Below are 144179 nucleotides of genomic sequence, written 5' to 3'. Positions count from 1 at the left end.
CTCCACAATCTCGTTTTGCAAGCATGAATGCTAAATTGTTGTTGGTGACTTGGTGATGAGAGTTCCATTCAATTCATTAGAAATGTTATAATTTAAAAAAATGTGAGAGTAAAATATAAATATGAGTCTTATGAACATGGGATCCAAATCCAAATTGTTCTTATAAATTTGCTCTTCTTGATGTTCAGTGAGGAGGCATTAAGAAAATTGTAACACTACGTCACTATCCAAAATATTACCTAAATCTTCAATGGGTATTCATTGTTTAAGTTCAATTTAGTTTGGGTATCAATGAGATGATGTGGGGTTTTCAACTGGGGATTTAACTATTGAGCGGAAGAATGTTTTACAAAACATGGAATTGGTTCAATTTCTGGAACTTTTCGATAGGGTTTTATCGAATATACAGTAACTTTGTTTGAGATTTGTAGACGATTGTGGGGGAGTAATATTTACATCCAATGAATATCAAACACATGTCCAGCATAAACACAATCCCAACCGACCTATGATACTCGTCCTCATAGCTCGGTTTATAGCGACTCAACTATGGCAATCAGACTGGCTACATAATTGCCGATCGACTTGCAGTCTTCGTCACACGAGCTCGCTACATAGTGACTCGCTACACACGAACGACCTCTCTTAGCAACGATCTCTCAGACTCTCGCTCGCCTCAACGGTTAATAACGTATGTCTTTATTACTACCATCAAGACTGTAGCTTTAGGCACGCGTCACAATAAATGTCCTTAACTCGCCATCACGGCTCACGAGTGACCTGAAGACCTGGATCTGACCCGACGCGCGAGAGTAGGAGGCGCGAACCCCTTGCCTATATAAAGAGGATGAGGAACTACGTCTGACCTGATTCAAGTCTCCCCTCAGAGAGAGAACTTGATACGTAGGTAGTTCGTCTATAAGACATAAAAGTACCAGATAAGATTAAAAGCTTACTAAACAACAAGCCATATCCATGGTCCTCAAATTCTTGTCCAAATCTTGGCCGTCCAGTTCTTCCCTGTCACCTTCCAAAACAATCCCTTCCAAAAGACAATTAGCAATGGGTGCCGACCTGAAGCTACAATCAGACCTTTTCACAGCACGCTTCTTCCCCGTCTTCCTACTAGTATAGACGAAGTTGCTTCCTAGGTCGCCACGTGGTGTTCCCAGAGAACCTAACTAGCCGCCTTCTCTAGCAATCGCTTTTCCCTTGCCCACCACACCAATACCCAGAGTCAACTTTTTCTCAATACTATCACGGTCGGGAACGCTCAAGTTGATCCCACCACTAGAACTCGGGCACCTGAGCACCCCACCTCCAGTTCGCTTATGCACCTTAGACAACTTAGTGGCCCTAGAGTCAGACACGTCTGCCTTCCGCTTACCCAGATCGCGCGAACGGCGAGCCATGAATCCAATCTCTTCCAAGATGAGCGGAGCGGCCTCCCTCACCCTTCCCATTGGAGGGAGCAAAAATCCTTCGTCATCACCGTCTTCCTAACCATTCTACACTCTATTGACAACTCAACATTCAGCAAAGAACAAAACAACAAGCATACAAAACCTACATATCAGAGAAAACGAGAAAAGAAAAGAAGTTTGAAACTAACCTGAAGCGCTCAAGAGCTTTGGCAAAAGTCCAAACAAAAAACGAGCTAGTACCCCACCACTTCTCTAATAACGTTTTTATGGTAAAAACCGTTCACTTCCCAATACATACCATTATTACATCAAAACCCTAACCAACGTGTCTCATGACCCGCTGTCTTTTCAAATTCCACAAAACAAGGCAGTTACTATTTCCGCTCACAAACGGTTCGCATCCTCATATGTGCTAAACACGTGCTATCGTCATTTCTCAGCAGATCGCTTTTACATTGAAACCTACAACGCTAGAAGCGACTCAATGAAGAACGCTCTCTAAGAGCAAGACGCTCAGTTGAGCTCACAGGCTACATAGCCTTAACAGTTCTCACTAGTTGAAACATACAACGCTACGAGCGACTCAGTGAAGAATGCTCTCTAAAAGCAAGACGCTCACTCGAGCTCAAAGGCTACATAGCCTTAACACTTCTTACCAGTTGAAACCTACAACGCTAGGCAATTGCAATAACATCAGGCAAATTGCATTTAAGACATCAAGAAAAAGAGCAAGGAAAATAAACATGCATTTCATAAATGTAAAATAACGAATGCGAATAGGCTCGGGGAAACCGGTTAGATCTACTAACCGAGGCTTTGGGACATCGGAAAAACCAACTTCTCGTTAGCCAAGATTCGTCACATCACGAACTGCCCAGAACAATCCGGGAAACCAGTTAGTTCAATTTGTAAAAAACTACTCTTAGTAGAAGTGAACTACCCAGGTTTCCCCAGGTTATCAGCTATTAATGTATCTGGCCCACGCCACAACCATTTTAAAAAGTGAACTGCCCAGGCAAGCCCAGGAAACCAGCTCTATTATATCTTCACCACTTCCAAACAACTTACAAAGAGATCAGGAACATAACTGACTTACAAAGAAGGAATCAAACAACATTCGTCAACGATTCAACCTACAACGGTTCCAGTTCTTCGGGCGTAGCAACATCAACTTCAACATCAAAGGTAGGAGCAGCAACATCGAGAGCAGTGACAACATCCTCAGATCGCTCAGCAGGGATGACATGACTGGTAGATGGAGCATTACTAGCATCTCCAGGTACGTCGATCATAGGTGTACCTGGAGCCCCATGTTCGATCATGGTCTTCCTTCAGTTGAAGATACATCTGCTCTAGTTCGTCAAAGTCTTGACCCAAACCTTCATAGGTCTGCCGAGCTCTCTGAGCAACCATCTTACACGTCTTGGTGTATTAAGTCACAGCAGACAACTTTTCCTCGAGCTCCGCATTCGAGCTACCCAGAGTCAGCTTCTCTGGCAAGACGTTGTTGTGCACCCTCTTGACTCCTCAACTCTCTACGCTCCGCCATCCGAACACGCTAACATTTGCGGTTCTTCCTTGAGCTTTTCCAACTCACCCTTTTCGGACTTCGCCTATCTCGAGGCCATCTGTTTCAACCGATAACCCACTAGAAGCTACACAATAGCAACAAAGGTTACACAACTACTTAAAAAAAAAAAAAAAAAAACAACTACAAAAGAGCTTAAACACTTACCAAACATGCGGCCAAATCCATAAGCCCTCAAGTTTTCATCAAGTTCCTTACGGTCACCGTCAAAGAACAATCCCGTCCCAAGAAGCATGTAGCAATAGGCGCATATTTGTAACTACAATCTGACCTCTTCACCATATGCTTCTTGCCCGACCTGGGATTGACGTACACCCAGTTCCTCTCCAGTTCGTCCCCACCACCTTTCTGGGAGGTCGTCTTGTCTGCTTCCGTGGCACCGACCTTCCCCTTCCCTTTTCCACCAGCACCAATTCCAGCTAAAGAAGATCCCTTCTCAAAACTTTCCAGATTAGGGATGCCAAGATCGAGAATGGTCCTCAAGCGCGAGCTCCTCACCCCTTTCCCCTAGTTTGCTCGGGTTGGGTACCAGAACCTCCCCCAGTGGACAGGTCCACGATCTTCGCCAGCTTGGTGACCCAAAGGGAGTTCATCGGCCTTCAGCCGGCCGGGCGGGCGGCGAGCCACAAACCCGATCTCCTCTAGATCCAGGGGAGAGCTCTCCCTCATCCTCTCCTGTGGAGCGACTTGGTTGCCACTACCACCACCTTGGGCGAAGTAAGCCTCCACGGACCCTCCCTCGGGGAACCGGGCGTCCCACCTCCCCCCATAAGACGCTCGTGAGTCCCAGAATGGTTCTTGTGTTTGTCCTCCCTCGTAACAAGACCACCGTTCCCCTTCTCCATCAAAGATTCAGGTTGGCGATTCACTATCAATTACCCCCGAGCTCGCTTCTTCTAGTTCTTTCCACTACACCATAACCGGGATATTTGTAACACACACTTTTTTGTTTTGTAACAGTTTTAGTAGTTGATAATTTGCCAATGCTTTGTAAACGTTGGGAATGCAGTAAAGTGTTACTTCAATTCGGATGAATTTTAAGAATTAATTTCTAACACTTGAAAACCGTGTGATAAGTGTTAGAAATTCAAAACCAAACCACTTCGCAATTTCGAAAAGAGGGAAACAAAAGGAAATCGCGCTCGTATGTCAAAATAGAAAACCTCCAAAGAAAAAACATAAATCGGGAAAAAAACCTCTCTTTCTCACGAACTCACGATGGCAACCGCCGTTGTGCTCCCAGCTATCTCGCCTCTCCACTCTCCCTTCATCTATATAGCCATATTCAGGTTCGATTTTATTTTTTACTTTACTTGTATTAGGACTTTTAAGAAAGGCGATAGTTTTCTTCTTAAGTTTGGTGAATTTATGTGTCCAAACAACCATCGGTTTATTAGAAATTGATGGTTGTCATATGGTTTTCACCGGATAAAAACGTTTGGTGAATAAAAACGTTCTGACACCTATCCGATGCCCATGATGTTTGTTTGTTGAAATGCTTCGTAAATTCCAATTTGGTAAAATAAAATTTCCCATCAACAAATTTCAAAAATTAAACCAAAGTTATTTAATTTGTGTTTAAATTAACTGTAAATTGAATGGCTTGAATCAAGATTGAACTTTTGGTTTTCACTTTGTACTTTTCATTACTATTAATAAATTTGTTTGACTTTTTTATTTTCGCCAGGGAGCTGCTTATAATGAGTCTGGAAGACTCTGGACTGCAAAAGATATAGGCCTGACAGACAGAAAATGTGCATGGATGCCACAAGGTTTCATGAGCGTGAATACTAAGTTGGGAGCAGGAAGAGCTTTCTTGAGGTCACTGCATCAACAGTATGCCGAGTGTGGTGTGGATTTCGGTAATAAAATTTCTTGCGGTTGAAACATATTTTTTCATGATGAAATATTCACGCAACAGAGATTTACAGATGAAATCCTGTTCTGCGATGTTTTTTGTAATATATTTTGTGCTCCTATTTTCTCATGATGAACACCACTACTGGTGTTCACAACCAATTACGAAAAAATGTACTCTTGGAATTTTGGAATACCATATGATCCTTGTAGTTCAACCGGAATTACTTAAGATTTTCTTCTAACATATTCTTCTTTAATTTCTTTTTAACCCATGTTTGCATTGACACAGTGAAGCACGACTGTATCTTTGGTGATGACTTGGACCTCAATGAAATAACCGTAGTTTCAGAGAAGTCACACACTATTCTTCTACCAAACTGGTTTTCAGCTGGCTAGGATGTCTTGCAGGGTTTCAAGGAAGGATTCATGTAAAGGGAAGAGATGACATAAAGATCTTTATGCAGGTACTGAAGGAGATTGACTGCCCTATCGTGTATTCTCTCTCTCCTGGAGTCGGTGCGACACCAGCTATGGCCAAGGATGTGAGCCCTCTTGTGAACATGTATAGGGTTACAGGAGATGATTGGGATTCATGGAGTGATGTAGCTTCTCATTTTAATGTATCAAGGTATGTGAAGATATGGATATATGCTAAAGATATTTAGCACCTCTTGTCATTCTTTACAAGGTATATAAATCAATGTTCTACTAGCTCATTAATTTCAGTTTTGGAACTACCAAATCCCAAACATTAATTTTGATGCGGATTGCATGTTCCTTACTTTTGCTTATAATTGCCAAGAATTTCAAAGGAACTTATACAAACTTGTCGTCCAGCAAACTTTGCAGCTAATATGATAGGATCAACGGGCTTTATGGGGAAACTCATGGCCTGACTTAGACATGCTTCCTTTGGGGTGGCTTACTGATCCAGGTAAAAAACTTGGCACAATCTGACACATTATGATCCCATCACTACCTATTCAAGCAGTATACTGTATACATATATTCCACTCTGACATTCATAACGTTTCAAAGTGAGATCGCCCCCCTCCCCAATCCAACTGCTACAAGATGAATTTTAACTTTCTGAAGTAGCTTAACTGTTGGATATTGGATTTGGGGGACATGGGCGGTCCAATTTCACTAATAAGTTCTGTGGGGGTTGGGGAGGGGTATGTCTAAAGACCCTAATTTAAAGAACCTGTGCCATGCATCCATTTTTTCTTTGTTTTTGCACAAGGGCACAGACACAAAAAGTCTCAGACTTTCTCAGTCACCAAAGTGACAAGAAACTAGGAGAAGTTATTGATATATAAAACCACGGTCATTAGAGCTGATTTTATTAACTAGAAGGGTAGAACATTAATTAATTACTTTAGTAGTTCAAATAATTAACGATTAATTATTTCATTCGAGTTCAGCTGAAAGGAAATGTTAGTTAGTTTTCTTCGAGTTCTAATAGATTGACAATTATGCTTATATGGTTTTATAGTTTTCTTCGGGTTCTAATAGTTTTATTCATCTTGTTAAGGTATTGTGGGTTGACATAGATTTTTCTATGAGCTTTCATTGTTGAGATGTTGCTAATTATTGCAAGTTGAAGAAGATGAGCATAAAGACTCAATTGGTTGAGGGTTTTCCAAGGTGTTTGGTTGGAAGAATTCTTCATATATGTGGCTTGTTGGTAGAGATCTGTTTGAAGGCAAGGTAATTTCTATGCTACGTACTATTGCGTGTGTGTTACTGATATGAAGAAGTTTGTTTGTTTCCATTGTTGTAGGCAATAGTCTCATCTTGTATACTACTTTTTATCCATGAAAATGCATGCCATGTCAATGTCATACGATTATGTGGATATATAGTGTTAATTATAAGGCATGAGATACACATATTGATTGTAGAAGTGGTGCTTTTGTTTCTAAAGTATTTTAAAGCCTTCGAGAATAGCTCAATTAATTAATCTTTTCACGTTGGGCAAATTCTTTCTAAACGTGATAGATCATTTTGTTGTTGTTGATTGTGTGTAGGTATCGATTTTATGGATGGAAAAACAAGAATACCAAAAGAACTGCTCTCCAATCTGATGAATCATGCTCACCTCAAGCTCCTCGTCAAGATAAAAACTTAGACCCCACTTTCCATTTTATTATTTTTTAACTTGTTACTATTAAGTTTTCTTTTTATGCACTGATATTATTTTATGTAATCATTGTTTTTGTTCTAGAGATATGGGATGCTCTATCTTTAGGGGGGGTTCAAAGATTTAATTAATTACATGAATTTAATTAGTATGATTGTATTTTTGAGTTCATTATTTGTTTTGTGACCATTTTTTGAAATTAGATGGACTTTGTGGAGCTGCACTAGGATTATTGAAGCCATTACTAATGCTTGGTATTGCATTTTGAAGATTCAAGATTGTTTGGAAAATCGTATGAAAATTTGTAACCCTTAGTAAATCAGAATTTGTAACTCTCGAAACTCTTTTGAAGTTATATTTATAGTTCAATGAATATCGTACTTTTTCAGTTTTTTGCTTGTGTTTATTTGCCATTATATACCTGTCAAATGGTATGAAAAGGAAAAATGGATAAGTTAATATATTTGTTTCTATATGCAACCTGTCATTTGTGTAGGTTCAGGGTGTCTGGGGCATGAAAAAATATATATATATTTACCATATCAACACATTAGTAATAGTTGTGTAATTCTCTCATCTTATAACCGTTAGTAATTCTCTTTTCTTAAGCTTCTCTTTTCATCTTCCTCCTCCCACTCTCTTTCTTCTCCGCCTTTCTCTTCATCTCCCTCCTTCATCTTTCTCCTCCTCTCATCTCTTGCTATGCTCACTTCTCTATTGCTATACAGTAATTCTAGTATAGTTTGCATGTGTTGTATCTGGTACACCTGGGAGTACAGGAACCTACGATGAGTTTTACACTTTAACGGCGTTGCTAAATTTGTGTGATAACCCTGATCTTCAATGTGTTGAATCATGGGGTTCTCTTCTAAGTCCTTAGACTTGGACGTAAAAGTGTGGTGTTTTGGACTTTTTGAGCACTTGCAGTTTGCAGTTTGTAAGCAAAATGTCTTCTATGGAAATCTCTGCGAACTGCTATACCGACGTGTAAAAATGCTCAGCTTTCGACAGGTCGTTGGGTATTACGCATATGCAAAGCTTGTGAACTGGAGGACGTTTTCCTGTAAATTTGGCATGCTACAAGAACGAAGCACTAAGCAAGAATTAATTAATATATACACTAATTACAACAAAGACTGACTGGTTCTACTTTGGTTACAGAAGCTAAAGTCTTCTAATTACTCTGTTGGTAACAGTATGGTATAAGCTACTAGGCTAGGGGTTGTCCTGGTCTGGAGAGATGATGATTAACTTACCAAATCAAGCAATAATTATACTTCAACAGAGCGCCCGGATAATCACATATTTGATGGACATAACCACGTGAAGAGGCTGCTATATAGTTCTTTAAATGATATAAAATAGAAAGTTTATGCACCAAATAATTGAGACCAATCGGAGAAAAATGCAAGCACTTGCTGATTCTCATTATAAAAAATTGGGGAGAAAAAAAAGTGTCTTTACGTCACAACAGATTATTCAAGAATAATTGCGCATGTCTGAGCATATAGGAAATCCTCCTAAGTGGGCATTTCTCACATCTGCCTATCTTCCCTATATTTTCAACAAGTCAGTTTTCACAGGGTTAGAGCCTCCTAGAGGACTTCTTTCAGGAATAGAGACCAGGGATTCACTTTTGAGACCTATATGTATTTGTAGAAGCAAAAACCCCAGAAAAGCATTTGAGGGCTATTTGCTCCCAGCGGCAATCAACCATTTTTTTTATTTTTTTATTACATAGAAGACATCTGAGCAATCCAGGATAATAATCACGGAAAGTGACTAAACCTTATTCCCTCATTTAAGGAGAAGCCCATTCGAAATAATGACATGCAGCACCCCTCGCTGCAGACCAGTTACCACAGCCAAAGAAGAAGCTTCCATGATTCGGGCCTGGCTTCCGGACCATGCTCTTGCTGCTTTTCACCCCACAGTGGCAATACATGCGCCGCTCCTTGCTAGGGTCCATATGAGCAGGATAAAACTGGATTAAGGGAAATGTGAGTGACTTCGGCTTGTGAGGAGAGGGGGAGGGTACAATTTGGCGATCAGGGGACTGGTGCCATGCAAACTGACTCTCAGCAGTATGCCACATCAGTGAATTTGTTATAGAAAACCTGAGCCCTGGTGCACGATGTGGTACGCAGACGAGCAGTGTTCCTGGCATCATCAAGGCCACAGTGTGCACGTCCCTCCCATGATAACCCATCCAGCTGAACTGCCTCTTTGAGATTGCAGCGGACTCCACCAAAATACCTCATTGAATGGAACTCTCAAGTTGATCCATCTGAGCCAGAGTTCAAACGAGAACCAAGTCAGAAGCTTTTATGATTGTGCTTCTTTATCGTCGTGAAAAAGCATTCTCCAAAATTAGATAATTCATAGATGGGATTAAAGAATTCACTAGAATTACCTGTTGAAGTAGGGAGGTCTCCGGATCCTCTTAAAACGACACTCTGATTCTAACATCACACAACAATCCCAGTTAGACCATGTAACAACAGCAAAATTTGTGTGCTTAATTCCCTTGTCTTCCAACCACTTATCATGCATCAGTAAAGCTTCACTAAGAGGAACGCCGCTTTCTACCTGGCACCACACCCAATCATTACAGGATTATTATTAGCATTACAGACTGATGCATCAATAGTATGGTTCAATTATCAGAATGAGCACGATAAGAACTACTGTATGGAATGGGTATAGATCACTCAGATTCATTGTAATCAGAGAAGACAGAATAGCTGATTAGGGGGACAAAATATCTGATATATTGATGACTTGGTAATCAGTCATCATTTGTGGCCCAACTAAACAAAATAAGTCAGAATATGTGGTGAATTTCAGTTACATGTATTCAATGATTCTGCAACAATGTGAAATTGAAGTAAGATGGCAATTTGTAGAAACTCTATCCTACTCTTAAAAATCATATCATGTTTACTGTTCCACACTTTTGCTTGAGACTGACAATAAACAAGAGCTTCGGAACACAGAGTATCCTTCTATGAAGCAGTGAATACTCCATTGGCAAACTGAAGTATGGCAATCACGTAAAATCCAAGGGGAACAAAATCAACAGACCCTAATAAATAGATACTGGTTTCAGAAAATCAGAAATGAAGGTTCAAGGAACAGAACACTAAAAACTGCAAGCAAAAACTCAACTATCGACAACATTAACAATATGTCCTTAGCAGTTCCATAGATAACAGAATGACTATGAAGATGGGAAAATGGGAAAATGGCGAACATGAAGAACATTATCTTAGATTTCCAAGCAATAAACATCCTAATAAAACATTACCACTGCTTTTCCATAAACTATCAATTATTGCAAACACACCTGCTCACCCAGGAAGAATGTTATCATATGTTAGAGGACATGTGGGAAGCACTAAATTCTTTATCAAACTTTCACCAGACATGAAAACACAAAGAAACCTGTGAAAGAGATCTTGGTAGCCAACCTTTTCTCAGGACTTTAAACATGCAATCATTTTAAGATGCCATGAGACCCACCAACTGACAGATGTTTGTAAATGTGATAGATCTGCATCGCGTGACACGATAAGTGGGGTATTATTCCTACGGTTGTAGGGAATCAGGTGCAGGACGTGGAACCCAAAATGTACTAGCTATAACAATTCCATTGAATTTCACTAGGCTCTTAATCGAGAACCTACATATCTTAATCATATTCTGATTTCAGGTGAAGAGGCTCTTAATCGAAAACCTACATATCTTGACCATATTCTATCACTTTCTTCTATAAAACATACATGCGCCACAAGCATCATTGACCTAATTAAAGCCATTTTGCAGCCTATTGAAGTAGTAGATTCTAATGAAAGGGCCCACCCAGATTCCAAAGCAAGTAACTTGATTGATGCACTTTTATTTTACTTTTGTCACAACCACCAATAAAATGAAACTAAAGAACAATTCTGCAAGATTTATTAAAAAATCGATAGAAGTTGTTTAATTTGTTAAAAGCTTAAGCAACCTCGGACTTTTCAGAGTCTTCTCGAGTGTTAGAATATCCTGAATCAACCTTCTCTTATCCATGGCCTTCCTTATTGGTTCATCTAACCCTCTTTAACATACTAATTGACGAGGTGTCACTGTGTCAACTACTTAATATTTCATTCAAAAAATATTTTCTCCTCATATAATGAAACATATTAATAATTCACTGTAAAGTACCCTCACATGGATCATCTTCTTGGCCAATGCCAATGCCAATGACCCAGTCATATAGTAAAATGTGCACTATAAATTAATGGACGTGCTCACATCACACCGAAGGCTACTTAAATTTCTTTTTGTTAGGAGCGGGCTAGAACTATAACTTCCCTTCCATGCAATATAATAGAATGAAGTTTGCAAAATAAACTCCGAACTAACCTGAAGTTGCTGGATACCAGTAAGCTCCTTGCAGAAATCACTCAAGTGTTGATGATATACAGGCCGCACATATGTTTGAAAAGAAGCTTCTAGTTGTCCAGTCATACTATTCACTAAAATAGATGGAAACTCAATGATCTCCTGGGGATGGGGATTCCTATCCTTGTCACATGTTGCCTCAAAGTCCATAACCACAAAATAATGGAACTCTTGAAATTGGAACTCTTGCGGGTACCATTGAGAGAACATCCGGAAGGGCAGATACTGAACTCTGCCTCCAACAGGAAAATTATACTCCCGATTCAGCGAACTAAAGCTCTCAAAGCCATTCCACTGGTTCTGCTACACTTTGTGAAAATCAGGATGGAAGTTCGACCACATGCAAATAACTTGCTGGTAGATAGGTCTATAATAACCTTCATTTGGAGGTGCAAACGACTCATTGTTCAATAGACTAGCAGGCTCCACAGCACCATTTCCTGGATTGGCAATTGCTCCATTCTTAAGCTCAGGAACGTCTTAAACAGAGTTTCCATTATCTTGCAGTTTGTAAGGATATGCCTTAGTCTGTAAGCATAGATTCTTTTCCATGTTTCTGCGAGAAATTACAGAAAACACAAGAACATGAGATCAAGAATATAAAAAAGGTATGATAGTATTTGATCATAAACATTACATAATTGAAAATTTTAACATTAAACAAGGACCCTAAGTCTTTTTTAAAGATACAACTGTTTTGCAACTGTTGTTATGAGGCCAATATTAATTATCAGCCCCTCAAATCCATTTATACCACCAGTTATTGCCGTTAAAACTCAAAACACATATTCCCCAACTCCCAAGTGAAATAGAAGACATAAAGCTATGGTATTAGTCTTTGGAATATGTCCATCCATTTCTTCCACAACTATTTTGCAATGTCCTTTTTGTCCTCCGTCTTGGTATGTCTTGCCCCTACATGATAGTCTTTGTGTTTCATTCAGGCCACTCATGCAATTGCTCCTACGCAACTGAGGCAGGAAACTAGGGACTGAAGGGTGTAAAAGTTAGACACTCCACAACTGTGAATCCCAATCTTGTTGCTGGTTTATCTATTATAAGTTACTTGTGTCTGCGTGTGTGTGTGAATTGGGGGAAAACAAAAAAAAAAAGACAGAGAAACAAGTGCACACCAAACAGTCAAAAAATATTTGCAATCTGGAAACTAAATATATCCTCTTTTGGGCACCTCTTAGTGTTCAGAACAATAGTTTCGGAAAGAGCTCAACCAATAAGTCTGCAATCCAATTCAAGGGAGTCTAATGCTGCCCAGTGATTCAAGAAAAAAGTAGAATGTTTAGGTTTTTACTTAGGGGCAACGCTCATGTTTACTATGTGGCTATTGGTGTTAAATGCCAGGTCAGTGAGAGTGGCGTTTAGTGTAGTCAAAGTTTCAAATGATAAACTTTTCGAACTAAAGTGCCAGTGGCCGGATAAGGATTGTGCTCCATTGGGAGTGGCGTCCGGCTTGCCTATGGGGCTAGACCTAAGTCCCCTGCATCTTTAGTTGCATATACACGGTGCAAAATTCCGTTGCAGATAGAGGAATACGGTATGGTGGGCCTTTGGAGGAAGATTTTCATAGTTTTTCAGGGATAAGGGACCATTTGAGTTGGTGCGAACAAAGATTGCATAATAACCAAGTTATGAATGTTTCAGAAGAACATAAATGAAGGAAAAATTACATAGAAAAACACCGATTTAATTTCTTCTGCTCTCTATCTCTTTCATATTCATTTATTTTGTAATAGATGTGACTTTACCTTTCAATTAAACCGTCGTTAGAGTCAGTTACGTTCTACGCAAATCCGCAAATCGTAGTCCAAGAAATGTGTCTCTGATAGCGTGCAATTCCCTGCAGACATCTCTAATATCCATTCTCTCTGATGGTGATTCCACAGAACATGCAACCCCAATTCTGACTATTGCGGTCATGCACTCTAACAGTTTTGTTCTTCTATATTTGCCGATTCGATCTTTGTTAGTCTCTCCTAAAGTGTCATCTCCTTCAAATAAAAGTATTGGATCTACAATCTTTATAAGTTGATCTTGTAAACCGTTGCTAGCATAGTTATGGAGGCATAAACCGTCTTTAAACATCTCATCGGTTGGTCTCCTTCCTGTGGACATTTCTAACACTAGAATTCCATAACTGTACACGTCACCTTGTATGGATGCATCAGCTCCCATACCATATTCTGCAATATATACATCAATCACTAGTTTTTAGTAAACCATTTAAATGAAAAAAATATATATATATGGATATTAAGAGCCATTGGCCAGCAAAAAGAAAACAAAAAAAAGAAAAAGAAATATAATAGTAATACCATAATGTTTTACATCCATTCTACAATAGAGAGATTAAAAAAGTCCTCACAATCGTCAGTTAAGATATTAATAAAAGTAACCAAACTAGCTTAATTACCACCACATCCACAGTTTGTTAATCATCGATCTTTTGAATTTTAATTCAACTAACATGGACTGAAAAGTAATTAGATCAAGTTAATAGATTCTTTGACAACTTTTCATTTGCACTAACGTCCAATTCCTTTTTCCTCTTTTAAGATATCTACATAACTATTTTTTTTTATTGACTATCTAAATAACTATGCTATAAGCTTTGGAGCTTAAAACATCCAACTATCCAAGGCCCTCCTGTAACTGGGGTGTTAATGGCGTCGAACTTAACTAGAGAAAAAAGAGTAAAAAAGAATTGAGTTTCACTAAAATGAGGCTGCACAGAAAATTATAACTAATGATGTGGTATACTAGATATTAAATTCATGCATTTATGAATTGGAAAAAAGATTGAAATCAACATATGTCGATATTTAAATTCCAACCTGGAGCGGCATAGCCAATAGATCCCTTTACCCCTGTTGTGGTACTCTGATTATCATGCAAGTTCTCTATTGATTCCGAAATAAGTTTTGCTAAACCAAAATCACCAACATGAGCTACCATATCATTATCAAGAAGCACATTGCTTGGCTTTAGATCACGATGAATAACCAAAACGTGGCACTCATGATGAAGATAGCTAAGCGCAGAAGCAACATCAATGGCGACATTTAGTCTTTGAAGTAGGTTCAAATTCGATTCTTCATCTTGTTCGCTAATCTCTTGATGCAACCACTTATCTAAACCTTTATTTGGCATGAACTCAAAGACTAGTGCTTTAAATTCATTTCCTTCATAATCCACGCTAGAGCAAGAGGTTAGAATCTTAACAAGATTTCGATGGCGGATATTACGCAATGATTCACACTCTGCCATGAAACTCTTTAGTGCTCCTCTCAATTGAAGTTTGAACACCTTGATAGCAACAACGGATTCATATTGGTTGAGCATTCCCTTATACACACTGCCAAAACCACCTGATCCAACAAAATTATTTGGAGAAAATCCACTAGTCGCTTGAGAAAGATCTCCATAAGTGACCTGAACATGTTGATCACTGAATGATTGCGAAGAAGCCATTTTAAGTTTACTTTTTCTTCTCAGGTAAAATATAAGAGAACACGATGCCAACAGAATGAACACGGCCACACTAATCATAATTGCCATTTTGGAAGGATCGGACCTTCCATGCTTTTTTTCACCTTGCTTTTCAGATTTGTTAAATCGGCATGGCGGAAATTGCAGTTCACGTATACCTCCACAGAGATTAGAATTTCCAGCTACTGAAAAATTGCTTGCAATTCTAAATATTCCGTTCACTGGTACCTCACCTTCAAGTTTATTGAATGATAGATTCAATAGGTGGAGATACGGAAAGTCTTCCAAATATTTTGGAATTCCACCAGACAAGCTGTTCCTTGATAGATCTAACTCTTGGACACTCTTTAAAGAACTCAAAGATTGAGGAATGGTCCCTTCAAACAAATTTTCGCTCAAGTATAAATTATCCAAAACCAAACACTCACCAAGAGTACTAGGCAATAAACTAGATAACTTATTTCCAGACGCATCCAATGTAACAAGATTTGTTAGTTTTCCTATTTCTAAAGGTAGGGAACCAGTTAAGGAGTTCAGAGAGAAGGAAAGTTCAGACAAAGAGGTAATAGTAAAGATCTCTTTTGGTAGGGTACCATTTAGGCTGTTTTGTTCCAGACCCAGAAATTGCAATTGGCTAAGAGCACCAAGACCTGAAGGAATGTTTCCTTCCAGTCTGTTCCTTCCTAACAACAACAGACTCAATTTAGTATTGTTTGCTAGAGAAGATGGAATCGGTCCAGACAATTTGTTTCCTAACAGACTTAACCCCTGTAACCTCTGGAGTTTTCCAATAGAAGATGGAATACTACCGTAAAAGTTATTAGAGTGGAGACCTAATTTAAACAAATTGACCAGGTTCCCAATCCCTTCTGGGATAATTCCAGATATATGATTGTCTACTAGAGACAACTCCTCCATTCGGTGGGAGAGATTGGTAATAGAGTTCGGGAAAACACCTCCGAAATTGTTTCCGCCCAAGCCCAATGCCCTTAGATTACTGGAGTTGGTCAAATAAGTGATAAAACTCAAATCATGAGCTTCTCCTGTTCCTAGATGATTGCGTTCAAGATTTAGCTGTTCAATAGTTTGAGGGAATTGAAAATCCTTAGGAACTGGTCCTTTAAAATTGTTTTCTCCAATATCAAATTTTTGAAGTTTATAAGCATTAGCTAATGAAAATGGTAGTAGTCCAGAAAGTTGATTTCCACCACCATAGAAATAGACGAGATTAGGAAGAGTGATGCCCATGTCTAATGGAAGACTACCACTAAATTGGTTAACGGAAATTGCTAATTTATTCAGGGATGAGCTGTTGAAAATTGGTAACGGGACCTCACCAGATAGTAAATTACTTCCAACACTGAATTGTTGTAAGCTTGACAGTCTACCAAAGCTGGATGGAATACTTCCAACCATTTTGTTTTCAAATATAGAGAAGGTTTGAAGCGAGGAAAGATTACCTAAAGAAGGGGGTAGCACTCCTGTCAGATTGCTTCTTTGAATAAGCAAGATTTCAAGTTTTGACAATAAGCCAAGCTCTGCCGGAATATTCCCTGACAATTTGTTCTTAGTTAAATCTATGACCCTGAGTTCAGTACATTGGGTTAGATTGACTGGAATTTCTCCTTCGAAATTGTTATCCCACATATTGAGTCTTTGAAGACGAAACAACCGACCAATTTCTTGTGGGATCTCACCGTAGAATATATTGTGTGTTAGGTTGATGAGCCTTAGGAAAGTGAGGTTTCCAATATGAGGCGATAACGATCCAACCAAACTCTGGCTGGAAATATTCAAACTTATGACTCTTTGATGACGCTTGCCGCATGTAATGCCTTGCCACTGACAGAAATGGAAAGATTGGTTCCACGAGCTTAAGCCGCCTTGAATTCCATCTCTAATAGCGATTAGAGAGTGAAGATCAGTCTCATTTCCAGAGGTGGCCATAGAAGGTTTTGTTAGTGACATCAATTGGTTAAAGAGTAGGAAGATGATGTAAAAGTTAAATACTGTAAATGCCTGCAGGTTTGAAATCATCTTTGCGGATTGTATAAACTAGAAGGTATGTGGTGTAGTAATATATAGGAGCATTGCTTGTCAAGATCTCCATTAGTAATATATGTGGTGTAGTAATAAACTAGAAGAAGAAGTTGAAGGGTTGAGAACGACAGGGTTTAATAATGTAAATGCCTGCAGGTTTGAAATCATCTTTGCGAAATGTATAAAACTAAGGTACGTGGTGTAGTAATATATAGGACCATTGCGGCGTGTACTTGATTGACTTACAAATGTGAATCCTCCGTTTCAGTCTTCAAAATTTTAAAAAGCTCGCCGGATCCACTTTGATCTCCTTTAAAAATGGTAGCGCCTCTTCTTTTACCCCACATTCGCTGTTTTTTTTTTTTTGTTTGTTTTGTTTCTTTTTTTCTTATTTTTTGGTAACCTCATTTTCTTCCCTAATCGTAAGATGTTTTACAAACTCAAAACTCAAAAATGTTTGGACATTGGAGTTCTCCTACGTTTATACCACTGCAATATTAAACATCAAAATTTACAACTGTAATCCATTCATTGTATGTGTGCATAACATACTTTTTTTTTTCTAGTCGTTATTAATGTTTTGTTTGTGTGACTTGAGTTGTAGTTAATTTATTTGATCAAATGCGTCAATTGGTGTTTTTTTTTTTTTTTTTTTTTTTGGCATAGAAGTAGTAAACTCTAGCGTTGGGTATCTTTTTTTTGAGAACATAGTTCATAGCGACTCAACTCAATCAGACTGGCTACACAATCGTCGATCGACCTGCAGTCTTCGTCACACGAGCTTGCTACATAGTGACTCGCTACACACGAATGACCTCTCTTAGCAACGATCTCTCAGACTCTCGCTCGCCTCAACGGTTAGTAATGTATGTCTTTATTACTACCATCAAGACCGTAGCTTCAGGCACGCGTCACAATAAATGTCATTAACTCGCCATCACGACTCGCGAGTGACCTGAAGACCTGGATCTTACTCGACGCGCGAGAGTAGGAGGTGCGAGCCCCTTGCATATATAAAGAGGATGAGGAACTACGTCTGACCTGATTCAAGTCTTCCTCCAAAGAGAGAACTTGATACGTAGGAAGTTCGTCCATACGAACTCGGTCAATTCCCTTCAAACAATCTAATCCCTTGATCAAGCCTACATTTGTAAGGATCACCAAAAACATCATTTACAACGATATTGAGTGATTAAGGTAATCAAAGTGGTTAATGGTGCAAGAAGAGTTGAAGATGCTGACAAGGATGAATAGAATTTAAACTTGTTTGAGTTGTTTCCCAATTAAGCATATACAACTGTTTGGAAGCGGTATTTATATCACACAACTTATAAATCCGGGTAAGTGTAAAACCTAGGCGTGGAAAAATGCACGGTCCATTATTACTATAGAGCTTCTAGAGTGCGCTGCAAGACCGATGCGCATGAATCTGGGCCCTTGCAAAGTACTTCGTGATGCAATACACACGCACCTCTTGCCGTGATGAGTGGCCTCGATTCTCACACCTACAGCCTGCGTACTGTAGATTTTTCTATTATTATTATTCTTGATGATGCGAATATTGTTAGAAAAATGGATTTGCTCAAATCCATTGAGATATGAATGAGTAATTTGTCTCCCGAGTTATCCCACATTGAGATGAAATGGGTTTCTCTTGAAATAGTACGTAAAGTGAGAAAAACCTTTTTGAAAGGGTGCACTGGTTCGAAACTGTGCATTATGCCAAAAAGGTGCGACGTTTTGAAATGTGCACTGGTTCGAAACAGTGCATCATGTCGAAAAGGTGTGACCTTTCGAAATAGGCACTGGTTCGAAACAGTGCTTTATGCCGAAATGGTGTGTCCTTTCGAAACATGTGACTTTTCAAAGAGTTGCTTACTTTTTCCCAAGAGTCACTGTGTTGTTTCGAAGAGGCATCACTCACCTATAAATAGTGGATGAATTTGGAGAGAAAGACACACCGGATCACACAGAGTTCTGATCTCTCTTCTCCCTCTGTTCTTAGTCAAATATTATGTTGTGTTTGCTGATTCTATAGAATTGAAGTGCTAGCTTTCTATAGAAGGAAATCCGTTCTATCTTGGGAGACAGTTTCCCATCAACCTTCAAGCACCATGAGGGGGAAAATATGTCTTAAGGATATAGTGTATCTACACTAGGCTCGGATTTAACTAAGAAGTACAAGACAAAAAGTTTGTATAGTTTGGTAATTGGTAAAGAGTAAGTACAATTAAGTTGTATATTCCTAACAACTTAAGATAGATTTTTTTTCTTCTTCTTCTTTACCGAACATAATTTGTTTCTGTTTTCTTTTCTTTTTTGGTTTAAAGGAATAACAAAGTGTAGTTGTATTTCAGAATATGGCAACACCACCAGTTACTCCTGCTGTTACTGTTCCCCATTCTGTTCCTCATGGGGAGAAACCTGAAAAGTTCAATGGAACTGATTTCAAGTGCTGGCAACAGAAGATGCTCTTCTATCTGACCACCCTTAATTTGGCAAGGTTTCTATGGGATAAGGCTCCTGATGTAAGCCCTGATGAAACCGACAAGAAGAAGGTTTTGGCCAAAGATGTTTGGTTTCATGCTGATTTCTTGTGTAGAAATTATGTCCTTAGCGGGTTGGCTGACTCATTATACAATGTGTATAGTGTGTTCAAGACTGCTAAGGAACTTTGGGATTCGTTGAACAAGAAATACAAGAGTGAAGATCTTTGGCATGAAGAAATTCATAGTTGGTAGATTTCTTGATTTCAAAATGACGGTGGATAGTAAGACCGCCATAAGCCAAGTCCAAGAACTTCAAGTAATCCTCCATGATATCATTGCTGAAAGAATGACCCTAGGAGAATCTTTCCAAGTGGCTGCTATGATTGAGAAATTACCACCATCTTGGAAGGATTTTAAGAACTATCTTAAGCATAAACGCAAATATATGAATCTTGAAGAACTAATTGTCCGTCTAAGGATAGAGGAAGATAACCGCCTATCTGAGAAGAAGGGCAAGGATCCCATGGTAGCAAAGGCCAATATTGTGGAAGGATCAAGTGCTACGGGAAAGAGGAAGCGCCAAGACAAAGCTCAAGGTGAAGAGAGTAGTACGCTTACTAAGTTCAAAGGCAAGTGCTACAACTGTGGGAAGGCTGGACATAAGGCAAGTGAATGTCGCAAGCCAAAGAAGTACCAGAAGCAAAAGACTGAAGCAAATGTGACAATGGACATGCTTTCTGATAATGTTAATGACATGAACCTATTTGCTGTGGTTTTTGAATGTCTCATGATTGGAAATGAAAGGGAATGGTGGGTGGATACTGGTGCTACTCGCCACATATTCTCCAACAAGTCGATGTTCACCACTTATCATGCTGTGGAAAAGAAAGAACAACTTTTTATGGGAAACTCTTCTACGTCCAAGGTTGAAGGCAAAAGAAAGGTGGGGATGAGGTTGACTTCTGGGAAGGAACTAACTCTGAATGAGGTGCTCTATGTGCCTGACATTTGCAAGAACTTGGTTTCTGGGTCGCTGCTGAGTAAGAATGGCTTTAAGTTAGTCTTTGTTTCTGATGAATTTGTACTAACTAAGAATGATGTATTCGTGGGAAAGGGATATCTTCAGGATGGGCTCTTTAGGATGTCTTGTTTTACTATTGCGCCAAAGAGCGCCAATAAAGTTGAATCTTCTGTTTACTTGATTGAGTCTTCACATGTATGGCATGGTAGATTAGGACATGTTAATTATGATACTTTGTATAGATTAATTAATTTGGACTATATACCAAAGATAAAAATAGACCCACACCATAAATGTGAAACTTGTGTAGAATCCAAGTTGACCGGATCATCCTTCCATTCCATTGAAAGAAGTATTGAACCTCTAAACTTAATACAATACGGATATATGTGATCTTAAGCACGCGTGCAAACTAAAGGTGGTAAAAGTATTTCATTACTTTTATTGACGATAGCACTAGATATAGTTATGTTTACTTGTTGAGAAGTAAAGATGAGGCAATTAAAGTGTTCAAACACTATAAAAATGAAGTTGAAAATCAACTAAGCAAAAAGATTAAGGTTATAAGGAGTGATAGAGGAGGTGAATATGAATCACCTTTTGAAGGTTTCTGTTCTGAACATGGAATCATTCATCAAACTACGGCTCCTTATTCACCTCAATCAAATGGTATTACGGAACGTAAAAACCGAACTCTAAAAGAGATGATGAATGCTATGTTGTTAAGTTCTGGTTTACCTCAGAATTTGTGGGGGAGAAGCTTTGCTTTCTACCAATTACATTCTCAATAAGATTCCTAACAAGAAGGCGGCTTTAAAACACCATACCTAATTGTGAAACGCGTCATCAAACTTCCTACGAATTCTTAAAAGTGTGGGGGTGTCTTGCTAAAGAAGAAGTCCCTAAACCTAAGAAGGTTAAGATAGGACCCAAGACTATTGATTGTGTATTCATTGGATATGCAAACAATAGTAGTGCATATCCTTTTTTTGGTTCATAAATCAGAGATTCAAGATATACATGTTAATATATACGATTATTGAGTCAAGGAATGTTTTATTCTTTGAAAATACGTTTCCGTATAACATGTGTATAGAGCCAAGTTCAACAAAAAGAACTTTAGACGCTACAACTAGTAACCATCCTACACAAAGTGAAATTGAGGAGGAACCTAGACGTAGCAAAAGGTCAAGGACGTCAACGTCTTTTGGACCTGATTTTCTAACATACTTGTTGGAAAATAATCCTCAAACGTTCAAGGAGGCAATGTCATCTCCAGAAGCTACTTATTGGAAAAAAGCAATAAATAGCGAGATTGAATCCATAATGCACAATCATACATGGGAATTGGTGGATTTACCACCAGGTTCCAAGACTTTGGGATATAAGTGGATATTCACAAAGAAATTTAAGACTGATGGATCAATCGACAAGTATAAAGCTAAACTTGTGGTCAAAGGCTTTAGACAAAAGGAAGGATTGGATTATTTTGACACTTACTCTCCAGTTACAAGAATAACTTCCATAAGGATGCTAATAGCAATATCATCAATACATGGATTTGAGATACATCAAATGGATGTAAAGACGACATTCTTGAATGATGAGTTAGATGAAGAAATATACATGGAACAACCCGAAGGGTTTATTGCTCCTGGACAAAAAAGGAAAGTTTGCAAGCTTGTTAAATCCTTATATGGATTAAAGCAAGCACCTAAGCAATGACATGAGAAATTTGACAATGCAATGTTGTCAAACGGTTTCAAAATAAGCGAATGTGACAAAAGCGTCTATGTCAAAAAGCACTCAAAAGGGATGTGTCATTGTTTGTCTCTATGTAGGCGATATGCTAATTTTGGGTAGTAATATGGATGTCATAAAATCTACCAAACAAATGTTGTCTAGTAAGTTTGACATGAAAGATTTAGGTGTCGCTGATGTTATCCTAGGAATTAAGATCTTTAGGACGGATGATGGATTTGTTCTATCACAATCTCATTACATTGAGACGATTCTTGAAAAGTTCAAGAAATATAACATCACACCAAAAAGGTCACCAGTTGACGTAAATCTTCATTTAGCCAAACTGGAGATAGCATATCTCAACTAGAATACTCTCGTATACTTGGCAGTTTAATGTATGTCATGAATTGTACAAGGCCTGACATAGTATACTCTGTGAGCAAGCTAAGTCGATATACGAGTAATCATAACAGAGATTATTGGACTGGCATACTGAGAGTTTTGGGATACTTAAAGTATACTCAGAATTTTGGTCTGCACTATACAAGATATCCAGCCGTTCCAGAAGGGTGCTGCGATGCTAATTGGATATCTGATACTAAAGACTCAAAGTCCACAAGTGGATGTGTCTTTACACTTGGAGGTGCATCTATTTCTTGGAAATCCTCAAAACAAACGTGCATAGCGAGGTCCACTATGGAATCAGAATTCATAGCATTGGACAAGGCTGGAGAAGAAATAGAGTGGCTTCGAAATTTCTTAGAGGATATTATTCTAAATCGGGCTAAACCGTACAAAGCGGTGTGTATACACTGGATGTGCCAATCTGCTATTGGTAGAGTACGCAGAGTAGCATGTATAACGGGAAGTCTCGACACATACGCCAGTAGACATAACACCGTTAGACAATTGCTCTTAAATGGAGTTATCTCAATCGACTATGTAAGGTCAAAAGATAACATTGCGGATCCACTTACAAAAAGATTTTTAACAAGAGAGCAAGTGGAAAGATTATCAAGGGAATGGGCTTAAAGCCTTTGAGATAATCAACAAAGAGTCCTCATAATGGAAAAACCAACCTAGTTAACTGGAGATCCCAAGATCTAGGTTCAATGGGCCAACTGAATTATGTCTGTGACTCATTTAGCACTCGAGAGTAATATTATACTCTAACCTATTCTTATATAAGACAGTGCATATCTGCCGCGAGAACCAGGATAAGTCACGCTTTTAATGATTTACTATATCTTGGAAAGTTATGTTATCCAAATAGAGTATTGCAAGATACTCTTTATAGAAATAACCTATGTTAGTGCGAAGTGGGGCCGCTTCTATGAGAATTTTAAAGACAAATGTCTCAAAAGCACTATCTGAAACCAAGAAGTGTTCAAGGCCAAAATGAACACAAACGTGAGAACCAACAAGATTCGAGAAGGTGCTGGCGTGAAGATGATTGTCTAGGTTTATACAAACGGCTGACAGTTCAAGGACATTAATTGAAGTCTACTGATCGACCAATTAAATCCGATCGTCTTTCACTAAGGCAAGTTCAAGGCCTCCCATGCTACTTGACCTGATGCGGTATCTTTTCATTTGTAAAAGAACAGAAATCCGATGTTTATGATAGAAGAAGCCAAATTTTTATTCATGTGGGGGATTGTTAGAAAAATGGATTTGCTCAAATCCATTGAGATATGAATGAGTAATTTGTTTCCCAAGTTATCCCACATTGAGATGAAATGGGTTTCTCTTGACACAGTACGTAAAGTGAGAAAAACCTTTTCGAAAGGGTTCACTGGTTCGAAACAGTGCATTATGCCGAAAAGGTGCAACCTTTCGAAATGTGCACTGGTTCGAAACAGTGCATTATGCCGAAAAGGTGTGACCTTTCGAAATAGGCACTGGTTCGAAACAGTGCTTTATGCCGAAATGGTGTGTCCTCAATAGAAATGAAAACAGGCATGCTTACGACCTAGCATATGTAGCAGCAATGTTGGAAAACACTGAGGGGTGCACTTTGAATATTGGTGTTCAACAAAGGCCAAGCATCGATATCGATGAATTGGAGGTTATGGAGATCGATACACTAGGGGCATAATGGATGGAAGCGTATATCTCATACTTATCCAATGATGAATTACCAAAGGATAAAAATGAAGACAGAAGGATTAAGTCTGGAGCGCAGAGATATGTATTGCTCGAAAATGAGTTATATCAGAAAAATACTGGAGGTCCACTTTTGAAATGTGTATCATCAGAGGATGCGCATCTAATCTTTACTTGAGGAGCTGGACTACTTATTCTATTTCATCAAGTCCCAGTTTCACTCATAGTTCCAGACTTTGCTCGTGTTCAAAGATATCCTACAGATTCTCCTCCCTAACCAAACCTCTTTGCTTTATTTCAAGAAATGAGAAACATATTGCTTTCATTACGTTCTGTGCATATCATTCATTCTAATAACATTAAGGCAACTAACCTTTGAAAGCAACAGCCAACAAGTATATATGGGGCAATCCATGAAGAAATTAGCAACTGGTATCAACTTTCACCCCTTCATATTAAATTTTATGTGACAGCAATTGAGTTTGATATTTTTGCGTGCGTACGTGTAGGAGGTACTGACGAGACGAAGGCAAAAGAAATTGGCCCCATAATTGAAGAGTGTTACAATACGTACTTCGCTGATCCTAGCAAGGTTCAGACCATGGCTGACTTTTATCGTGCAGTTTGCCAAACCGTCGAGTATATCATCTATTTGTTGCTCTATTTTTATTTAAAGCATGTCTGTCATTTATCAATGAGTTGAAGATGTTGAATTCCACATGCTCTTGTAACAATATGGTCTTATATATGTACTATAGAGTATAGACTAATAGTCACCGAAAAATGATCAACGTAAACTTGTTCACTCTACATTGATGATGTGTTGAATTTTACTTCTGGCCAGAGAACTTAACAAAAGGATTGGTGGCACACAATTCCGAGTACCAAGCAAAGAAGTTCTGGTAAAAGCATTCAAAGTAAGAATCAATTCTTCCTCAAGCCATTCATTTACCGCCATCTATATGTTTTTGCGTTTGCATGTTTATATCTCTGCACTGATGTCTTCGTAATCATTGATTGTCACTACTACGGCATTTGTTCTAAATCGATGGTTTAGCAAATAAGAATGATCTCTGTATTCGGCAATAGTCTACCAAATTATGTATTCACTGCTTCTGTCCATTCTGACTTCATTCTGGTGGATATATGCTAGTTGGTGAGGGAGACTGAAAATGATACCTTAGATTAGTTAGATTGTTCGAACTTGTTTTCTTAAAATATGTTTCATTAGGGTCTACCCAGTACCCAACTACCCATCACTATTTTTAAATTTCTCTAAGTAGCCAATGGAGAAGAAAGATGGTCGAGGATTATATTTCTGGTCAAATCGCAGCTTTAGTATGGTTCCACACGAATATAAACAGGTATTAAATTGAATTTGGGGGGAATAATATTTCTAGTTGTAACCTTGTGCTGAAGCTAAAAGGGAATTGTTATATTCCTTAGTTTTTAATTTTCCTAAACTACTTTCACGAAGAAGAAACATCCGATCCCTAGACAATATTTTCTCTTTAATTGGTTTTCAGGAGCATCATGAAGGCAGAGGAAACTCGTTGACAAAGGAAGAGTTTGGAAAGATTCTCAAAGATGTGATATTTGATACAGGATTGTTGGGCACAGGAGCAAAGGACGTACTATTCTACATCTTTGGTGTTCCTATGGCAGCACTTCTTATTAAGCAAAGGTTGGCTCCAAAAGCAATACCAAATGATGTTTTCATTCCTGGTGTTACTTCTGCCACTGTGTTTGTTCTTGCGAAATTGAATAAGATATGAAAACGTGGTTAAACAATTTCTATAATATTTGGCGCTTACGGGAATCATCTCTTGTTATTTGGAGTTTATATGTTTGAGAACTGATCAACTTGATACGAGTTTGTTTTTTCACATCACTACATACAGAGAGAAAAGAGTGTTTCCTCTAAATTATTATTTTTTATTTGTAAGGGTTAACGAGTATTACCCCCCACTAGATGAGCCAATTAAGATTTCCCATCTGTCCAATACAAAACTATACTATGGCTACAGTGGAGTACTTCCTTCTTGATGTGTTGTCAGTCATGTGATTTGATGATCGAGCAAGGTGGTCGATACTGGAGGTGTCCATGCATATACAAGTAGTCCTGCAACGAGGACAACTACTCCCGAAACAAAGCCAGCAGGCAAGGAGGATGCCACACCAATGTAGGGTAGAGGGAGTGTAAATGCATAAACAGACAATGGTACTGCACAAGAACACAAGCATGAGGACAAAACCCAAAGAGCAATGATAAATATGACCTACTGGAAGAAGAATAACCCAAATATCACCACCCAATAGATCGGTTTCATATGTACGAATATGCAAAATGATCCTTATAAATTAAATACTGTAAAGAAAACAAAACCTGAAAATGTGGATGCAAGGCAAGAGACCACCGCAGATGAGATCTTGAGAAGGTGCAGCAGTGATATATTGTAGGCCATGTTCACTATAATAAACAGCAAAGGCAGCATAGGGGCACCTTGGCATCCTACAGACATGAAGACCAAAATCATCATATGTACTTCATTGCGGTTCAAAGTATTTGATTGGCGTGATAATGCAGTCATGTGTTAATGGTTGGATTTCAGGTCAAGTGGCTCTTTCTTTTGCATTTGTTGAACGGTGGAGTATCTTAACATCTGTTCCAAGCTCATATACTTTCGCATGAAGCTCCAACAATGTTTTTCAGATAGAATCTGTTCGATACGGGCACTTGCTTATAAATATATCAGCAAGGTAACCGAGTAATATTCTAAGCCATTATGCGAACTTCTTTCTCTCCCCCCTACTGCCGTTATGTTTCTTGTTGTTTGGTGTTCCCATCTATTTGTAATTACATACGGCTAATATAGTTAACAAAACTGTTTGATCGAGGTTTAAGTGTGATGCAGGCCCAGTCAAAAGCAAAATATAATTAAAACATGGGTACTCACCTTTTGATAAAGAACCAATATTCAAAAAGCATGCAGCACCATCTTTAAGGTAACTCGGCAACTGACTGAATGGAACACCCCACAGCTTCGATAGAAAGGGTAGTAGGAGACATATGAAAAATGCCTAACACCAGGTAATTTCAAGTGCATCAAATTTCACGTATATAGTTATTTAAAGAATCTAGCTGAATTTAAGTGCAAGTAATCCCATGAAATGTTTACATTCAGTAGAACTATCGCATGCTTACTTGAAAAGCAGAGCCGTAGGAGTTAAGAACAAAAAGGTCAACTGAACCTCCCTGCATTGAATTTAGACCATTAGGTTTAAGTTCTATGATACCTTAAATAGAGTTGCCACCTCTGTCACCAGAAATTTTAGAGGCAAAACTGGTTTTTATTTAATTAAACTCTTATGAATATTAATATGTAAACTTGAATATCATACCTTTAGATGCCGAGCAGCATCCAAGAATATTATTTCCTGCAAGATACTGACTTCATAAGAGAAAGATATCTCGTGATAAATATTTGAAGTTCATTACGTTCAGAGTATTACCAACCAACCTTCAACACTGTGTCGCCCGCTTGGAGGAAAAATGAAGTAATCATCAATAGTGTCCAAAAGACACCTGCATCTTTCAGTGAAAGACCACCACTAGATCCACTGCATAAAATTATCAGAATGAATAATAAGAACCTTAATAAGAATATAACATATAATGTAAGATCCTTGGTATTTACTTTCACATTATATTCAAAGAAAAGTAAAAGGTTTTGGTGAAGTATAAAAGAGACTGCATGCCTCATAGAGTGCAGTAGTGCACTATGCTTGTCATTTTAAAGACACCATAAATGCAAACTGAAGAAGCACAATGTAATTTATAATGAGCATCCAACGGACCCAATGAATTTTTCGTGGATAACTACTTGAATAAATCGATTCTGAGTTACTCAGCTTATGTCTTAATCTTTCAAATATCTAGTACAGTTGGTCACTATACAACAAAAGCAATGAAATGCCCCCATATCAACAAATGGAAGAAATGCTTTGAGAAAATTATAGAAAGAATCTAGCACATTACAGATTACTTATATACAATGACAAAGTTCTACTTTTTGCTACTTTCAGCACAAAGATGCTGTGATCTGGCACATAGCTAAGAGTATAGTACTACATGCTTACAGCGAACACCAACTTTCAATGAAAGGCTTAAAAAAGATTGTAAAATAATTGTTGGTAATACCAAGTCATACAGGGATTAAAGATAACTATATAAAAAAGATTTGTTTTTAGATATATCTGAGGCCTCAAATGAAATGCACCTACAAACAGTAAGTTGTCATAATATGAACATAGAGGAACGCTAAGTAAGCAGCAATAGGTGTAGGAAGATAACTTCATTCAGAGCTTAGGTACCTTGCAACAGTTATTACCACGCCAACGGCTACAAGAAGGCATCCAAATATTTGATTAGGTCGATATCGTCTTCCAAGAAATATAGCTGACAGGAGAAGCTGCCAAACAAGAAAGGTCTGCAAAGAATAAAGAAACAACGGTAACTTCAAAGCTCCGGTATCCCTATTCATGAAACTTCTTTGCAGAATATACAAGGATATGAGCGAGACTAGATGTAAACATCATCAATTAATTACTGACCAAGAAAGAATTTATATAGAAAGAAGGATGACTGAGAGATCATTACCTGAGATAGTATTGGAATAGATGTCCCAGAAAGAATAGCTGCTCCAAAGGTATACAGAAACCAGTAAGGCAAGTCAGAAAGTGGGAATAGTAGTACTCAAGATATAGAGAGCTGTTTAGATAAGTGCCTTAAGGGCTTTGGTTGAGTCTTGGTATTTAGTCTCCACTGCGGAAGTCACAATCACAGATTAAGCAAAACCCAAAACCAATGCAAACTTTACCGCCACTACCAAACAACAAAGGTTTGGTCAAATTTTGGCATGCAGTGACTTCAGTGAGAGATTTATACCAAGACATATGAGTACCGCCAGGGTACAGACTTAATTACTTAAAATAAAAAAAGATATACATATATGATTTTGGTCAAGACAGATTGGCACCAAACATCCATTATTCTTTACAGTTTATAGCATCTGAATATTTATATGTCCAAGTCACAAATGAATTTAACAAAGGGTGGGTATATGTATTACCTCCAGCTGCCATTCCAGAAGCTGCAGCCAGAGCCTCTAAAAGACCAACAGCAAGAAATGGAGCTTTTGGCATGGAAAGCATCTCATCAGTAACAATGCCAGCATGGTAGCGAAAATACAAAATAGAGAAGTATACCAACACATATCTGGAATATGAAGCTAAGTAAGCAAAAACATATATGAATATATGGTTAAAAATCTGCAAATAATGGATACTAAAGTCAAATGCATGTAGAGTGCCAATATTGAGGACAAGATCCATATAAAATTACGTGGTATATGTCTCTTAATGAATTTATACACAATGCAGAAAAGACGACCTCCTTCTCCTTCTCCCCTTCCCCCTCTCCTCTCTCTCCACACATACACACATATCCGAAGCTGTGGAGTCTCAAATCTAACTCTGTAGTAGTTAACAAAATGAATAACCTAGAACCATCTATTACCACTAAATAAGGACAAATTGTCGCAAGGAGATCATCACCACAAAAGGTCAGCTCAAACCATGATTGTATCAATGTGTGTATACAGTAATCTTGGTACAGGTCAAAGATTTGAAAGTTATTGTCGTTTTAGTACTTCAATACCTGTGCTCAATGTGCATTATGTGTAGCTGTATAAATGTATTCAGCTGGACTTTAATTAAAATCACTTCTTAGATAAATGATAGTTTTATTCAACACCTTTAGGGAGTTCCACCATGCAACTCGCTGAGCATAAGGCACTTTAACATAGGTATTCAAGGGAACAATTACGTGGACCATTGTATAAGATTTCACGCACATAAAATCGAAAGTTTCATGGCATATTGTGGTAGTTGCTAGCATAATTTAACAATGTGGTTCCTTCAACAATATTATGTACAAATTTGTGGGCCCGCCTTTCATGACTGACACACAGACATGATTATAGAACATGTAAACAATAACTTCAAAGGGTGGCCTGCTTTTGATATTGAAGATGAGTAATGAGTTGCATATACCAACTTACAGAAGGGCTGCAAAGTGGAACTCTTTATGGGGCTGCTACTTATTTGTTTTCAAAACTATTATTACATTGAGCATTATACAGAACATATACATTTTAATGGTCCCGTTGCAGTAAAAAGGATCATCCTAGATACCAACGTCCACATCCAACATATAAAGGCCCCTGAGAACATGCTACCATCACCATCAAATACACTCATTGATGCAAGCGGGGTCTAGATTCTAATGCATCATTTTGGCCCACCACTTAAGATGGATAGAATTACAGGCCACTTAACCCCACTATAGACAAACCAAGGCCCAAAATATCGACATCGATGAATATATCGGTGTATCCAAAAACCGATATATATCAGATATATTGGATATATCTATTTTTTTGGTGACCAGTCCAAACTATTTAAAATATCAGATTTATCAGAAATATAATATCATAAATATCGGATTTATATTAAAAAATAGTCAAAAAGTCAACTGATATATATCGTAAATATCGATTATATCGGCGATATAAAGTTTTATATTGGAAATATATATCGGGAAAAAAAGAGTTTTATATTCAGTGGATATATATCAGAAATATCGATATCGGTGTACCAAAATACCGATATATATCAGTGATATATCGGCGATATTGTGGTCCACGAGACAAACTACATAATTACAGTACCCAAGCCCAATATATATATTTCGACACTAGAATTTCCGACATTTTCTGTTGTGCCACAAACTACGACAACATGCATCATTTCTCATACGCTATACTCGTAATAATAACTGAAAACAATTTGTTCACGTAATCACCACGTGCGAGCTCGTGAGAAAAACACCTGAACATTGAATAATAAAAATAAATAAATGAAAGAAAGAAAGAAAAAAATACCCGAAAGTAGCAAGCTGAGCAAGGAAGAAAGGGTAGTGCTTAAGAGGAACAAGTGCAAGTTTATAGAGTACACGATTCCCTACTCCAAGTATTACTGTAGCTGCTGCTGCAACCAATACCTCCACCTTACGTTCACGTTCACGTTCATTATTTGTATTCACATTGTGATTACTATTTTCTTCTCCATCTGATTGGATGATTGTATTTCCTTTTTCTTGACTGAGTGATTCTATGATCCATGTCTTAGATGATCGATTAAGAAGTAGGATTTTCTGCCGTTGATTAATAATTGCTGGAGATATAGAGATGGGAAAAGAATGATTAATTATCAAACGGTGGTGGTTGAATAAAGGATTGGAAATGGAGGAAGTGGGAGTGATCTGGTGGTAATATGAAAACATGGTAGCTAGTGCAAGGCTAGAAATGATGAGTTGGTTGAAAATTGTGGGGAGATTTATTGTTGAGAGGGCATGATGGGAAATATGAAGATGGTTTTCTATAATAGGAGAGAAGTGGAGACAGGTGGCAGTCGTATTGGTTGGCTAGTTTTTGTTTCTTTTTCCAAAGTCGAAAAAGTGTTGGATTTGGACTTGTGAGGGTGAGAGAAAGGAGGATTGTTTAAGGTGAGATAGGAGTATAGGACCATTCTACCTCTGAAATGACAAGAAAAAGTTAACTTGTTGACAAATTCCGGGGGTTCGATTTTCGAAATGAAAAACAAGAACAAACGAGTGAGTTGACTCACTTTCTCATTCTTTCTTTTCTTCAAATTTTAACACAAACTAGCATTCTGGCAGGCTCGATTAGCGTGAAACCTAATCTGGCACGCACCCACCGGTTGTTTTTCACACTTATTTTATGCTATTTATCCGAAACCGAAATCAATCAGGTTAATAAGAAAAACCCGAATCCAAAATTCCAATTTGAATCGATCATTAAAAAATTTAATTCCCAACCCAATTTGTTGATCTAGATGTAAAGAGGTCCCACTAACTATAGTTAACAATTCAGCGAATTATTCGTTTAATTCGGAAAACGTTTAAAAATATCATATTTATCAATGATACGGAATAATTCGTTAATTCGGCAAGAAATCATTAATTCGCGAATTATTTGTATTTTCACCATAAGCTTGTTGAGTATGTTATCAAATTTTATCGTATTTTTTTTATTTTTAGCTTCGTATTATACTCGAATTACTTACGAACCCGAACTTTTGCCGTTTCTATTTTTTTTAATCCGAATTGAAAAAACAAATTCTTATCGAAGCTCGAATTTTATTCGAATTTTTGCCGTACTACGAATTGCTAACTATGCTACTAACCCACTAATTTAGACTAAATATGTTAAATTTGTTGGGAAAATAATTTATGAAAATTTGACTGGAATTTCTAATGAAATTGTCAAAATTTCGGGTGGTATTGTCGAAAGTTCAGATGGGATAGGTTATGGCATTGGTTGTAATAATAGTGTGAAAATTTATCCGAAATTTCTGATGAAATTGTCAAAATTTCGGATGGCATGGGCTGTGACATGGATTGTAATAATAGTGTTTGGCGATAGCAAAATCGGAAAAACAAAAAAACAACGTATGAAAAATAAATGTAGGTGGGGGCGCGTTCTTTAAAGAAGAGATATACAATTGACTAACACAATTACATTTGAGCCAATGATTTTATTTTGTGGTTACTATGAGAACCAACATAATAACATTGAAATTAGATGCTCCAGAATTTTATCTCAGTTTCGAATTTCTATACATACAAAATGTAAATGCACATCATGAACATGAACCCATTGATTTAGGAATGGGACAATATAAAAGAGCAAAAACTCTACACTTTTCGGATATATCAAGGAGATTTTCTTATCCCAAAATTTCTATATAGTGGAAAAATATAGCAATTCAAAGGGAAACTAGTTTCTCAACACTATGGTGTCTTTTGCAATAACTGAAAAGATTGTATAAGAAGGATATACGAGAGAGAAATAAAGAGTAAGAAGGGGTGGATGGTGGAGTGGTGGTGTAAGTGCTTGAGTTAAAGGTGGCGGTGGGGTGGAGAAGATGGAAGGATTTTTTATCTTGTATGTTTACTTTAATAAATGCACATATGTGAGTTAACTTGTTCAACCATTGTCCTGTCATTTTATTTTGTCTAATTAGAGGTAGAATGGTCCAACCATTTAAAGGGGCAGGACAATAGCAATTCTTGAGAGAAATCGAAGAAGTGCATAACATTTTGGCTTTTGCCCCTCTTTATCATGGAAAGAGACACTGATACCAATATAAGTCCAATGGATATAGCCATCCAACCAAAATGTCATTTCAATAGGGCTGCTAGAAGGGTTATAAATTTGGCTGGTATGATAAATCCAGCAAAAATTGTAACCTTGTCTAGTAGCTGCCATAATAAGTTCCGGGAGACGGACGAAACAGTTTCTACCGTTTGTGTGTTAAATTTCGACAGACAACAAAAATTGTGTCGTCTGTCAAAAATATATTCAACTTAAGTTACAAAATAATAGACGGACGGCATAAACTGTGTCGTCCATATCATTTTGCACTTCAAAACCAAAAAGGGCGTTTGGAATGAAATTCAAAGTTTTGACCTACCATATTTGGCCGGCAAGGTAAAAACCCTTAAAATCCTATGTGGCAAGGGTTTAGCAGCCCTCCATTAGACTTGCTCTAAATGCATCGACGACTTCGGGCTAAATATGTCATTCCATTACATATTAATCACCTGTTAAGGTATATGATCACTCCTTATCAAAATAATAAAAAGGTATATGACCACTCCTACGCAAATTTTATTAACTTATTACTTACGCTCATTAAAATCAGTCACAAATTCGGAATTCGGTGTTAATTCGGCAAGAATGAAAACTTAAAATTCAATAAGAAATCAGGAAAACCATAAATAATACATATATAAAATATTATGTTGTGTGTGATTGTGCATCATGTCATGTCAGGGCTACTTTGAACATATAACAAATTCAAAATTTGCGAATATATATATAATCTTGTTATTCCTTGTAATAATCTACAAATATTTGCAATTCAGAATGTGAAATATCAAAATAAATGTATAGAAAGCTATCCATCATTATAAAAATTGGAAAAAATCGCTAAAAAACAATAAACATTGATAATTTGGAAACTTTTACCGTTTATTCGTTTAGAAAATTGGTAACCAATCAATTCGGAGACTTTTTACATTTTATTGAAAAAATTGGAGATTTTTATGACTGATTAAAACCAAGGCCCAATATTTCCATGTCGACAGATATATCGAACACCCTAAAAACCAATATATATCGGAGATATTTCAATTTTTTGTTGAACTAGTCAAAAATCAAAATATCACCAATATCTAACAATATATATTGGAAATATCGGTCAAACAGTAAAAAGGAAATGGTTAAATAATAAAAAATTCAAATGATATATATCGATGATATATTAGTTATATATCGAAAAATTACGATATATATCGCCTTCAAAAACCTCGAGGATCCAATATTCAGCCGCGATATTTCAAATATTTCCATGTCGTGTACCAGATTTTTCGATATATGTCACTGATATATCAAAAATATCAATGATATTTTCTTCCGTGATTAAAACACCTACTAAAAATGTTTGATCCTTGTAGTCTCGACATTCCAGTTCCAATTTTGGGCATTCGTTATTTAGTTCATTCTCCATTTAGAATTTGCCGTACTACTAATTTCTTCGAAATATGTCAAATTTTCTTCCAAACAAGACAATTAGTACTTTTTGTTAAGCTAAAACACTTTGTTTTAACAAGAATATCAAATTAGTGTCCAAGGTTTAAGGTTTAGGACCATATATTTGAGAATGATAAGACTATAAGAGCCACTTAACAAAATGTTGATATCGTTCGTCCATTTCTAGGAGCACAATGGTTACAAATAATGAAAATATAAATAAAATGCAAAATGAAAAAAAACATAACACATCATCATTTAACTAACGGAAGCTAACAGGTTGATACAATTGTAAACTCGAAAATAGTACATTGATACAATTGTTACAAATAATACTATGTTGATGCAAATTGTTGTGACCTACCTCTTCTCTTCCTCTCCTATTCTATTTATAATCTCTCATCTCTCTCTTAGGCCATTTACTTGTTCCTTCATCTCTCGGTCTATTGATTGCCGCGTGGAAGGTTCCCGTACGGCCTTAGGGTTTTTCTCGTGCTCCTGCTGGGCACATGTCCTGATGGTACAATTCCAGGTCAGTTATCCCTTCACGTCGCGGCTCTACACTGTCGGTCCTCGGTTCTCAGCCTTCATACTTGACTCCTATGTCCGCGGCCCTGATAGAATGCCCTTCGCCCCACGACATGTCCTCTTTCTGGATCCATCACCCACCGGACCATCGGTCATCATAAATTGGGTCGCTACAATGCCCCCTCTCGAGTCCGCGAACCTCCTGAATGTTCGTGGGCTCGAGAACTCAGTTTGCCTGTTTTTTCCCTTGGCTTCTGTTTCACGCTTTCTTATCATTGGCACACGAGTCCCATGCGTGCTTGGTTCGGGTCGCCTCGTTTCTTGCTCCTCCACGTGTCACACATCCTCTGGTTCAACTGACGGCTCCTTGGTTTCCGATCCCCTTCTTTTACCCTTTACCCCCTTCACACTTCAACTTCCACTCGCTTCCACTCGCTTCCTCTCTCCTTCTCATTTATTCCTCACTCTTCTTCTTCTTTCTCACCAGACGCCATTTTTGAACTCCCTACTTTCTTCCTACACTACTCTCTCTCCACTTTACCTTCAACTCTTTCCCCTTTCTAGTTTTCTTCTCACTTTTCCTCTCTATATACTTTGCTTGCTCAAGTGTTTGCTCTTGCTGTTGGGTTGACGCATCAGGTTGGTAATCTTTCCTCTTATCTTTTGCATTTCTTTTCGTGAATTGTTCATCTTCCTTAGCTCTCTCCCATGTCGGATTCCCAATCAGAGGGTCCAACTTCCTCGCGGTCATATGCAGAGGAGTCTTCTCCTCCGTCTGATCCCACCGCGGCCCCCTCCACCACTGGACGGCCTTTCAAACTTCCACCGCCTCCCCCACGCTCCCGTCGACCTAACCTGAAAGCGATTAGGGTTGGCTATGGTATACCAGACGACATCCTCCTTGAGCACGTGCTCGACGTGACTCACTTCCCCCATTTGGTTCCCCCCAAACCTGGATGTCTCGTGGCCATGGTTGGTCAAATTGTCTCTAGCTTGCGATTACCGCTGTCTCGACTAGATGTCGAAGTATGTAACCACTTCAACATTCCCCCCTGCCAGGGTATAGACAATTTTTGGCGTATCATGTATGCCGCAAACCATTACAACCTCCACCATGAGCCCCAAATAGTCCTCCGCGACATAATTTCTCACTACTACATACGCAAAAGCACCAAAGATGTGAGCGTTGGATATCACTCATTCTGTGTCCGTCTCGGTAAACAGTCCTTCGTTCTCAAACTCACCACCTCGGACAAAACTTGGCACCATTACCCCCTGTACGTCTCGGTAATTTCTTGTCCGCGGATGTTCCATCTGAAGTGACTCTCAACCATCTCACCTTCCTGCCTCGCGGTGAGTTCGATTTACTACATCTCTTTCTTATATCGACTATGCGGCGGACTCACTCCTTATCTTTATTTCTCTATTGCGCAGGTTGGAAGTCCGACTCGAAATCCCGCTTTAACACCGGTGTGAAGTCCGCGGTCTTTGAACGAATCCGTAACCTGGGCTCTTCTCAAGCTGAAGTTCTCGACATAGATCCCTCCCACGGAACCCCCTTGTTGACTGACCCCTCTCTGCATACTTTGGGTAAATACTCAGCTCCATTCTATCGTCCACCGCCCCCCAAAGAACGTAAGCCTCGGCCTTCACCTCCTCCACCATCCGCATCCCATCCTCCTAAAAGTAAGCCAAGTAGTCAGGCTTCACTCGAAAACCACCAAGTCTCGGGCCAAGGTTTCGGGCTCTAGCGGAGATAGTCGGAAAATCCATCGCCCACCTTCCTTTCTCCGTCCTGGCGATATACACCCCTTCCTTCCGGCTCCCCGGCCGGGAAGATCAATATATTCTTCCAACTTCCCCTCCTGTCGACTCCCCGCCTTCCCCCATGGACATCTCCAAGATTAAGTTATTCGACAAATGACTCGACGATGAAATGGCAAGTCCACAACTCCCAAGTTGTCCCGGCCAAATTTTGCCCCGTCCAGCGGATCTCTCGTCTGAAGAGCCCCCACACAAGTGATAAGCACCCAAAAGTGTATTATGAAACCCCATTGAGACATATAAATTTGGTTCATTATGTGTTTAATAATCATGAAATAAATATGTTTTCATACTTTTGCGGTATTTGCGGTAAACATGGAAATATTGGTTAAACTGCAATAAAAAGCGAGGAACGCATTATATATATGAATTCTTGGGTCGGGTCAAAATTTTGGCCCAAGTACAAATGAATTACAGAAATTCCTCTTATGTCGAAAAGTTCGAAATTTCAAGCGTGGAAATTCGATTCGTTTCAACTCGAATTTAACGGATGAGATATCGAACGATCGATTATTAAAAATGCCATCCACTAGAATATGAAAAATCACATTCAAACATTTTTTTTTTTTTTTTTCCACAACCTTTGGTTTTCATTTATGTATCCTTTATATACAAATGTACAAGTCGAGAAGAACGGTCAACAACACCGAAATCCAAATAAAACAACACATCACAAACAAATTTTAACTTCAGGCAACTTTCATGTCGGCTCGGGTGAACCCAATCCAACCCGTGATCGTGGGCTTATCCTTTATGTTTTGGGGGCCTAGGGTTTAGATTCGGTACCATCCTTGACCAATGTGCAATGGTCTAATAATAATATTACCCTTAGTACATATGGTATGCCTCAAACCGCCTCAAACAAATCACATAGAAAACTGAACGGGGTTGGTTCGGGGAATCCATTGCCTCGCACGAACTATGAAATGTCCGATGGTGCATATCACGACTCTCTTTGGGCACCATCTTTGGGTGCTAATAAAACAAAACGTGTATATACATGTTTGAGTCTTTTAACGTCGGATCCTCAAAGCGAAAGTGAGTCTTTTAACGCCGATCCTCAAGGCGAATGTGAGTCTTTTAACGCCGATTCTCAAGGCGAATGTGAGTCTTTTAACGCCGATCCTCAAGGCGAATCCCAACCAGTGGGGAGCAACGGACGACGACGAAGTTTATCTGTTGGTGGTGTCGACAATAATATACCTTATACGGCTCATCTCGGATAAAAGATCAAGACACAGACGTAAAGGAGTTTGGCGGTTCATACACCACCCCATCCTTTTCGCTCGTCGCTTTCGAGCAAAAGTACTACGACCATTACCAATTCGAGATGGGTGAGATTTGGACCAAATGATGAGTTGGAGTTCGCGAGGAAGAGAATAGAAAAGGGAGGAGAAAGAAGGAGTTGAAATTTTTGGTACCCATTGTTTTCCTGGAGGCACGTTTGCTCGATTATCAGAAGACATTTATACTTTCGGTCTGGTAGAGAGTTTTTCGTGGACTAAGGTTCCGGCGCTTGCAACCACACACTCTAAGGAATTTTAGAAAAGAAAATAGAAGAGGGCCCGGCTACCCTAATGGCATACTTTTCCTGTTTAAATACATGGAAAGAAGTACACCAACGAATCTATTAGTCTGTGTAGACTGGATCATTGAGAAGAGTCTCTTCGACATCTCGAGAGCGCAACTCATGATAATGTTTAAGGCACTGGCCATTTACTTGGAATTCGCTACCATCATTTTCGTTTTTCACAGAGATAGCCCCATAAGGGGTGACAGCAGAGACAGTGAAAGGACCAGACCATCGAGTTTTTAATTTTCCTGGAAAAATGTGTAATCTTGAGTTGTACATCAAAACTTTTTGACCGACTTTGAACTCTTTTCGCAATATGTGCTTGTCATGCACTCTTTTCATGTTGGCTTTATAGGATTTCGAGAGATCATAGGCATCACTCGAATTTCCTCAAGCTCATTTAATCGCAATTTTCTTTTTTTTCGCTGCCATGTTAGTGTTATAATTGAGGCTTTTGATGGCCCATAGAGCACGGTGCTCAAGTTCAACCGCGAGATGACAAGGTTTTCCAAAAACGAGGCGATACGGAGACATCCCTATAGGTGTCTTAAAAGCCGCTTCAGATGCCCACAAGGCATCGATAATCGTAGAGACCAGTCTTTCCTAGATGGATTGACAGTTTTTTCCAAAATGGATTTTATTTCTCGATTAGAGACTTCTACTTGACCACTGGTTTGAGGATGATACGGAGTTGCCACTTTGTGCGTGACTCCATATTTCTTTACTAATGATTCAAAAATTTTATTGCAGAAATGTTTTCCCCCGTCACTAATTATAGCTTTTGGAACACCAAATCGAGAGAAAATATTTTCTTTTACAAACAAAACGACTGTTTTATGATCGTTAGCACGACATGCCAATGCCTCAATCCATTTTGACACATAGTCAACTGCTACAAGTATGTATAGGAAGCCATGAGAATTTGGAAATGGACCCATGAAGTCGATGCCCCATACATCAAAGATTTCCACAATTAGAATGGGATTTAAGGGCATCATATTACGTTGAGTAATGCGACCTAACTGCTGGCAGCGATTGCATGCTTTGCAATGCTCATGTGCATCTCTAAACAGTGTTGGCCAATAAAAACCACATTGTAGAACCTTGGCCGCAGTTTTCTTACCACTAAAATGACCACCACAAGATTGTTCATGGCAGAAGGATAACACATCGTTGTGTTCCCAGTCGGGGATGCAACGGCGGATTAGTTGGTCTGAACAATACTTGAAGAGGTAGGGATCATCCCAGAAATAGAATTTCACGGTGGATAAAACTTTTTCCGGTCATTACGAGACCAAGATAAAGGAACTTCCTCGGTAACTAAGTAATTTACTATGTCAACGTACCAAGGGGACGAAAAAATAGAGTACAAGTGTTCATCTGGAAAGGAATCACAGATAGGTTCAGTATCAGTATCAACGTCACTGACAAGTCTTGATAAATGGTCGCAACCACATTTTCGCTACCTTTTTATCTCTAATTTCGAGAGTAAACTCTTGCAAAAGGAGAATCCATCGGATCAACCTTTGTTTTGCATCTTTTTTCGCTAATAGATAACGAAGTGCCGCATGGTCAGTGTAGACAATAGTTGGAGAACCCACTAGGTAAGGACGAAACTTATCTAACGCATATACAACGGCGAAACTCTTTTCGTGGTGGTATAGTTTTCGTTGAGCTTCATTAAGGGGTTTTACTCGATAGTAAATGACAAACGGCTTATCTTCTCGGCGTTGCCCTAGTACAGCTCCAATAGCATAGTCACTCGCGTCACACATTAATTCAAAAGGTTTAGACCAATCAGGTGGTTGAATTATGGGAGCGGTAGTTAATGCGGTTTTTAATACCTCAAAGGCTTGTTTGCAACTGGCTGAAATCAAAAGCGGCATCTTTAAGCGGGGAGATTGGTTAAAGGTCTAGCAACCTTTGAGAAATCTTGAATAAATCTCTATAGAAAACCTGCATGTCCTAAGAATGTGAATGTCTCGAACAGTTTTGGTATAGGAAGTGAAGCAATTTTTTCTATCTTAGCTTTGTCTACTTCGATTCCGTCCTTTGAAACGATATGTCCTAAAACTATTCCTTTAGTAACCATGAAATGACATTTTTCCCAATTAAGAACAAGGTTTTCTCTTCCTGGCGATGTAAAGACCTTTTCAAGATTTGATAGGCTGACTATCGAAAGAATCTCCATAAATTGAGAAGTCATCCATGAATACTTCCATAAACCGTTCAACCATATCGGCGAAAATATGAAGCATGCGGCGTTGGAAAGTACCGGGTGCATTGCAAAGGCCAAAAGGCATTAGATCTATATGCAAATGTACCAAATGGGCCAATTGAGCGTTGTCTTTTCTTGATCGCCAGGTCGATGACTATTTGAAAATAACTGAATAACCATCAAGAAAGCGAGTAATAGGCATGACCGGCTAAACGTTCGAGCATCGATCGATGAATGGAAGTGGAAAGTGATCCTACAGTGGCGGCATTAAGTTTGCGATAGTCAATGCATATTCGCCATTTTTTTTTGGGATCTGAGCGGAAATGCATTCATCTTTATCATTTCGCATTAACTGTAATGCCGATTTCTTTGGAACTACGTGTACAGGACTCACCCAAACACTATCAGAGATAGGGTAAATAATACCCGCATCTAGTAATTTTAACACTTCCTCTCGGACTACATCTTTCATGGTAGGGTTTAGGCGACGCTGTGGTTCACGCGACGTCTTAGCATTTTCTTCCAGGTGTATGCGCGATGGGTGCACACATTAGGTTCAATGCCTTTAATGTCATCGAGGGACCATCCAATAGCAGAACGATGTTGTTGAATGACATTAATTAAACGAGCTTCCCCGATCGCCGGTTAATTGTGAAGAAATAATAACTGGGTGACGACCATCGGCATCAAGTTGTACGTATTTTAATTCCGAAGGAAGAGGTTTTAATTCAGGGGTGGGCGGAGTGGGTATTAAAGATTCTTGAGGAAGGTCATCATCCATGTAGTAAACAGATTGAGGATCATCAAGTTCTGAGACATCTGCATTTGTAGAGGGTCAAATAATGGTCGACTCTAATAACTCATTTACTTCTTGTGTATAATCATCGTCCTCAAACTCAGAGTCGCTAAAGGAAAGAAATTGGTACACTTCATCTTCAGGAAAAGAGTTTATAAAATACTCTTGCAGAATACTGTCAATCCTGTTGACCTCACCATCAATGTCAGGCTCTAGAAGTTGTTTCATTAACTTGAACACATTCACCTCGACCGAAAGATTTCCGAAGGACATGGTCATAGAACCATCTCTACAGTTAATAAGTGCATTAGCAGTGGCAAGGAACGGACGTCCTAAGATGATAGGAATGGAATCACATGCAACTTCTGTATCCAATATAACAAAGTCTACAGGGTAGAAGAAATCTTGGACTTTTACAAGGACGTTTTCCACAATTCCTTTTGGATACTTTATGGAACGATCTGCTAACTGTAGAGTCATGGTGGTAGGTTTGAGCTCATGAAGACCTAGTTGTTTAAATAAATAATATGGAAGTAAGTTCACACTAGCTCCTAGGTCTAGTAAAGCTAAAGATGGCCGTGTATTTGTCACCTAAGGTGCATGGAACCGTTAATTCTACCCGGGGTCCTTGTATTTTACTATACCATTGTGTTCCGGTGATGGAGGGTGGAAACCGTTTGATGAGGAACGCTTGTTGAGGAACATTAGTTCTCCTTTTTGTGGTGCACATATCTTTGAAATTTTGCATGTTTTGGTAATAATTTTAAAGGCATCGAGAAAAGGTAAGTTGATTGTTAAATTTTGAAAAGTCTCGAATTTGAGCAAAAATTCTCATCGGAACTTATTCTTTGCTAAAGCGTGCGCAGAAAGCGGTGCCTTAGAGCATGAATTTGGCAAATGGGTCTACTTGCTTGTTTCCTACATTCGGAGATGTTGACTTTGTTGGATCTGGGGAATCTTCCGTAGGTTCATTATTAGAGATAGATTCCTTAGAACCATCTTTTTCCTTTGGCTGATCATCTGGCATACGTATCTGATTGTCCACAGTTTTGCCAGATCGTAGAGTAGTGATTGCATGCACCTCACCTTGGTTGGTTGTGCTTGTACCAGGGGCATTGGTGAGTTCAAAGGGCGTGTTTGCTGGTTTAGGGTTTGGAACCTGCTTGTGCGAGGAAACACGCCTTTCGACTCTTTTCTTGCCATTCTTTGAAGAGATTGTTGTATAGGCGTTAAAATTTGAATTTGTTGGTTCATGTAAGCCAAGAAAGTATCATTTGTCCTATCCGTAATGGTTGGCAGGTTGTGCAGCGAGGTAGTAGTTCTCGATTATTGCTTAGAAGTTGTTGATTATAGTTGGGATTTGGATTAGCTGGAACAAGGCTGCGGTTGGTTTGATAATTAGCATTGGAATTATTTTGAAATTGACCTTGTTGGTATTGTTGATTATTTCCTTGGCGGTATGGAATAAAATTATTGGTAGGTCGAAGCGGGTTGATTAAGCGAAAACACGGAGGAGCCCCATTTGTTAGTTATTTTGGCAAAGCTTAAATTCGGATGTTGTCTCCACGGTGCATTAGGAATGTTGAATGCACATGCCTCCTCCACTTGTTGAGTAGGGGAAGCATATAACAAGGGACAATATGCATCAGGATGATCAGGACTAAGACAAAGGACACAAGGAGCGGTGTCAACGTTCATGACTGGTTTTGGTAGTTGATCGTTTACTTGAACTGCAAGTGCATCTACTTTTTTAGTTAGAGATTCTATCAAATTTTTTATTTCAGGATCAGGTTTTACCTCAAAAATAGATGTGGCTTTTGTAGCAGTATCCTTTGATGATCTAGACGGCTCAGTGTTACCCCAGTGTGTACCTTTTTTCGCTTGTTTTCAAGAAAAGTATAAGCTTCATGTAGCTCCTTTGTCCATGAAGCATCCTCCGTTCATTATATCAAGATTTTCTTTTTGATGATCGAGACGGACCATTAAAGAATGAGCGAACAAGGACGACTTTTCTAGTTGGTGGTGAGGACATTCTAACGGAAGATCGAGAAAAGCGACTCCATATACGTAAAAGGATTCATGAGGATTTTGACGAAAAGAATTGAATTTTACAAGCATTTCCGGTTGTTTTCTTCGAGTATAAAATTGAAGCATAAAAGCTTGAACTAGTTTATTCCATGTCTATGGATTGTGATTGTTGTCCGCTAGCCGATTGACGCTTTTACGCTAAAGTGAATGGAAACGATTCGAAGCAAAGAGTTGTTCCTTAGAGGCTATTTGGATGATGAAATGTTGTGGCTACTTGTTGAAGCTTCACGAAGATGATTTACGGTTTTTCGTGCTCCAAACCATGATATATTGGTAACAAACTGAAAACGTTTGGTGGGATCTGAAAATCACCCGACAATGTCTCGAAGTTTGATGGGGAAGAAGGTCCTTCCATGTAATGCGATATAAGTCGAGAGGGGCTTTCTGCTGGGTGGAGGATCGTCGGCCATAATGACGAAGTTGATGGCGACGAAGGATTGTGATGAAGGTAATTAGCGAGAAGAAGAAGAACAATTTTTATGTGAGAACTTTACGCGAATTGCTTATCGTATTTTTTCGACGATAGGTATGTTCAATTTCTTTAGTGGAACCGGACTTTAATCTCATGCAAGCATAAAATTAGATCTAACTTACGTAGGAAGGAATTATGAGGATTGAATTTTTATTAAACTCACGAAGGATTAGGGTTGAACAACATATGCCTAAGCTGCTGCTAACGTAGCAGGAAGCTAGGAATCGTGTGCATAAACCAACAACCCCAGTCACAAGAGAGATGAGGGAGGATTTCGGTGCAAAGCAGTTCTAATTAAAGTAACCTCAATCTTTCAAGTTTCCTAGACACCATTGGAATATGATTAAGATTTATGGAATTAAAATTTATGCAAGGTGGTATTAAATTAATTTTAATTTAATTTAATTTAATTTAATTTAATTTAATTTAATTTTTTTTTTTTTTTTTTTTTTTTTTTTTTTTTTTTAAGATTTATGCAAGGGTGAAAGTACAAACATGCAAATACTATCTACTTATACAATACTAGGTGCAGTAGCATGTGAAGGTACTCTACTCATACGTATAGCTATACGAATAGGCAAGCTTGTGTCATCAATAATTATTTCCATACGTCTGGGGCAAATATACATCGATGTCATTATATGTATGCTAATTTGTAAATCGATATTACGTAAATTTATATCAACAAGAATGGTGAATTTGAATCACTCATACGCGATATCTAAATACCTTAGCATACGAATCACGATTATCATCTGCCAGAATAGATGACAAAATTAAACATGCAAAGTATTATACCCAAACTAAAATCTGACTTCGTGTATTGCATAATAAATCGATTTCGACAATACTCATTGAGATTGCGAATGTCCTATAGAGAAAGACTTTACCCCGTAGGGTTTAGAAACAACTTACCCAACTAAGATTTTAACCCTCGTTGGAATGTTCTCCTCTTTCTTGACAAAATCGACATATTAGACAATACGGGTATGCGATATCGTGAGAAATATCAAACATTTAACAAGCAACATTTATATGTAGAAAGACATATACCCATGCAATACAATACCATTAATATGTAAATATACATTCATATGCAATTCATGTCCGTGTAATCGTGATATAAATATTTACCTGGATATCTAATTTGATTCATGCATAATTCGAGGCTAAAGCTTAAATAATAATCCATAAATTTTTCCTAATACTATATACATGGCATACATGCAGAAAAACATAATAATAATAATATAAATAAATTACAATAATCTTGAAAATTGGAACTGTAGCTTCCCCGTTTTTAGCCAAAGATATGAAAAGGGCGTTTCGATCCGGTCGACGCTTGATTAATCCCAAAGGATTATCGAATTTTTTCGATCTTGGACCAAATATTTAGGCCTGGAAAGGATCAAGGTGGATCGAGGAGATCTTTGGTGGCTGAAAATGAGCAATAAAGGAAGAAATTCACCCGGGGACGCGGGTCCACTCAGCAAGACGCTGACTCCACCTGTATGCCGCAAGGTTTTTTTCGAGAATTTTTGCAAATTTTCCACGAAGTCTTATAATTTCTTGCAATGATGTTTCCCAGTCCTAACTTTTGGAACTGGCGATTGGGCGAAATTTTTTAGCGAACAGGTTGTTTACGAGGCAAAAAATACGAAAAAAAACAAAAAACGTAAACGCAAATGAAACGTAAAGGAAGAAAGAGAATGGGGGTTCCCCCTTGATGCAACTTTCGATCTTTAGCACAAGTTCTATGGCTTTAGAACAGCAGCGGCGCCATTTGATATATGCTTGGAGAACACTACTTAGAGATTTGAACTCTCTAAGTTTGATGTAAAAGCACTCAAAGTACCTTACTCACGATCTTCGTTGAGTAGAGTTAGAATAAGGATTCAACTACCTAAAGTATAGAACAACTACAAATTGGATGTTACAAAAGGGAACTAAGGAGTAAGGTTATAATACTAGGGTTTCTTCCTAACAAACATTAAAGCAAAACATTTAAGTTTGAAATCATGCACTTAAACAAAATACAAATTACTAAAAGAAAGGTGGAGAGTTAATCCTCCTCATGTGAAACTATCATTAGTTGTTTATTTGAAAGGGTTTTGATTCTTCCTAGACTCATAGACAAGTCCCTAATGGAAAAATAGAATTGATCCCTAGCATGCATGGCTCACTTAAGAGCTCATACATGCTAGCAAGTGAAACCAAACAATGACTTATCTCTAAGCTCATTGTTTGATTCCTAACTAGACACTACACCAACTATCATTTTGGGATAGGATGTAGTGTTAGTTGTTCATCCTAAAAACCTACCAAACTCACAACCAATGTTTTTCCCTCACATGAGTTGGATTAACTCCCCAAAAGGGAAGTTAGCTCATGATCCTTGGGACAAGGATTTATGAACTAGTAAAAACTTAAAAGAGAAAGAGAGAGAGAGAGAAAGAGAGAGAAGAATTAGCAACCACCACACTCACTTCTATTATCCTCTAGACGAACAAGTGTTCCTCCATTAAAACTATTACAAGCTTTTTGCAAAATACAAAACAAAAACTAAAAACTCATTTTCACTAAGGAACTAAAATAATGTCATGTGAGGAAAATAAGTCAAGGGAGTAATTGGAGTGTCCCCACCTTTGTCTAATTTCTTCTCCATTTGAGAGAAATCTCATTTCCTCCCACGTGAATTATCAAACCACATTGATTCATTTTTATCTACCACATTAAAACAAAGTGACACCTTGCCTTTTTTTCACTATTAACACCTAATCTAATTTATTACATGCAAGGTGTCAACTTTGCACCAATAATTTGTTATCTTTGTCTTGACATGCTCCATGATTGATGACTCATCCAATCTTGTGGCCCCGCGATAGTGGGTCCATGTGCGATCGATGGCGATCCGGTATTTTGGGCGGTTTACAACTTCACGCCTATGCGTAGAGTTCATCGCCATACGATTATGCGGCGACTCTCTGTCGATTCGAGTCCCGGGTTCGAGTGGTAGGTGCTTTGGAAGTTTGATGCTTCTACGTGGATTTGGAAGAATTGGTGTTGAAATTTTATAATAATGGAGGTTTCGGGGTGGCGAATTTTGGATTACGGCGGATGGGATGGAGCGTGAACTCACTTTATTTGGAGTTGATTTGAATACCGCAAGCAGATTCCGATTAACTCGATAGCCGACCCTGTTATTGTCGAGTATCCGACCACGAGGGATTTGATGTTTGACACGCTTCGGTGGGGAGTACAACACTGGCTCGAAGCTGCGTGCGGTACCAAAGATTCGGGCTCGGGGCGTAACCAATTAGCCATCACTTATGGTTGGCGACAACGTCATTGGAACTTCAAAGGCGTCGGCGTGAACAAAACTTTCTTGCACTGGCGTGGATCCTACAGAGAGGAAGCACACTTTCGTATGGTCCACTTCACGGGCCATATTCTTACGACCCGCGTCAAATAGGTCGACTCCTCTTTTTTGTACTTGTTACTTAGCTTATGCTTAACTTAGGGTTCGATCGCTACTCCTTTCATTGAAACAAGGTCTTTTCGAGAATTTTGGAATTTTTTGAGACTTGTGTTTTAGACCATTGGGACCCAGTAGCTAGAGATGACATTGAGCATGATAACGTACCTCCTCCTCCGCCTTCACCACTGATTTGTTTTAATGAAGATACCATCGCGCCGAATCAATACTCCTATGGATGCCTTGAGGAACATGAATTCTAGTATCGCAGGATGTTTCTTCGCCAGGGAAGAGATGATTACTTCCGAATGAATTCCAAAGAAGAAATGAGAAATCGCCAAGGCCAATTCGAGGAGAATGATGATGGCTAATCGGCAGCAATTCGGGGATCGGTTCTTTACGATCTATAGGCCACATTCACCTTGATCAACTCGGCTGAAGTTCGTCGTGGCGAAGAGCGTAGACACCGGGTTCATCTTACGCTAACCGGAGGATTCCACGATGATGATTATTTTCTTTGGTTTAGAAATGACTATGTTATTTATTTCCCTAATGCATTGCATTTTTATTTTTAGTGCTAAATTATTATATATCGGTTGATTTCTCATAATTTTGTATCTCCAGACGATTTAAATGAGAAATTATTTATGTTATGCGAATATAGTACTTTCAAAAATATGAGTTTGCTCCTTGATTCATTGGGCCTACTCTCAAAGCCCAACGGTTTAAACCAATGGATTGATCCAAACGGTCAGATGCCAAACGGTCAGAAATCAAGTTATAAATACAACTCTCCTTTCCTCTTTCACTCATTCCCTTCTCTCAATCTTCACAAATTTTCAATTTCTTGACAATAATGAATAAACTAGAGCGATTGGAAAAGGAGCAACGCGAATGGGCTATCACATTAATCGTGATAACAGTGTTTATCATTATTCTCTTGTCACTCATGCATAACATGATCCAGAACATCTAGATCTATGTAACGTTTTTTTTTTTTTTTTTTTTTTTTTTTTTGATTTTCATTTTGTATATTAGTATGGTGTGTTAAATAATTCTCAGACATTTGTACGGGTTACGTATTAAATGGAGAAGTTCAGTATTAATTAGTTGTGTATATTGGTTGTCTTTTCCTCTCTAATAAAAATATATATATATATATAAATAAAATAAAACAAAAAAAAAAAAAAAAAAAAAAAATAATAATAATAATAATAAAAAAAATAAAATAAAAAATAATAATAAGTAAATAAATAAACAAACCATAACAAAGAAAGGCCATCCAAAAACTAACCGAAATAATTAATGGATACACATAGTGTTCAGAGAAAATCACGCACGCTGCAAGGTACACATAAGACTTGTCACATATGCAGCTCGATTATTCTATCCATATTCTATTCTTGAGTAATGATCATCATTTACGAAATTCGTGTAAGTTTAACTACCTTTCGCGGAAACTTTCCTCAGTATTTTCTAAACATTTAACCATCTCATTAATTGTATTTGGATATCGACATGACAAAGACTTTCATGGATCCCCTATGATGCCGTTTCATAATCACATGGGTCATTAAATAAGACTCAGTTGGTATAGCCTCATAGATTGCCTATAAATCTCTTCTTTTTAAGCCATTCTTATTCATACAATTTTCACTATCCTTCCCGAGAAATGGCTCAACCAAGAAAAAAATAACGGCAGAGAAAGACTACCTAAAACTTTCGAAGAAGGCCGGTTTTCTCCTTATTTTGACAAATGAAATCATCGTCGAGGATGGGCGCCTCTTCTATATCATTCAACAGGCTTTTATTTATTCCGAGAATTGGTTTTGATGTTCTACCAATTTAAGCGGCTATGAAGATGGAAAATTCTACTTCAATGCCTATGGACAAACGATTGGAATTGAATAAGGAAATGATCTCCCACATACTTCAAATTCAATAAATACCAGAGTCCCTTGTTCAAGAATCATCATTTGATTCGAAAAACTTTACTACGGCGACCGTATCTCATGGCAACCTCGAAGATACACATCACATTGTTCTTCAACGCTTGAAAAGCAGAATCAGCGTGTTTGTGCTCCCTTTCGGTTGGGACATAATGTGGTAGGTACATCACACCAAACGAAGTCACAAAGCCTCAAATTCACATACTTTGGATTTTGCAAACTCAAAAGATGATTTTTGTCTAATCCAACACCTCAGGAACGTAATCACCAAGAAAACAAGAGCGTCAAGACCCCTACCCACTTTAGTAACGCTAGATTATGATCGTTGGGGTTATCAAAAATTTCTCAGAGACACCACTTCAAAAAAGCATATATAAAGGTACTCCAAACAGACTACTCCGTTGGTTTTGGACACCGATACTCGATAAATGAGCGAGAACAACCCAAGCTCAAATCGACCATTTATTTGATGAAAATGCCATCTGTGAACATTATTAATCCCATGGAAGGCATTAAGCTTCTTCATCGGGTTTGAGGAACTATCGCTTCGTCGAGAATATCATCATCACAACTCGTCAAGATTTCCAAGATCGTCAAGCAACGCATGATGTTGAACAGGAGGAGATCTTGGAAAATCATTCTCAATCCTTGCAAAATCAAGCTATCTTAATGGAAAATCAAACTCTCTCTCTGCCCGGTAAAGGGGACATTCGGATGCAGCTCGGCCAACAAATAGAAGACCTAAACAGTCTGGTGCAAAATATGCATCTCCTAGATCAATATCAGAATCCATGATATTACTAAGTCAATAAGTATATAATCATATATGTTATTACGTTTTTTCCGTTGTACTATGTATTTTATCTTATCTTTTTGTTTTGTATGAAATGCTTAATAGGATTGTCATCATTTCCATTGTGACTAATATAATTTTAACATGTCTTCTGAGAGAGTCTATTTTCTTACATACTCATTTTCCATCGGTTGCCATTACCTAGTTTATTACTTCATCCACCATGGCATCTTCATCAAACACGACATCTTCATCATCCATGGTCCCTCCCAAACTCATTCTGAAAGCAATCCTTTCAGTCTATGATGGATTCCAATGCCTATGGCCATCTCTTCCATGATTACATCACAAACATTGGGTGGTCTTCCCTAATTCATCAACCCGACCAAACTTATTCTCCTAGTTTGGCTGCATACTTTTATGCTAATATGGATGACACACCAAAGATTCAACCATGCGATGGTTTCTACTTAGACGGATTCACAATCCCGAAGTTGGTGACACACCTCATATCTTTTTACGAACAACAACTTGCTCTAACTTTTGGACCTTCCATATCACGAACCTCGCCTGATCTTGGCGGTACATCTTTCATAATTCTTACCGTTCTTTTCAAGGGCAAGCGTTTACGACTCTTATGGTGATGGTCTTGAGATCAAACGAAGGAGATGGCCATGTGCCATGGCGCAACATCACCATTCCATTAGCAAGCATGACCATGAACATGGGGACTGCCATGTTATTTGTAATTCTAAACATTATGGGAGATTGGCATTTTTTCTACCGCCAACGAGGTGCTTTATGCGTTGTATTGATTACCTAGCACTAGCCTCGTGGTCATGCATTATTTAACATTTTAGGTCAGAAAGTCTCCAAACAAAACGAGCTTCGCGACTTTTCAGGGATAAGTATATACTTTTACTTTACCACCACTTGCCGAATCATGAAGACACATTTCCCACAGCTTTGAGCTACTTTTCATGACGGGTCAAGGTGGATTCCATGTGCCCAAAGAAAATCCTGAGACAAAGAACGGGCAGAAATTTGGTGACTATTATCTATTGGCGCTGATGCTAAGGAAATGCATTTCCTTAAAGAGATCGCTTTTACCTTCATCGCCCCTACTGATGGGGTAAACTCGAAATATTATCAGACATATATCTAAATTTAAACCTTTCCTCCCTTCATATCGTGACATAAAGCCGACTTAGCCCCACCTCCTGACCCATTGTCTCAAGAAGATGATGAAGCCCGTCTCCACTACTTAACTCTAACCCCGACTTCTGTTCTCTCTCTCCAATCGATCTACCTCCACTTCCCCACTCAAACTACCACTGGTCATAGACATTATGAAATCAAAAAGAAACAAAGATCAAGTTTTTTTCAAAGAAACGCACCTAGAAAACGAAAGAACAAAGAAAGGTTGTTTAGTTTTCCTTTTCTCTCTGCTTTTTCTTCGTTGAACTGGTAGAATGAAGAGACGAATGCCCTTTCCCACACAAAAAAACCCTTTGGCAGCGCAAACCTCAACAAAAAAACAAACCTTTTCGTATTCCCACAAATGTAATCATGACTCGCCTACAAACCGTCGTGATTTTGGGCCCATGAATCCAGCCCAACAGTTCCCGCACATTTTTCAAAACCCAATTAAAATAACCAAATTGCGGACACGTGTTGTAAAACTTTATTTTACCCCGTCCTTTTTCCACCACAACCGGCCCAATTTTATAAAATAAAGGGCAATGTAAGTACCCTCCGCTCACTACACTACAAGATTACCGTGTCCACACACCGTGTCGTACTCCATCAGCTCGCACCAATTCATCGGGAAATAAGTACCAACGACTCCAAACCTGTGTCGTCCCCAAGATCAATTACACCATTTATGGAAGCAAATCAGCTAAGCGCAATTCTAGAGCTCAGTCAACGCAACAATCAAAGAGACATTTACTTTGTAACATCAGAGTAATGACGAATCACCAAGATAGCACACAAGGTAGATCTACACTTCATAACGGCATAGATCAGCAAATAAAAAAAGCCAGCTCAAACATCTATAAGTAGAGAGATTCAAGTTTATCCCGAGAAATTTGATACGTAGCCAACTCTTATCCTGAGAAGAGTGCAGCCAATCCCTATCAAACAGAACCTCGGGTCATTCACCTCCAAAACACCAAACCTCTACAGCAACAGTCTGCGTGCAAGTTTGTCAACACTCTCAGTCTCAATACTCTCAATGGGAGGATATGCTCTTTTTTCTAGCTTCCCAGCAAATTAAAGTAGAAAAAATCAGCATGCCTCTCTACATAAAAGATGAGAAATATACAAGTTCGGATTAGTGGTATAGTTGTATACTGATTATCACATAGCTCACGATATTCACCAAAATGAATCGGCACAAACTTTTAGACTTAAATTGAAGAATGTACCTTACAACAGCTTCAACGGGGATGCCGATATAAATATATAATAATATACGGTGAATGTTCAGCCATCGTTAACTGGTTGAAATTAGAATTTCGAATTATAGTGTCCTCGTAAAGCTCTCCAGGGTCCTGAATTCCTGCTCGTGGTAATTTTAATCCAAGATGGTTGGAAATGACTCCAAATTACAAATGGCTTCTATCCCCACAATGAACATAATTCATAACATGCAAAATGGGAAAATCTTATTTACATAGTTACATGTGTTTTCAATTGCATATGGTGAGTCAGTGGAAAATAACGTACTTGTAGTCCAATTTGGAACAATACAATATTTTTTTTGCCCACCCTAGCTACGGCGTTGTGGGTATATAAAAAGTAAAACCATCATCTATCTACTGTAAGCTTGCAACACTGCACAGTCCATGCTAATCAAATATTGTCATTCCCAAATCCCATGGGCTTTGCATTCGTCGTGGGTCAGTTGTCTTCGCAAGTAATAGTAAAAATACTTGAACAAACTGCTTTGCATTGTATTGGCAGTTTAGCGCAAAAATGAAAAGGTCGACTTTCTTTTGTTTTTAATGCACAATGGAAGTAATTGTTATGGCGTTTCTATTTTTTTTTATACTGTATGTAAGGCTGGAAATGGAGCGGGTTCGGGTCGGATTCTCACTCAAAACTTTTTACTATATTAAGATCCATCCGGATTCGGGTTGGATTTTGGATATCTATATATATTAAAAAACACAAAAAAATATATTATTTTAATGATTTTCATATATAAATGTACGATGTAAATTAATTTTTAGACATTAAAATATAAATTTTGTTAAAATGGTTTGGGTTCAGGTCGGATTCTATCCACAAGTCCACAAACATAGAAACCATATCCAGTAAAATAGATTCGGATATGGCCAGATTCGGATTGAAACCGGTACCATTTCCAGCCCTAACTGTATAGCGTTTCTACTCTCTATATTTGTCCACGCCAAACTTTATTATCTCTGCCTATAGCAAATAGATTAGGAAAGCAGCATAGTTTATCCTTTCCACAACAGTTCATGATTCAAATAATAATAGAAACAACGACAAATCAAAAATAGAAAGTAGATCAAAGGACATTTCCACTTTCTTAAAACAGTGAGGACTCCCCTATATTATACACTTCCAAGTATGATTAGTCTATGCAATTCTAATACGAAAGGGATACTTCTTTACAAACTTATAAAATACCATATTTCTAAATTTTAGGTTTTTTTATCACTATATATATGTAGATATTCTTCATTAATTGCTATCAAGGTACGTGAATAGAGAATCAGTTTGCTTGAATTCTGCTCCACCAAAGTAATTAAATTTGGTTCTTCAAATCTGCCTCTATTGAAGAAGGTACATTACTTCAATTCATTCTTTTTGATTGACTTCAATACAGTGGTGTATTTGATTGATTTCAATAATACGGAAGACATATTATAAAGAAGAAGATGACAACTGCAAAGAAAAACAGAAGTCTTCTTCCACCTGCTCGTAGACCAGCACCTTGGCTTGTCATCCCTAATGGTGCAGATGCTAATAGACTGAACTTCTTCAATGTATCTGACTCAGAAAACAACAGTTACATCAGAACCTGCGAAGAAAATCTAGAGAAAGAATGTGTAGCATCGATGCATGGATGGTTGGTTATGATGGATTTATGGATATCGGAAGAAGTTCACTGTTTTTTGTGGAATCCTGATACAAGAGAAAAAATTGATTTACCATCATGGGATGTCGAGGCCCCTGAAGATATAGGTACATGTATCCTATTGTCTCCACCTACCACTCCAGATTGTATGGTTTTGTTTGTGGTTAAGAAATCGTTTTTAACATGGCAGCTAGGAGATAAAAAATGGACTAAACAGAATTATGAGCTTGGGAGAACGCACCATGGCACAGAAGAATACATTGCTAAAGCCATTAGTTGCAAGGATGGCATTATATATGCCTTAACTACTCAATCAGTGGCTGTTATCATTGATAGGAAAAGTTGTGGCACCCTTTCAGTAAGGTCACTAGACTTTGGGAGACCTCAATTTTCTGCAACTATACGTTTGGAAAAAAAGTTGGTGGAATCACGTGGGGATATCTATCTTGTTGTCATACTATATGTAGGCCACAAAGCTATTCAGGTCGGTCACGTTGAGGTTTTCAAGATGGATTTATACAAGAAGGTATGGGTGAAAGTAGAATCCATAGGCCATCAAGTGTTCTTTGTTGCAGAATGTGGTTCTATTTCTCTCCCTGCTACCAACTTAGATTTAAAAGGAAATTGCATATATTTCTCTATTTCGGCGGACGATCTTCTATACGTGTTTGATCTAGAAGATGGAAATCTATCAAATTATTTGCCTTGTCCTAATTTAGCGACACCTTCCTTCACACCCTTTTGGTATCTGCCTAATAACTGGTATGTGATCAGCTTTTTCCTCTCTGTTTTATCCGTTAATGTTTCTTCTTCTTTTTTACATGAAATCTGATCAGTTTTATTTAATTAGGCTCGTGGAAATCCAGAAAGAAGATGTAAATACAGTCCCTAAGACGGAACTGGAGATGGAGATGGCTGACAATAAATTTGCAACTGTAGAGGAACCTGTGGAGGAATCTATTGGGTTTCGGTGGATTAACCTTCCCATGGATATTCTACGATCAATAGCAATGTGTCTCCATTCTAGTGCTGATTTCGTAAACTTTGGCCGTGTTTGTAAATCATTTGCCTCGTCCATACCTCAAAGCCCATTGACAACTCAATATCCCCAGCTTATGTTTTCTAATAGAACAAGTCTATGCAGTTTCTGTGATCCAATGCATAATGTCACTTATTGTTTTGATATGCCGGATCTATTGGGTGCTAGAATTCGCTTCTCAAAGGATGGTTGGTGTCTAATGTCGAAAGGTGATTATTCGATGTTTTTCTTCAACCCTTTCACGAAGGTCACCGTAACACTTCCAGATTTACCACCTAAACATTGGGCAAATGATGGTTTCTCGTTCACACAGGTGCCCACTTCTCCAGATTGTATAGTTTTTGGTATTGCTGGGTTTCATAAATTCTTTGTTCAGATTTTATATTTGCATTTGGGAGAAGATGCTTGGACACAAGAGTATCGTGAAAAATGAAGTTGAATTTTTCCTTCTAACAACAATCTTGTTTTCCATGATGGTGCATTCTACTGCTTGGGTGCTGAGAGATATTTGGGAGTTTTTTATCTAAGGGATGATAAATGGACTATTCTTCTTACACCCGAACCTTGTTCATCGACTCAAAAAAACTATTTGGTTGAGAGTGATGGAGAAATTTTATCGGTTTTTGTCGGGCGAGAGGGGAAGTATGTTAATATCTACAAGTTGGACCGTTTAAATTTGAATTGGGAGATTTTAAGAAACTTAGAGGATCAAATGTTGTTTGTTAGTCATTCAACTACTATTTTAATGAATGCAGTATCAGAAAGGATGCAAAACAAGATTTATTTTCCGATGTCGTTCGGTAACAAGAACAATTGTCTATTTTATTCTCTTGAGACGCGCAAATGGAATTCCTCTTTGGGCGACTATTTTAGGGAGGATACTTACAATACAGAAGAGAAATTGCACTGTACTTGGATTTAGACTTCTTGTGAGTAGGACCTTTTTTATTGTTCCTTATATGGCTAGAGTAACTCTTTACAATCTCCACCCCATCGTAATGTAACTCTTTACTCTAGAGAATTTTCTAACTTTCAAATTAAATTTTGTTATCGCAAGAGTGCAAAAAATACAACTAGATCATTTTCTTCATCAAAGTGTGTATGATGTGAATTTTTTTTTCTTCTTTACTACATACTTAGATCGGCCCCAATTTATGAACTCGCCTAGAGCCCCCCAAAACTCAAGGCCGCCCCTAACAACTTTCTCACTTTTTGCCCTCTTTAAGTGTGAGGGTATGTTAGTCTTTTCACCTTGCAAAATTGTGGATGAAGTAAAATGAGTGTGAAAAATTCAGTTCCCTAAGGGTGTGTTTGTTTAGTGGCAAATCTGTAGTGGGAAAAAATATTAGATTTCTTTAAAGCATTTTCCCACTGTAGTTTTGCCGAGCTAATTTGTAGTGGGAAAATTCATTCTTGGGTGTTTGTTTGCAAAAAAAATTTCTAGTGGGAAAATATGGGATTTGCCGCCAATAGTTTGTTTGTTTACATGGTTTTTTTTCTTATGGCAAATAATTTTTCAACTTTTTGGAAATATATATTTTTTTGTTTTCAAACTCAATAGTCTAAAAAAAAACTAAAAATAAAATACAAAATAAAGATAATTAAAAACAATACAACTCAACATTAATAGTAATAGTGTCTTTGAAACAACCATAAAATAAAGTCAAAGTGCAATACCCTTTAACAACCATTGTTATCCAAACACATATAAAATGTCATTGTGCCTTGGATAAATTTTATTTCTATACTTTCTCATACTCGGATCACGTGCTATGGCTTGATCCCAAACCTCGTTGCTAGCTATGATCTTACTGCTCTTCATAACTCCATTCAAACCCCCTGTTGCATTGTTACACTAGCAATATCGCTGCTATCCATCGTAAAGGTCTTCACTGGCCGAAGTTACATGACTAATAGTCAAGTCGATACCAAATGTAAATGTGTTTTGGAGTGTTTCTCTTTGCACGCTCTTTTGATATTGGAAGAAATCGTTCTCATTCTTATGACCTAGAAGTAGCTTCGTTATGGAATATACCGATAAGAACATTGTCCATCTCGGTTGTCCATCGCATTGCCATATCTAATTAATAAGGATACAAATTTAGTTAATATACTTAAAACAATGACAAGTTAAGAAAGTGCATTTGGATAATTAATAAAACAAACTTGGTCCAAATGTCGTTACAACCACATAAACATAAATTTAATTAGAAGATTCCACAGACATATCAGATTAGTACAACTACAAGACGAATAGTAATTTGATCATTACAGCAATTAAAATAACTAAAAACACCATGACCAAGTAGCGGATGTAGACCCAATCGTCGCGTTGCTCAGCTACATGACCTCTCATATTTTCTATGTGAGGTGCATATGGAACTTCTATGTGAGGTGCATGCGGAACGTGAGAAGCTAGCACTTGGGGAGGTAGTGAATTTGTCAAATTGGTCTCTTCGATGGGTGCATATGGAACTTCTATGTGAGGTGCATGTGGAACGTGAGAAGCTAGCACTTGGGGAGGTCGTGTGCACCTCATGAATAATGGATTCCAAGACCTCTTACTGGCGAAGGTGAGTGACCAATCTATGTTCACTTCTTCTATGGACTTACATCCATAGTAATCTGCGTTACTATGACCATTCACTGGGCTTTACAAATCATCCCAATTTGTGTACACTCCGGCGATTCTTTCCCTCGAAAGTACTTATTTAACACCGCAGTGTTTTCCCATTCCCCATCATATTATTAGAAAATGGCCATAGAACATACAATTATTTTTACGACATACAAAATGGCCATAAAACATACAATTAATTTTACAACATACAAAATGGCCATAGAAAACAATTATATATATATAATAATGCAGGCCACATGCATAGGCAGCAACAATTATATATCTACACACTTAAGTTCAAGTTTATTTATTTCTAAGTTGCATTAATGACTTTTATTTGTGCTCTATCTATCAGCCAATGTTTTCCTTCAACTTTTGTCCATTGAACACCACACACACTGCAACACACACCACACACACACTGCAACACACACACACACACGCACACAGCAGCTCACTTAGCAAAAAATAAAAAATAAAAAAAAAAAAACACATACATATCCATTTTTTATTAGCGTAATCAATTAACTCGACTTGGAAATCTTTTTAAGTAATAGATCACACTTTTACTACATATCTAAATTGTTCCTACATTTCCCGATGAGCTAACATTTTACAACTTGCTACTCATGAGGCCCTTCTTTGTGACATCTAAATAAGGAAATGAATGCTAATTCATAACGTTATTAGCATGGGTTGTAAAAGGTAGGAGGCAACACATCGATGGAACCTTAAGACGGGTTTAAATCTGATTCTGAACATTGGTTAAATTTGATGTTTTCAATTTTGTGCTATGCACAAGAAGCTGCATGATTCCTTGCCATACCAGCAACGTGATTCACCAAGTAGCGCTTTATTCATGTCTACAAGTCTTCTAATCCTAAGCAGCCTAGCATCTTATTTTGGAGACGAGTACACCCTTTCCCAACCCACCAAGTCAGTCTTTCCTTTTGCTTCCAATAATCGAGCCTCATAGAAAACTTCTTATGAATTGCTATTTAATCTGCCACCCCCATCATCAATACTAAATTTGATCAGCTTCCAATATGGCATCAGGCACAGTGGCGAGAGTGCGTGCAGGGACATTAAACTCAAAATCGACAATAACAATAGTTACAACATTAAAAAAAACAAACTCAAGCTCATTAAGAGGGTACTTAGATTGATAAAATTATGGAGTACTAGCAAACAGGCTCAAACTCATTATGAGGGTAATTATAGGAAATGGACTCAAAACGTTCATCATGGTTAAAGAAGTATGGAGAACTATTGTCCCTTGCATCCCCATGATTCTTAAATACCAGTTATAGAACCAAGCAAGCAAAGGAAGCTTTCAACAAAATACATGAAGAAATCCAAGTGAGACCACTTGACAAGAATCAATGACATCAATATTACCTTGAATTGACATCGAGTTCATACGAAATGAACCCTTCTATGTGTTCATTGCTAGTATTAATGTTTCAACTGGAATCCTATCAAGATTTACTCCCTTAAAAACTAACCATTAGCATCAAAGTTACCTTCAATTATACCAAGTGCTGAAGCACTCTTTGTCGATATAGCCAAGAGGCACTTGCATGCTGGGCTAAAAATTTACCAACCAAAAGAAGTCAAACATCTAAACAAACTACAATGTCAAGGAAACACACTCTGCACACAGCACTCTGCAGTCTCAACAATCAGCACTCTGCACACAGCCACCACCACAGCCCCCACAGCACACAACACACTCTGCACTCAACACACAGCACACTCTGCACACAGCCACCACCACAGCCCCCACAGCACACAACACACTCTGCACTCAACACACAGCACACTCTGCACACAGCCACCACCACAGCCCCCACAGCACACAACACACTCTGCACTCAACACACAGCACACTCTGCACACAGCCACCACCACAGCCCCCACAGCACACAACACACTCTGCACTCAACACACAGCACACTCTGCACACAGCCACCCCACAGCACACAACACACTCTGCACTCAACACACAGCACACTCTGCACACAGCCACCACCACTGCCACCACAGCACACTCTGCACTCAACACTATGCACTCAGCACTCTGCACACATCACACTCAACACTCAACACTCAACACTTAACACTCAACACTCAGCCACCACCGCCAGCACCAGACCAGCATCAATTGACAACTACTAAACTGACACGCTAAATTCAAGTGAAATAAAGTAGTTGTCGAAAACAAGAACTAGAAACAAAATCCAGAAATGTAAAAGCCGCCAAAATAAGAGAAAGTGCCAAAATAGATGTCATATATAATCATACCACTAACAAGTAAGGAGAATTAAATCCAATAATCCAACACTTGTACCTCAATACAAAATATCCAAATAAACTCACACTTGGCCTTTTACAATCAAATAGATGCATGTAGGACATAAATAAAACTTATTAAAGTTGCAACTTGCCAACATAAAAAACCTTAGAAACATCTTACGCTCAAAGACCTGCTTGGTGTAGCTTCCTAAACAACCAAGCAGCCTTGATATCCTCTTCAAGGCCCAAGAATACCTCCATTAGTGGCAAATCAACTGCCAGCAAGTCAAGTGACCTTAGGTAAAGTTCCGGATTCATATCCGGAAGAGAATGCAAAGCATCCTTCAACAATTCTATTGGCTTTGGGGCAACTACTATTGGTACGAGTTACGGTGGTTTCAAGGCCTTGACTAATTCAACTACCGCATCAGTGAACACCTTAAACGAAGGGGGTTCGGGTATATCCTCAAAGAACCGAGACTTCCTATATTTCTTGGCAGTAGGTGTAGTGGTATTCTGAGCACTCTCAGTTTGAGAAGTAGCAGCACCATCAGCTTCGCTCTCAGCAACTTCGGGTGCATCACCCCCACCTCCTTGGGTTTCCTCAATATTATCTAAACAAGTTATAGAAACATAAAGTTAATTTCATAACAAGTTAGATGCACAAAATCAACTCTATTTACTTCAAAATCAGCTAACCTCCCTAATCTGTTTCCATATCATCGAACCCAAGATTACCCCTTCTCCGGTTGCATGGTCATTCCCAAAAGAATACAACATTCATCATAGAAAGGAAACATCTTAAGCTTAAGACTACTTGCCCCAGGATGAGCCTATATCCCACAATATATCAATCAATATGACACCCCAAAATTTACAAAGAAAATATATATAGAATATTTTTTTACCTTTATGTAACTCTCCCATGCATTATCATCCGCATCAATTCTCTTGGTCTCTTTGTTGAAAGCTAAACCAAACCCACTAGCATCGACTGCATGTTTGGCAACTAACCAAGCAGCCTTCATTGTTTTCAACCTTGATCTTACATTGTCAGATACAAGATTCATGCCAAGTCGTGAATTGATTTCATCGGCGATGCGCTTCAAAAGCTTTCTTTCCTCCACCCATTATCACCCTCCGCCCCATTAGCTAACTCCTCTAACAATACCTCTACCAAAATGGTTTCCATGTTGGGAAACCATCTAATTTGGGATGATCTCTTCCGTTTTCTATTGTCGGCACCATTCAAAAGAAGTACTCACACCACCTACATACCTAGTTTGAAGCAATGAACCAACGATGAACATAGCAAACAAACATATCAAATAGCAAATAAACATAACCAATAAACAATATTACATATCAATCAAAGTACAAAGCCGTAGAGAAGAAGGCCGAGACAATAAAATATTATAAGTAGTTAAACCATTATCCAACAAAACAAGAACACCATAATAAAGTCATAATGTCTATTACAAAAACACCCTACTAAAATCATAATGTTTATTACACAATCTTAACTACGATTACTCCACATCGTTATCTTCCCACATTGCAATTGACAACTCATCCCTAAAATTAGTCCACCCAATTGGTTGGTTGCATATCAATATTCATATTTGGATCATTAAAGAGTGTTGTCATCCTCTTCCTCCTCATCACCGAAGCTCCTCATCACTCAAAGTCTTGCTAGGATCTTCTTCGCAAAAATTGTGCAATGCACAACATGAAAGGATTACCTTTGTGTGTGTTATGGTGGGTCGTGGAAATTTGGATGCCTTAGATAAGCAAATCGCTTCTTCAAGATACCGATTGTCCTTTTCAACAACGGTTAAGCAAAACGAATGGCGAAAGTTATATTGTTCTTTATGATTTTCAGGTTGAACTTCACCTATCTCTCTAAGATGATACCGCACACCACGGTAAAGGCGTGAAACCCCGGCACTAAAGCGAACCCAAAGATCCGCAAGATAGTACTTACCATTTGGAATAGTAAGTTTATGCCTGACCGAGACGACATCGCACTCCTTAATAACCTTCCATCGTGGCGGGATCCCTCCCACCCCTGCAAGCACGTATGTGAATCTCATGTCAAATGTGCAAGCTACCAACACATTTTGGGTGACTTGACCTTTCCTATTACGATACCTAGCCTGTTTTACCCAATGGCAAATTAATTTGAAAGTGTGTACCATCAACCGCACTCCACCGCGATCCTAACATAAAAACTTGATTAATATTGACTAAACTACGAAACCTTGTAATCAAAATGATCCTAACAAATTTTCCAAAAGTTGACTCACCTTAAAATAGCAATGCCAATGATGCGTGTTGGAACACTCGCGAGGAGAGTTCTCGGTAGCATTTGTTACTAACTCTCTCAATAGATGAAGGATTGCGGCCAACACAACATGGAAATAGCGGTTATCTTTGTTTCTCCCGAACGGAAGAATTGAAATGTTTCATTCGATTAGCATATCATGCCAACTTGTGTTAAGAAATAGGGCCACTTGCTCTTCCACCGTAACATGTCTGCTATTGGCTAGGCCATGACCACGCGAACGATTGCCTGATCGACAAAACACGACCGTCTCATCCTCAACTGCTCATGGCGAGAATCGGTCGATGGTTGTATATACATCCTACGCTAAAACAATTCTCCGCGCTTGATCATAATTAGATGCGAGGAGCTCTTGTAAAGTTGGTGGAGCCTACGCCCTAGGCCTATACCGCCCCCATATACCTTCTCCTATACCACCATGTCATCATCATATGGGCACCCATAATTATAATTAGAAATGCCACTAACCTCGGCTCACGCTTCGGTCATCATTCTACAATACCTCAAAAATAAAAAATTAATAAGGTATACAAATTATTAATTGTGTGTCCAATATCCACATATACAAAATCATATATCAATGTTCTTAAAGTTATATAGATTTCACAAGATGATCTATAAAAATATTTGGCATGATTATTAACAATTAAAGACATATTAATTTCAAAGACACTCGGCACCTCCACTAGCACACACAAACAAATTCAAAATAATTTCAAAAGAGATAGAAATAACGAGTTCATAATGAACACACCCCAAAACACAAGAGACGAGTTCATAAGTTCATAAGTTCATAAGTTCATAACACGCGATTCATCATCAAGCACCCAAGATAGTAATATCTAAAATAAATTAGCACAAATAAGTTTTATTTTCAAAACATGACCACCCCAAAATAGACCAAAGCCTCACAACCCCTCGCTTTGGTCAAGTGTCCCATCTTTCTTCATTATTTTTTTTAACTTTGATCGGACATTGCGGATATAAAGAGTCATATTTAGTCGCGATTTATTTCATTAGCAATTCGATTCAAACTTCATTGTCCGTCCACCCATTAATGGCAATATAAATCGTTCCTTCTCCCACTAGAAGCCTCCTCCAACAACACCTCAATCAAGATCGCTTCCATATTGGCATTCCATGTAACTTCGGGAATTACCACGCATTGAATTAACACCACCACTTGCCATACCTAGTTTAAAACAAATAATATTCGAGGCATTTATCGCGGTGAATGACACATAAAACCCTCTAAAACAAATCTAGTATTCAAGCATTTGTGTTCTTAATATTTGGTAATTTTCATGCATAATTGAACTAAAAATCTAATTTTCATGCATTCACGATTGGCATAGGAAAGGCATGCTTGAAAAGGTAATGGACCCTCATCGATATGAAGGTATAAACTTCGGGTAAGCTAAAGAAGTTTGTTGAAGCCGGTGAAAAGTGTTTTTGCGGATTATGGTGTTGATAGGCCATCATGGGTAAATACAAATACCCAAGTTCATAATTTCAACTATCGAGCCTTTAAATCGAATAAAACCAACATATCTAAAAACAACATAATTAATTGCAAGATTTATAAACATAGGCCCTATAAGTTAAACCCTCCACGACATCGAAACTTTGAATCATAAGCATTCTTATCTACTAACAATAACTGAACGGTACTCAAAATTATAATAACAATAAAAAAAAGTAAACATACCATATGATGATCAACTAAAGCATACTCAATCATCATCCAATCAGTAAAGTCAAACTAAAATATCCGTTAGGAAATAAATAAACTAAAATATAACGCAATGATCAACTAGGTTTTTTATATTTAGTTTTATTAAATGCAATGATCAACTATAAAAGTGTGTTTGAGATGATTGAGAAGGAAGATGTTGTGTTCAAAGTTTACATACTTCACTGCTGATGTGATAGTGTTTCTAATTCAGAATTTATTTTCACTGTTGATGTTGAGATGATTGAGAATATAATTTGGACCAATGACAATATACTTTCAAGCTTAATGATTCTAGTTATAGCTAGTTTGGGAAATGACTCAAATGAGCCATTACTAACAACAATGATAACAGAGCCATAAATAACAGTTAAGTTTCAGAGCACGTTATACTGAATTACTGATTACATCTTGAATGTGTATAATATATACTCTGACAGAGTAGAATATTTTCTTAGAATATATGTTGCGGGTTAGTCATATTTGTAAAGAGTTAAAACTAACTATTGTAATAAGTACACTCTGGTAGTTATCATAAGTCGGAGGTAAGGAGGCGGTTGAAAACTGGATGTATTCAGTTAAATAGTCTGACACACACTCTCAAGCTGAAGGGTTAGACGTTGGAATGAATAGTTACAGGTTAGTCAGTTAGTGCACCATGTCTAGAAGTATGTGGAAGCGTGGCATTCATACGACCATACCCCGCACACAAGCGTTGGTGCACTTTTTTATCTCTTCCCCACACGAGCCTTGGTAGTTGGTACACTTTCGAATTTTCTTATCTCTTGAACTCACATATCGCGATTGTTTTTAACAAATTACCAAAGACACCTAAAAGCCATATTGTTTTTATCCAAACTACTCTCAAGGGTATCTACGCCATATGTATAACAAATTATTAGCAGCACCTAAAAACCAACTACTCCAATGATCAAGCATGTTTAGACTTTAGATCATTGATTTATCTTTTAAAGACACCCTATTAGCCCCAAAAGCTAGCTGATATATCTCTCGGGAACCTAATGATAATTCGCCTTCTGTAATAGTTTTGTAGATTACTAAGTCTGACACACACAGGCTTGCTTTGTGTATGAATGGATCAAGAAACTTTCAAGTTTCTGTTCAAGAAACCTTTCGGTGTAACATAACATAGTACCTTTGAACTCCACTTTTCATAAAACTAAAACATAGTACACCTAAACTCCACACATTTAGAAATCAAATTAAATTTGTAGCAATCATAAAACTACCGATTCTAGCAATCAAATTTGTAGAAATCAAATTCTAAAGCATCAAATTTGTACTTTTGTGAATTTCTTCAATCTTCTTCAATTTCTGAAAGTTACCAATAAAAAAAAAAAAAAACGTGAGAGGACGAAAAATTTTAATGAAGGAGAGATAGATGAAGAGAGAGAAGTGAGAGAGAAAGATTGAGATGAAGAGAGAAGTGAGATGAAGAGAAAGAGAGAGAGATGGAGAGAGCGACAAATTACCTTTTTGAGTTCGAGCTTGAGACGGGAGAGGCGAAGTCACGGTGTGAAAGAGAGAGAAAGAGATGGTGGCAAATTTTTTAAAGCCCTAGTGGGAAAATAAGGGGTGGCAAAAGAGTTTAGGGGGGATTCTATTTTCCCACTTCTAGTGGGAAAATTTCATTTGCAAATAACAAAAATAGTGTTTGCCACTACCCTTAAATGCAGCCAAACACTGGCAAATGGTGCATCTAGTGGGAAAATTTTATTTGCCACCCCCATTTGCCACTAAACAAACACACCCTAAATGTATAACCAAAGGTTTGCTACAAGTACCAAATTAAAATGGTGGGCGGCGGTATTGACACCCCATAAAATGGGACTAGCACCCCTTTTGGATGATATATGTCATATATCATTCATTTTTCTCTCCAGAAAATCTAGAAAATAGATGATATGTGACATACTAGCTTGTAGGCCCGTGCATACGCATCGGTTCTTTTGAAAACATTTAGATTTTTTTTTAGAAAATTGGGACTACCGTTTTAGTCGCTAACCCGTTTTAATTTTCTAACAAATAGTTTTAAATTAAGTTTTAAAAACCCGTTTTTTCAATTGGGAGAGATTATGTTTTAATAGGAGAATGATTCCCGTTTTAATTAGATACGCAGATTTTCTCTTAATTTTCAATAGGGGAGGAATTCTCATTTTAATAGGAGAAGGATTCCCGCTTTAATTAGAAGTGTTATAATTTGTTTTAATATAAGAATAATTCCTGTTAAAATAAGAGAGGAATTCCTGTTGTAAAAAAAGATTTCTGTTTTCAAATAGGAGAGAAATTCCTGTTTTAATAGGAGATGACGTTGAATTTTAATAGAGCTCGAAAAATACCTCTTATAGGAGCTTTAAGATTAAGATACTAGAAAGTAGACTCATGCATATGCACCGGCTCTTTTAAAAACTTGCTCAACAATCATAACTATATATATATATATATCGTGATTCATGTTTTCGTCACTAACTCGTTTTAATTTCTCAACAAATTATTTTAATTAAGTTTTAAAAAATCGTTTTTTAACTGGGGGAGAGATACCGTTTTAAGAAGAGAATGATTCATGTTTTAATCAGAAGTACGTGCTAGAATTTCTTTTTTCTAATATATGAAGAATTTCCGTTTTAATTAATAGGAGAATGATTCCTGTTTTAATTAGAAGTGCCTAAAAAAAATCAATAGAAAAGAAATTCTCGTTTTAATAGGAGATGATAATGTGAAATTTTAATAGAGTTTGAAAAATACCCCGTGTGGAAGCTTTAATATTAAGATATAGATAGAGATCTTCCAAAAAGGGTGCTAGTCTCATTTTATGGGTTGTCAATACCCCGATCCATTATGAGTTCTTCTAAGTTAATATCATTGTGGCTGGTTGTAAATATTTGTTTTTTGTCGGTTAACTTTAATGCAGTAAGACAATTAGGTAGATTGATTGATGAATCCAACTCTATATACTAGGTATTTGTGGTATATGTTTTTTGAAGGAGTGGGAACTTTATTCCCTTTTCCCCGATGATGGTGACACCCAAGACTGTAGGCCCAGCCTCTCAAGTCTTGACCAGTAGGCCATTTTCACTACACCATAACAGGCTATTTGCAACGGCAAAAAACCGTTGCTAATCATTTTCGCAACGCTTTTTAAGTGTTGCAAATATGGCGTGGGTAAAGTGTTGGAAATATTTGCAACGGTTAATAAGCGTTGCAAACAGAAATTTCCAACGCTTATTAACCGTTGCAATAATAATTTGTAACGCTTTTTATAACTGCTGCGTACATAAATTTAAAACCTTTGCAACGGTTTTTAAGCGTTGGTAATTTGTTAAAAATATTACCAACGGTTCTTAACCGTTGCAAAGTTGTTAGTTAATTTTAAAAAAAAATAATTTAAAAGTCGTTTGTTGATAATAAAAAAAATGATTTCTCTTATTTTGTAGCAAGACCAGCTAAACCTACAAAAGATGAATGGCACATCCATAAGTTTGTGTCACTGAATACCCATAAATAACTATACATAGACTTTCACACACCACTATGCACGAGTATGGAAAACGTCATCTTAGAAAAATCAAATCCCCGCAAAATTGCTAGTTGGTTCAGTATTACGCTGATTTATTACTTTCGGTTTATAATCAAAGTTAAATGTTACACAGTTCCTGTCAAAGAATAAGCTGTCATTACAATTTACAATTGGAAATGTAGCTCGGAGGAACACAAACTATACAATCCTAATTTCGATAACAACACAAATGTAACCAAGCCAATGTAAATTTGTACAAATATTTTAATTCAATTTAAGGTAGAAAAACTCACAACAATAATATATTTACAAAGTTTTGGATTCTACAAAGGGTTTTGCAAGGCACCAAAGCGGCACCACACTTGTCACACCTCCGAATTTCGGCTGAGTCGAAAAAACATTATTTGTCCCTCGACTCTTCGATCTCCGAGGTGTGACACACTCTCCACTCCCAAAAACCCATAAACAATTTAAAATATGCGGATAATTAAAAACCAATAAAAATTTTAACTTAAACAACAGTCATCTTCATTACCAAAAACAATTTACAAATGAAAATGCAAATAACCTTATCTCAACTGAAAATCTATATCACCTCAAAGGAAAACAAAACTTATCCCGAGATCTGCTTAACGCAAAAACCACAAGCAAAGAACCGATCTTCAACACTAAATCTGCAAGACTTATCAACTATGTTCATTTAATGAACACACCCGATAAGCAAACATGCAAATCGGGTCAGCATTATAAAAATGCTTGTGTGAGTAGCTCTAAAACAACATATACTTATACAAATATATACATAATCCATACGGCAGCTTAGTTCCTCCCCGAGGTAACTTTCAACAACTAATACAAAGATCCTTAAGCACAATAATTAAGGCGGTAGTTCCTCCACCGAGCTTTAACTTCCCACTAACCACACAACAAACTATACTCATAATAAATAAGGCATGTAGTTCCTCCATCGAGGCGCGCTTTAGTTCTAACTAAACTATAACCGGACCAAGCATATACAATCATCTATCTAAAGATACATCATTAACCAACACATTACCATAATTAGATTATTTCGGGCTTTCTTTAGTGTGTCCCTAAAATCACGTCAGATCTATGTCTTACCTAGTTTCCTTTCGCTACCCAATAATCGCGAACCCAACAACATGTACATCCACATGCCTCCCTTTATATAATGAGCCACTCCGTGCGTAACCACCCCGAAGCGGGATGCCGCGACACCGTAAATCCTCACACCGGAAGCCAAATCTATGTAAGCACCGGCCACTATTCGGCATAAAATATTGGCATCATCGTTCTATTTTTGCGAGCGGAATAATCAAACCACTATTCGGCTTTCGCCAGAAGGTCGCCGAAGGCCATTCGGATTAACCCAAACGCCGTAAGGGCAATCAAATGAGTTGTGGTAGTCGTTCTCTAGGATTTTCGTTATGTAATTTATTCAGTGTCAATCGTTAATGACTCATAAACATTCCACTATATCAATGCGTGGTCAATTACCTTATTGCGACTAAGCCATAATATATAAAACATCTCAATTATATCTCATAACCAAAATTCATTCTTTCACGTACAATATATTATTGCACTATGCCACAATCCCGTGGGCAAATATTCACCGATACTATATTAAGATCTCACATATAAAATAATGGAGTGTATATACATTTCTCCAAGATATTGCATTAATATAAATATCCCAAAGATATTATCTCATGTCACAATGCTTCAACGTATCACATACATTTTTATTATAACGTATTAGGAATATAATATCTCCTAATATCTCAATATCGTCACGTGTCAAAAATACACAACATCAATGTTAAATCTTTCTTAGATAATAACAACCAAAGTTATACAAGCTTCCACAGCATTTTATAACTACATTTGTCCATGTAATATACAACATAAAACTTAGCACAATTAGACAGTTCACAGTCCACAATCAAAGCCCAATATTTATATACTTTACACACTACTCACGTCAAATTTAAATTAGATAATGGCAAACCAAGTTATATAATATCCGACAGTATTTTATTACTATATTTACCCATATAAACAAATGTGTGAAAAACTGGAAAAGTCAACATTCACAGTCAACGGTCAACAGTCAAAGTCAACGGTCAACACATCATGGTCAAGGCCAAACTCAACATGTCATGGTCAAAGTCAACCGTCATGGTCAAAGGTCAAAGTCAACCGTCAAAGTCAACGGTCAACGATCAAAAGTCAAACTGTCATCGTCAAAGTCAAACTGTCCTGGTCAAAGTCAAACTGTCGTTTCCGTGTTCGACATGTCCAGGGTCATAGCCATGGTTCATGGCTAAGGTCAAAGGTGCATGGCTCACGGGGCTCGTGACCGCGTCATAGTCCGACCTAACTGGCCAAGCCCAAACCTTAGAACCGAAAAGTTTAAACATTTAGAGATCCACTTAGATCTATTTTAAGTCCTATGGGTCAATCTCAAAGAATATTAAAACGAGCCCAAAACTTATAATGAACAGTGCCCAAAACACAACCGAAGTTCGGCTCAAAACTAAACTTAATTAAACCGGTCCAAAGATAACTTAAAAATCGGGCCAAACCAAATAAATAGAACCGCCCACATAAAATTAGAAGTTTTGGCCCAACCAAACAACTAAGGCCCAAGCCCAAGAGAAAGTCTGCTTCATCATCTCCTCCCACCCACAAGCCCCAAATCCGGCCACCACAAATCCGATCGCCACCCTCCAAACATGCGAAAATGCTCGGGGAAAAACCCCACAACATTAACAAAGCCGAAAATCCCAACTCTTAAATCCACCATCTTCTCCAAATCTAGATCTAAAATTTTTAATGTCATTAAAGGTTCTTCCACCTCCACTCGGCGACCCTAACCATCCCCACTACCACCAAACATTATCAAACAACCCACAATCATATCAAATAATCAACAAAACCATCAAAAACATAAAAAAAGCGATTTCTTGGAGGATCGCCCGTGCGGGCGCCATTAATGGCTTCCACCACCATTCAACAAATTCCCACGCGTACTCAAACACTCTACACTAGCTACCCATCACCTACAACCTCATCCAACCACAAATTTCATCTGTCTCCAAACCAACCAAGCAATCAACACAATAAAAAGCGGTACTAGAGTTTGAGCTGCCATTAACGAAAGCTCGATGAGAGCTTCGACTCCCATTACAACCCACACACACACACTATGATCACTATGAACCCATCGATTTTTTTATCTAGATGAAAGTACTACGCTTTTAATTAAACTAAAACAACCTAACCGAGTTTTCCCAAAACTCAAAATGGACGCCTTTCTTCCACTGCAATGGCCCCACCTACACACCCCCTTCAAAGATACCCAACACTCAATCGACCAAACATTAACCCTTTATCAACCAACACAACAATATAAATAACAAACGTTGGTTTGGCTCGCGGCATTGGCGGACTTCCGAAGCTTCGACGGTTTTAAGGCACAGTTCAACAATGTTTTCTAAAGACAATTTAAACACATTTTTAACAACTACAGAACTACCAGACGATTAACACTAACCGAATAAATTAACAGTAAAATCTAGTGAAAACATTGGACAGTAAAACGGTTTCTGTATTCCGGTGAAATAGCAAAATAGCTACTCACCTGTATGAACAGCTCCTACGAATTTCTCCGAAGTCCGAGCCGTCACTCCACCACCTCCGAAAATCCTCTCTGCCTCCATTTTTTCATTATTTTATTTTTTTTCTCGACCTATTTTCCGTAACAATGTGTTTATATACTTGGGTCCAAACCCCAAGCCAAACACGGACTTCGGCCAAAACCGTGCCCACGTATCCCGAGTCCAATCCGACGAATTTTTAAAAATAAATAATTTAATTAATTAATAAATAGATAAAAACGTATTTTAAAAATACGGGCGTTACACACCTCATCATAAGCAGCACAGCGAAATCAGAAGAGCTTTGATATAACATGGCAGGAAGTCCAAAAGGCCACGGAAGCTGCCCTAAATAGTGCTGGGTTTTGGTATATCCTGTTTGGAGCAATAATAATACATCATAAGAAGCTTGCAGCAGTCTAAAAGAGGATGCTGCGAGTATTAACTTTTCATTTTCCCATCTTCTAATTTTTTAGTTCAGAGATAAACAGAACAAGCACTACGATAGAATTACCTTTAAGAAAAAAATAATATCAAATGTGGTGTGCAGTGTACACTGCTAATTCTATGATTACTCATTCAAAGTTAAAAGAGAAATTGCAGTACCTTCAGCTTCATGAGGAAGCACCTCCCCAGATGTCAATCCTTTAATTGATTTACCATCAGAAAACCCTTCATACATGAAATAGATAATCTAAGTACGTTTATATTTCATAAAAATTAGTAAATTCCTATTAGCAGGAAAACCACGCACCTTTCAGACTCAAAGGTTTTATAACAAAAGCTAAAACAGCCCATGGGAATATCAAAATTGCCTCCCCATAGAATGCCCAACGCCAACTGAAGTGACTTGCAACCTGACAATTTAAGGGAACACAAGAATGTTATTTTCAAAGAAACGAAAAGCCCAAACTCTGCTTTACCAATTGTAAACAAGCCTGCAGTGATCTTTTACCAAATCTCAAAAAGTTTTAATTGTATCTTCCTAACATTTACCAATAATTGCATTCCCTATTTAAATCCAATATATATTCTTTATGAGAATATATTTATATGCATTGAGCAAACTGGTTCGAAAGTAATGTTGGGCAGAGCAAACTAATAGCAACTGGCAAGTCAACTGACGTATGAATAACGTTGACAGTAAAACCAATGGTGTACTCCACTGTGTTGTAGATGCGGTCAAGTTAGGGGTGGTCAATGAGAAGATGCAAATATTTATATTGTACTTTCTACAGAGCAAGGTGAAAGACATGCTATACTATTAAAGCTAGTCCATATTAGAGGAGTCGTTCAAGAGTCTGCCAGGTTTCATTTTAAACAAAGAAAGCCACATTAAAGGCAAAGTAAGACTAAGTGCATCTTAAAAAAAACTTATTTGCATTGTCCAAAGAAGAAAAGCTTACCAGTCCACCAAGGACATAGCCACAAGCAATTCCACCAGGTATACACATGTAGAAGGCTGCAAGCCATGCTGTTTTCTGACAACATAAGAGGGAAGTATATAGCATTGAGTGAATCAACACATGCACCGTTAACATTCATGATAAAAACGTATATGATTCGAAGACCAATGTATTTAGCCCACAAGTTAAGAAACGGAACCTGAGCAACTGGTGCATTATCATCAATGAAAGGAGCAGCAAGACTAACAAAAGAAGCTTCTCCAACACCAACAAACCTACACAAACGAAGAGGTCAATACTTCCAAGTAAGAAACATGAGCAGTTCTGATTTGGTATCTTAGTATGCAGGCCCTGTATGTTAGTACACTTACACACGGAAAACAGCAATGGTCAAAATTACTTGAAAAGCCACAAAGAGCGGTAGCAATAGTGCAGACTGACAATCCAACCCCAATAAGCCTAAAAGGGTTAAACCTGCAGAAAGAGAATAATAGAAGCAAAGAAACAGATGGATCAAGTAAATATAAAATAAATAAACTCTAGCTTTAAAAGGAAATAATGTACTACAGTATAGTACCAACTACCATGTGATAGTGTCAACTTTTTACATTGCTTATTTTTCATTTTTATTATAATGTTTTCTTATATTTGTGAAAGGAAGATATATTTATAAGTACCAAATAGAACTAAGAGGGAAAAAAATTAAGGAAGTCAAGGTGGCCTACATGGCCAACATATAAGCAAATAAAGGTAGAAAACACCCACAGGCGCTAAAGTCAGGAAAAACTCACTCTCACCGTAAGAAAGTATCTCATATAAAACAAAGTAATCGAACGGAGTACCGTCAAGTTCCTCTACCACAATACAGCATAAGAACTTTTGCTCTTAATACTGAACTAAAAAAAAACAGACTCAACAGTCAACATGCCTCTAACTCCACTGCAACTGATTGCCTCTAGAAGAGACTGCACGTGTACCACAGTGCTAAATGGTCTTTCACTGAACCCGCTCCAACTACATTATGTTAGAGGGAGAACTAAAATACCATCAAACAATCCAAGAGGACAGACAGATGAATTAACGTCTGGCTGAGCGAATATTGATCAGCCATGCCGAGGATACAATAAATTGTGTCATAAGGGGGTCTGACTTAAAAGGTCTCATGGATAGTGTTCGAAGAAAATAAATTTTGTCGGTTCACTTTGTATTTCTAATTCAAAAATGGTACAGAAATCCTCTCTGCCACGTGCACTTCCCTCTTACATTTTGTCTTTTTCCTTTTTTACCTTTGCCCTTCCAAATTCTGCATACCTACACTCTGCCATTACATCTTCCTTAGCCCACTTTAAGCCATCGGATATGTGTGTCGTATTTAGAATGATTGAATGATTGACAAAGGTCACTAGTATCTACCAGACTACCACCCATTGCAATTTTGAATCTAGCAGATAAGTGTAGAATATTAGAATCTAACCCATCCAACCCATAAAATCATCTCAGCACTTCTCAAAAGTTTGATAGGAATGGGTTTGCAAAAGATACCTTCAACCCAAGGTTTTGGATTTTAGGCCAACTACGAAACGCAAAGCCATGCACAGCTGAATGGATACTTTCCAAATATTCACGATCCAGATTTGGCCCATCCTTTAACAAGTATGTATTGATGCACTTGATCAACTTGTGTGAGATATTTCCCTCGTCACTGAAAAGTTTAGCAACAGTAAGAGACAATATAATTTGGAAACAAGCTCATACACATAATCAATAGTCCTGCAGGAACTAATTCAAATGTACCTTACGAGTGACCAAATTGCAAACAATCCCTCTACAATCTCTTTTCTAATATTATCAGGGAAGTCTCCAGGTGGGTTTTCCAATAATGAATGAAGCGTTGAAATACAATTCACCAACTCCTTTTTATTTTTCAACATTTCCAACATTTCCAACGCTTAAAAAGCGTAGGCGACTTACCAACGGTAAAAAACTGTTGCAAATCAAAACAGGTATGTGTTACAAATATCCTATTATGGTATAGTGTTTTTTTTAAACACCAAATCTTTCTTACCGATCCGGTAACAAAGTCTACCAACTCTATGCACAGAAATGGCACAAACAAGTGTAGTTGTTGCGTGCATATTTCTTTGGATTTGCATAAAACTCCCAAAGCAAGATTTCTGAAAATCCTCTTTTTCTTCCTCAATAAAAGCATCGAACAATTTCTGCATTTTATCTAGTGACATTCGACAAGTCAAATTCAGCTTCCTCATTTCTCTAACAAGTAACAAGTAAACTCAAACTTTCGAATTTGAACAATTTTAATGAAAGGCAATAACAGTTAGGCTTTTGAATTTGACTGTTTTTTTCATAATTTCGTATTTCATCTGAAATAGCAACTTTCCCCCCTCAATTCATGTAATTAATTGGGTTTCGATATATATTGAGATGATTGACACGTGGCACTCAACAACCTTAATAAATTTTTGGGGAAACATGTCCTAATTTCTTTCCCGCCAAAATACACTTATCAATGCAACCACTATAGACTTATGGTAGATATACTTTATTTCTTACTTTATCAGCAATTAAATTTCATTCATTATTCCGGTATTTTTCTGTTATTTTATGTGTCAAACTTAATTCACTCACACAATTAATTACATTTAGACTATTTCACTTCCAATATACGTTAGATTTATAGATAAGTATGAACCATTAAATTTTCTACCGACCCATTGATTTTCCCATTTTTTTTTTTACTATTTAACATTGTGGAGACTACATTCACCGCATCCAACATACTCTTCTCTGTAAAAGGTAACCAAATACCTTCAACATAACAACATGTCTCTAAATAATTTGTTCCTGTTAATTTTAGTAGTTTTAATGCCACCTCTAGCCATCCCAACCATCTCAACCATCCCAAATTATGACACCCTTCCTACAACCGACTATTCCGACGAAGAGAACTCGAACAAGTGGGATACCTACTCTACTGACGATTACATAGACGAAGAAGAAGAAGACGACTGGCTTCAGGATCCCTACTATGTTGGAGATATTCCTATGAAGAAGAAGAAGAAGGACAATGACGAGGAGTACGATGATGAGGAGGACGACGATGATGGGGGTGCTGATAACGAGCAGGACGAGGACGATGATGATGAAGAAGACTGATTTTGTCTGGTCTTATTTTGTTGTTTAGGTTTTATTTTCGTTAGTTCTGTTATCTGTTCTTATGTTGTTTTGTTTTACCCTTGTTTTCTTCTGCATTTGTTGATACATTTTGCACTATAATATGTCTATTATCTTTCCCATATCATTTGAACCATCAAACATTACTTTCTAATCTCAACAATCAAACTTCACTTTCCACAATACAGTAAAAAATGGCGAAAACAATTTTGCCCTTTGTTGTATCTGGATGAAACTATATAATTTGATCCAAATTGGCGAAACCGATCTTGGCCCTTCATTTTCAAGTTTTCATCTCAACATAATCGTGTGGTTGCTAATTAACACAAATCACATCACGTTGGGAACCGATGGAACTGACGAAACCAAATTTGCTGGTCCACGTAGTTCTTGTCTAGAAGTATGCGCAAGGGCAAAACAGTCAAAAAAAAACCTTTGAAAAGTTAAAATATGTGGGCGTGGTCTAATTGAGAAGGAATTGACATTATCATGGTCTAATCGGGAAATTACCCATAAATAAATCTCAAAAGACTTTCAGTTAACTTTAAGAGTCAACAATGACAATTTTTTTTTGGCTTATAGTTGTGGAATTGTGGATGAAATCATCACAATCAACGTTCTTTTTACTTTAAATGTCTTGGATTCTCATGCATGGTTTGCTTATCAATGTAGAGACGGGACATAGGAGGTCTTTGAATGGGACATAGGAGGTCTTCGAATGAGTGCATAAGCAAGACATTTTTTCCACTACTTTATAGGGTGGAGGACCACCACAGTATAATACTTATTTGGGTTAACTAGTATTACCCCCATTAGATTAGCCAATTAGGATTTCTCCTTCACTAGACGGGGAAATTAGGGTTTCTCCCTAAGTACACACAAAAACAAAATCAATTTGGATTTACTGTGTTTTTTTTTTATATTTGGGGTGGGTGGGGGGAGACCCTAATTTCCCATCTAGTGGGGAGGAAATCCTAATTGGCTCATTTAAGGGGGGGGGGGGGGGGAGGGGGGACGGAATGAAACATCCCTTATGAAGTTTAAAAAAAAAACCGAAAAAAAGTCGAAAGTTAGGAAAAAAAAAAAAACCACGAAAAAATTAAAAAAAAAACACACGAGACGGAATAAAACATTCCATCAGAAGTTTTCAACTCAACTACTATCTCGGTTGAAGGTTTCACTCTCGTTTTAACTTGAGAAAATAGTCACCTTTATATTCACATTTGCATTGGGCAAAGGTTTTTAACCATTTGGAGAAGAATATTGTCACATCCCCTTGATATTCATCTGCATTGGGAATGCTCTTATGGGAGAAATTGCAAATTCGAATCCCACAAGTGTTGGTTGTGATTTCTTTATTGTATAATTATTCGATGGGCCTTAGGCAGGGTGAGCCTTTGGGCTAGAGATAGGGTGCTGCCATGTAAGAGCATTCCCAATGCAAGTCACAAATATTCACCTCCATATAGACAGTATTTCTCCTTTTTTCCACCGTTTTGATGAAAAACAAAATGAGACTGCTCAATGCAAAGGTGAATATTAATCTCGGACGGAATGTTGGATTCTGTCTGAATGTAAAAATTGAAAAAACGCACCCAGAAGGAATGAAACATCCCGTATGAAGTGAAAAAAAAACCGAAAAAACACGCAAGACGGAATAAAACATTCTGTCCGGAAAAAAAAACTGATTTCTTTTTAAAAAAAACACACGAGACGAAATCCAACATCCCGTCCGAAATTCACAACTCAGCCACTATCTCAGTTGAAGGTTTCACATTCGTTTTGACTTGGAAAAATAGTCACCACCATATTCACCTTTGCTTTGGGCAAAGGTTTTGAACCATAAAGAGGTGAATAAAGTCACATTCCCACCACATCCACCTGCATTGGGAATGCTCTAATTTGGTTATTCCCTCCCCACACACACACAAAGTTAAAGAAGTGAAAATTAGAAGACAAATGTACGAAATTAATACATTCAATTACAATGCATCTTCTACATAAATACCTAGACGTTGTCTCTATGTAATAGAGACATCAGAATAACAAAATTCTTTGAATGTTTTTCAGGCAGCGAAGGCATCTTGAGATTTATCCTGAAGGGATTGATAAGACATTATGTCCATGATAACTTGTTTTGTAATAATCTTGTCGGGACCTTGAAATTGATATCGGTTGGTCTTCAAGATGATGAATGCAGAACTCCATTCAACACTTGTAAACACTATACTTTCAACCTTCCTTCCAACAAGACTACGAAATTGAGTTGGAGCGCGAGTCCTTGAGGCTCTACAAACAAATAATCACACAAATAGAAGTTGATTAGCATTTCTCAGATCTCACAGATTAAACAAGGAAATATAAAAGCATCTTGTAGTTTTTCTAGGACAAACCAATCGCTTAAAAGATCCATTTTGTGCAGTTCTATTCAACCCCTCAGAATCAGACTTTGCGCGATCCAGAGCCTGTTGCAATATAGATTTCGATTATTGTTGATGACTTATATTACTTGAGTAATAACTGAGGAAGAAATGCATGAAATGACCCCACCATAACTCCATGGAATTGAGCCAATCAGGTTTAAACACTTAACCCAACAATCACCCTTGCATATATATACAGCAGATGAGAAATAGAAAGCATTATAATACACACGTACGTGGGCATCAGATTATCAGGGTGACTGAAACATACTTATTGGCATATTCAATTAAAAAACAAAACTTAGCAAAACAAAATTAAATTATATAATTTGTTGCAATTTGTGGACAAAATATTTTACAACAAAAAGGCAGGTCTGTTGCAGGCTGCAGCAGCCAAGGGATTTTTGCAATAACAACTATTTTTCAGGGATAATTTGTTGTCTATCTTATTATATAAGAAAACACTGTACACAGACAGGCAAATAATGGCATTAAGTGAACCACGACACAGGAAAGACACTGGAAATCAACCGAAATGGAGAGGGCAGAGAAAGAAATGTCACTTCAAGATGCGAGAAACATTAATGTTTGTATTAGTCCTATTGTTTGGAACGTGACCTTTCCTCCTCCTTGTTAGATCTGTGGTCTTTTCGTTTATAAACAATGTTATGCCACATGGTATAGTGCTAGGTCTTACATATACATTCTAGGGGTACTTTACCCACCAGTAAATGAACCATAACCATATAGCAGGCTCACACAAAACAGAATATGTGATCTGCGGTTGGTGCATAGAAGTAGAAGTAAATAAGATGGTATGCTTATGCTCAATACAGTCAGCTTTTTGCCGTGGATAACCAGTGTTACCATGAAGAGCGAGTATTTTCTCTATAAACAAATCAGACTAAGTGAAAGAGAAGGTACAAGTAATATTAGCTGGCAACATACAAGTGTATAGACGTATAGTTGCATGATTGGTACTGAAAAGTCTAATTGGATCACAGTATACACTATACAGTATATGAGAACTTTGAAGTTCAAGTAGCAACTGGAGTTGAAAAGGCCAACCTGAATCAATGACTCCACCCGACGTCTCATTCTGGTATGCATAAAACCTTCAGAGCACTGCCAAGAAGGGAAAGACGGGTAACAATTGCGGAGAATAGTATGATTTATTTGTATCTGATATACAACACTACAATGAAATGGGATCCCTCAGCACTCTCTGTTATTAGTAAAAAGAATTTAAAATAAAATACATAAATAAGTAATAATACAAACACCGAAAAATGCACTCACTTGCATTTACAAATTTGGAATTTTCTTAAAATATGTCACCAAAATGGTTCAGCTAAAAACTAGATCCTCAAATTATGAATTATGACAAGCGAAACATTAACAATCTAAAGCTTTAGATTGCTTCCCTTAATCAATGGTCTAAAATGAAAAGTCAGGAGTTTCAGTTCCCCAATTTCCCAAGCAAACTGCACAAAATCAATTTCTAAAAGTTTCCTACGAAGCGAAAGCCTTCAGCATTCTGAATGCTCTCAATGCCCGAATTGAAAGGCTCAATAACCCAAACACCATTAAGAGTGGTCTAGCAGTCTCGATTCCACTATTTTTTATTTTTATTTTAACTTCTTATTTCTATAATTATTTCTTTGGCGCAGTATCAAAAGTATGTTTTAGATCTGAAATGGGAACCTATGTACCACACCTAAGATCAGTCGTCTTCCCTGTTTTCTGATGATGCCCCCTTGGCGTGCTTCCCAGACTTCTTGCCTTCCTTTGGAGCCCTAGATATGCACTTAAGTCTAGACCCCTAAGGGTTCCACCATCAGTGGTGTGGAACATATCAAAACAATTCTATTTGGCTTTTTCCACAAATATCCTCTATTCCTTTTTTCTGTTTAAGAATTTTGAATTATCAGTCTTGACTTCTCAATGCTGCTGGCATATAGTAATGTAAGTGTGTAACTAATGCAATTCAACTAATACAAACTTATCAAAGGAAAATACTCCTTGTGGACAAGCCATGTAAAACAGTAAATTAAGAACTTGAAGAGCAAATGAACAAGAACTGATTAAAGAAGAGAAATTTCACCTTGACATGATAACTAACGTATGCATGAAATGTTAATAAACTCCAAACTGTTCTGTCCAATTTTCTGCCTTCCACATGACGGGCGGAAATCACTGCAATGCACAAGGATGAAAATGACACCATGAGACGGCGCACCCGCGCGTGTGTGTGATAGATAGAAGAGGGTGTCAAGCTTCTGCTAATTACCAAAAGTGAAGAATCCTGCATTTGCAGATAATGCTTGAGAAGGAGCCCCTTCCAACTCTGGAGGTGGAGAAGGAGACCAAAAACATGGAGGAGCATTGTTGAGACTAGCACTGCCTTTGCTTCCGACAAACTCCTGAGTTATTACTTACCACCTGAGAAACTTCTGATATAAACTAAGGTTTACTAGAGTCTGTTACATGGATGTAATAGTATTATCAAGTGAAACTATCACTTTTAGCTGCTCTAGATATATTAAAAGAACGAACAATCTGAGAAATTTTTCAATGAACCTAATATCACTTGGGGATGCACTTTTCATCATAAATCTTATGAAAGGAAATAAGCAGAACCCATATAGCATTACATTTATGAGAATTTGAGTATTTGGTATTAATGAAATTGGTAATTATTTACCTGCAGGAAAGAAGTTGCCAGAACCGTATCTACGGAGTCCTTGAATCTCATGGGAAACACTACGGTGACTTTATTGTCCTGCCATATTATAAAAAAATGTACTCAATCCAACAATCGTGAAATTACATATACACAATAGTTTATCTTTTTTTTCCACGTTCTTCTTTTAGCTTCTTGTTACTAAATTCAAGTATAACAATAACAAAAAAGAAAAACGAAACATCCAAGAACCATCAGAATCTATTAAACTATCAGGAAGTACTAGCTCGCTTCTCTCAAGCATATAGATATCGGGTACATGACAAATGGGCATCCATGAGGGGAAACTGTTGTCCACATTGATCTGAATGAACTCAAGCATGAACAAAATGTTTGCCACACATGAATGGTCACGAGTAGTGATTTAATTCCAAGAAGCAAGAGCAAACAAGCTTTATTTAGTAAAAGAGAAAGAAACTTATTTTCATAAGATGAAATAAATTTTACTTTGGGAACAAGGAAGAAAGACTCCTTTGGACGGTGCACAAGAGCAACAAGCTGGTCTATATCTGGAGCGACTGTCCTTGAAGCAAGATGCTTTAATACCACGCGTAACGGAGCTCCTAAGACCACTTCTCTTAGAGATGCAACTTTTATTAGTAGATCGTACTGTTCGTCTACACAAACAAACAAATGATCATTATACTGCCACAAAAGGCCCGAACAATAAAAGGTATAGTCATTTGAGAAATTGTTATAAAGTAAAGACGAAAAAAACTGATGTTTTAGAAAAAAGTGTCGTGTGCAAAATGTGGTTGTGGATTATATGTTCAAAAAGAATAGAATGTACATACAGGTACCTAACTGCTTAGGATTATTAGTTATTACCTTTCAAGCACACAAATGCTGCCATCAAACACACCCACACACACCAGTGAGGCAGTGACTCTGTGTGCATGTGTAGCCATAGACAGAATAGAGAGACTATTTTCATTTTTGCTTTGACCATTTTTCTCATTTGGAAGATACTGACTAATGCTTTAGAGCATCTTTAGGAGTGTTTGGTGTTTTTTCATCTTCAGGAGAGTCACATGTTGATGAAAACACCAAACCAAACACCAAATCGGCAAAATTTGGTTCCAGCTTTGGTGCTGTATCAAATCTCTCACGCGGTTTAGGAACAACCGCGCGGTCTATTATACAGGATGGATGTAGAAGAACCGGAAATAAATATAAAAAACATTAGGATTACGGTTTTAAGAGAATAACCTACAGCCTTTATCTTTTGAAGTAAGAATGGTCAAACTAATACATTACCCACTACAATCTTCAATGTTAAAGCGGAGCAATATCATAATGGCCCATGAAAAAAAAGAATGTACCTTCATCTAGGGGAAGTTTTGCAAAGTTGAGTTTCATGGTGAGATTATATCCATCTTTTGGAGGATCAAGAATTTGCGCAATTAAACCGTATGTGGCTTTCACAGCTTCTATGGCTCCAAAAGGGAGGCCGCCAAAGAAGACAGTTTCTGGAGGTGGAGTTGGCAATGACATTGATAGTTGCATGAACTGGGGATACCTTGTAGCCACCTGCAGTTAAGTGAAAATGTAAAACAACATAGATAAAACAAATAAAAAAACTAGATAATCACCTGTATATGATAACGAACATCGTCAAACTCAACAGAATGACAATCCAATTCAACACCTTTATCTATACTGCAAAAAAAAACAAATATTGCCAATATCAGAATGACATCATGCTCTTACTAATTCCATCAAGGATAAAAATCTGAGCTGAAAAAAGGGAGTTACTTCTGAACACGGTTTAGTAAGTGTAGCGTGATTCTATCTAAACTTGGGTTGGATCTTTTTAAGCCTAGTCGAGCCCAAGTTGCCGTTTGAAGTTTTGAACTTTGAAAGTTTGAAGTTAAGTTGCCGTTTGGTGAGCATCAAGTTTTATTGAACAAATATTTCCTCATACTCTTACTAGGAGTTCATGAATCTTAATTTATAAATATTCACCATGGCTACTTTAGGCCAAGTTACAACCATGACTAAAAGAAAATAAAGAAGGATGTTTGTAGCCACATTGACGTCGTTTCTGGCTTGCACAAGTGCCTGTCTTGCCGAATTCCTGTCAAAGCCCATTGAAACCAGTGTTGCGATGGAATTGCCAGTGGCTTCAAGGTAGAAGCAAGAAAATTAGTTTGTGAGTCAGAAGGAGAGAATAAGATATGAGGAAGTACAAAAGGAATGGAACTATTGCGATAACCAATCATTGTTTTCATTGCTATTTTTATTAATTATTATTATACCAAACAAGGATCGATTACATAATTTAGGCAATCCAAAAGCAAAAACCACAGTGCCCGTCATCTATTATAGGTCTAGCAATACTTTTCCATAAAGTTATACTGCGGAAAGCCATTGGCAAAGCCCAAGAGCATCATTTAAGCCAACACAAACACAGCGCACAAGACCGAACAAAGTGGAGTCCAAGACAGTGTGAATTAAAATGCCTGGCGGCCACAATTTCAAAGCGTCCCAGAAATCTGAACCATATCAAAATGCAGTGGAACATATGAAAGTGAAATTCTTGCGGCGGGATGATGGAGCAGTAGATGTCAGTAATCTAAGCACCAAAATTTAAACATCAATGCAGCAAATGAAGATCTGTGAGAGCCTAAAGTTAGAATAAAAATCATCAACATTTAAAGTGGAGCCAATGACATAAATTTGGATAAAGACTTCGCATGGTAATAATATTAACTTACATGAAGTAAGAATATAGTTATGTGCAATAAAACAAAGCTAACATCCATAAGTTCTCAAGAAGTGACGAACAGCTATAAAAATCATTTACTAACAATACTTTGCCTCCACTTCACGGCCGGTATAAGATTATGTTTCCAATTAATTACATTCCTGCCTGATGCTGAAGGGGATGAGCCTCCCAAAGTGGGCCAAGACAGTCGCGAAAAAAATGAACTGACAAACTCTGGGAACTGCAAAAGTTATTCCATAAACAAATTACATTGTCAAGAAAGACCGTGATGTGAAAGGTTTAGGACATGTATATATCGCAGTAACAAGGAAAGCCACAACACTGCTCCAAGTATGGCAAATAGAACGCAAATGGTACCCTAGGAGCTGCATGACATTTGGTCATTGGGAATTATTTGTTCAAGTGAAATGAAAAGGAACTGATTTTGCAATAAGAACCACATTATCATTTAGCTATTAAACATACAATTGTTCCAATTTCATATCAGACAGTCTGTACACTTCACAATCTACAGATTTTACTGAGATCTGTGTGCCTAATATAAGAGGGCAACTCGACAAAAAACCTATGGTATAACATAAAATCGCACATTTACAAAAAGAAAAAGAAGCTCCACAAGATGATCTATAACTATCTATAGTACTGTTTTTTCTGGAGTCATGTTTTCTTCATTCCTGATAACTAGAAAATTACAATTAGCTGCATTATCAAAATATTGTATCTGAGTACAGCTTGACTCAATAGATCTTCTGTATAAAATAGTTTGAATGACTGAAATTGTTGCTCCATTCAATGAAGTGCTAGTAAGCTAGCTACTAGCCTACTAGTGAAATCTAAGTAATATATCTTTCTACTGCCATATAAGAACATGCCCAGCTAAATTATCTAAACAAGGTTAAGAACAATTGGAAAACTAAAAACTAACCTTGATGGGGCGTATGCCGAAAATATTTGAATGATAGCGAAGACCAGCAAGAACACCACATATGCCTGGCAGAATAGATCTTTTCCAAGACGAGAAAAGGAGCTGTGAGGTGACAATAAAAGTACAGTTATCATTTAGTTGAGAGCAAATCGATTTCATGTCGAGCCAGCCTAGAAATTTTTGATAAAAGGAAAAACCATGAAGTAGTTATAGAACCAACTTACCTGAAGACCTGCAAAATGTGCAAATGACTTGTCATTGAAGTTAATTCCAAAAATGCGAAACCGTATCGAAACTGGGATGTCAAAGTAGAATGGTACAAATGAAGAAAATATAAGACCATATGGTCCAGATGCCAGCATGTTCAAGGAAGGATCTGCAAAATCAAAGAAATAAAACTTCACCCTAATTTATTGCTTTACAATCCTTTTAATAAAGAAATCCATCAAAAACTTATGTGCTCAAAAAAAGAACTGGTGAACTCTTCAAATACTATGGTCCAACAAACTAAAACTTCTGATCAATATGAATCTCAAATCTATGCAACTGCAAATGTATATTAAACCAGATATGAGCATCGCACAGATTGGAGAAATATGTTGTCAACATCAAAAAAACATGAGGTGTCATCCAAATATGAAGCAGTGCAGATCAAACTTACCCTCTTTCTACATAACCATTATGTATAATGCCAAACATAAGAGTGAGACAAACAAAAACATAATGAGTAGAAAAGGATACCAATCAGGTGGCTACATGAAAGATTTGTGGATGTTTTAGCTAGGGAAACAATAATGAGGTTTTAGGTCAAAGGTCTTTAGTCCTGGACCATCCATCGTATGAGGATAAGCATGACTCGGAAGCAATAATTAGTCACAAGCTCTTACATCTTTGTATAGAGAAAATAGTCATGGTTCTACGGCGGTCCATTTTCGTCCAACATTATTGAAATTGTTTGAGGCATGAGATGTTGATAAACATGCATAGGCATTTAGGCGGGAGGGCCCAAATTACATAGCTTTCTCGAACATAAGTTTAATTAACTAGTTGACCTATAAAATTAACTTGTAATGATATTCATAATCTTACTACTTAGGTAATGTCAAATCCACACCTAACACCCAAGGGAGTAAAAACTTCAATAAAAACTACTTAGATAATATTTGTTATCTTACTACTATGAATCTGCTACTTATGCTGATTTAGATTTGTTAATTAATGTAAATCATTCCGCAGTAATTGTTTCGGTAGTATCTCACTTTTTAAATAGATGTTGTATAAAATTTTTTAGTTTAATAAAATATTGCGAGTATATCAAAGTTTTCCTGTTAACAGACCAACGACTGAAGACTTCCAACAAATCAGGTGAGACCTGACTATATTCAAAGAGAAACAAGTATATCAAACCAATCTGCTAAAGCACAAGATGAAATACACGTTCACCCCTGAGTAAGCAATAATACAAAAGTATAGAAGCATGAAACCAGATAAAGACATCATAGAACCTTTAAGCAGATAAAGAAAGTAAAAGCCAAATTCACATTAAATCAAAGTCGCATAAACCAGAAAGGCAACACATAATTCTCAATTGAAAATAAAAGAAGTGCACCTTTAAAGAATGCCAAAGCAACAGCCTCAAACAAGGATGAGACTACCACGGAGAACAGGATAAAGGCCTGCACAACAGAAATGATAGACATGAAGACTTTGATTGATATAACTAACTAGTTATACCACCATTAATATTTCAGTAGAAGAAAAAAATTGCAAGGCAGCATAGACCAACAAGGGACCATGATTCGCGTAGAGGTTCTATTGTCCACTAGTAGCGAGAATATGAATTTTCAACAGAGTGAACATGCACAAAAATCCAGACAAACAAATGATCGTGTGGGGGTAGATAACTCACCGAGTAGAGACTAGAGAAGAGAGGGAACACGAAGAAGGAAGTAGAGACTAGAGAAGAGAAATGTTAACCGATTGAGAGTTGGTTAGCAGCGTAGAAATCACGTGCTAATTACTGCCACATCAGTGTGTTTATATAATTCGGTTCAATTTGTATGTTGTTGCAGAAAAATTGATTTGCCTCTCAAATACCCTGAAGTAGTAGAGTAAATACAGTCCAAACATCAATGCCGATGCCGATGAAAAGGCAAACACAGACGCAAATAACCTCCAAAGAAAAACAAACAAAAACAAAAACTCAGTCGGTAGGTAAAGAGATTTTTAAAGAAGAGTTTTGTTTACAAAATCACAGTCCCTGGAATTAGCCTAATTGGAGCCTGAGTTGAAAACTGCGAAGTGGAGCAAAAAACAACATGAAAATCCTCGCACTTTACACTCTTCTAAAATTCTAAAACACAAATTCATTAATTAAGAACTGAGATATAAATTATGGAATTCTTAAAGACCATGACAGATGGAGCTGAAACAATTAAATGAGTTCTTAGATGTCGAAGAGATGGTATAATCCACCTCAAATGCCCAAATACTCGAAAATGAAATCAAATTCAACCAACAGCTTTAACAAAGAACACACATACCCTGAGGTGGCCTCTAGTGTATTTAATTTGAATGATAACAATGTTTACAACAAAATTGCCTGAAAGTTCAGCATTTTATGTCAAAGACGATACATATGACACGCCTCTTATGCTAAAAGTAAAACTGGATAGTGACCAAGGACACCCAAGTCATACATTTGCCTTCCAATGTCAACCATGAAATGTTGAAAACATATAAAGGAAAAATTCAGCTATTCAGCTGAATCAATAAAATTTGGGAACAAGAAATTCAACCCCAAAAATATTCAAAATAAACTTCAAATTTAATAACAATACTGAAAGTACCACAATTCAACAAAGCAATTCCCCTAAAATCCTTACCAGCTCAATAGGCGTAAAATACATTTTGAATAAGCTTCCAGCTCAGTCCAAAGCATAAAAGATAATTGCAAGAGAATGAATGAATGATTCACTTACATCTTTTCATCCATTTTGAGCCTCTTGCAGCTCCTTTTCACTCTTTCTCAACTCAACTGTAAGTCCTTGGTTCAGGGGTTTTCTGACATGCTTAACATCTAGCGCGAACATCCTATAATAATTATACGCCTCAACAATCTACAATGCAATACATTACATACTGAATCACATGTAACTATTCTGAATGTACCTCCCAAATGCTAACTGCAGATGTCACGCAATTTTTACCCAATCAATATATTCCAATACAGTGAATGTGCATCTGGAAGCAATAGATTCCGTACAATAAAATGTAAGCAATAGATTTGACAAACCTAGAATGTGCATCTATGGAATATCAATTGCAATGGTTTAAATTAGCGAAAATATCCCAAGGTTAGTCAATATATATATATATATATATATATATATATATATATATATATATATATATATATATATATATATATATATATATATATCGAACCGACGTGGCAGCTCCTGTTTTGGGGAAACAAATTAACACAGTAAAAACAGTTTGAGCTGACCTCACATGGTAACCAAGAATTATTAGAGTCCATTAGCTTCACAAAAAATATAAATAAAAGTACTATTTTTTTTAATATTTCATAAATTTACAATGAATGCTTCATACAATTTTAATCATAAAAAAATTTTAACTACTAAATGGAAGGATTGATCTCATCAACAACTTTTTTTAAAAGAGAAAGAAAGAAACCAAACAATTTTTTTCAGCATAGGAAAGAAATCGCAAATAAACGACCGTTAAATGAAAACTTCAGTAATGGAAGGAGAAGAGGACATAAATGAAGGAAAAATTATAGAGCAAAACACTGGTTTCTTCTACTCTATCTGTCTCTTTCACATTCAATTATTTTATTTATTTGTAAGAGATGTGATTTTACCTTTCAATTAAACCGTCGTTGGAGTCAATTACGCTCTATGCAAATTGTAGTACCAAGAAATGTGTCTCTGATAGCGTGCAATTCCCTGCTGACATCTCTAATATCCATTCTCTCTGATGGTGATTCCACAGAACATGCAACCCCAATTCTGACTATTGCAGTCATGCACTCTAGCAGTTTTGTTAGTCTGTGACTGCCAATTCTCATTCTATTAGTATCTTCCAAAGTGTCATCTCCTTTAGATAGAAGTATTGGATCTAAAATCTTTATAAGTTGATCTTGCAAACCATTGCTAGCATAGTTATGGAGGCTTAAACCCTCTTTAAACATCTCATCGGTTGGTCTCCTTCCTGTGGACATTTCCAACACCAAAATTCCATAACTGTACACATCGCCTTGTGTTGATGCATCAACTCCCATACCATATTCTGCAATATATATATATATATATATCAATCACTAGTTTCCATAACCATTTAAATGTGAAAAAAAAAATATTAAGAGCCATTTGCCAGCAAAGAGAAAATGAAAATAAATAAAATAAATATAGTAGTAATATAGTAATGTGTTGGGGCCATTAGACTACAGAGAGATTGAAAAAGTCCTCACAATCATCAGTTGAGATATTGATAGATATTAAACAAACTAGCTTAATTACCACCACTACCACATTTCTTTCATCATCGATCTTTTGAATTTTAATTCAACTAACATGGACTGAAAAGTAATTAGATCAAGTTAATAGATTCTCTGACAGCTTTTCATTTGCACTAACGTCCAATTCCTTTTTCCTCTTTTAAGATATATACATAACTATTTTTTTTCGATTGACTATCTAAATAACTATGTTATAAGCTTTGGAACTTAAAACATCCAACTATCCTAGGCCATCCTGTAACTGCTGTGTTAATGGCAACACACTTAACTAGGGAAAAAAAAGGCAAAAGGAATTGAGTTTCACTAAAATGAGGCTACACAGAAAATTATAACTAATGATGCGGTATGCCAGATATTGATTTCCATGCATTTATGAATTGTAAAAAGGACTGAAATCAACATATGTCGATATTTAAATTCCAACCTGGAGCGGCATAGCCAATAGATCCTTTTACCCCTGTTGAGATACTTTGATTATCATGCAAGTTCTCTATTGATCCCAAAAGAAGCTTTGCTAAGCCAAAATCACCAACATGGGCTACCATATCATTATCAAGAAGCACATTGCTTGGCTTTAGATCACGATGAATAACCAAAACGTGGCACTCGTGATGAAGATAGCAAAGAGCAGAAGCAACATCAATCGCGACATTTAGTCTTTGAAGTAGGTTCAACTTCGATTCTTCATCTTCTTCACTGATCTCTTGATGCAGCCACTTCTCTAAACTTCCATTTGGCATAAACTCAAAGACTAGTGCTTTGAATTCATTTCCTTCATAATCCACACTAGAGCAAGAAGTTAGAATCTTAACAAGATTTCGATGACGGATATTGCGCAATGATTCACACTCTGCCACAAAACTCTTTAAAGCTCCTCTCAATTGAAGTTTGAACACCTTAACAGCAACAACAGTTTCATATTGGTTGAGCATTCCCTTATACACACTGCCAAAACCACCTGAACCAACAAAATTAGCTGGAGAAAATCCACCAGTCGCTTGAGAAAGATCTCCATAAGAGACCATGAGATGCTGATCACTAAATGATGGCAAAGAAGCCGTTTTAAGTTTACTTTTTCTTCTCAAGTAAAATATTAGAGAACCTGATGCCAAAAGAATGAACATGGCCACACTGATCAAAATTGCTATCTTGGAAGGATCGGACCTTCTATGTTTTTTTACACCTTGCTTTACATATTTGTTAAATTGGCATGGTGGCAATTGCAGTTCAGGTATACCCCCACAGAGATCAGAATTCCCAGCTACTGAAAAATTGCTTGCACTTTTAAAGATCCCGTTCATTGGCACCTCACCTTCAAGTTTATTGAAGGATAGATTCAACCGCCGGAGATATGGAAAACCCTCTAAATATTTTGGAATTCCACCAGACAAGTTGTTCCTTGATAGATCCAACTCTTGGACATTCTTTAAAGAACTCAAAGATTGAGGAACTATCCCTTCAAACAAATTTCCGTCCAAGTATAAACTTTCCAAACTCAAACATTCACCAAGAGTACTAGGTATTAAACCAGACAACTTATTTCCAGACGCCTTGATATCAACAAGATTTTTTAGTTTTCCTACTACCAAAGGTAGGGAACCAGTTAAGGAGTTCATAGAGAAGTTAAGATAAAGCAGAGAGGACATATTAAAGATCTCTGTAGGTAGGGTACCATTTAGGTTGTTCTGTTCCAAACGCAGTTCTTGCAATTGGCTAAGAGCACCAAGACCTGAAGGAATGTTTCCTTCTAGTCTGTTGCTTCCTAACCACAACTTACTCAATTTAGTATTGTTTGCTAGAGAAGATGGGATCGGTCCAGACAATTTGTTTTCGAACAGAGCTAACCCCTGTAAATTATGAAGTTTTCCAATAGAAGATGGAATTCTACCGTAAAAGTTATTAGAATGGAGAGTTAATACAAACAAATTGACCAGGTTCCCAATCCCTTCTGGGATAATTCCAGATATTTGATTTTCTCCTAGATACAACCTCCCCATTTGGTTGGAGAGATTGGTAATAGAGTTTGGGAAAACACCTCCAAAATTGTTTTGGCTCAAGCCTAACAACTTTAGATTACTGGAGTTGGTCAAATAAGTGATAAAACTCAAATCATGAGCTTCTCCTGTTCCTAGATGATTACTTCCAAGTTTTAGCCATTCGATAGTTTGAGGGAATTGAAAATCCTTAGGAACTGATCCTTTAAAATTGTTTTCTGTAATATCAAATGTTTGAAGTTTAGAAGCATTAGCTAATGAAACTGGGAGTAGTCCAGAAAGTTGATTTCCACCACCCCAGAAATCAACGAGATTAGGAAGAGTGATCCCCATGTCTAGTGGAAGACTACCACTAAATTGGTTATCGACAATTTGTAATACATTCAGAGATGAGATGTTGAAAATTGTTAAAGGGGCCTCACCAGACAGTCTATTACCTCCAACATTGAAGTTTGTTAAGCTTGACAGTTGACCAAAGCTGGCTGGAATACTTCCAACCAACTTATTTTCATATATAGAGAAGGTTTGAAGCGACGAAAGATTACCTAAAGAAGGAGGTAGCACTCCTGTCAGATTGGTTCTTCCAATACCCAAGAATACAAGCTTTGACAATGAGCCAAGCTTTGACGGAATATTCCCTGACATTTTGTTCCAACTTAAACTAATGTACCTGAGTTCAGTACATTGGGTTAGATTAACTGGAATTTCTCCTTGGAAAGTGTTATCGGACAGAGCGAGTCTTTGAAGACGAAACAAACGACCAATTTCTTGTGGGATCTCACCGGAGAATATATTGTGTGATAGGTTGATGACCCTTAGGAAAGTGAGGTTTCCAATATGAGGCGATAACGATCCAACCAAACTCTGGTTGGAAAGATTCAAACTTATGACTCTTTGATGAAGCTTGCCGCATGTAATGCCTTGCCACTGACAGAAATGGAAAGATTGGTTCCACGAGCTTAAGCCGCCTTCAATTCCATTTCTAATAGCGATTAGAGAGTGAAGATCAGTCTCATTTCCAGAGGTGGCCATAGAAGGTTTTGTTAGTGAGATCAATTGGTTAAAGAGTAGGAAGATGATGTAAAAGTTAAAAACTGTAAATGACTGCAGGTTTGAAATCATCTTTGCGAATTGTATAAACTAAAAGGTATGTGGTGTAGTAATATATATAGGAGCATTGCGAGGTGTACTTGGTCTTGCCTGCAAGATCCATTAATCTTGCCGGGTAGAATAATTTGGTAATCGAATCTTTTTCAGTCTAATGTTGGAAATCTCTAAACTATATTACATATAGGCCGGGTCTTTAGGAAGGCAGACATCTCAACCGAGAACTGTGTTTTTATAATCTCTATATTTTACGATTTTAGAACCACCTCCCTTAATAATTCTAATCACTTTTTTTTTTTTAAACAATTTACCAAAAACTACATAACTTTACTGAAATTAGAATTAGTTTAATATTATTTAAAATAATTTAGAAAATCTCATTCAGGTCACTGAAATTATATTCAACCCCTCCTAATGTTTTTATACTATTTTTTAGATTATAATTATAATTCAAAAAATCATACTATCCGAGAAATATTAGAGCGACAGGTTTAAGGACTTGAAAAAACACCGATGCGTAGCACGGTTCGCATACTCGTGCTCTAAGGTCACTCTTGTTTCGTGGTCTAGTGACTAAACTATAACTACTAGTTCACTAAATTTGTGTACGACATTAAACTTATTCCAGTTTCATATATCAAAATATGGAGCTTAAAAGGATTTTCTGATGATTTTTTTTTTTTTTTTTTTTTTTTTTTTATTGATGGAGTACAAAATCTGTGTTATAGTTTATGATAGTCCTGACTTTGGTGATTCATAGTGACATTTATCGACACTTCCTTTACGTTTTGGTGGGTTAGGTATTTATTGTATCACTGAAGTCTTTGTCTTTGCTTTTGTTGCCTCTCGTTTTCAAAGTTATGAGTTTCAAAACCATAGTTTTAGGAGTTGTGGCCTGGTGCCTATAGGCGAGATTCTTGATGATGCTAATAGTGCATTGCATCTCTGTCTACCCGATTTCGACCTTAATTATTTGGCTGTGAATTCTACCATCCCCTCAAAACCACCAAAAAATTTGGTAGAAGCTTTCTACCGTAAGATTGTTAGTTGCTAACTTGCTGGTATGAGGAAAAACATGCATGTGTTGATGTTACTAGAGTCTCATCGTTGATAGAGATGGGGAATGATTACTTTGAGGTGGAAGAAGTAGCTAATTTAGTAGCGACAGGAAAGATGGAGAAGCATGAGGAAGCGTGCAAAGCTAACTAATATTTTTTTTTTTTATTCCGTTTAGTTTCGACACTTTCAGGTTCTTGGCACAACAATCTGTTGAACTCTTCAAGAGACTCCAAAAAGTTATAGACAATAACGTAATGACTAGGGGGTTGTCAATGGGTTTCAATAACCCGATAACCGACCTTAACCAAACCAATAAAAAATGGTTTGGGTTTTGGTAATTTTGTTTGCCCTCCACCGAACCGAACCGATAAGATATTGGTTTGGTTTCGGGTTTGCCCTCCACCGAACCGATATGAACCCGAACCGATAAGATGACATTTTATTAATATTTATGATTAATTTTGTATATATTTATCAATTGTGTGGCTAAAATTAATTTATTTAATTTAGAATTTAATTGATTTTATAGTTTTCGGTTTGGTTCGGTTCGATTTCGGATGAAATATAATATTATCGGTTCGGTTCGATTCGATTTTGGGTTCCTAATGTTTTTATCGGTTCAGATTCGGATTTTTCATAACCCGACCCAAACCGATCTATTGACAACCCTAGTAATGACAACTGGTTTTAACGAGTATGTTTTTAGAATGTTAGGATTTGGTATTCAAAAAAGACTTGTGGATTTGTTTGTTGCACGATTGTCCTAATTATTTGTAAAACTCGTTATCAATAAAATTTCCAGTTAATAAGTAAAAAAAAAATCGCAAAGACTTTCGGTTGAGTTTAAGAGTCAAGAATGACACTTTTTTTGTGTTACAGTTGTGGAATTGAATGTCTTGGATTCTGTTACATAATAAGGTCTTGCCGTGTAGGAAACTTTTATGACTCATGGAGATTGTTACCGTGTCAAGTGTGATCATGAACTCAAGGATTTTATTGATACTAAAGTTATTTATACAAGTTACATTCCTATATATCCCATAATTCTTGTTATCTCGTACAATATCTATAAATAAATAAAAGATCACTACCAAATGAATGGTAAGAGGATCAGAAGATATAATCCCATATGGGTAAGCTACAACTGGTGAGGTGATATCCAGTGATAACACACCCGAGATTCTCATGTTACTTATTATTAAGGTCTTGACGCATTGCTTCTAGGCTAGGTAAATCAAATTCTGCAGATTTTGAACATTTCGCATAACAATTTTACAGGTACCATATCAGAACAAGATTTTGCTCTGTCCTCGCGTTTATTTACATTGAGCGGGTCAATACCATTGGAAGTTGGTAACTTGAAAATTCCTCAGACCTTTAGATGTTTCTATGAACAAAATGTCTGCCACTCTTCCTTAACACATCCCCCCAAAATAAATAAAGGGTAATTTCTCAATTAAACCATGATAATGTCAATTCCTTCTCAACTAGACCACGCCCACACATTTTGACTTTTCAAAGGTTTTTTGACTGTTTTGCCCTTGGTTGTATTTTGGGACAAAACCGACGTGGAATTGCTACACTCTCTGACCTACCTGGTACACGCAATCTCTGGGTGTACTTGGCGATTGTAACTGACCACAACGAAATAGCCGTTCGATTACCCTAATGATACGTGTCACCGACATTATTTGGATAAAAATATAAATGAAGTAGTCGAAGCTAAGTTGGATATATTATGTAGCAATTGTTATAACTACTATCAGCAACATTATTTATACCCATTACTTATTTTCGTTTCACAAAAATGGGAATAGTACCCTAGCATGAACCTCGATATTTGGTCCAACCTTCAAAAGTTTAGACAAGTATCCACTTTTGTTTAAGTTTTCTTGGTTTTTTCTTCCTCCCTCCTGTTTGAAATGGAGGAGAACATCACACATTCACATAAAAAAGGTTGGTTTTGTTTTAACTTACCCTTTAAAAACTTATCTATCTCGTCTTGGATGTTGGGCTATAGAGGTTGGTTTGTTGGGTTTTGTTTCAATGTAGTGTTGAGGTTCTATCATTATTTTCAAGTAAATATTATAGCTTTCAATAGTTCTCGGGTTTCCATGTTGATTCTTTCGTTGTTGTTAAGGTTTTTTTAGAATATTATTGTCATAAAAGTGTAACAGTATTAAATGCGATAACTTTTATATTGTATTCAATGTGAGAACTCTTACAGGTGCTTCCTTCGATGTTCTTATTCATTATGATGGTGAGATGAAAGCAGATAAACATGGGGTGATGAAGTATGTCGGAGGTAAGGTGAAATTGAGAGTGTGTGATGTCGACATTTCTTATGAAAGATTCATTAGTCTTGTGGAAGCTGTAAGTTCGAGTAGGTGGCTGAGTTTCTCTTTGCGGTACCTGATGAACAAGTACCCTTGTTGAATTGATGAACAAACTGACTATGCCAACATGATTACGAGACAGAAGAAGAACCCAACCAAAGCTATGCTAGTTTGGGTTATCAAGGAAGCGCGTGTTGTAACACCACCTTCTCAAGGACCACGAAGAGCTACAGCATCTACTCCTGGTGCACCGAGTATGAAAAAGAAAAAAGTAGCTATTCCGGTTGTTTAAAGAACAGATCCCCCAAGTGTTTCCCGTGAGAGAAGCCATGAATGAAAATATTTCATATGAATGGAAAGAGATTCCTCTGAGCCCTTCTCCGCGGAAACAAACTTTTTGAAAGAAAATATGTTAGCTCGTCACGAAAACACATTGCCAAACCATTACTGAACGTGGGCGAAGCAATAGGTTAAATAATTCTATTTGTTTATATTGTATTTAGTGATAGTAAAGGACATGCTTGCTGATAGTTATGAATTGAATGTTCTTTTTACCATGTTATGCTCACCAGATACCCTTAAGCAACAGACAAGTGGTGTTCATCAAGTGGAACATGATGAGATTTATGAAGTTCTTTGACCCTCCGCAGCTTTGTCGACATTCAAAAAGATCATGGCAGGTGAGAGTTGGACCACATGTGCTTAAGGAACATATTGTTGATAATGGTATGTGTACTTACTGAGTGTTGGTTGAAACATAGATTTTTGGCCTGAGGAAGTGTCAACTGAAGCGGGAAGTTCACCAAAAACCTTTTCAGATAGAATAGAAGCAACTATACTTCGTGATTTGTTTAAAAGTATGTGGTTTCTATGTTTCAAGTATCATACAGTCTTGTTGTTGATATATTCTTCACTAATTTATGCAGCGAAATCCAATGCGGACTTTGGTGAAACTGGTGTTGGAGATCTTGATCAACCTGATTATGATGACTTTGATAGCCAAAATCCGTATAGAGATACAGTGGTCGTTCCTGACGAATATAGAATTGCCACCAATGGAACTATTGATGAGATTGTGGGTGATGGAGATGAAGTTGAAATACTACATGATGTTGAAATAAAAGAAGAAGATGTTCAAATAGAAGAAGAAGATGTGGTAGTATTGGATGGACCTGTTGATGATGAAGGTGTCGTAGGGCAAGAAGGAGTCATGGATGATGATGATGATAGTGAAGTCTAGGTATTGGATGGAGATGATGGTGATCGATGGTCTACTCCGAACCATGGTGAAGGGGGGCAAGGAGTCATGGATGATGATGATGATAGTGAAGTCCAGGTATTGGATGGAGATGATATGATGGTAATCGATGGTCTACTCCGAACTGTGGTGAAGAATTTTTTTTTGGGGGGGGGGGGACGCCTATGACAATTACTAAGAATGGCGAAGGACAACAAAGTCAATTTGATTTTGATTTGGAGAGAATGGTTTATGTTGTGGTAGTTTCACCCATTGACCTGAAATCCGAAGACTTACATCAAGGATGTCAGAATCTCGACTCTTCCCATAGTCCGAACTGAAGGTACTGGTTTGGATGTTACTCTTGCTCATTTGCAGGTGAAGTTTATCTCTCCTAAAGTTGGACAACACTACCCTACTCGAGATGATCTCATCAAAGACATGCATGAAGTCGTATGCAATAGCAAACATGTTTGATTTGCGTCGTGCAAGTATTGCTCCTGAAATGGTGGTGATGAAGTGTAAAGCTGTTGGATGTACATTTCATATGTATGCAAAACCAGCCACTAGTTTTGATATATGGGTTATTATAACCTTGACAGAGGTACACACTTGTCCACAAGATGAAGTTGTTGCAACTAATCGACAAACAAATGCTAAGTGGGTCTCAGAAGTTATTAAGTCAAAACTGAAGGACAACGTGGAATTGTGTCCAAGACAGTTGCAGCTGGAGGTGAAGAACTCACACCATACCAAAGTATCTTATAAAGTTGCATGGAAAGCCAAAGAAATTGCAATGCAAAAGGTATCAGACTTCAAACAATCAGCAAGTACTGAGTGGATATGTAGCAACAGATAACTTACATTGGTTTGCCTTGTTTTCGTGTAAATAAGGGGAAGTTTCTCTCAGTCGTACCAAATGTTGCCAAATTACTGCAAAGAACTTAAAAGGGTTGATCCAGATTGTTACACCGAGCTATTGACGTTGTCATCTCCTGAGCACAGGTTTGAACGCATTTTCTTGTGTTATGGGGTAACTGTTCGTGTTTATAAAAGATGTCTCCGTAAGTTAATTATGATTGATGGGACATTCATAAAAGGTAGATACAAGTCAGTTATCCTCACCGCTCTAGCTGCTGATGGTGACAACCACGTTTTCCTAATTGCAGTTGCCATAGTCCCGAAAGAAAATAATGAACATTGGGATTGGTTTCTCGAGAAGTTGAGAGACCATGTCATTGGGATTGAGGAGAAATTTGTGCTTATGTCTGATAGGCATCAAAGCATTCTTCAAGCCATGCCTAAAATCCTTCCTAATGCTACACATTGCTTTTGTGCACAACATATCTCAAACAATGTCAGTAAGGAAGACACAAAAGGGAGGGTGAAGAGGGCGGCTGAAACTTATGAGAAAGCTGATTTTGTTAGAATCCTGAGTCACATATCCTGTAGCGATCCGAAGGGGTACGCAAAACTTGTTAAGATTCCGAAAGAGTCATGGTCCTGTGCATTTGCTCCAATGAGAAGGTATAGTATTTGCTATACAAATCACATTGAGAGCTGGAACAAGATGATACTGCCAGAGCAAGCAATGCCTGTTACGTCTCTTCTGAACGGAATTCGGTTAAACATAATCAAACACTTCTATGACTATAGGCTCATGGCTTCAAAGCTTAAGAGCAAACTGACCAAATATGCGGAGGATATGATTGTCAGTTCAAGATACGTTAGTCGTCCGTTCACAGCTTCGAGGGCAACTGAGTATGTTTACTCTATTGTAATTAAGTATAGATCGTACTGACACTGTAAACCTATTCAACAAGACATGTACTTGTGGTTTCTTCCAACAAGTTGGTTTTCCTTGTAGCCATGCTATGAAGGCAATCGATGGCGGTAAATTCTCTGTATATGACTATTGCTTGCATTGGTACACAAGAGAAACTATGATGGACACTTATCGAGAAGAGTGGAAACCAATAAGAGGTAAAGAACAATGGGTTTGGGTTTTTGATGGAATCATGGCCAAACCACCCGTAGATGAGGTCATGCCTGGCAGGCCAACGAAGAAAAGAAAGTGATCTAAAAGAGAGGGGGTTCCAGTGCAAAAAAGAAAGTGTTCTCGTTATGGTGGTCTTGGACACAACATGGCAACATGCACAAGGGCCACTGATGATGCAGAATGGATTGATTTTTCAGCTAGAGTTCCACTAGATTTTGAAAATGAAGAGTTTATATGATTATGGGTTGCAATAGGTAGGTAGAATGCAAGACAATGTCAGCTATTTTGGTTACTTGAAAATTACCAGGTCCAGTTACATACATCTTTTTGTGGGTTCATACTGTCCTATGTACTGACATGTTATTGTAATATTAATATCAGGAACAAGTACATATATATGAACTTAATCTCTAATAGATAACTTCTTAACAAGTTCGCTCACATTTTGAACATTGCCTTCGATATTCATTTTAACTGGATCATCAATGGTGACCGTCAAGTGGTCGTCCTCAACAGGTCATTTTCCAAGTGCACTGCCAATAGGTTGTTTATCCTTGGTCTGTCTACCTGCTAGATCAATCCATCTAAAACCGTTGCACCATTCACCATTCACCATTTGCTTGCATGAGAGATACCATCTCCCCAGACTGTATTCCTTTTTACTGACTGCATACCGCATATTTGTGGTGAAGCATCTTGGACACTTATTAATATTTGCCCATGGACAATTGATTTTCCAATGGTCAATTGATCCGCACCCAAAACAATTGTCTGTTGATCTTGATGAATCCACAGTTGCCTTATTACTGCTAGAACCTTCACCTTCTCCTTCTCCCCCATCCATTTTGTTGGACACAGAAAATAGAGATAGAAATGAAATACCCAATGAAATACAAGTCTGAGTGACTACTAATATAGCAACATTTTCCCGCCCAAAAGGTTTCCCGCCAATATGGCCATATTGTGCGTTAAATATTTGTTGCAACAGTCATACTACATTGAAGTTTACCATCAGCAATTACCTACCAAGGTAGACAAAACAAAATAATATAATTAGTGACATAAGATTCCACACAAAACATAGCCATATATGAAGAAAGATCAATATAGCAAAGTAAGATCCTACATAAACGTTAAATTTATCCTCACAGCTAAACACATATAATGTCAAACCATGTGACACATGAACAGTCAAACTCTCATGAAGATACTATCAACAACTTATGGGAGTTACAAAATTGAAGAAAAAATAACAAACTTTGACTATAGGAGTTTAACAAAATTTCAACATGTTGATAATTTATGGCCTGTGTCACTTGTTTCCATGCGCCTAAATTGCCTCTACACCATGGTGGGTAGCTGCTTCTCTGGCATCCATCAAACGCTTCTCCAATTCCTGTTGTCGGCTTTTACAAACACTATCTGGATTCAATCCACAGTTAATGATATCCATTCCAATCCTCTTCCGCATTCGATGGGTTTGCATATCAATTTTGTTAACTTGGTCAGGCACTCCCCTAAGAAGGCAATCCAAAAAAGCTAGGCAAAATAGCCCACAACTGTTCCCATCAGGTTGTTTGGTCACATGCATAAACTCACGAGTCCAAGAGGTGTTCATATCATGATCTGAAGATGGATCAACACACTTGATCACATAAGCAAGACATGACTCCAATGCTAGTTGCTCAATACTAACACTCTTACCACCAAGAGAATCATGTGTAAATTTTTCCCTCAGAATAATTGTATACCTCAAGAATCCAGTGACTGTGTTGCACTTGAAGTGGAATGATAATACATTTGCCCTTGGTTGGCTTTGTCTGATTTCTATTTCTTCCTTCAAAAGTGTCTAGTTGCTCTATAACGACTTCAGAAGGACGATAAGATAAACTTTCTAGTCTCTGCTCAGGTGATGTTGTTCTAAAACTTGGCTCTTTAAGCTTCTTCTAGAAGGTTTCATATTCTCTCATCATGAATTTCTACATCAACAAAGTCATCAGTCATGAATTAATGAATGCACACTGTCTAGAAATTGTTCATCGAAACATCAACAAATGAGAGATAACTTACAGCAAAGTAGACATCTTGAACGACAGTATATGAGTCTTTTTCTAGAATGTCATTATCCTTACAATGTTGGGTGTACCACCTGGACAACAACTGCACATATATGCTCATAACCTACAAATCACATAAACCAATTAATTAGGGAATCTAATGTACATGTGACTTGCGTACTTACCTCATAGTTAGTGTATGGAGTCATGGTGGTTGTGTACTTACCTCACCATCAACCCACTGTCTTCCATGCAGTGAATGAAAACTATGCACTGAGATGGATTGGTTATATCCAAACACTCTCACATCCGGAGAGCTATGTGCATCTTATTTCCTTTTATACAGCTGCCAATAATACTGGAGTATGTTCAACTCACCTTTGGTTGTGGTTTTCATGATAAAGGTTGAAGACAAAGCCTCCTTGATCAACTTATCACATTCCTTCCCAATTGTTTCTTGTCATGACCAACCCTTCTTCCCTTCTCTTCATTTCTTAGTTCTTTTGCTTGTCTCTTCAAAAAATATTTCCATGTGAGCTTCCATTTGAGTCTCAATCTTGACCACATCAGGAACCACCATATCATCCTCCACAACATCATCATCATCATCCACATCACTCTCATGTTTGGACTGCTCAGCAACAGTTTCATCATCATCATCCACATCATTCTCATGTTTGGACTGCTCAGCAACAATTTCATGTTGATAGTCCACAACATCTTCATCAGTTGTTCCTCTGGTAGGTGACAAAGTTGGCAACACGGTTATGTCACCAATGGCAGAAAGCAAAGCAGAGAAATGGACCTTATCCATTTCATTGTTAAGGAGTGCCTCAACATTATCTTCATGAAAATCTATGGTTGTAGCCTTAGAAGTAACAACATCTGAGATAGCATTGGGCATTGTTTGTTGCAAAGGAGTAACAAATATGACCAACTGTCCAGAAGGCAATGGTGTAACATCCTCTGTAACAGTCAGTTGATCTTCTGCAACAGTCAGTTGATCCTCTACAACAGTTAGTTGATTATTCTCCTTGGAAGGCAATGGTGTAAAATCATAATCATCTTGATCATCTTGATTATCATTGAAAGGCTCATTGGAAGGCTCATGAACCACGTCCTCATGTAGATCTTGCTGACTATCAACTTCAAAATCCCCTCCAGTCTTGGGCATCTCTTCACTAATCTCTCTCAAAACATTAGCTGCAAATCTCTCACCTGCAGTTTCTTCTGCATCATTTTCATCTTCTGACTCATGTGCACGAATAAGATTTTTTCTTCTTTTTGGTTTCTTTGCTTCCTTCTTAATCTCCAATCCTTTTGTTTTCTCAGTTATTTTACATATGTTGCGAATTTTTCGGGTTTTGGTAGCCTGTACCACTACTTTTTTACTTGATCTTGATGGTTGGACTCTCACTTTTTCCCTGGTCACTGATTTCCCCCTCTTCTTTACCATTCTAAACTCTGAACGGATTTTGCCATCTTGGACGACTTCAATGTGAGTTCCATCTTCCAATGGTCTTTTTCTTTTCCCCGTAGTCTCAGCAGGAAGATCAAATGAAACTTTCTTAGAAGATGATGACTTCTTCACAGCTGTTGAATCCATAACTTCTTTCTCAACTGATTTAACCTTCTTCTGAGCAGACTTTGTACTAGGTTCTTGGACAACAACATCAGCAATGGGAGACCTTGAATTCGTTCCCCTTGTTCTCTTTGATCTTGAATCCATAACTTCTTTCTCAATTGATTTCTTCTGAGCAGACTTTGTACTAGGTTATTAGACAACAACATCAGCAATGGGAGACCTTGAATTCGTTCCCCTTGTTCTCTTTGATCTCGGTCCCTTCATAACCCCCTCAGATGAACCTTCACCTACACTACCTACTTTCCTCGCAGTCTGAAAAAACTCTTATATTATTGTCTCCATACTTGCCCTTATTTCACTCTTAATCTCCTTCCTAACCACCATAACCTCCTCACTTACCTGCATTGCAAAGGTAATATCCACATTTAAACATTTAAAGATATATATAAATAAATTGTATTTGCTGATATACAAAGTTATACAACATATCATATGAGTACTAAATATGTAAGGCAATTAATACTACAGAATTGTTGATATATCAACTTGAGGAACATATTAGTAAATCGTCCAACACATAGAGTAGACTTTTACACTTACAAAGCCTTTGAGCAATTCAGCATGTCTCTCAAGCATTTCATTACTAGTGTAGGGCTCTGAAACTGATGCAGCACTTAGGGTTCCCTGTTGCTGCAGAGCCTCCTTGATTACATCTTCTTTACTTTCATCTTCACCAATATCTAAAGTGTCAAAAGCTACAACCTTACCCTTCAAAGACTGGAGTTTTTTCTTCCAAGTTTGGAGATGTAAGTTCTTGGAAGGCAACTCTTCACAGTCAAGTATTCTTGGGAATCTACCTTCCATTGCCCTACGAGCCCCAAGAGACGGGATGTGAAGGTATACCCAAATATCGAAGCATATCACACAACCATAAACTGTATATGAATCCCTTTGTGCTATAACATTTTCGTAAATATCATCTAGACAGTACTCCAACATCTTAAACAAAGGAGTGCCCCATGGAAACTTATCAAAAGCAACTAAATCCTCTGCAAGATCAATAAACCTTCCATCTATAGTTCTAGCAGATCCAGGAAGAACAACTTGAAGCAACACATACAACCTATTGAGCCTAAAGATATCAGTTTTATCATCCTTACCACTGGATTTTGCCATTTGTAGAGCTGCTAATATTTCTTTCTCACCAGCTGTAGTTCCTTTAAAAAACCGCGAACGAAAATCAGATGATTTCTTCTTCACGTCTGTTGTGTAGAATGAGTTTGCTACAGGTTTCACACTGAGACCCATAATCAAAGCAACATCGCTTTTTTTAAACACCAAATCTTTCTTACCGATCTGGTAACAAAGTCTACCAACTCTGTGCACAAAAATGGCACAAACAAGTGTAGTTGTTGCCTGCATATTTCTTTGGATTTGCATAAAACTCCCAAAGCAAGATTTCTGAAAATCCTCTTTTTCTTCCTCAATAAAAGCATCGAACAATTTGTGCATTTTATCTAGTGACATTCGACAAGTCAAATTCAGCTTCCTCATTTCTCTAACAAGTAACAAGTAAACTCAAACTTTCGAATTTGAACAATTTTAATGAAAGGCAATAACAGTTAGGCTTTCGAATTTGACTGTTTTTTTCATAATTTAAGTATTTCATCCTCGAAATAGCAACTTCCCCTCAATTCATGTAATTAATTGCGTTTCGATATATATTGAGATGATTGACACGTGGCACTCAACAACCTTAATAAATTTTTGGGGAAACATGTCCTAATTTCTTTCCCGCCAAAATACACTTATCAATGCAACCACTATAGACTTGTGGTAGATATACTTTATTTCTTACTTTATCAGCAATTAAATTTCATTCATTATTCCGGTATTTTTCTGTTATTTTATGTGTCAAACTTAATTCACTCACACAATTAATTACATTTAGACTATTTCACTTCCAATATACGTTAGATTTATAGATAAGTATGAACCATTAAATTTTCTACCGACCCATTGATTTTCCCATTATTTTTTTTTTACTATTTAGCATTGTGGAGACTACATTCACCGCATCCAACATACTCTTCTTTGTAAAAGGTAACCAAATACCTTCAACATAACAACATGTCTCTAAATAATTTGTTCCTGTTAATTTTAGTAGTTTTAATGCCACCTCCAGCCATCCCAACCATCTCAACCATCCCAAATTATGACACCCTTCCTACAACCGACTATTCCGACGAAGAGAACTCGGACAAGTGGGATACCTACTCTACTGACGATTACATAGACGAAGAAGAAGAAGATGACTGACTTCAGGATCCCTACTATGTTGGAGATATTCCTATAAAGAAGAAGAAGAAGGACAATGACGAGGAGTACGATGATGAGGAGGACGACGATGATGGGGGTGCTGATAACGAGCAGGACGAGGACGATGATGATGAAGAAGACTGATTTTGTCTGGTCTTATTTTGTTGTTTAGGTTTTATTTTCATTAGTTCTGTTATATGTTCTTATGTTGTTTTGTTTTACCCTTGTTTTCTTCTGCATTTGTTGATACATTTTGCACTATAATATGTCTATTATCTTTCTCATATCATTTGAACCATCAAACTTCACTTTCTAATCTCAACAATCAAACTTCACTTTCCACAATACAGTAAAAAATGGCGAAAACAATTTTGCCCTTTGTTGTATCTGGATGAAACTGTATGATTTGATCCAAATTGGCGAAACCGATCTTGGCCCTTCATTTTCAAGTTTTCATCTCAACATAATCGTGTGGTTGCTAATTAACACAAATCACATCACGTTGGGAACCGACGGCCAATCGAAAAACCAAATTTTTGGTCCACGTGGTTCTTGTCTAGAAGTATGCGCAAGGGCAAAACAGTCAAAAAAACCTTTGAAAAGTTAAAATATGTGGGCGTGGTCTAATTGAGAAGAAATTGACATTATCATGGTCTAATCAGGAAATTACCCATAAATAAATCTCAAAAGACTTTCAGTTAACTTTAAGAGTCAACAATGACAATTTTTTTTGGCTTACAGTTGTGGAATTGTGGATGAAATCATCACAATCAACGTTCTTTTTACTTTAAATGTCTTGGATTCTCATGCATGGTTTACTAATCAATATAGAGACGGGACATAGGAGGTCTTCGAATGAGTGCATAAGCAAGACATTTTTTCCACTACTTTATAGGGTGGAGGACCACCACAGTATAATACTTATTTGGGTTAACTAGTATTACCCCCATTAGATTAGCCAATTAGGATTTCTCCTTCACTAGACGGGGAAATTAAGGTTTCCCCCTAAGTACACACAAAAACAAAATCAATTTGAGTTTACTGTGTTTTTTTTTTTTTTTTGTATTTGGGGTGGGTGGGGGGAGACCCTAATTTCCCATCTAGTGGGGAGGAAATCCTAATTGGCTCATCTGGCGGGGGAGGGGGGGGGGGGCGGAATGAAACATCCCTTATGAAGTTTAAAAAAAAAACCGAAAAAAAGTCGAAAGTCAGGAAAAAAAAAAACCACGAAAAAATTAAAAAAAGCACACGAGACGGAATAAAACATTCCGTCAGAAGTTTTCAACTCAATTACTATCTCGGTTGAAGGTTTCATTCTCGTTTTAACTTGGGAAAATAGTCACCTTTATATTCACATTTGCATTGGGCAAAGGTTTTTAACCATTTGGAGAAGAATATTGTCACATCCCCTTGATATTCATCTGCATTGGGAATGCTCTTATGGGAGAAATTGCAAATTCGAATCCAAGTGTTGGTTGTGATTTCTTTATTGTATAATTATGCGATGGGCCTTAGGCAGGGTGAGCCTTCGGGCTAGAGATAGGGTGCTGCCATGTAAGAGCATTCCCAATACAAGTCACAAATATTCACCTCCACGTAGACAGTAATTCCCCTTTTTTCCACCGTTTTGATGAGACTGCTCAATGCAAAAGTGAATATTAATCTCGGATGAAATGTTAGATTCTGTCTGAATGTAAAAATTGAAAAAACACACCCTGAAGGAATGAAACATCCCGTATGAAGTTAAAAAAACAACCGAAAAAACACGCAAGACGGAATAAAACATTCTGTCCGGAAAAAAAAACCGATTTTTTTAAAAAAAAAACACACGAGATGAAATCTAACATCCCGTCCGAAATTCACAACTCAGCCACTATCTCAGTTGAAGGTTTCACATTCGTTTTGACTTGGAAAAATAGTCACCACCATATTCACCTTTGCTTTGGGCAAAAGTTTTGAACCATAAAGAGGTGAATAAAATCACATTCCCACCACATCCACCTACATTGGGAATGCTCTAATTTGGTTATTCCCTCCCCACACACAGACAAAGTTAAAGAAGTGAAAATTAGAAGACAAATGTACGAAATTAATACATTCAATTACAATGCATCTTCTACATAAATACCTAGACGTTGTCTCTATGTAATAGAGACATCAGAATAACAAAATTCTTTGAATGTTTTTCAGGCAGCGAAGGCATCTTGAGATTTATCCTGAAGGGATTGATAAGATATTATGTCCATGATAACTTGTTTTGTAATAATCTTGTCGGGACCTTGAAATTGATATCGGTTGGTCTTCAAGATGATGAATGCAGAACTCCATTCAACACTTGTAAACACTATACTTTCAACCTTCCTTCCAACAAGACTACGAAATTGAGTTGGAGCGCGCGTCCTTGAGGCTCTACAAACAAATAATCACACAAATAGAAGTTGATTAGCATTTCTCAGTTCTCACAGATTAAACAAGGAAATATAAAAGCATCTTGTAGTTTTTCTAGGACAAACCAATCGCTTAAAAGATCCATTTTGTGCAGTTCTATTCAACCCCTCAGAATCAGACTTTGCGCGATCCAGAGCCTGTTGCAATATAGATTTCGATTATTAAGTAATAACTGAGGAAGAAATGCATGAAATGACCCCACCATAACTCCATGGAATTGAGCCAATCAGGTTTAAACACTTAACCCAGCAATCACCCTTGCATATATATACAGCAGATGAGAAATAGAAAACATTATAATACACACGTACGTGGGCATCAGATTATCAGGGTGACTGAAACATACTTATTGGCATATTCAATTAAAAAACAAAACTTAGCAAAACAAAATTAAATTATATAATTTGTTGCAATTTGTGGACAAAATATTTTACAACAAAAAGGCAGGTCTGTTGCAGGCTGCAGCAGCCAAGGGATTTTTGCAATAACAACTATTTTTCAGGGATAATTTGTTGTCTATCTTATTATATCTATCTAATAAGATAGGGTGTTTTTTTAGCACTAAAAGACAAAATTATAATAAAGGATGGTCGGGATCATTTTGAGTAAAATCTAACGGCGTGGGTTCGAGCCCAAAAAACATTAGTTTCAGTTTTTTTTCCCAAAAAAACATCTTCTCATCTCATCATCGGGTTTTATACCATTTCTCTCGCTGGGTTTTATTCCATTTCTCTCCTCATCATCGTGCACTCGAACTCCCCTTATTCCAAAATCCCCAAATCCCAAAAAGTGAATCATCCATGTCTTCTTGATTGAGTAGCCATTGAAGAAGGAACAACAGCTACAACTGAAGAAGCAAATCAAGGTTGTTCTCATTTCTCTTCTGACTTGAACAATACTGACTTCCAAGTCCTGAACTCAAGTGAAGGTGACCTTCTTAACTTATATGTATTGAATATAAGTTATCTATTGAATATCCTGATAGGTTATCTATTGAATATCTAATGCAGCTCATTCTGATATGTATTGAATTAATGAATATGTAAGGGTATGTGTAATGAGTTGGTTTGTGAGAAATAAAATGTATAGAATTGCAATAATTAAGCTCACTTGAGTATGAGAATGAAATGATTATGAAGTATAAAACTGTTGAAAATTGTTATATCATTGATTCTATGCTACCATAGAGATGGTCTCTTAGGATGTTGTTCAAAAGCAATGTGTCTAGAGTGCCGACTGGCACGGGCATTCACTAGTAAGTAAACACTGTACACAGACAGGCAAATAATGGCATTAAGTGAACCACAACACAGGAAAGACACTGGAAATCAACTGAAATGGAGAGGGCAGAGAAAGAAATGTCACTTCAAGATGCGAGGAACATTAATGTTTGTATTAGTCCTATTGTTTGGAACGTGACCTTTCCTCCTCCCTGTTAGATCTGTGGTCTTTTCGTTTATAAACAATGTTATGCCACATGGTATAGTGCTAGGTCGTACATATACATTCTAGGGGTACTTTACCCACCAGTATATGAACCATAACCATATAGCAGGCTCACACAAAACAGAATATGTGATCTGCGGTTGGTGCATAGAAGTAGAAGTAAATAAGATGGTATGCTTATGCTCAATACAGTCAGCTTTTTGCCGTGGATAACCAGTGTTACCATGAAGAGCAAGTATTTTCTCTAAAAACAAATCAGACTAAGTGAAAGAGAAGGTACAAGTAATATTAGTCTGGCAACAGACAAGTGTATAGACGTATAGTTGCATGATTGGTACTGAAAAGTCTAATTGGATCACAGTATACGCTATACAGTATATGAGAACTTTGAAGTTCAAGTAGCAACTGGAGTTGAAAAGGCCAACCTGAATCAATGACTCCACCCGACGTCTCATTCTGGTATGCATAAAACCTTCAGAGCACTGCCAAGAAGGGAAAGACGGGTAACAATTGCGGAGAATAGTATGATTTATTTGTATCTGATATATAACACTACAATGAAATGGGAGCCCTCAGCACTCTCTATTATTAGTAAAAAGAATTTAAAATAAAATACATAAATAAGTAATAATACAAACACCGAAAAATGCACTCACTTGCATTTACAAATTTGGAATTTTCTTAAAATATGTCACCAAAATGGTTCAGCTAAAAACTAGATCCTCAAATTATGAATTATGACAAGCGAAACATTAACAATCTAAAGCTTTAGATTGCTTCCCTTAATCAATGGTCTAAAATGAAAAGTCAGGAGTTTCAGTTCCCCAATTTCCCAAGCAAACTGCACAAAATCAATTTCTAAAAGTTTCCTACGAAGCGAAAGCCTTCAGCATTCTGAATGCTCTCAATGCCCGAATTGAAAGGCTCAATAACCCAAACACCATTAAGAGTGGTCTAGCAGTCTCGATTCCACTATTTTTTATTTTTATTTTAACTTCTTATTTCTATAATTATTTCTTTGGTGCAGTATCAAAAGTATGTTTTAGATCTGAAATGGGAACCTATGTACCACACCTAAGATCAGTCGTCTTCCCTGTTTTCTGATGGCGTCCCTTGGCGTGCTTCCCAGACTTCTTGCCTTCCTTTGGAGCCCTAGATATGCACTTAAGTCTAGACCCCTAAGGGTTCCACCATCAATGGTGTGGAACATATCAAAACAATTCTATTTGGCTTTTTCCACAAATATCCTCTATTCCTATTTTTTCTGTTTAAGAATTTTGAATTATCAGTCTTGACTTCTCAATGCTGCTGGCATATAGTAATGTAAGTGTGTAACTAATGCAATTCAACTAATACAAGCTTATCAAAGGAAAATACTCCTTGTGGACAAGCCATGTAAAACAGTAAATTAAGAACTTGAAGAGCAAATGAACAAGAACTGATTAAAGAAGAGAAATTTCACCTTGACATGATAACTAACGTATGCATGAAATGTTAATAAACTCCAAACTGTTCTGTCCAATTTTCTGCCTTCCACATGACGGGCGGAAATCACTGCAATGCACAAGGATGAAAATGACACCATGAGACGGCGCACCCGCGTGTGTGTGTGATAGATAGAAGAGGGTGTCAAGCTTCTGCTAATTACCAAAAGTGAAGAATCCTGCATTTGCAGATAATGCTTGAGAAGGAGCCCCTTCCAACTCTGGAGGTGGAGAAGGAGACCAAAAACATGGAGGAGCATTGTTGAGACTAGCACTGCGCCTTGCTTCGACAAACTCCTGAGTTATTACTTACCACCTGAGAAACTTCTGATATAAACTAAGGTTTACTAGAGTCTGTTACATGGATGTAATAGTATTATCAAGTGAAACTATCACTTTTAGCTGCTCTAGATATATTAAAAGAACGAACAATCTGAGAAATTTTTCAATGAACCTAATATCACTTGGGGATGCACTTTCCATCATAAATCTTATGAAAGGAAATAAGCAGAACCCATATAGCATTACATTTATGAGAATTTGAGTATTTGGTATTAATGAAATTGGTAATTATTTACCTGCAGGAAAGAAGTTGCCAGAACCGTATCTACGGAGTCCTTGAATCTCATGGGAAACACTACGGTGACTTTATCGTCCTGCCATATTATAAAAAAATGTACTCAATCCAACAATCGTGAAATTACATATACACAATAGTTTATGTTTTTTTTCCATGTTCTTCTTTTAGCTTCTTGTTACTAAATTCAAGTATAACAATAACAAAAAAGAAAAACAAAACATCCAAGAACCATCAGAATCTATTAAACTATCAGGAAGTACTAGCTCGCTTCTCTCAAGCATATAGATATCGGGTACATGACAAATGGGCATCCATGAGGGGAAACTGTTGTCCACATTGATCTGAATGAACTCAAGCATGAACAAAATGTTTGCCACACATGAATGGTCACGAGTAGTGATTTAATTCCAAGAAGCAAGAGCAAACAAGCTTTATTTAGTAAAAGAGAAGAAACTTATTTTCATAAGATGAAATATATTTTACTTCGGGAACAAGGAAGAAAGACTCCTTTGGACGGTGCACAAGAGCAACAAGCTGGTCTATATCTGGAGCGACTGTCCTTGAAGCAAGATGCTTTAATACCACGCGTAACGGAGCTCCTAAGACCACTTCTCTTAGAGATGCAACTTTTATTAGTAGATCGTACTGTTCGTCTACACAAACAAACAAAAGATCATTATACTGCCACAAAAGGCCCGAACAATAAAAGGTATAGTCATTTGAGAAATTGTTATAAAGTAAAGACGAAAAAAAACTGACGTTTTAGAAAAAAGTGTCGTGTGTAAAATGTGGTTATGTGGATTATATGTTCAAAAAGAATAGAATGTAGATACAGGTACCTAACTGCTTAGGATTATTAGTTATTACCTTGCAAGCACACAAATGCTGCCGTCAAACACACCCACACACACCAGTGAGGCAGTGACTCTGTGCGCATGTGTGGCTATAGACAGAATAGAGAGACTATTTTCATTTTTGCTTTGACCATTTTTCTCATTTGGAAGATACTGACTAATGATTTAGTGATACCAATAACCAACTTAACCAAGGCTTGTGGATCAAAAGTTATGGAACAATCAAATTCTTAAAGAAAAATAAATGAAATAAAATTTTGAACATCACATGCTTATATTATTTTCTGTAAAATTTGTGCATGTTGATTTTTTCTTCTCCGGAACTTTCTCTACAGAAGGTCAGATGCTTTGAAATTACTTCCAAGATCAATACATGTCAAATACATAGGAGACAGTCACAATCTATATCTTGAAGATGGTGATTCAACAATCCCAGAATAAATGCGAGACCCAACTTTGAGTTCAGTTCTTTGGTACATTTTCCTTTTTAAGTCGTCCTCCAAATTGTCAGTTTTGTGCATAATATCTTCCTATAAATGAGAATATGTGTATGACTGTGTCTATTTGTGTATGTACAAATCAGTTTAGCGCACTCTGAGAGTTCTATTTGATATGACCAACTGAAGGATGAAACGAAAGTTAACCGCAGTGACGCAAGGACTATTATTTCCATTGATAAGGGTATGGTAATTGGTCAGACTACAATAAAGACACTTATTAGCTTCCTTGAATTGAATTCTAATCCATGACATCTATTATACAGGATGGACATAGAAGAACCGGAAATAAATATAAAAAACATTAGGATTACGAGTTTAAGAGAATAACCTACTGTCTTTATCTTTTTAAGTAAGAATGGTCAAACTAATACATTACGCGCTACAATCTTCATTGTTAAAGCGGAGCAAATATCATAATGGCCCAAGAAAAAAAGAATGTACCTTCATCTAGGGGAAGTTTTGCGAAGTTGAGTTTCATGGTGAGATTATATCCATCTTTTGGAGGATCAAGAATTTGAGCAATTAAACCGTATGTCGCTTTCACAGCTTCTATGGCTCCAAAAGGAAGGCCGCCAAAGAAGACAGTTTCTGGAGGTGGAGTTGGCAATGACATTGATAGTTGCATGAACTGGGGATACCTTGTAGCCACCTGCAGTTAAGTGAAAATGTAAAACAACATTTATAAAACAAACAAATAAAAAACTAGATAATCACCTGTATATGATAACGAACATCGTCAAACTCAACAGAATGACAATCCAATTCAACACCTTTATCTATACTGCAAAAAAAACAAATATTGCCAATATCAGAATGACGTCATGCTCTTACTAATTCCATCAAGGATAAAAATCTGAGCTGAAAAAAGGGAGTTACTTCTGAACACGGTTTAGTAAGACTTGTAAAAGAAATCTGGAAGGGGATTGAAGTAGTATCATTTCTACACTTTTTTTTCTCTCTCTCTTTGATCTGCTGGTATCGTGGGAATCTATCTAAACTTGGGTTGGACCTTTTTAAGCCTAGTCCAGTCCAAGCTGATGCTAAGATCCAAACCCGCTTGGTTCAATCTGGGTTTGAACTTTGAAGTTAAGTTGGCGTTTGATGTTACAGAGTACAGACTTACGAGCATATGGTGAGTATCAAATGAAAACACCTAGACAGATAAACAAATATTTCCTCATATTCTCTGAATTTATACCAATTCACCATGGCTCAAGTTACAAACATGACTAAAATAAAATAAAGAAGCACATCGTTCAAATCTCTATACAAAATCAAATCTCTTCCAGATGAAGAAATGACTACACCAAACTGATTACATAGTGTCACCCTAAGCTCAACAAATCATTAGTGATATGCAGCGAAACAGCCAAACCAAAAATGATACCATAGTGACTATGCTTGTTTGATAATTATTATCCCGGCAAACAGGATTCAGTTAGCATTGCGAATTTGAAAACCCCTTTTTCTTTGTTATCCCCTTATTGACCAGGGTTTGAATTAGTGAGATTGTGCTTCAAGAAGGATGTTTGTAGCCACATTGACGTCGTTTCTGGCCTGCACAAGTGCCTGTCTTGCCGAGTTCCTGTCAAAGCCCATTGAAATCAGTGTTGCCATGGAATTAGTTGTAAGATGAGGAAGTACAAAAGGAATGAAACTATTGCGATAACCAATCATTGTTTTCATTGTGATTGCTATTCTTATTAATTATTATTATACCAAACAAGGATCGATTACATAATTTAGGCAATCCAAAAGCGAAAACCACAGTGCCCGTCATCTATTATAGGTCTAGCAATACTTTTCCATAAAGTTATACTGCGGAAAGACATTGACAAAGCCCAAGAGCATCATTTAAGCCAACACAAACACAGTGCACAAGACCGAGCAAAGTGGAATCCAAGATAGTGTGAATAAAAATGTCCTTCCAGTAAGGCACTAACTGGGGAACCATCCAACAAAGCAAAAGAAAATGCCTGGCGGCCACAATTTCAAAGCGTCCCAGAAATCTGAACCATATCAAAATGCAGTGGAACATATGAAAGTGAAATTCTTGCGGCGGGATGATGGAGCAGTAGATGTCAGTAATCTAAGCACCAAAATTTAAACATCAATGCAGCAAATGAAGATCTGTGAGAGCCTAAAGTTAGAATAAAAATCATCAACATTTAAAGTGGAGCCAATGTCAGACATAAATTTGGATAAAGACTTCGCATGGTAATAATATTAACTTACATGAAGTAAGAATACAGTTATGTGCAATAAAACAAAGCTAACATCCATAAGTTCTCAAGAAGTGACAAACAGCAATAAAAATCATTTACTAACAGCACTTGCCTCCACTTCACGGCCGGTATAAGATGGTATGTTTCCAATTACATTCCCGCCTGATGCTGAAGGGGATGAGTCTTCCAAAGTGGGCCAAGACAGTCGCGAAAAAAATGAGCTGACAAGCTCCGGGAACTGCAAAGTTATTCCATAAACAAATTACATTGTCAAGAAAGACCATGATGTGAAGGGTTTTTTTTTTTTTTGGATAAGTAGACTTTATTGAGAGAAAAGTGCAAAGCACAAGATACAGTACATTACATATAAGAAAAAAGTGAGTGAGAACTTCACCTGGTTACAGAGATAGAAAATGAAAAAAGAAAGAACACCAACTATCCTCATGCAAAGTGATCACCGATAAAACTTCGTCAATCTCCAGATATCACAAGACTCCATTCTAAGATCAGATCCTTAAACCTGTAATTCCTTCTTTGTTGAGTAGTAGACAACCAATGCCATAACAACCCTTTGATCTCTAACACAGTACTCCGGACTGATGATGCTTTACCCCTGAAAATACGGTTATTTCTCGTCTTCCACAACACCCACATGGTTGCATACGGTAAGAGACGCCATATCTTGTTCCCGAAGCTCCCTGATCTTCTCTTTGGCCATAAGGTTAAGAATTCTTGTACTGAATCAACTTGTGCTAGTAGTGGAAAGGCTATGACCATTGGTTGTAGCAGTTGTGCCCATGCCTCAAGAGCAAAAGAGCAATGCAAGAAAAGATGACAGATGCTCTCATCAAACATATTGCACATAGAGCAAATTCGAAGCACATTTGTACCCCTATGTGTGAGTACATCAGTAGTGAGAATGCTTCCCAAGAAAACTTCCCAAAAGAAAACTCTCACCTTCAAATAAATAGGAATCTGCCATACCAATTTATGGGGAAACGAGGGAATAGGTTGGTAATCCTGATTTCTGCCTTCAGCGATTATAACATCGTCAAAAGTGCTCACCGAGAATATTCCGCTCTTAGTCGACCTCTACCAGCACCTATCATCATGTTCAGTAATTACCATTGCATCCAAAATTGTAGTCAAGTTTGCATATTGCTGCAACTCCCAATCATTACAACATCTCCTAAGAAACAAGTTCCAAGCCACTTGATTGTTGTCCGTGTGTGCATACTCATGAACAAAGCCCCTTTTGTTAGTTGATGCTTGATAGATTAAGGGTAATCGCTCTGCCAGAGCTCTGTCACCAACCCAACTATCCAACCAAAAGGAGCACTTGTTACCCCTACCAACTCTGAACTTAATTCCACACTTAAAGATGGGATGGGATTAAGGGTAATCGCTCTGCCACACTTGTTACCCCTACGCAATAATACAAAAGTACAGAAGCATGGAACCAGATAAAGACATCATAGAACCTTTAAGCAGACATAGAAAGTAAAAGCCAAATTCACATAAAATCAAAGTCGCATAAACCAGAAAGGCAACACATAATTCTCAATTGAAAATAAAAGAAGTGCGCCTTTAAAGAATGCCAAAGCAACAACCTCAAACAAGGATGAGACTACCACGGAGAACAAGATAAAGGCCTACACAACAGAAATGATAGACATGAAAACTTTGATTGATATAACTAATTAGTTATACCGGCCACCATTAATATTGCAGTAGTAGAAAAAAATTGCAAGGCAGCATAGACCAACAAGGGACCATGATTCGCGTAGAGGTTATATTGTCCGCTAGTAGCGAGAATATGAATTTTCAACAGTGGACATGCACAAAAATCCAGACAAACAAATGACTGTGAGGGGGTAGATAACTCACCGAGTAGAGACTAGAGAGGAGAAATGCTAACCGATTGAGAGTTGGTTAGCAGCCTAGCAAGTGAGAGAGAACAAAAGAAAATGTAGAAATCACGTGCTAACTGCTGCCACGTCAATGTGTTTATATAATTCGGTTCAATTTGTGTGTTGCTGTAGAAAAATTGATTTGCCTCTCAAATACCCTGAAGTAGTAGAGTAAATACAGTCCAAACATCAATGCCAATGTCGATGAAAAGGCAAACACAGACGCAAATAACCTCGAAAGACGAAGCCTCCCAAAGAAGTCCTGTCGAAAAAAAAACAAAAAACAAAAACTCAGTCTATAGGTAAAGAGGTCTTTAAAGAGGAGTTTTGTTTACAAAATCACAGTCCCTGGAATCAACCTAATTGGAGCCTGAGTTGAAAACTGTGAAGTAGAGCAAAAAACGACATGAAAATCCTCACACTTTACACTCTTCTAAAATTCTAAAACACAAATTCATTAATTAAGAACTGAGATATAAATTATGGAATTCTTAAAGACCATGACAGATGGAGCTGAAACAATTAAATGAGTTCTCAGATGTCGAAAAGATGGTATAATCCACCTCAAATGCCCAAATACTCGAAAATGAAATGAAATTCAACCAACAACTTTAACAAAGAACACACATACCCTGAGGTGGCCTCTAGTGTATTTAATTTGAATGATAACAATGTTTACGATAAAATTGCCTAAAACTTCAGAATTTTATATCAAAGACGATACATATGACACGCCTCTTATGCTAAAAGTCAATCTGGATAGTGACCAAGGACACACAGGTTATACATTCGCCTTTCAATATCAACCATGAAATGTTGAAAACATATAAAGGAAAAAATCAGCTATTCAGCTGAATCAATAAAATTTGGGAACAAGAAATTCAACCCCAAAAACATTCAAAATAAACTTCAAATTTAATACTAAAAGTACCACAAAGCAATGCCCCTTAAATCCTTAACAACTCAATAAGCGTAAAATACATTTTGAATAAGCTACCAGCTCAGTCCAAAGCATAAAAGATAACTGCAAGAGAATGAATGAATGATTCACTTACATCTTTTCATCCATTTTGAGCCTCTTGTAGCTCCTTTTCACTCTTTCTCTACTCAACTGTAAGTCCTTGGTTCAGGGTTTTTCTGACGTGCTTAACATCTAGCGTGAACATCCTATAATAATCATACGCCTCAACAATCTACAATGTAATGCAATACATTACATACTAAATCACATGTGACTATTCTAAATGTACCTCCCAAATGCTAACTGCAGATGTCACACATTTTTTACCCAATCAATATATTCCAATACAATGAATGTGCATCTGGAAGCAATAGATTCCGTACAATAAAATGTAAGCAATAGATTTGGCAAACCTAGAATGTGCATTTATGGAATATCAATTGCAATGGTTTAGATTTGTGAAAATATCCCAAGGTCATCATGAAATATATATATATAGGACCGACGTGGCAGCTCCTGTTTTGGGGAAACAAATTAACACAGTAATAACAGTTTCTGACCTCACATGGTAACCAAGAATTATTAGAGTCTATTAGCTTCACAAAAGATATAAATAAAAGTACTATTTTTTTATTGTTTCATAAATTTACAATCAATGCTTCATACAATTTTAATCATAAAAATGTTTTAACTACTAAATGGAAAGATTGATCTCATCAACAACTTTTTTTAAAAGAGAAAGAAAGAAACCAAACAATTTTTTTCAACATAGGAAAGAAATCGCAAACAAACGACCATTAAATGAAAACTTCAGTAATGAAAGGAGAAGAGGACATAAATGAAGGAAAAATTATAGAGCAAAACACTGATTTCTTCTGCTCTATCTATCTGTCTCATTCACATTCAATTCTTTAATTTATTAGTAAAACATTGGATTTTACATTTCATTTAAACCGTCGTTGGAGTCAATTACGTTCTATGCAAATCGTAGTACCAAGAAATGTGTCTCTGATAATGTGCAATTCCCTGCTGACATCTCTAATATCCATTCTCCCTGAAGGTGATTCTACAGAACATGCAACCCCAATTCTGACTATTGCAGTCATGCACTCTAGCAGTTTTGTTCTTCTGTGACTGTCAATTCTCATTCTATTAGCATCTTCAAAAGTTTCATCTCCTTCAGATAAAAGTATTGGATCTACAATCTTTATAAGTTGATCTTGCAAACCATTGCTAGCATAGTTATGGAGGCTTAAACTGTCTTTAAACATCTCATCGGTTGGTCTCCTTCCTGTGGACATTTCCAACACCAAAATTCCATAACTGTACACATCACCTTGTGTGGATGCATCAGCTCCCATACCATATTCTGCAGTATATACATCAATCACTAGTTTCCATAACCATTTAAATGTGAAAAAAAGAAAAATATTGAGAGCCATTTGCCAACAAAGAAAAAATGAAAAAAGAAAAAGAAATATAGTAGTAATATAGTAATGTGTTGGGGCCATTACACTACAGAGAGATTGAAAAAGTCCTCACAATCATCAGTTAAGATATTGATAGATAAAAGTAAACAAACTAGCTTAATTACCACCACTACCACATTTCTTTCATCATCGATCTTTTGAATTTTAATTCAACTAAACATGAACTGAAAAGTAATTAGATCAAGTTAATAGATTCTCTCACAGCTTTTCATTTTGCACTAACGTCCAATTCCTTTTTCCTCTTTTAAGATATCTACGTAACTATTTTTTTTCGATTGACTATCTAAATAACTATGTTATAAGCTCTGGAGCTTAAAACATCCAACTATCCAAGGCCCTCCTGTAACTGGGATGTTAATGACGTCAAACTTAACTAGGGAAAAAAAAAGGCAAAAGGAATTGAGTTTCACTAAAATGAGGCTACACATAAAATTATAACTAATAATGCGGTATGCCAGATATTGATTTCCATGCATTTATGAATTGTAAAAAGGATTGAAATCAACATATGTCGATATTTAAATTCCAACCTGGAGCGGCATAGCCAATAGATCCTTTTACCCCTATTGAGGTACTTTGATTATCGTGCAAGTTCTCTATTGATCCCAAAAGAAGCTTTGCTAAACCAAAATCACCAACATGGGCTACCATATCATTATCAAGAAGCACATTGCTTGGCTTTAGATCACGATGAATAACCAAAATGTGACACTCATGATGAAGATAGCAAAGAGCAGAAGCAACATCAATCGCGACATTTAGTCTTTGAAGTAGGTTCAAATTCGATTCTTCATCTATTTCAATCGATCTCTTTGATGCACCCTTCTTCTAAACTTCCATTTGGCATGAACTCAAAGACTAGTGCTTTGAATTCATTTCCTTCATAATCCACACTAGAGCAAGAAGTTAGAATCTTAACAAGATTTCGATGGCGGATATTAAGCAATGATTCACACTCTCCACAAAAACTCTTTAAAGCTCCTCTCAATTGAAGTTTGAACACCTTAACAAAGAATAACGGTTTCATATTGGTTGAGCATTCCCTTATACACACTGCCAAAACCACCTGAACCAACAAAATTAGTTGGAGAAATCCACCCGTCCGCTTGAGAAAGATCTCCATAAGAGACCTTGAGATGCTGATCACTAAATGATGGCAAAGAAGCCGTTCTAAGTTTACTTTTTCTTCTCAAGTAAAATATTAGAGAACCTGATGCCAAAAGAATGAACACGGCCACACTGATCATAATTGCTATTTTGGAAGGATTGGACCTTCCTTGCTTTTCGGATTTGTTAGTTCGGCATGGCGGCAATTGCAGTTCACGTATGCCCCCACAGAGATCGGAATTTCCAGCTACTGAAAATTTGCTTGCAATTCTAAAGATTCCTTTCACTGGTACCTCACCTTCGAGTTTATTGAAGGATAGATTCAACCTCAGGAGATACGGAAAGTCCTCCAAATATTTTGGAATTTCACCTGACAAATTGTTGCTTGATAGATCTAACTCTTGAACGACATTCTTTAAAAAACTCAAAGATTGAGGAACTGTCCCTTCAAACAAATTTTCTCTCAAGTCAAGATATTGCAAACTCAGAAAATCACCAAGAGTACTAGGCAATAATCCAGATAACTTATTTCCAGATGCATCCATTGCAAGAAGATTTCCTACTACCATAGGTAGGGAACCAGTTAAGGAGTTCATAGAGAAGTTGAGAACAAGCAGAGAGGAAATATTAAAGATGTCTTTAGGTAGGGTACCATTTAGGTTGTTTTGTTCCATACCCAGTTTTTGCAACTGGCTAAGAGCACCAAGACCTGAAGGAATGTTTCCTTCGAGTCTGTTCCTTCCTAAATACAATTCACTCAATTTAGTATTGTTTGCTAGGGAAGATGGGATCGGTCCAGACAATTTGTTTCCGGACAGACTTAACAGCTGTAAACTACGAAGTTTTCCAATAGAAGATGGAATACTACCGTAAAAGTTATTAGACTCGAGATTTAATAGAAACAAATTGACCAGGTTCCCAATCCCTTCTGGGATGATTCCAGATATTTGATTGTTCCCTAAATGCAACCTTTCCATTTGGTTTGAGAGATTGGTAATAGAGTTTGGGAAAACACCTCCGAAATTGTTTCCGTCCAAAGCCAATGTCGTTAGATTACTGGAGTTGGTCAAATATGTGATAAAACTCAAATCATTAGCTTCTCCTGTTCCTAGATGATTGAGTTCAAGATTTATCAATTTGATAGTTTGAGGGAATTGAAAATCCTTAGGAACTTGTCCTTCGAAATTGTTTTCTGCAATATCAATTTTTTTAAGTTTAGAAGCGTTAGCTAATGAAACTGGGAGTAGTCCAGAAAGTTGATTTCCAGCCCCATAGAAATCAACGAGATTAGGAAGAGAGATGCCCATGTCTAGTGGAAGACTACCACTAAATTGGTTTTTGGTAAGTCCTAATTCATTTAGGAATGACAAGTTGAAAATTGTTGAAGGGACCTCACCAGACAGGCTATTAGTTCCAACATAGAAGATTTTTAAGCTCGACAGTCTACCAAAGCTGGCTGGAATACTTCCAACCAAATTATTTTCGTGTGTAGAGAAGGTTCGTAGGGACGAAAGATTACCTAAATAAGGGGGTAGCACTCCTGTCAGATTGCTTCTTTCAATAATAAAAAATAGAAGCTTTGACAATGACCCAAGCTTTGCGGGAATATTCCCAGACAATTTGTTCCAACTTAAATTAATGTACCTGAGTTCAGTACATTGGGTTAGATTGACTGGAATTTCTCCTTCGAAAATGTTATTGAACAGAGTGAGTTCTTGAAGACGAAACAACCGACCAGTTTCTTGTGGGATCTCACCGTAGAGTTTGTTGCTCTCTAGGTTGATGACTCTTAGGAAAGTGAGGTTTCCAATATGAGGCGATAACGATCCAACCAAACTCTGGCTGGAAAGATTCAAACTTATGACTCTTTTGATGACGCTTTGCATGTAATGCCTTGCCACTGACAGAAATGAATAGATTGGTTCCACGAGCTTAAGCCGCCTTGAATTCCATCTCTAATAGCGATTAGAGAGTGAAGATCAGTCTCATTTCCAGAGGTGGCCATAGAAGGTTTTGTTAGGAAGATAATGTAAAAGTTAAGTAATGTAAATGCCTGCAGGTTTGAAATCATCTTTGCGATTTGTATAAACTAAAAGGTATGTGGTGTAGTAATATATAGGAGCATTGCTTGTCAAGATCTCCACTAGTAATATATGTGGTGTAGTAATAAACTAGAAGAAGAAGTTGAAGGGTTGAGAACGACGGGGTTTAATAATGTAAATGCCTGCAAGTTTGAAATCATCTTTGCGAATTGTATAAACTAAAAGGTATGTGGTGTAGTAATATATAGGAGCATAGCGCCTCTTCTTTTACCCCACAATCGCTGTTTTTTTGTTTTTTTTTTGTTCTTCTTTTTCTTATTTTTTGGTAACCCCATTTTCTTCCCTACTTCACAACTGTAATCCATTCATTGTATGTGTGCATAACATACTTTTTTGGCTGCTTTGGTTGACTTGTAGAATCATTTTTTGACTTATACGGCGCGACTGGTGGTCAAGTTTTCATTAGATTCGGTTAGTTCCCCCCTCCCCCCCAATTACTCCATGTAAAAGCGGATTTTGGGTTGTACACTTCTTCCTTTGTGTTAGTGAAATATTTTATCCAGATTTCATCTGGAAATCTGGATTAGCTAATTGTAAGTGATCAATTAATCGAATCGAGTCTGAATAGTGCAGGAGTCAAAGCTGACATTGTGACATTAATGTCGAGTGAAGGTTGAGTCAGATGAATAGTTGAGTATATGGATGCTCAGGGTAAACATTCTGAGTAGAAACGTGGTTCTTCACTGTAAAACTGAGTGGAAAAAAGAAGTGATTAAGCAGACTGCATTCAGTATAGGATGAAGCTTAGTGATGCTTACACATCAAGTAATTTCACGGATTGAAGTTGATGAGCATTGTAAATGCTTATTCACTAATGTGGACCTCTTGCCATCCCAATAATTTAACAGTAGATACTACTTCCCTTTTCCTTCTCCTGCTGTGAGAGTCTTTGAAGACGAAACAACAGACCAATTTCTTGTGGAATCTCACCGTAGAATCTATTGTGTGTTAGGTTGATGAACCTTAGGAAAGTGAGGTTCCAATATGAGGCGATAACGATCCTGCCAAACTATGGCTGGAAAGATTCAAACTTATGACTCTTTGATGACGCTTAATTGCCGCATTTAATGCCTTGCCACTGACAAATGAAAAGATTGGTTCCACGAGCTTAAGCCGCCTTCAATTCCATCTCTAATAGCGATTAGAGACTGGAGATCAGTCTCATTTCCTGAGGTGGCCATACAAGGTTTTGTTAGTGACATCAATTGGTTAAAGAGTAGGAAGATGATGTAAAAGTTTAGTAATGCAAATGCCTGGTTTGAAATCATCTTTGCGAATTGTAGAAACCAAGGTATGCGGTGTAGTAATATATATATAGGAGCATTACATTGCGACGTGTACTGTTTCAGACTTCAAATTTGGTCTTGCCTGTCAAGATCTCCATTAATATTGCCGTTGCATCTCCATTAATATTTCCTTTCATCAAGACCTCCATTAAAATCTTCAAAATTCAAATGTCGTGTGTAATGATTGTCGCTCTCGCTCTCAAGCCGCGCTCTCACGGTTTGAGAGGAAAATCGCTCTAAAACCGCGCTTTTCAATATTCGAAACCGCGCTCTGTGCTAATTCAAACCGCGGTCCCTCAAAATTGGCAAAAAACGTCACTTTCCCTTGATAGAAGAGGAGCGCGACAACTGGTTTTAAATATTTGATTGCGAATTGAAGTGTACTTGGTTGATTTACAAATGTGAATCCTCCGTGTGGGTCTTCAATTTTTTTTTTTCTTGCCTGTCAAGATCTCCATTAATATTGCCTTTGAAATCATCTTTGCAAATTGTAGAATTTTAGGAGCATTGCGACGTGTACTTGGTCTTGCTTGTCAAGATCTCCATTAGTTTTGCCTGTCAAGATCTAATTTCGTAATCAGAGTCATTTTCAATCTAACGTAGGAGTAGAACTCAAAACTGGTTTATCTGGAGGACGAATAGACAATATAGATCGTAGAGGAAAGAGTAAAGGTGATTGACAATTAAAACTTAATAAATCTACGTAATAAAGATGCTATGGTGCTTCATATATTTTCTCGTCGATGTTTTCTTCATTTTTCCTACTAAAATATATTAATTTATGTAGCAAGGATATATATAGTAGAAAAGAAATTATTAATTTGATATAGTGGCGCTCTAGAAGTGGGAGCTTCTAAGAGCATTCCCCATGCAACCCAGCAACATGTTACCTTGTTGGTGAAAAACTATTAGCGTTGCGCAATGAAAATGTGACTTTAAATTAAACATAATGAAATATTCTGTTTGAATGTAAAAAATGAAAAAAATATAAAAAAAAAAATACGCGCGGACAGAATGAAACATTCCGTCTGGAAGAAAAAAAAATGCCACACGCGGAATAGAATTAAACATTCCGTCTGAAAAAATAAAAATAAAAATAAAAAAAACAAACGAGACAGAATAAAAGGTTCCGTATGAATGAAGTTCACAACTCAGTAACTATTTCGGTAGCGAATGCTACCCTCATTGTTACCTAGTGAAGAATTACCTCCATAGTCACCTTTGCATTGAACCATTGTTTTTGGCTCTTAAGGGTGACATGTTGTTATTTTCCCTCAAAGTCACTTGCATTGGAAATGCTTTGAGGTTAAGCGCTTCCTCGCTCTCGCTCCTGTTTCGCGGTTTGGTGACTAAGGTAGAACTACTTGTTCACAATTTTTGTGTATTGCTTAATCTTATTCCAGTTTCATATATATATATATATCCAAATATGGAGCTTAAAAGGATTTTCTGATGAATCATTTTCTTTATTTTCATTTTATTGATGGAGTACAGAGTCTCTTTTATTGTTTTTGATGGTCACGGCTTTGGTGATTTACAGTGGCGTTTAGCAACGCTTCCTTCACGTCTTAGTGGATTAGGTATCTATTGTGTCACTGATGTTTCTGCCTTTGCTTTTGTTGCCTTTTGTTTTCAAACTTATGAGCTTCATAACCACATTCTTAGGAGTTATATATGGGCCAGTGCCTATGGGTGAGATTCTTGATGATGCTAGCAGTGTATTGGGTCTCTGTCTACCCAATTTCAACTTTAATTATCTAGTCGTGAATTATGTCATCCCTCAAAACTACAAAAAGTTTTGGCAAAAGCTTTCTACGGTAAGATTGTTGCTAGTCTTGAGAGAGAGCTTGAGTTATATGTTTGTTAGAAAGTAATTATTGGATGCTTACAGTCAGAACTTGCAAAAGATTTTCTACTCGCTATTCTGATGAAGGGACTTGGACAACATATGTAACAGGTGGAGTATCATGTTATTCTCCAGTATCGTCTTATGATCCCTTTATACCTGAATGGTGGTCTTTGTCATGTATGCAAAAGAATAAACTAGATGCCTTTGGGGATCATGCAGCACATTGTAGACATTTTCCTATTTTGAAATACTGACATGATCATGTTAGAGACATTTTATGTGATGTATTTTGGAAGGCTGGGGTACAAGTGAAGAAAAAGGCTCCTGTCAACTTTCTCTCTAATCTTAATGAGAGCAAATCGACACTTCGACCTATAGATGTCTTGATTAATAGTTGGTCTGAGTGAAAGCATGCATGTGTTGATGCGACTGGAATCTCATCGTTGGTAGGGATGGGAGATGGTTACTTTGAGGTGGAAGAAATAGCTAATAAAGCAGCGATATAGAAAATGGAGAAGAACGAGGAAACGTGTAGGGCTAACCATTTTTTTTTTAATTATGTTTAGTTTCGACACTTTCAGGTTCTTGATATAATAGTTTGTTGAAATTCTCAAGAGATTTCAAAAAGTTATAGACACTAACGTAATGACGACTGGTTTTAACGAGTTTGTATTTAGAATTATAGGATTTGCTATTCAGAAAGGACTTGTGGCACTTATTGCACCTTTGTTATTTATTAAGGTCTTGGTTGTGTAAGAAACTTTTCTTACTCATGGAGCTTGTTCACCCGAGATTCTCATGGAGCTTGTTCACCCGAGATTCTCATGTTACTTATTAAGGTCTTGACGCATTGCTTCTAGGCTAGGTAAATCAAATTCTGCAGATTTTGAACATTTCAGATAACAATTTCACAGGTACCATATCAGAACAAGATTTTGCTCTGTCCTCGCGTTTATTTACATTGAGCGGGTCAATACCATTGGAAGTTGGTAACTTGAAAAATCCTCAGACCCTAAGATGTTTCTATGAACAAAATGTCTGCCACTCTTCCTAAACACAGCCCCCAAAATAAACAAATCTCAAAAGACTTTCAGTTTACTTTAGGAATCAACAATGGCAACTTTTTTTTGGCTTACAGTTGTGGAATTGTGGAGGAAATCATCACAATCAACGTTCTTTTTACTCTGAATGTCTTGGATTCTCATGCATGGTTTATTTATCAATGTAGAGACGGGGAATAGGAGGCCTTCGAATAAGTGCATAAGCAAGACATTTTTTGCACTACTTTATAGGGTGGAGGACCACTGGTATAGTACTAACTTTAGATTCAAGTGAACTTCTAAGTCCCCATAGAATCAAACCTTTTGTGTCTTCACAGTTGGATATGCAACTAGGGTCCAGAGCTCTTGTATTTTTCTTCTCTTTTTCTTTCTTTTACGGAGCAATAAAAAGAAAAGGAGTACTTACAAGCACTCTGTATCTAGAGTGTTGAGGGTAATTAGCTTCTTTCTATTACATTTCATTCTTCTCACTTGTTGAGATGATGATACTCATCAAGTTCATATCAATATATCATTAGGGCAAGCTCTAACAACTGTGCACTCTTTTGTGATTACTTCCAGTTGTTGGCAACATTAGAAAAGCTGCCACATCTGCTTAGCCGGTTTATAACATAAAAAACAACACATGTATCTTCCCGCAGATTGATATCTATTGACTAGAGCTTTGATTTCTTTGGGTGGCTGAATGAAGTTGCAGACACTGTTCAACTTTGTTTAATAGGGTAAGTAGCGTTTAAAAGGTAAACCCAGCCTTAAAAACTCCAGCAATGCTAGGTAGAGCCACATGGTTTCAACTTTCAATGTGGTACAGTGGTTGCCTCTTCGTTTGTTCTTTTAAGAGATTCTAGTACCAAGAGTCCAAGACAACCACAACCCTGAAAACACTTCAGTTTTAGTTCAAAATTTTGTTCTGCGGAAGTTTGCCTTACATATATTTCATGAAAATTATTTTCTCCCTGTAAAAATGTTTTACAGTCAATGCAGAGAGTCAGTTTGTTCCGCGACATCTAATACCACCATTAACAAGATACAAAATGTAATGATGGCAAAATTCTATTAAACTTCGCAGTTAATCATGCTAAAAAGTTTGGTAGAGCTTTGCATCAATTTCATCTTGTCAGATTGCATTTGACTCCTAAAAACAACAAAACCATAAAGGATGGGTGATAATAATAGCTAGAATTCCATCCCCTTAACAATCACTTCTCACAGATCCCACCCACATAGAACATAAAGATTTGTTCCTGTATTCTATGCAGTCCCAATACGCACTATCGAAAAAAAAAACAGATTTACATAAACCCCTACACATCTTTGTACTGAATTTATTTACTTGATAACCAAATATTATTAATCAAAGTCAAAACTGGCAATATAAACATCATCTTCCCATCTCCCCAAAAAAAAATCAACCTAAGATTTGTTACTGTGTGATTCAGTTTCAAATAAACCTAAGATATTACACAGCTACCGTTAAGAAACAGACATATCTACCATCCCAACAAAAAGCATTCAATACTTTGAATACTTGAGTAAGGCAAGTACTAAAAGCCTCCCTTGCCCATTACTTAGTTCCGTAGTAATCAAATAAATCTCAATTCCTCTCAAAAACTCCCTAAGCTGCACAATAACGGCCGAATATACCTATATTATACTCTCTATAGAACAAGAACTAATAACCTACAAGAATACTTCCAGTGAACATCCAATCATTTAAATGTGGCACTGGCACACTGCCAAACCTTTACACACCTTCAGCAGAAACCTCTAGACTCTAGTAGTGGGAAATCAGTATTTTCCATATAATCCACAAGTAGGGCAAGTTTATCCCACCCCTCAAAAACTCCTCCCTTCTCCCTCCCTATACACACTCTTGTGCCCACTATGTCGCAGTAATCTAGAAAATGCTATCGTTGATCTCTAAGTCCTAAACCAATTTCTCCTAAACCAATTCCAATGACCCTAATAATTAATCTATTTCACTAATTACCAACACAAAATAATCCAAAACTAATAAATAAATAATGCAATTAAAACAACAAGTCGTTCATGCCATTAACTCAAAAACCATAAAATTCAACATACGATCTTACAACCTTACAAAAATAAAACAACAAGTTAACAATATTCCATCAACTTATATCCACTACCCAATACAAAACAGCAATCACTTAACTTTATTAGTAGTAACACCATACTTCTCCTGCAACTTAACAATCTCATCTTCTTTCTTCTTCATATCAACTTTCTTACTCATCTTAGCTTGTTGATAATACAACACAATCAGATACCGATTAGCAACATATATATCTTCATAAACAACAAAAGTTGTTCCTCTTGTATCTTTATTCGTACCTAGTCTTATTTGACGTATGGCTCCGTATTTGCCGAATATATCGTACATTTATTCACTTGATATGTTGAATGGTAAATTTCGGACGTATGATACTCTGTTAACTTCGGGTGTCATTGCTGAGTTAATTGAATTGGATTGATTGAAATACTAGCGTTTGGACGGGAGAGTGATTTTGGGATGGAGGTAAAAAAAGACTAGAGAAATAAATCGATTGACAGAAGAGTCAATGATGGATGATGAAAACGGAGTCTATAATTGCAAAACCCTCCCGTGCTTCTATTTCCGACCTAATCGATCTACTAAGGGCATCTCCGCATAGGCTTCCCCTAGCAGCCATTAGGATTTTACAATTCCAATTGTAAGTTATTGTATAACCCATCCACTCGGTTTCCAATGGAAAAGTGTAAAAAAGTTCAATTTTAAACTCGGATGACACTTTGAAGTGACGTCCCTCTTTAAATTTAACTAGATTTTTAGACCCGTTCAACGAACGGGAACCATTTTTATATAGTTTTTTTTCATTTTATTATTATGTATAAAAATTCTGACTTCCAAATTATATTGAAACTTATACAGTAAATTAATTGATCAAAGTTCTCAATGCCAATAATTTGCTATGGATATTAAACAAAGCTACAAACATAGAGAAAGCAAAATCCATTAAAAGATAAAAATTTGCATTGTTGGTCATCAATGTGGGGAAGACTGGCACGAAAGAGCTCCATTGGCATTTCCTTATAGCATTTGCTGCTTCTAACTCCAATTACTGCAACATTTGGACCCACTAAAGAAAACAATTAATTATATTTCTTTGCTTCCACTTATACTTGTAAACGACATATTAAAATGAGATTTTCATATATGAGAAGCCACAATTGATTTTAATCTAAGGGTTCAATCTAAATTTGTTTTTCCCTTATTCCAAAAACCTACAAAAGAGAACCAACCTTAGAATACTTATTTTTTAGTATTTAACCTCAAAATACTCATATCGTCAAACAAAGTTAAGCACAAAACAAAATTTTGTTGAAATCTTACTTGTAGCTAGTAGATCTTATGCATCAAAATCGATTAAACAAAGATATGGAAAGAAAACCCGATAAAGAAATTAAAGCAATTAATTAGTCCAAAATTTGTGGTGTCTTTTAATTTTTTGTTTTTTAATTCTTAGCCCATTAGTATACCTAACACGTGTTGTCACTTTAACCACTTGCATCTCTAATTTTCACACGTGCTATCGCTCTGATTTTTTTAAGATAGCAAATGGGTTAACCTATCTCTTGAGCATCTATCTTCAGTTGACTTTAGTGAAGAAGTAAATTCAATAGCTTTTAAAAATAATTTTATTTTAAAAGTGTTGATTTTATCCTTAGAGTTTTTAATATTTAGTCCTACTGTTAATCACAATATTTTCGTTTGGTCCTAAAAAAACGGATGTTAATTAGAAAACGGTCAACTCGCAATCAACGCTAAGTCAACTCAGTCAAACATCAATTTTAATAAACAAACAATTGTAGGCCAACACAATTTGCTATTATAATTAGGACTAAAAGCTAAATCGTTATGCAGTTTCGACAGGGCAACTCTAGGGCAGGCTATCTAGGCAGCCGCCAAGTGCCCCCACGTTTTAGCTCAATAAAAGGCCCCCAACAACTGGTCCAGAAATAAGGTTTATTAGGGTTTAGGCAGGCCTGGTCCGTTTGGGATTCTTGAGGTCCAAAGTCTACTTTTCCACCACTTAATACATAATGTCTTTATTAGTCTACTTAACACGTGGTGTCTACTTCACCACTTATTTTTCTAATTTCTACAGGTGTAGTCAATTATTCATATTTTTAACTTATCTCTTGAGTATCTATTTCAGTTGACTTAAGCAAGACGTGAAGTCAGTCGCTTTTAAAGGTAACTTCTATTTTTCCCATTTTGTTATCTTTAGACACTCCTCCAAGTCTTCTCAGTAAGCTTTTTTAGGTACTCTCTATTCTCTAATTATTATAGTGGTTCTTTAATTCAGGAGGGGGAGAGGAACTCAGTCACATTGTGAGTAATTGGCTGTTAGAGGAAGTGACCCAACAGAAATAGACTACAAATTTTAATATTATGCAGTCATGGAATATTACACTATAAATTTTAATTTTTGAATTATTATGTACCAAAAAGTTTTAACTATAGAATATTGTAATGATTCAAATTTTTGTGCATGTCTTAGAATTATTGTATCGTTTCTCTATCGAAAGCTCTAGGGAGTAGAGATTCAATAGGTAGGTGGATATTCGACTCTCTTTTTAGCTACAACCTCTAAAGCCAATGCAACTATAAATCCACTGTGTTTTATGTGTTGTGGTACCGTGTTAGATTGTAGCAACTCCATGGGCGTTGTTCTTTATTCTTTATAACCTGGATAACTCTCTAAAAGTCTGAACTTATACTCCTTGCTAAGACATATTCTCATCCGTTCTAGATTCCAAATAGTTCTACCAGATCCTTGAGCACTAACTGATGATACACACCAAAGAAGTTAGCATCTTATCCAAAAACCTCTCACTCACATTTCAAAACAAAGGTACATATGAAGTTTTTTTTGGGGGGTCCCCTTTCATTCAATCCCAATAAATAGAGTTATGAAATTCCTAAAAAAAACATATCATTCAATTCAAATTAAGCATGACGTTAGCACAACGCCGTAAGGTTCAATTACATACACGTGATAAAACACTACTTGTTTTAGACATCAAAAGATCATGACTACCATAATTATAAGCTTGCTAGCTAGACTACCAAAAAAAAAAAAAAAACTTGTTAGCTAGTTGTGTCTCACGTGATAGAGTTTAAGGTTATGGGTTGATGAAAAATACACATAATCATAATGATTACATTAGTTAAAATTACAAATAAGTAATGATTCAACCTACATATAACTATGAAGTAAACCAATACTTTACAATTCTATATTGAAAACATCAACCTACATATAACTATGAAGTAAACCAATACTCTACAATTCTATAATGAAAACACTGAGTACATCAAAGCATAGTAATTCGTGTCACCTTCTTGATTAAATCCAAGCATAGATATCGATCGTTGATGTCCATTCTTAATCCCTTAGGCAAATATTTGATTAGCTCTATTTCATTTTCTCCACTTTTGTCGTTCAAAATGACGTACTTTATGTGTCAGGCGTGATGACAATTCCCTTTGTTTCATTTATCATAGTGGTCTGGTTAACAGTAGAGAAGAGTCTTTCTATCTCGAAGCACTCTAAACACCCTGTTTAACAATGTGGTAACCCCACAACAAAATCACACACCTTAAACTTTGTCCTATAAATTGAAAATAGAATAAACAGGTGATCTAACCTCTTTTGCGATCACCGTCCAAGACTTTTCCATTGGAGTCTTCTTCTCTAATTCCATATATGAACTCTTTCTTGGTGCTTCAATATATTCGAGTTCGTTCTACTATACAACAAACAAAAATATTACTAATTGATTCTACTATATTATTCGCACGTAGAGATTATAGAAGTTTTAGAAGAAGTGAAATAGATGAGAGAGTTGTACTTTTAATAAGAAACAACCAATAGCCTTCCAGTCTCAAAATTCCACTTGCACTCAAATTGAAATTTAAGTGATCCACGTGACAAAACCAAGTATCGGGAAATTGCCACATAGGAAAGAAATTGTCCACCTCAGCTGCTTTAATATATAGGGAGGTGATCTACTATCTATATACTAAAGTAACATATTAGATTTTGAGTTCGATGGTCAATGAGATGAATAAAAAGAAACAATCTATATAATTTATTTTTAAATATTTTATAATTTATTTTTTTGAATTATTATGTATCAAAAATTTTAACTCCAAAATATTTTAATGATTCAAGTTTTGATCAAAACGAAGAGATTTTCTCACTCAGAGAGAGAGGATTCATCGACCAGCACTTCCTTTCAAACCATTCAAGCAGGGATTAAGATTGCTTAGTCTTCATTTTTTTAAATTTCCTTGAACATCATGCCCGACCACTCTTTCCTGACAACAACTCCAATGATCAATCTATGCTTCTCAAGTTGCGTGGTATCAATATTCCTTTCAAACTATTTGGTTGTCAATGATGCACACGCTTATATACAATGAAACTTGCTAGCATTTCTTTTATCCCTTTTATAATCAAACTGCAATATATATTCACAATTAAAATAAAGATAATAAGGAATGAAATAAATGTGTGAAAGAAAAATGTAAGAAGAAATATCATGTTGGAAAAAATCAAACTGATAGTAAGATTGCTTGACGATTTTGCAACTTAAGTGCGTCGACAATGGTATTATTTACATTAGTTCTCAAACACATATTGATTTCAAACAAACTTGAGAAAATATTAAAACACGATGATTTGTGTCTCACAGAGCCTCACCATGTTTGATATAATGCACTCAAGTTTATTGTTGTGTTTAGGGGGCATTTGGATAGAAAACCACAAAGCCAGAAAGAAAAAAGCTTAAACTTCAGGCCAATAACGAAGAGAATGGAAGAGTATGAGGTTGAATTTGCCCTTTAAATTAGGTTGGGTAAAGTTTCAGAAACTCAAAACTCTTGTTTTCTAGATAGACTTTGGTTTCCCCTATCTTGGGCCTATCCAACAGCCAAAGCAAATCAGACGTCAACTCATCAATCCCCGATCTTCTCTATACGCAAATAGAGTTTCCAATTGTAATGGTTTTCTCCTTTCTAGCTTTATAGCTTTTTTGCCAAATGCCCCCTTAGTGTTTGTCTCCACCATAACCACAAACTGCACTTTCAAATAGAAATGAAAGTTTGTAGTATTTTTTCATCTCCACAACAATACAATGAAACCTACAAATTCATAACACCAAGTCACACGTGTCAAAGTACAAAAGCTAGAGCGATCAAGTTATGAATGTGAAAATTTAATAGTAAAACAACACTTTAAGTTTGACTTTTTCTGTAAATATCTATCTATAAGATGAGTAGATGATCTCTATATACTATCATCAAGAAATCAAGTTCTATATAAGAATAGACATATTATATAACATCGTCCATATATTGGTCTTTATCTATTACCACCATTTACATGAATCAAGATTGGTGTGCACATTCATATACACTCATTTCGCTAAGACTAAGACAGCCCAACCATTTACATATATATTAAATTTCAAGTAACATATTGTAGTAACATATTATATATATATATGCCTCTTATACGCACATTATATCCACATTTTACACATACAAACATATACACATATATATATGGCATATTGAAAGAAGCAGGAATGCATACAGTTCAACCATCTCAAGCTAGCAATGCAAAGATTAATTTTTTACAAAAACATTATAAGTAATGGATTGAGTACTCGTGGAGAAAAAAAATAGTCATGAAGAAGAAGGAAAAGAAAGGCATAACATTATAGGAGACATGAAAAACATGAATACCCGATGAAGAATAGCTGAGGTTTAGTTGCGTTGCTTGCCAAAAAAATCAAACCATGAATAAATATTCACCTCTTGAACTTTTAAGAATTTAAATTTTCCTAAGAGAGTTTGAACAGACAAATACTTTATTGATGCTTGGTTGCACACAGATATAGTCTTATCTCCACTGCTTTGAGTTCCTAGTACAATATTGATCTCTTTGACCCTCCTCCTATGTAGGTAAAAAATACATTTCCCTCGTGATTTATTGACATGTTGACTGTGCAGAAAGTGTCCTTTAGCGAAAATCTCAAGTTCAACTGTAGATTGAAAAGTTAAGATCAGATTACTTAAAACATAAGCAATTAACTACAAAGGGGAAATTTACTTCCTCTGATTAGTAGATCTACCAAAAGGAATACACATGGAATCATAAAAAGAAATATGAAAAAGCTATATACATAATAACTTTAATTGGTATCAAAGACATATAGTTCTCCAATCTCATTGACCTACGGACATGCAAATTAATATTTAAAGAAATTCACATTTTCTATATCCTACTTAAAAAAAAAATTCTCTCCCGAAAGCCTAAAAGGCCTCAAGTATATATAAATACCAACTCTTCTTTTATGTTTGAACTTTGCAGATAACCAAATTTTTGGTATAAAAATAAGCTGTTGGAAAGTTATAGATCCATAAGAATGAAGCCATAACGAAAATAGCATTTGTCGAACGTTGCACTACAATACTTCAACTGAAAGGTGCACGTAGTTTTGTGCAATAAGCTGCATTGTGATAGTAATTACTGTAGTTCATAAAGAAAAACAAACATACTAAATGCCAATATAGTATAAAAAGAAATATCTAAAGGCAGCCCTATATATCACTCTTCAACTGTGGTTGTTGAATTCATTGCTCTCAAAATCAATATGCAACCTTGCTCCACACTTCTCATTGTTTCCCCCTGAAGTGAATTGAATCTTCCTGCATCACCAAAGAATTTAATCGTTGAATGGTATGCTTTGATTCACAATAGGTCCAGAACGGACATGGCAAGCCGTGAGGACATTGAGAAGAGGGTTAACAGTGATGATGCAAGTGGTATTAAAACACGATTAGTTACTTCATATAAAAAATTTAAAGAACATAATGGCATTAGATATGAATAGTATTATACCTTATTAAATCAAGATTGTTCAAAGATCCATTTTCCCAAAGAATTCAGAAACTCCTCTCATTACTTATATTTGAAGTCCGTCAAAAGTAAATATCCGGAATATGGCCTAAACCAGAAAGAAAAAGATAAGGAAAGAATACTAAAACCATTTTTATGTACCTCACCCAAACAATATTTGGATGGCCATTTAATTGAGATGCTAGCTATATATAGTGAAACAGCTATATAACAAACAATGTTTTGATGGCCATTTAACTAAGATGCTAGCTATAGTGAAACATCTATATACCAAACAATGTTTGGATGACCATTTAACTAAGATGCTAGCTATAGTGAAACATCTATATATGATAGCTTTTACTATGTATGTATGTGTTAATTCTCCACAAAGCCTGATGTACCACGTGACATCCTATAAACATTTTGATAAAAAAAAACATGTTAATGTCAATAAGCAATTGACCAACCCATAACCATATCTAGCTTATCAGTAAGCTTCAATTTAACCCCCAAATGTCTTCCTTAACTACGTCAGGTCCTTCATAACTTAATTAGTTTATTTCAATGATATTTGTGAATATCTGGTATGTATACAGCTATGTTACATGGACACGCCATATTTCACAAATAATCCATGTCAGACACACACAATCACATTTTGTATGTAATATACCTCAATTTTTTTTTATATTTTGCCGTGTCAGACACTTCAAATCCATGTCGAATACGGACACACGTATTTGTGTCAATGTAACTTAGGTATATAGCAGTATTTATCCTAGGAATCCGGATAAGAGTTTAGAAAGAGTTGATTGTTATTAAAGGAACCTAAAGCTCCTTCAGAAACAACGCCACTAATTAGAGAAATCAACCACCCACTTGATGGGATAATTACAAAGAATAGTACATGTGCACATTATACCATATTGCATTGTTGCATTGACCCCTGACAAACCATATTACGGAGTAAAAGTTCTATAAATACGTTCTAAACCATTGGTGTTACCTGGCAGTAAGTGGTTTTTCACCTCCAGTTGGAATCGAAACAAAAACATTATATGCACTCATTATTGCATTGATCCCCTCATTTTGATAGGGTTTCCAAAAGCTTTCTCGTTATTAGACTTAAAGAGGAAAACTGCTCTTTTTGGAGGAGGCTTTATACATAGAAATATTAATTGCAATTAAAGAAGGCAGTGGCAAATTGGCTACTACAATGAATAAAAGTGAATCAAAACACTGAAAAGTCTGAGAAAACAAAGAATAAAAAAGATAAATAATAATTAAAAAAAATGAGGTATTTAAATTAGAATAGATAAAGAACGTATTATTAATAGTTAATGCAGACTGATGCTATTAAGAAGAAGATAGAGAGCCATACCTTTTATTAGATTGAATTTCCATAGATGCAGAGATGAACCGGCGAGGTTCTGCAGACCTTTTTGCCCATAGTGAGTAAAGCAGAGCTTGAGAAAGTCAGAGAACCATAAAAATTAAGAAGAGTGGAGCAGGAATCCCTTTTCCCATTACTAATTGTGAAACTCAAAACATTAAGTCCAATTGCTCAATATTCGAATCAATTATTCCTATGGGAAGGTTTCCCCAAACTTGTACTATAATTATGTGGAAACTTTACAGTGGCATTAGAGCAAGATGGAATGGAATTAGAGATTTGTTTGGTCAACGGTATTTTGGAATATTTTATCGGTCATTATTATAGTTACCATGACTACAATAAAATTACCAATGCATTCTGATGCACCTATAATGTTGAACATGAGCTAGTTGCTGAAGGGTGAAAATGCATATTGTATACTTACCAATGCATACTTGTATAAGTGCTACTATGCTTGCTGTGTGTAATGAAACACCCAAATATAAATAATTAATACTATGAAACTACAATGTTTTTTAGCTCAAAATACTCGAACTTTAGGCAATAGCCAAATAGTTGGTACTACTAATATCATTTGAACACATTGTGTCATCTAACATATTAATACGTGTCTATTCAACAATCATCATGACTGTAAAGTATTCAATCTTGAATTTACAAAACTGTCAAACCCATTTCACATGAAAACTATAAACCCATTTCACATGATCAATAGGTATAAATCCAAATTGGACACGGCCCATATCCTAATTTTTGTTACGCAACAGATTCCTAAATTACGTAAACTTTTTTCAGAGAAATATTCAGGGAATTGAAAAAATATCATAGAGATAATAACTAAACCCTGTAAAGTTTAGTACAACAGAAACCCGGCCAAAATATTTAAATCAACAAAAATTGTGGAAATTCTACTCGTATTGTACCCCAATAAATCATATTAAATCAAAAGAAGGCCTATCTTGGCTATCTCTAAGTATTGAAACAGTTAACCGGTTCTCATTAGAACTGCACCCAAGTCCATAGACAAAAAACAATAAAGCTATGCCCCCATCCATCTCACCTAAAGCAAATTACGCAAACCCAAGCCTCCATCAACGTAAACGCCACTACAATTAACATAGATGCAGAGTTAATGGTTCCTTAGTCGGTCAAGTAGCGCCTTTAATAATGCATATCAAAAGCGGGATAGCCACAATAGCCCAAATCAAGACACACAAAATACCCTCCTTTCTTCTTCATAGCATTAGCGTAAATAAGCCTATTAGTACCACCACTCGATGTACACTCTAGCATTGGCTACATTGAGTTCAATGTCATCCATTTGTTCACCTTGTGCATCAACCAAAGACCGCCATATCAAGGAAAACTTGGTGTAACTTCGGTTAAACTCCTTTGAATCTCCTTAACTCAACTCCCCCTCTCCAAATTCTCTAAATCCAATTACTGTATGACCAACAAACACCTTAACTTGTCCATTCACAGATACCAACTTATCAATCTCTTCATCAGTTGCTACTTTACTAGTAGAATTATAATACCTCCTCTTCAGACCTTTATGTTTTGTAACAATCCGGTTTCTCAATGCTTGAAAATCATTCATCATGTCTCTTAGTTTAATTCTTAGACCATTTGTGACCGACATCCGTGTCCTATCAACAGGACTACCTTCACTGTAGTAATAATTTGTTTCTTCATTGTAAAATGTTTATGCCTTGGTTTGGAATTTGTTACTTAAGTAATCCCCTATATATTCCTGTCTTACATTCAACAGATGGGAAGGAAAGCAGAGACCATAATCCTCCTGGCCCACTTGAGCTCATTCGCCATTTGAAACCTTCGGAACAAGTCTAATTAATTTGATTAGGATGTTGGCGTTGAATATTATCAAAATCTTATGAGTGCAACATTCTCTGACAATGAACTGCCCCCTGATTTATGCTTTATATACTCAGACAAAACAGTTTAGGGACTGCAAAACACACATTTAATAATAAACAGAGTGCGAGAAAGAGAACGTGAGATTTTTTAACTCCATAACTGCATCTATCATTAACTGTAAAATAGATGAAGCTGCACAAAAGTGGCCAAAATGCTAGCTAATTTATTTCTTCCTCTAGTTGAACCTAGAATACATTGAACCCTTTCCTCATTTATCTAATGCAGAAACTTACAGAAAACTTCACCCTTCTATTGAGTTACTTTGGCGCCACAATAAAATCTCCTGTGACGATAACGGTTCAGCAACAATACTTCAAAGTTTTTAATGAACCATTTCCAGCTCACTTTGGATGGAGACCTCAAGTCAACCCAACAATTTTTGAAAAGGAGGCAGTTGATACATGAAAGATGAACGAAAGGTAGAATATGCTAACTATGGAAGTGAGATGAAGTCCATTGATACTGGAAAGAACTTTGAAACTATGCGAACTTTATGCAATTGCGTCATATCTTTATCATGGAGAACTGCTAATGGAACTACTGCAGACGTCTGTCATTGGGTAGATGGTTTTCCCCTCAATATCAACTCTGTATGTCTCTCCTATGCTCAGTCTTCGACCATAAAGATGAGACTTTAGTTCTTGATGAGATTGATGAGTTATTAGAGCTCATGAAGAAGACATGGTCAACACTACATTAGACTGGTCAAGAGATTCCAATATTACTTTAATGATCTTCGCCTTGCGAAGGACAGTAACCATATTAGAATCCATTCGATTTTTTAACCCTCGAAGGACTTTGGCACTGTGTGTTGATTTCGTCTCTTCGTTTAATTCTTGAAGATAAAGAAATAGAGTGGAAATCACTTCCATCTCAGTATTTACAACATTGACTTCTTCAAAGAATTGAGTAAGGTTCTACCAAAAGCGCAAGACTGGTTGCTGCAATAGAATGGAATGCTAAAAAAGAAAAGAAAAAAAACTACATATTCTTTAGACTGAATTAGATTAGGGGGAAATCAAAAAATAAAATTTTAGATTTGAGGTTTTCTTTTAAACTGGATAGAAAGAAAAAAGACCATGGGGGTTGAGTACGGTAATAGGTTTTCGGTAGAATGTGTATAAGGTTTATTTAATTTGTTTTTTTTGTTTTTGTTTTTTTTTACTTTGAGGAGTCAATAAAAAATTAAGAATAGATTAGGGAGATTTAAACAAATCTGGGGAGGTGTCACTAATTATTATTCTATTCAATTTTTTAGGAGCCAATCATATTGTTCAGGGTGCAAAATGGAGCGATATGGTGAGGAAAGAGAATGTGCGCGAGCTTTTATATATATACATAGATTTAAAGAGGGACGTCATTAAAGAGAGAGTAAAGTGTCGCTAGAGTTTAAAAAGTTCAAATTATGACTTTTGAAGTAGATAGGGACGACACTTCAAGTGACGTCCGATTTTTTTTTTACTCAGACGTCTGTTCAAGTGTCGCTCGGGTTTTTTATTAGCTGATATCGAGAGGGAGAATTTCCCACCATCTCTATCAATTAATACTCTATTACCTACGGTATAACACTCCCATTGGAAAGAGTTTTTTGACATTTGGGGTGTAAAATTTCCACTTTATACTGTTTACACCCCCCATTGGAGATGCCGGCCCTAACACATTCTACATTAGGGCTATAAACCATTAAACACACATCTATCACGTTTGTCTAAATATCGTAAGCATTCATTGTTAAATTTGATTTTATTTTTAACATCCTAATTTGTATTTTTTTTTTAACCACGTGTTTTGAATAAACCTAACCTAAGGTTTAATTGGCGGTGGAATATGAAATTGCAGTGTTATTGGGCATCCGTGAACACTTGCTGGAAAATAATAAAATCTTAAGATCTCCATTTGGGTCATTATTTCAATGTGGTTATCAAAACGCCGACAGTGGGTTTAATATATGATTTGATCGAGTGGTAGTGGGATACAACTCACACTTTCGACTTTCCAAGATACAACTCATATATTCCGCAAGACGAGATAGGTATCACTCAAATGGATGCTACTATGCTTACGGGAATGAGCATAAGAAAATGAAATACAATCACGTTTGGAGAAGGCCGGTACTCGACTTTTGATTATGCGGAGGAGTGTTGGCCCAATATATAAAGTCGGAGCACTACTTAAAGGGGGTATCAAACTTTTTTGATTTTGTGAATGAGTTCATGGACAAGTCTAAAGGGAGTGACGAAGGTTGGTGCCTGATGGGTAAAGATCGGAAGAAATACTTGCGAGTTTTATATTTTTACTCAATCACGCAGTGTTTCTTCCCCACGGGTGATAGTTCACTGAGATTAGGTTGGATAAAGTGTTTGGATTGGTTTTTAGAATACATTCGTGACTTTTTTTTTTTTTTGGGTCTATGTTTGGAACTTTGATTTACATATTGGATCAAGCGTGCCAAGTCAATAATAATGTTGTAGATGGTCAATGTGGTGGCTTCACCCTTCTTTTACAAGTAAGTTTTAAATTTTTAGTATTATAATTTTATACTAAATTACAAATTTGTTTTTTATTTTTATTTTTATTATAGTATTAGTGGCATGAGTGTGTGCCTACAATGACTCTACTTCTAAGAACGAATATAAATCGTGATATCGTCCCACGGATTAGAGCACGAATGAATAACTATAAAGAACGCCGATTTGGTCAAGGACGCCACAACATTCACTTTGACCGTAAACCAACTCGAGACTAGATCAGCATTGGGGATACAGTGGACACCATGGTATACTACAAAATAGTTGCAATTAAATGTTAAGGATGCGGTTGGGGATACCGTGGATGATGGTTGGGTACGCGAGGCGATTCGTCGTGTACGTCGTTCATATGATATTATAATGTATTCATTTCAATGGAGGTTCTACCTTAGAAATAGCGAAGACTTGTTGTCACGAGCTCTACTCTATTTATAACTACGACAGTTACTGGGATCGCGTCTCAAGGGGTCTTATATAGCAAGCTAATATATATTTTGTGGCTATTAGAAGTGATTTGCATATTCCACACCTTGATGAGCCATACTCTTCATCTCAAAGTCCTTACAAGGCTTTTGCTCCACCTCCTTCCGATCCGGATAACCCATGGAGCTATGACATGGTTATATCTCAGGGAATGTATGTCGCTATATATATACCTCATGTTGATCAAAGTTATCTTCTGAACCTTGTCCTGGATTTTGACAATCTAGATGAGGTTAGTATTTGGTTTATTTTGAAACTCGAATTATATTTGGTTTATAGTGATGATTTTTCTTAAAATTATTAATTTTTTTGTAGGCTACACTTAGGACGCGATATGCCGAGTTAAAGCTAATGATGCATGAGATGCATGACTCGTTTATGACTACAACCGACGAGTATTATCATTATTTGGTGGCCGAGCGAGAAGAGGAAAAAAAAGTCACAAGATAGAGCCGCGGAGTTAGAAGCGCAGTTGATATAAATGACATTGCGAGAATCACGACGAGGGAGTAAATCAAATAAGAGGCAACCTAGTGAGAGTTCGAGTCGAAGTTCGTTTATTTTATTTTTTATTTTTTTTATGTTTGTCTGGTTATGTTTAATGAATTGATTGAATTATGTTTGTTTAATTAATGAATTTTGTTTAGTTTAATGGATGTGGGGAATAAATGGAATGTAATGGACTGTGGAGCAAATGGAATGGATAGATGAGTTGTGAAATTATAGAAATGAATTTGTATATGAAAAGAATAACAAGTGCATTCAGTTTTTGCGTCTATAAGGTACAGACGACGCCATCCGTCTATTTAATTAAAACGGGAGACATACGACACAATTTTTACCGTTTGTACACAAATTACAAACAGACAACAAAAACTGTGTCGTCTGTCCCCAACAATTTATTATGACAATTGCTAGACAATGCCACAAATTTGACTGGGTTTATCACAACAGCCAAATCTAGTTAGTGAATATGGATTTCAACAAATTTTAGAAGATTTGTTATTCATTTAGAAGATGCTCTTACACAACAGGAAAAAATGCCGCGAGATAGGGCATTATTTTGTGATATTTGTTGATTTTTTTTAGATAGGCATTCAAAGTTTGTGGTTGATTCTTACAATCGAAATTTCCTCCGTGCTAGGCTTTGCTTTTGGAAAAATGATGAGATACCGAATTACCCATAACAGTCCAGTCCAGTCCAGTCCAGCTAACACAATAATATTCCTATTCAAATTTGCGATAGTCAGCATGTTTTGGCAGATAGTACGGAGTTCATACTTTTTTATACAAGGCTCGCTACTTTTTCCTCATATAAAATCGTGCATTACGTATTGGATGAGATACACAACCAAGTCACTAACCACGCGAATAAAAATTGTTTTTTATATACCGTTATTATATAATTTATTTGTGTAGATTTTTTTTTTGTTGATAGGAATTTATTTGTGTAGATACTCAATGGAGGATACAAAGAGTTATAATCCATAAATCCTACCAGATAAGGTTTCAAATAACCACCACTAGTCAGAGATAACGGAATTACGGAACACATTATCATCGAAAAAAAATATATAATTACGGAACACATGCCATGAAACGAATGAAACAGATAAGGTTTTTTTTTTGGCTAGCGAAAATAAAATAAAATGAGAGTTATTTTTTGTTTTTTTAATGAAGAAAAATGCGATGGTTGGAATTGAGCTGATAGCAGAGTTC

At 37.0% G+C, this 144179-nt stretch overlaps 12 protein-coding genes, 3 long non-coding RNA genes and 2 pseudogenes across 30 annotated transcripts; 6 read left to right on the top strand and 11 right to left on the bottom strand.

The window, feature by feature from the left end:
• Window positions 1-4163: 4163 nt before the first annotated feature.
• LOC147484539 (uncharacterized) lies at window positions 4164-5500 on the top strand. Its single transcript, XR_015204965.1, has 3 exons — window positions 4164-4301; window positions 4700-4874; window positions 5162-5500. It is a non-coding gene; the product is annotated as an uncharacterized LOC147484539 (long non-coding RNA).
• A 209-nt stretch (window positions 5501-5709) lies between these two features.
• On the top strand, window positions 5710-7401 carry LOC147484538 (uncharacterized). The gene is made up of 3 exons (XR_015204966.1): window positions 5710-5806; window positions 6407-6582; window positions 6903-7401. It is a non-coding gene; the product is annotated as an uncharacterized LOC147484538 (long non-coding RNA).
• Window positions 7402-8753: 1352 nt separating this feature from the next.
• On the bottom strand, window positions 8754-12016 carry LOC147484537 (uncharacterized; annotated as a pseudogene). Its single transcript, XR_015204262.1, has 3 exons — window positions 11423-12016; window positions 9429-9604; window positions 8754-9302 (listed from the first exon to the last, which is right to left on the bottom strand). The product of XR_015204262.1 is annotated as an uncharacterized LOC147484537 (transcript).
• LOC147484536 (uncharacterized) lies at window positions 11880-17173 on the bottom strand. Its single transcript, XM_086576873.1, has 3 exons — window positions 14311-17173; window positions 13225-13659; window positions 11880-12017 (listed from the first exon to the last, which is right to left on the bottom strand). The coding sequence occupies exons 1-2, from the start codon at window positions 17000-17002 to the stop codon at window positions 13253-13255; spliced, it is 3099 nt and encodes a 1032-aa protein (XP_086432999.1). The 5' UTR covers window positions 17003-17173; the 3' UTR covers window positions 11880-12017; window positions 13225-13252.
• A 7426-nt stretch (window positions 17174-24599) lies between these two features.
• On the top strand, window positions 24600-26183 carry LOC147484535 (uncharacterized). Its single transcript, XM_086580158.1, has 4 exons — window positions 24600-24796; window positions 24874-25003; window positions 25209-25281; window positions 25891-26183. Exons 1-4 carry the CDS (start codon window positions 24766-24768, stop codon window positions 26137-26139), a joined length of 483 nt encoding a protein of 160 aa, XP_086436284.1. The 5' UTR covers window positions 24600-24765; the 3' UTR covers window positions 26140-26183.
• Window positions 26175-31975, bottom strand: LOC147484534 (protein CLT1, chloroplastic-like). The gene is made up of 10 exons (XM_086580157.1): window positions 31369-31975; window positions 29497-29642; window positions 29025-29062; window positions 28739-28854; window positions 27886-27985; window positions 27767-27802; window positions 27570-27620; window positions 27322-27445; window positions 26751-26876; window positions 26175-26588 (listed from the first exon to the last, which is right to left on the bottom strand). The coding sequence occupies exons 1-10, from the start codon at window positions 31767-31769 to the stop codon at window positions 26422-26424; spliced, it is 1305 nt and encodes a 434-aa protein (XP_086436283.1). The 5' UTR covers window positions 31770-31975; the 3' UTR covers window positions 26175-26421.
• Window positions 31976-54605: 22630 nt separating this feature from the next.
• Window positions 54606-57059, top strand: LOC147484533 (uncharacterized). The gene is made up of 2 exons (XM_086578274.1): window positions 54606-55692; window positions 55781-57059. Exons 1-2 carry the CDS (start codon window positions 54731-54733, stop codon window positions 56400-56402), a joined length of 1584 nt encoding a protein of 527 aa, XP_086434400.1. The 5' UTR covers window positions 54606-54730; the 3' UTR covers window positions 56403-57059.
• Window positions 57060-72395: 15336 nt separating this feature from the next.
• LOC147484532 (putative sphingolipid transporter spinster homolog 3) lies at window positions 72396-75289 on the bottom strand. Its single transcript, XM_086579764.1, has 8 exons — window positions 75130-75289; window positions 74903-75028; window positions 73959-74061; window positions 73787-73862; window positions 73588-73662; window positions 72936-73038; window positions 72788-72853; window positions 72396-72556 (listed from the first exon to the last, which is right to left on the bottom strand). The coding sequence occupies exons 2-8, from the start codon at window positions 74910-74912 to the stop codon at window positions 72396-72398; spliced, it is 594 nt and encodes a 197-aa protein (XP_086435890.1). The 5' UTR covers window positions 74913-75028; window positions 75130-75289.
• Window positions 75290-78712: 3423 nt separating this feature from the next.
• Window positions 78713-83716, bottom strand: LOC147484531 (actin-related protein 2/3 complex subunit 2A-like). The gene is made up of 10 exons (XM_086576904.1): window positions 83701-83716; window positions 83538-83604; window positions 83268-83475; window positions 82393-82562; window positions 81907-81984; window positions 81493-81625; window positions 81307-81398; window positions 80271-80327; window positions 79173-79244; window positions 78713-79068 (listed from the first exon to the last, which is right to left on the bottom strand). The coding sequence occupies exons 3-10, from the start codon at window positions 83449-83451 to the stop codon at window positions 79033-79035; spliced, it is 822 nt and encodes a 273-aa protein (XP_086433030.1). The 5' UTR covers window positions 83452-83475; window positions 83538-83604; window positions 83701-83716; the 3' UTR covers window positions 78713-79032.
• On the bottom strand, window positions 83526-88507 carry LOC147484530 (rhomboid-like protein 20). Its single transcript, XM_086579763.1, has 7 exons — window positions 88484-88507; window positions 87208-87274; window positions 85823-85974; window positions 85599-85700; window positions 84810-84893; window positions 84007-84068; window positions 83526-83604 (listed from the first exon to the last, which is right to left on the bottom strand). The coding sequence occupies exons 1-7, from the start codon at window positions 88505-88507 to the stop codon at window positions 83526-83528; spliced, it is 570 nt and encodes a 189-aa protein (XP_086435889.1).
• On the bottom strand, window positions 83827-93428 carry LOC147484529 (putative LRR receptor-like serine/threonine-protein kinase At3g47570). Of its 13 annotated transcripts, XM_086576887.1 has the most exons (10): window positions 92918-93428; window positions 92681-92805; window positions 90566-91099; window positions 89485-89912; window positions 88770-88841; window positions 88580-88691; window positions 87208-87274; window positions 85831-85974; window positions 85599-85700; window positions 84900-85372 (listed from the first exon to the last, which is right to left on the bottom strand). In XM_086576887.1, exons 1-4 carry the CDS (start codon window positions 93046-93048, stop codon window positions 89509-89511), a joined length of 1194 nt encoding a protein of 397 aa, XP_086433013.1. In that variant the 5' UTR covers window positions 93049-93428; the 3' UTR covers window positions 84900-85372; window positions 85599-85700; window positions 85831-85974; window positions 87208-87274; window positions 88580-88691; window positions 88770-88841; window positions 89485-89508. The 13 variants fall into 13 exon arrangements, with proteins under 13 accessions (XP_086433002.1, XP_086433013.1, XP_086433012.1 ...); XM_086576886.1 differs by having other exon boundaries at window positions 92681-93428; XM_086576876.1 differs by lacking the exons at window positions 84900-85372; window positions 92681-92805; window positions 92918-93428 and adding an exon at window positions 83827-84440 and having other exon boundaries at window positions 90566-92674.
• A 5365-nt stretch (window positions 93429-98793) lies between these two features.
• Window positions 98794-99952, top strand: LOC147484528 (uncharacterized). The gene is made up of 2 exons (XM_086579762.1): window positions 98794-99635; window positions 99742-99952. The coding sequence occupies exons 1-2, from the start codon at window positions 98794-98796 to the stop codon at window positions 99950-99952; spliced, it is 1053 nt and encodes a 350-aa protein (XP_086435888.1).
• Window positions 99953-107884: 7932 nt separating this feature from the next.
• LOC147484526 (actin-related protein 2/3 complex subunit 2A-like) lies at window positions 107885-115149 on the bottom strand. Of its 3 annotated transcripts, XM_086576899.1 has the most exons (11): window positions 114915-115149; window positions 114534-114803; window positions 113861-113970; window positions 113588-113795; window positions 112276-112445; window positions 111791-111868; window positions 111377-111509; window positions 111191-111282; window positions 110154-110210; window positions 108348-108419; window positions 107885-108243 (listed from the first exon to the last, which is right to left on the bottom strand). In XM_086576899.1, the coding sequence occupies exons 4-11, from the start codon at window positions 113769-113771 to the stop codon at window positions 108208-108210; spliced, it is 822 nt and encodes a 273-aa protein (XP_086433025.1). In that variant the 5' UTR covers window positions 113772-113795; window positions 113861-113970; window positions 114534-114803; window positions 114915-115149; the 3' UTR covers window positions 107885-108207. The 3 variants fall into 3 exon arrangements, with proteins under 3 accessions (XP_086433025.1, XP_086433023.1, XP_086433024.1); XM_086576897.1 differs by lacking the exons at window positions 114534-114803; window positions 114915-115149 and adding an exon at window positions 114023-114171 and having other exon boundaries at window positions 113861-113927; XM_086576898.1 differs by lacking the exons at window positions 111791-111868; window positions 114534-114803; window positions 114915-115149 and adding an exon at window positions 114023-114173 and having other exon boundaries at window positions 113861-113927.
• Window positions 114583-115056, top strand: LOC147484527 (uncharacterized). Its single transcript, XR_015204265.1, has 2 exons — window positions 114583-114639; window positions 114682-115056. It is a non-coding gene; the product is annotated as an uncharacterized LOC147484527 (long non-coding RNA).
• A 3890-nt stretch (window positions 115150-119039) lies between the features above and the next one.
• LOC147484525 (receptor kinase-like protein Xa21) lies at window positions 119040-120528 on the bottom strand. Its single transcript, XM_086576913.1, has 2 exons — window positions 120263-120528; window positions 119040-119611 (listed from the first exon to the last, which is right to left on the bottom strand). Exons 1-2 carry the CDS (start codon window positions 120381-120383, stop codon window positions 119208-119210), a joined length of 525 nt encoding a protein of 174 aa, XP_086433039.1. The 5' UTR covers window positions 120384-120528; the 3' UTR covers window positions 119040-119207.
• LOC147484524 (uncharacterized) lies at window positions 119040-124403 on the bottom strand. Its single transcript, XM_086576888.1, has 2 exons — window positions 124269-124403; window positions 119040-124109 (listed from the first exon to the last, which is right to left on the bottom strand). Exon 2 carries the CDS (start codon window positions 122723-122725, stop codon window positions 120737-120739), a length of 1989 nt encoding a protein of 662 aa, XP_086433014.1. The 5' UTR covers window positions 122726-124109; window positions 124269-124403; the 3' UTR covers window positions 119040-120736.
• A 14269-nt stretch (window positions 124404-138672) lies between these two features.
• Window positions 138673-143713, bottom strand: LOC147484523 (syntaxin-112 pseudogene; annotated as a pseudogene).
• Window positions 143714-144179: the final 466 nt, after the last annotated feature.

The sequence above is a fragment of the Coptis chinensis genome, chromosome 8, assembly GCF_015680905.1.
Source record: "Coptis chinensis isolate HL-2020 chromosome 8, ASM1568090v1, whole genome shotgun sequence".
NCBI lineage: Eukaryota > Viridiplantae > Streptophyta > Magnoliopsida > Ranunculales > Ranunculaceae > Coptis > Coptis chinensis.
Note: the sequence above shows the minus strand (reverse complement) of the source record. Positions and strands in the feature narration are given on the sequence as shown.

Bases quoted from the DNA above. Each gene is read 5' to 3' on its own strand.
- LOC147484524 (XM_086576888.1), bottom strand. From the start codon at position 122,725: ATGCAAAGCGTCATCAAAAGAGTCATAAGTTTGAATCTTTCCAGCCAG.
- LOC147484525 (XM_086576913.1), bottom strand. From the start codon at position 120,383: ATGGTAGCCCATGTTGGTGATTTTGGTTTAGCAAAGCTTCTTTTGGGA. The intron at 119,612-120,262 runs GTTGGAATTTAA...TATATACTGCAG, and splicing joins TATTGGCTATGCCGCTCCAG to AATATGGTATGGGAGCTGAT.
- LOC147484532 (XM_086579764.1), bottom strand. The intron at 72,854-72,935 runs GTGCGTGGTTTT...TCATGTATGAAG, and splicing joins AAAACCTTTGAGTCTGAAAG to GGTTTTCTGATGGTAAATCA. The intron at 72,557-72,787 runs GTACTGCAATTT...TGCTCCAAACAG, and splicing joins GCTTCCTCATGAAGCTGAAG to GATATACCAAAACCCAGCAC.
- LOC147484528 (XM_086579762.1), top strand. From the start codon at position 98,794: ATGTTGCCAAATTACTGCAAAGAACTTAAAAGGGTTGATCCAGATTGT. The intron at 99,636-99,741 runs GTATGTTTACTC...TTTTCCTTGTAG, and splicing joins ACAGCTTCGAGGGCAACTGA to CCATGCTATGAAGGCAATCG.
- LOC147484530 (XM_086579763.1), bottom strand. From the start codon at position 88,507: ATGTATTTTACGCCTATTGAGCTG. The intron at 84,069-84,809 runs GTAATTAATTGG...TCTACCTTGAAG, and splicing joins CTTCAGCATCAGGCAGGAAT to CCACTGGCAATTCCATCGCA. The intron at 83,605-84,006 runs GCACTTGTGCAA...TTTTTTTTGCAG, and splicing joins ACAGGAATTCGGCAAGACAG to TATAGATAAAGGTGTTGAAT.
- LOC147484526 (XM_086576897.1), bottom strand. From the start codon at position 114,084: ATGATACTACTTCAATCCCCTTCCAGATTTCTTTTACAAGTCTTACTA. The intron at 113,928-114,022 runs GTAACTCCCTTT...TTTTTTTTGCAG, and splicing joins TTACTAAACCGTGTTCAGAA to TATAGATAAAGGTGTTGAAT. The intron at 111,283-111,376 runs GTAATTAGCAGA...TGTGCATTGCAG, and splicing joins TGCAGGATTCTTCACTTTTG to TGATTTCCGCCCGTCATGTG.
- LOC147484529 (XM_086576876.1), bottom strand. From the start codon at position 92,468: ATGGGGATCACTCTTCCTAATCTCGTTGATTTCTGGGGTGGTGGAAAT. The intron at 89,913-90,565 runs GTTGGAATTTAA...TATATATTGCAG, and splicing joins TATTGGCTATGCCGCTCCAG to AATATGGTATGGGAGTTGAT.
- LOC147484535 (XM_086580158.1), top strand. From the start codon at position 24,766: ATGGGGCAATCCATGAAGAAATTAGCAACTG. The intron at 25,004-25,208 runs GTATATCATCTA...ACTTCTGGCCAG, and splicing joins GCAGTTTGCCAAACCGTCGA to AGAACTTAACAAAAGGATTG. The intron at 25,282-25,890 runs GTAAGAATCAAT...ATTGGTTTTCAG, and splicing joins TTCTGGTAAAAGCATTCAAA to GAGCATCATGAAGGCAGAGG.
- LOC147484531 (XM_086576904.1), bottom strand. From the start codon at position 83,451: ATGCAACTATCAATGTCATTGCCAACTCCACCTCCAGAAACTGTCTTC. The intron at 81,399-81,492 runs GTAATTAGCAGA...TGTGCATTGCAG, and splicing joins TGCAGGATTCTTCACTTTTG to TGATTTCCGCCCGTCATGTG. The intron at 80,328-81,306 runs GTGAAATTTCTC...CCTTCTTGGCAG, and splicing joins ACGTTAGTTATCATGTCAAG to TGCTCTGAAGGTTTTATGCA.
- LOC147484534 (XM_086580157.1), bottom strand. From the start codon at position 31,769: ATGTTTTCATATTACCACCAGATCACTCCCACTTCCTCCATTTCCAAT. The intron at 27,803-27,885 runs GTTGGTTGGTAA...AGTATCTTGCAG, and splicing joins CGGGCGACACAGTGTTGAAG to GAAATAATATTCTTGGATGC. The intron at 26,877-27,321 runs GTGAGTACCCAT...TCATGTCTGTAG, and splicing joins TATTGGTTCTTTATCAAAAG to GATGCCAAGGTGCCCCTATG.
- LOC147484533 (XM_086578274.1), top strand. From the start codon at position 54,731: ATGACAACTGCAAAGAAAAACAGAAGTCTTCTTCCACCTGCTCGTAGA. The intron at 55,693-55,780 runs GTATGTGATCAG...TTATTTAATTAG, and splicing joins TGGTATCTGCCTAATAACTG to GCTCGTGGAAATCCAGAAAG.
- LOC147484536 (XM_086576873.1), bottom strand. From the start codon at position 17,002: ATGATTTCAAACCTGCAGGCATTTACAGTATTTAACTTTTACATCATC. The intron at 13,660-14,310 runs GTTGGAATTTAA...TATATATTGCAG, and splicing joins TATTGGCTATGCCGCTCCAG to AATATGGTATGGGAGCTGAT.